The 144,179-nt window shown below is 35.2% G+C and overlaps 4 protein-coding genes and 1 non-coding gene across 8 annotated transcripts in view; 4 read left to right on the top strand and 1 right to left on the bottom strand.

The window, feature by feature from the left end:
• The window catches only part of LOC145692677 (uncharacterized), a 1,521,027-nt gene extending 1,509,382 nt beyond the window's left edge, over positions 1 to 11,645 (top strand). The window contains exons 432-434 of the mRNA XM_081768059.1: positions 8,010 to 8,048; positions 9,716 to 9,773; positions 11,492 to 11,645. Of these exons, the coding sequence (XP_081624185.1) occupies positions 8,010 to 8,048; positions 9,716 to 9,735 (59 nt within the window). The 3' untranslated portion in view covers positions 9,736 to 9,773; positions 11,492 to 11,645. The remainder of the gene's footprint in view (positions 1 to 8,009; positions 8,049 to 9,715; positions 9,774 to 11,491) is intronic.
• A 2,932-nt stretch (positions 11,646 to 14,577) lies between these two features.
• Positions 14,578 to 44,156, top strand: LOC145692676 (uncharacterized). 4 transcript variants are annotated; one of them, XM_081768055.1, is made up of 8 exons: positions 14,578 to 14,848; positions 18,271 to 18,399; positions 19,619 to 19,726; positions 23,849 to 23,977; positions 27,137 to 27,265; positions 30,560 to 30,688; positions 35,158 to 35,265; positions 40,634 to 44,156. In XM_081768055.1, exons 1-8 carry the CDS (start codon positions 14,755 to 14,757, stop codon positions 43,027 to 43,029), a joined length of 3,222 nt encoding a protein of 1,073 aa, XP_081624181.1. In that variant the 5' UTR covers positions 14,578 to 14,754; the 3' UTR covers positions 43,030 to 44,156. The 4 variants fall into 4 exon arrangements, with proteins under 4 accessions (XP_081624181.1, XP_081624180.1, XP_081624182.1 ...); XM_081768054.1 differs by having other exon boundaries at positions 19,598 to 19,726; XM_081768056.1 differs by lacking the exon at positions 23,849 to 23,977 and having other exon boundaries at positions 19,598 to 19,726.
• Positions 44,157 to 55,173: 11,017 nt separating this feature from the next.
• LOC145692675 (uncharacterized) lies at positions 55,174 to 66,255 on the top strand. The gene is made up of 3 exons (XM_081768053.1): positions 55,174 to 55,392; positions 59,336 to 59,428; positions 63,497 to 66,255. Exons 1-3 carry the CDS (start codon positions 55,299 to 55,301, stop codon positions 66,163 to 66,165), a joined length of 2,856 nt encoding a protein of 951 aa, XP_081624179.1. The 5' UTR covers positions 55,174 to 55,298; the 3' UTR covers positions 66,166 to 66,255.
• A 4,634-nt stretch (positions 66,256 to 70,889) lies between these two features.
• TRNAR-CCG (transfer RNA arginine (anticodon CCG)) lies at positions 70,890 to 70,961 on the top strand. The gene has a single exon. It is a non-coding gene; the product is annotated as a tRNA-Arg (tRNA).
• A 7,481-nt stretch (positions 70,962 to 78,442) lies between these two features.
• Positions 78,443 to 143,613, bottom strand: LOC145692673 (uncharacterized). The gene is made up of 9 exons (XM_081768052.1): positions 143,386 to 143,613; positions 137,908 to 138,054; positions 123,980 to 124,153; positions 117,930 to 118,058; positions 106,614 to 106,904; positions 98,521 to 98,568; positions 96,290 to 96,394; positions 88,330 to 91,890; positions 78,443 to 78,957 (listed from the first exon to the last, which is right to left on the bottom strand). The coding sequence occupies exons 1-9, from the start codon at positions 143,462 to 143,464 to the stop codon at positions 78,872 to 78,874; spliced, it is 4,620 nt and encodes a 1,539-aa protein (XP_081624178.1). The 5' UTR covers positions 143,465 to 143,613; the 3' UTR covers positions 78,443 to 78,871.
• Between the last annotated feature and the right edge of the window lie 566 nt (positions 143,614 to 144,179).

The raw sequence follows: 144,179 nt of genomic DNA, 5'->3' as shown, positions 1-144,179 counted from the left end.
TCAATTATTTTACATTTTTAATGCATAATAACTTGCAGGTATTTACTCACAGAGTGTTATAAAACAAATGCCTATTTCTCCATGATATATACCAAACAAGCTGTTCCCTTTCCTAACTATTTCTTGAACTGTCAAGTTTTTATAATTGTTAATTGTAAGAAAACCTGCATGGCTCTGCGTACTGTAGTCACTAACACTCTCGCCTTTACTTCGAACGGTCCCTGGTTTGATTTCGGGTGGGAACACTCAATCGGAAAGTTGTAACAACTTTTTAAGGCCAGCAATCCTGAGTGAGTTTTTTCTGGGTTTTTCTCATTCACATCATGCAAATGCCGGGATAATGCTATGGTTGCCAACTATAAAAAATAAAATTACCGGCACCCCCTCGAAATTCTCTATGACATAGGCCTAATTGTGAAGTATCTCCGTTCGGATTTAGCCATTGGAAGGAAATCTATCGTGGGTAAAAGTGCATTAACACTTGTATTCTGCATATCTTAAGTACATTCTGTAATAAGCTTAATAGATACATTGTGCTAAAAATGAGAAACTGAAGTCGGTATTGATCATTTTATTATATTTACCAATAACTGCCACTTCTTTAAGATTATCGAAGCATACGAACAAAAGTATATTAATCCTTACGTGAAAATTTGAATTTACAAAATGAAATTTACATTTTAAAGTTATACTTCAACTACAGGAAATTACTTTAAGAAGTCCTAAGGAAGGAAGTTGGAAGTTTAAGCAAAATTATCATATACAGCAGCTAGAGTTGTGAAACTAAACAATGCAACATTGTACTAACGAAATGCCTAAAAGTTATTTACCAACAATCGATGGACTATTTAAATTTATTGCTATATTTATGCAGCACAATTATGACAAATTGTTTTCTTTTTCTTCAATGAGGCATTCTTTATTATTTCGTTTATATTTTTAAGTGTTTTCAGAAAGATATTTAATTTCATTTAACACATTTGAAACATTTTTTTTGAATATTGAAAATTCATTGCCACAGAAACAAATAGTTGTCATAGACATAATTATGGACAGAAGATACATTACACTAATTCTTTAGTGTATACTTCCGTCTGTATTGTTGAAAACAAGGTTTCACAAATAAAATCTAATTGTTATCAAATTTCTTATGTTAAACAAATGAAAAAATTGCCATAGATTAAAAGAAAATATATCGCTTAATATATAATACAACGGAAATTTGCATTTGTAAAGGCAGTGCTGAAGAATTTCGATGTTTGATATTTTGTTCTGGATTACAGATTTCAAAATACCGATCCTAAAGAGGCTGGCAAGAAGTTTGAACCAACACTGGCCTTAATCAACGTAATAGTAATATTTCTGATCAGGATGGTGAGATACCGTTCAGTTGTCAACCCTAGGTAATACCTAAGACATAGGCCTATGTCCTACCCCGCTTCCTTCCTTCCCAATTTCCTTCTTCTTTCTCCCTTCTCCGGATAGTGTAATCGCCAAGTGATATCATTCTTCATATTTGACTGACTTAAGGCCATAGGTGCTGGCAATTCACATAAATATGTATAAATAAATAAAACCTGCAATTTTGCTAGAGAAATAAAGCCCATTTGGAAGCTTATTCCACACAGTCATCCTCCTCCTTCTTCAGTGCTTTACAATGACTGATATTTGGTAAGTGGCGCCTTTATGTGAGAGGAAGGATGCTAAAAATGTTCTTTGAACAGTAACGTCATTTCAAGTTTTACTAGGCTAGGGCAGGGTTGAATCCAGGGGTAGCTCGGCGGGAATCCCCCCCGAAGAAAATTCATTCCCCCCGAAGAAACGCAAAAAAATTCAGTCACAAAATGTAGAAATTACTTCACCCAATTATTGGCTTTCTTTCCGTGCACGTGCAGACGAAATCCGATCTCTCAATATACATATAAATGACGCAGACACATTCTATATAAATATTAAACATGTAACATCTAAGATAGAATACCAAATAGTCAATAAAACTTGTATTTCTTAACGCTATGACCGAGTTTGGCAGAACATGAAATTGTCAACTGTTGAAGAAAGGTTTGTATTTTAGTAGGTACTATACGCTCGCCCTATATTATATATAAGTAGGTAGCACTAGCACAGATTGAGATAGGAAAGTAAAGATAGGGAAGATCTATCGATCATTCCATATGATCTCTGATGTCAGCAGACTTCAGTTCTTGAAAATGTACAGTTCTTGCATTATTTGAAATAGAGCGCCTAAATCCCATTTCTCGCATCGGAAGTAACAGACGTAAATGTGTTTTACGATTGTTAAAGTAAACACACCTTTCTTTAACTAAAAATAATTCAATTAAAGGGTGAGATTCAGAGGATGTCATTTAGAGGGATCAGAGAGGAACAGTTATCCCTCCTGGGTAAGAGATTTATATAGAATTTATGAATATGACAGTAGTAGATAAGTGAAAGATTGCCATTGAAGGTGATGAAGATCCTTCTCAGTGCCGTGCCATGGGGGAGGGGCAAGCGGGGCGACGGCCCCGGGCGCCGAATTAAGGGGCGCAAAATTCGGGAGGGAAAAAGAAAAGAAAAGAAGGAAAGAAAAACAGAGGAATGAAACACATGTGCACATGTATAAAGTGAAAGGAAAAAAGTAATGAAAAGTGCTCAAAGTCAAGCAGGGTTTACTTTTTAAAATTTTCTCACTTTCGCGGTTGGTCTGTCTACTTCACTCATATATACGGGGGTGCTGTCGTATACTCTCACGCCAAGCGGTGATTTTCCACGACACGGCACTAATCCTACTGAAGATTTCATAAACTAAACTATTGATGTGTATGCAGTGAAAAAACCAAGGCTAATATGCTTGATTTAGAATCAGAAGTGTGAGAAAGAATGATAACTTTTTGTTAAGATATTCCTATATATGTTTGTTTTAGGACAAAAAATATTTGAGTTAATTTAAATCTTCTTAAAAAGTACTACATTAGTAACAAACAGTAACTACTGAATATAGGAAATAATAACAAAAATAGTTACTGTAAATACCAGTTAAAGTTTGGTCTAAAATATTTTTGCCAGCCTTTATTTAATGTTTTAGATAAAATTAAACGATTGTTTTTTTTAATTATAATCTCACATTGAATATTTATCAGCAATTAGTCTCAATATTAGGTAAGATGTGAATGGAATTGTTAAATATGTTGCTTTCTTGCAAAAATACAGAAAAACAATCACCCCCTCGAGGAGTTGACATTTCCCCCGGGTGGAAATGTCTTAATTCAATACTTGGCTAGGGCTTGAGGGAGAACCAAGTTGTCCACAAGCATAAGAGTTTCACGTTTTTTTTTTTTTTGTTAGTATATTAGTATTTAGTTTATTAAAAACACGTGTTCCTAAAACTCAGGGGAAGAAGAGGCAATTGCCCTCATGCCTTTCCCTGATACCTGTCTGTAAAGTATGGTCAAGGAGACAAAAATTTAAGTTTTGAGTATGCCTCAAAATATGGGAAGGAAAGTGTCTTTAAGCTCTTCCTGCAGTAAGTTCGATATTGTGGTTTAATTGCGTATTGAGTTATGCTTGTTTCTGCAATGATAACAGGTTTCCTTCGATAAAAATGAAAAGCTTCACTTTTGTGTATACGTAACCAGATGAGAACAAAACAGTTTCGAGTTCGAAAACCCTAGAATTTCATCTTGCACATCCAGCGTTGAAAATATGTACATTTTCCTATAAATCGATATTTTTTTCCTCATAATTCGCAAATTATACTTTTGGTATGATTTGCAGATTTCATGTAACGTGACCGAGTGCATCATTCGTATATGTTAACTTTGAGAGTTGATAATGGACTATGAGGTTGTAGTAAAAAACTTGGAACTGAGAAAAACAACTATATTTTGTTTTCAGTTTTTTTCCCCTGAATAGACAGCTGACACTTCCTAGCACTACAATGCACGAAGAGTTATGGTATGCACGTTCGATCAAGGCCAGTGAACCGACTCTTATTGCTATTATTTCCTGCTCTCTAGAGCGGATTTCTCTCCCTCTTAATACAAGTGGTTCCTAACCGTCTCACGATGCGGTATCAACTTTTAAAAATATGTACTTTAAGAGGACATCAAGACCGAGATCACCATTAACACTATAACTAAAATGAAGAATATAACAAATATTTAAAATTAGCAAAAGAAATCTCCTTTCCTACGGTTTTTATTATCTTCGTACGTTTTTTACAATCTTAAAATCGTGGAAAGTTTACTTCTTAACTAATATTACAACATGATTTCAGTTATGAACAATAAATTAAATTAAATATGTTAACTTTAATTTTGCAGAAGGGTAAGTTTTTCAATAAACTGGTTGGAAATTAGCTATTCAATAAACAGACACAAATGCGTCTTTAAATGTTCCGATGAATAAGTAAAGTCAGTGGTCTATTCAGCCGGTTCTTACCAGTTCGCTAGAATCGGTTGTTAAAATATTCTGAGTTCGCAGGACCCTGTGTTATACCCAGACATAACAGTAAATTTTACCCAGTTATATCAAAGAACAGTAGATTTTAGTTTAACCATCTTTGTTTTTAGTAGAAATTCTTACAGCTACAGGGTTAAATATATGATCTTTCAGAAAAAGGTGCGTTTATTTCTTAATATCAAACGCTCAGATATCAAGAATGAGATCTGGGGACATATGAATGTAGTAGTGAGGGTTATTTGAAATGCATCGTACATACCATTATCAAAAATATGTCGATGTATTGCTAGACTATTAAGGTCTTTCCAATATCATTTGACAACCATCAATCTCGGATAATTCGTTTCCAAGATATTCGCTGTGCTACCTAATTTCGTGACACAACCTTGTGTAAGGATGCTGTGTAGGTTCTACTTGTCATTTGTGGTATCCAGTAAAAATTTTGCTTTAGTCTACATTGTACGTTTTTTCCTAAGAGAGTTGTATGTATCCATCTACTCTCTTTCTTTCCTTCTTTCTTTCTTACATATATATACGACATGTAGGTGTATACACAGAACCGTTTGTTAAAAATTTAGAATAACATCACTGGGTAAAGAAAGTCTTGCTTGTACGTATATAAAGCCATATATAGATAGATCAAAGTTAACTTTTCAATAAATAAGAACAGATAAATCTTTGTATCAGTACAAATTTTAGTGATATTTCCAATGAAGAGGGTTGTAAATAAATAGTTCTAAGACTAAGAACATTTTTAATGTCTGCTTCCAGGTTGCATTTATTTTCCGTCATAATTTAGCATTTTTCATATTTACCCCCCCCCCCCAAAAAAACACCAAATAACTTGATATAAAAAATCACGAAATAATTATTGTTCACCTCCTGTCGTGTTTTTGTTAATTAGAACACAGTGATAAACAAAACTTTTGATTTAAAACTTTCAGGATTCTTTATATATACATTAATTTACAACTGGAAAGATTTCTCTTTATACCTGAGTATATTGTGTTTTTATTTATTATTTGTTCCTTACTTTGAACAAGTATAATAGCATAAGTGCTTAATTTTGTAAATGGAATACTTTAATGTATTTTTCTTCTTTACGGCAAAGCTAACTAATGATCCTACTTCTGCAATGAAATTCAAAAGGTAAAAGGTGAGACTGGGCCAGAAAACTAATTCTAATCCTTAGCCTCAAGTGCAGGAACACTAGGAAATATGTTGGTAATTTAGTCTTCTGATTGCCCGTGCACTTTCATTCTTAGAGTCGAAGCTCAGTCGTTACAAACAAATAAATTTATAAAGTATTATATATATATATATATATATATATATATATATATATATATATATACATATATAAAAATAAATTACATGTAAGTTTTGATGTTTAGTTTAGCCAATGACTGTACGACAATTCCTGTTGGGCTTCGGAAATTTAGTGTCTATATATTAATAAGAACTTAATGATAGTTAAATTAGTTATGATATGAAAGACAGAGAATAAACCGAATTTTCTTCGGTCATATTCTCCATAGCTCACTTAATGAAAGTTAAATATTAAAAATGTGAGACTGGGAAGAGAATCAAACCAGGGTCTTTGACAAACTTTACAAGCGCTCTAATTTTTATGCCACCTAGTACTTCATTATTCAATGTCATAGATAAGGCCCGTATTTATACGTAGTTTAAAAAAAAACTGAAATATGAGTTTAAAAGTCAGAAAATATGGTCTATAAAAGCATAATATGCAGTTAAGAAACAGATGTTAGGTTCACTCGTTCACAATGTTTATTTCATGTATGATAGATTTCCACAGCACAAACTACTACGAGTTTTTCTAGAGTTCCTAGTCTGAAACTTCGTCCGGTGTCCATTAAAACTAGGTATGCATGAATTATTCATATAATGTTTTAGTGCCTCAATTGTTTTTGTGAACGAACACCACATGCAAATAGTTGAATTTGGCATAGCAGCGAAAAGCGTAATGCTTTTGAAAATTGCTTCGCCCTATCTCTAATGTTGAAATTTACATTATCCATTGTTTACAATGAGAATTCGCGTGCCAAACTCTTTTGCAATGTTAAGTCTACGAGCATCGCGTTTTTCGGTGATTATTCCTCAATAGTGTGTCCAATCGGGACATGAGATTCTTATGACACTCAGAGTACGATCTCCAATCACCATGTCAAATTTGGTATAAAGAATGATTTAGGCATCTCGAAGGACTACTCGGATAAACGGACGCCTAAGTTGAGTAAAGAGGAGCCTCGATCCAATAAGTTTGTAGGCCGAAAGCGGCCTTTCAACATAAGCTGACATGATTGGACAATATTTGTACAGAAAGTTTGAAGTATTCATCTGTCAAAGATTAATTTATCTCACACTTGTACAGACTGATTTACTCGATTTTTTGTAATCTTTAATTTCAGATATACACCTTATCGAAATTCTCTTTAACATTTCTTTCCAGTTTCGCCTGGGACGGAACTTAAAAGAGTTATTTTCTTTAGATGTTCGAGTGGATCGTAGACATGGGCGCCCGAAGGGAAGGGAAGGGTGGGGCCCGGTCCCCTCTCTGGCTCACGAAAATTTATATGTAAAATAGCAAACCACATATATTAAATACCAGACGTAATATAGCAACCATGGAGATGAGCCCCCCTAGAAATTTTTTTCGGGCACCCATGATTGTTGAGATATGGTCCTTTAATTTTCACACACTTAATTGTTTCAACAATTCTTCAAGAATGTACCGTGAACAGGGTTTCTTTGTTCGAAAGGCATACTAGAAAAGAGTATCCCTTTATTCAGAAGGTCTGTAAAGGGATACCAAACATTCATGTACAACTATAGACTCAAAACTTTAATTACATAAAAAGATTCGAAACTTCAAATATATGCAGAAATGTGCAAGTATCCTTAGAATATGTAATAACGTTGTAAATATGAATTTACATATCGCACCCTTGCTACAAAGTGCCACAACTCAAAAATTGTCCATTTTATGTTATGTATATATTGGGATGCGTGAGCCTGCCCTCTATCCGGCAATACTAGAAGCTGCGTGATAGTGCTAGTTTCACTAGTGAATAGCATTAATGTGAATGTATTAAATCACTTTTAAATGCGATTTACTCAAAACTAACTTTTTTTGAATTATGGCACTTTTGTAGTAAGGGTGTAATATGTGCTTACGAACTTTTGAAACAACTGGGCTTTACTCACAGGCATTTTCTTATAGATACATTGATATGAATTTCCAAGCACAACAGCGGTTGTGGTGCAGTTTATTTAACTTGAAACTCACGAGTGAAAGTGAGTATCTGGATAACGAATAAATTAGATAATTTAAGGATTAGGTAGTAGGCACGGTAAGCTACAGGACCATATTCGATTCTCAGTCCAGTCTCACACATTTTCACTTTTCAAGTTTCAATAAAGACGCAAGTAGAAGGAGTAACTTCTAATCTATATCTTATGTATACATTTTTCATTAACTTTAAAGTACAAAATCATTTATTAAATCACCACATTATTGTTCATAGGCTCGAAAATACCAGCAAGAACGCTGCAAGGTAGAAGACGTAAGTAAATTCTAATTACAAGCAAACATTAAACAATTGAACATATATTTATTTGTATGTATTTATGTCCATATACATGTAGAGAACAACTGCATGTTTTAATATCGTATATTGTAAAAAGAAAGTGATTTGCTCAACAGCATTTATTAAAAGATAATTACAGTAGATAGTATTAATACATCACAGAAACAAAATGTTTGTTTTCAGCTTTATTTTACATTGTAATGTTACTTTCTATAGCCAGGGCCGGCTCTACTATATATTCAACACATGCAGTAGCGTACCCAGGAATTTATTTCGGGGGGGGTCCAAACTAAATATGAAGCTATTTTATATTAAAATTGCTAAAATTGCCCCTAAAATTAGGCTAAATTTTTAAAAAGTCGAAATTTCGGGGGGGGGGTCCGGACCCCCGTGTCCCCCCCCCTCCGTACGTCCCTGAACACATGCATTTGCACGGAGCGACAAGATTTTAGGGTTGGCAAAATTTGTCATAACTATATTATTTAAAATAAATATTTCTTGTTGGAAACAGACTTCATCATGATGGTAGTTAAATTTACTAAGCTAGCCTTCTATTTCAACACTACATTCTTAAATCATGTTTAGGTCGCATTAGTTTAAGGTCACATGGACAGTACTAAAGCAAACGGCCAAACAAATCCCAGCAGAAATTGCTTGATTGTTGTCAAATACAAGAACACAATTCTCGAACAGTAGCGAACATCTGTTCCATTTAGTTAATTATCGCAGTTTTGATATGGAAAGTAGCCTTGTCTTTGTCGTAAACAAGTTTCTTATAGTTGAAAGTGGAAACAAGTCCTTTTTTTTTATTTTTTAACAGATGTACGTAGAAGGAAAATTCAAAAATAAAGATAAAAGAGCTAGTTGCACTGGAATTGATAACTGGTATATTGATATTGAAGCTATAAAATTATTACTCTTCCCTGCAGATGTGTTTGCTTTATCTTTCACTGACATAATAGATTATTATTTAAAGAAAGGAACAAACACAATGAGATTGTCTTTGTAGTGTTCAGGCCTTTCTGAGTACGGATGCCCTTTCCCTCGCCTTCGCTGTTCATGGAGGAGTAGCATACGTAAAATCGTGGCTTTTAAGATTCTTTCTTTCTGGAAAAAGGAGACAGCAAATGATGCCATTTCACTGGGCGGCAAATTTCGCAGGACCGGCCCTGTCTGTAGTACCTACTAATCAACAAAATTATTAAAACTAGTTTTGATAATAAACCTCTTTTGTGTGTGTGTTATTTCTCCTCCGGAAGAAGAATAGCATTAATGACTTTTATTTCAAAATCTTTCTAATGTATTTTATTAAGAACAGCACATTTTGAGTAAAGTAAACTTAATTATGTTAATAACTCTGATTATGCACGAAAAGTCATTTTAGAATTGAACAACAGTAAGCAAAATTAAACACTTGAGTGATATTATTATTAACACTGTAAAATTTTATTTAATAAATTTCCTAAAACAACTAAAATGTTCAACGTTTGTATTTCATGAATATTACAATGACATCAAAATATTGAGGAAACATACTGATGATTAAAATAACACTGTATTGCATTTATGAATTATTATAATTTATTTTAACAATATTAGTCTTAAGTGAGTTTTTTTTTAAATGTTTTGTTTCTTAATGACAGAAATGTGGAGGAATGGGTGAAACACCATGAATGAAGATTTATGGAGTGTTCATGCAAGGTATATCTATGTATTTTATTGATATCTTAAAATTAAACGACAAACAACTCGGCCTAACCGTTACGCTAATCCCAATAATAAACAGTCACGCTAATAGATTTCGCTACTTGCTCTATCACTTGCATGCTTACCGCTATTAGATTTCGCTACTTGCGCTATCACTTGCATGCCTTACGCTAATAGATTTCGCTACTTGCTCTATCACTTGCCTGCCTGATGCAAATAGATTTCGCTACTTGCTCGAACATCAGAAGTTTGTATACCATAATGTTTTACATACACACTAAACTTATTAAATCCTACGACCATGCCAATTTTGGTCAAGTTCAAGTTAGATGAATTCATCAATCGTGCTTTAGAGAAATTTGTTGATTTCACTAAGTCCAAACCCACTTTTAAAGGGCAATAATTCGGGAACCAAGGTATGAACATGATAATGTTTTATGCAAAGCTCACATATGTACTTAGCTCGTAAAGATCTACCATCATACAAAGTTTGGATAAGATTAGATGCGATTAATTGATCCCGTTTTAGTGATATTTGTTGATTTTATTGAGTCCAAATCCAAATTTGATGGTCAATAACTTGGAAACCAAAGGTCTGGACAACATAATGTGTCACATGCATGCGAAACTACTGGAGATCTATCACCGTGCTAAGAGTGGTCAAGATTGAATGAGTTTCCCTGATATTGAGCGATGCATAACATCCTTCCCAAACCTAACTTTGATAGTCAATAACTTGAAAACCAAAGGTTGAACACCGTAATACAGGCTGTTTCAAAATGAATTTCGGGATTTTAAGGTTTTATAGTATTTATTATAATTAACTTAAGATTATGAATAATACATCAAATGGAAGAGCAACTCAAGCAGTTCTGTACGCACGCATGTGCATGCACTGATTCTTCTGTCTACTATTAGAAAGCGCTAGTAACAAGGGTGACGACTAGTTGCTGCATGACGATAAAGATTTTTTGGATCGTGTTGTCTTCAGTGATGAATCGACATTTCACCTATGTGGCGATGTGAACACTCATAATGTTCGCATCTGGCCCCACGAGATGGTACAGTTACAATGAGACTTCCCTAAGTTGAATGTGTTTTGTGCGATATCCCGGCGTAAAGTTTATGGACCTTGTTTCGTATGGCCTCCACGTTCACCAGATCTAACGCTATGCGATTTTTACCTTTGAAGATTCATAAAGGATCATGTGTATGTGCTTCTGCTACCAGCTGACCTACACGACTTAGGAAAGAGTATTGAAGTTGGTGGAACAATTACTCCAAATGCAAGATCTGGGAAGAACTTACCTATGAACTCGATGTGTGCCATGTGGCGAATGGTGCTCACATTGAACACTTGTAGCAAAAACTATTTGAGTTGCTGTATTATTTATAATTGTACGTTAAATGTAATAAATACTACAGTCTTAAAACCCCGATATTCATTTTGAAACATCTTGTATTTTACATGTGCACTAATCCCGTCAATTACTACCGCCACACCAATTACTTGGTCAATATCAGGAAGTTTTCTCAATCACCTATAATATATACTACCCTTGTAATTAAGCTTTTACAGAATAATCAAATAATTATGATCTTCATTTAACAGAGTAACAACCATATTTTTTTATGTTCAATGTTCAAAATTTGTTCATCCTATTACCTCTGATATTGCATTAATTTTTATTTATGTATTTATTATTTTATAGCAAGTTCAAGAAGTTTGGGCCATGGCACTGCAGTAAAATCTCCATCACAGAAAGGAAGAAAGAGAACATCTAATTAATAAGAATTTGTTTATATTTGAAAAACCAATTTTGTATAAAGAATTGTAAATAGTTATCATTTAAATAAAATGTATTTCAAAACAAATTGATTTGTGTATTGTTTTCATAATGAATTTATCAAATGATGAACGGCCGTACAAACTTAACGCGGTTCGTCTTTTGACAGATGATGATAAATAACCACAATTAAATTATTTTCCTTTTACGGATGAAAAATAATGGGCTTCTTTCACAACTTTTACCTATCTAGTTTAATCTTTGAAGTTTACCACTATTTGCTACTCATTTTTCTACTAAAGTGTTTTGATATTTTGGTTTTTAAAAAGAAAATTACGTTGGGTTGACTGAAATGAATTGAAAATGAAATGAAATATTTGAGGCTAAAGGAGACGGTGATGATGAGGAATGAATGAAATAGTGGAACGAAGAAAGTGGGAGAAAACGGAAGAACCTCGAAGAAATCCACGCACACGGTGTTTGCCCACTACAAAGTTTACTTGGCGGGAGCTTGGGTCGAATTCGGAACTCAAAGCACCACAGGTTAATGCTCTAGCACAAAGCCACCGCGGCCCTGGATTAACTGAATTACTCCGCTGGTAAAAGGAGAATTAATTTCAACACATGCCATGGGAATATGTTTGTTTAAAAGCGTGTTATCCCATTTGAGATAGTAAATGCACAGGTACGTGACTTGAAATTTTGGAATATTGCTTTAGATCTTTATAAGCAAAATGATTTAACGTCCCAACTAAATGCACTTTATGCTAAAGAATAGAGATGTGTAATGAAAGTCTATGATTATGATAGAATCGGTGGAAGGAAAATGAGGGAAAGTATTAGGGTAACGTGAGAAAACTCATTGACACGATGTTGTCTACAACAAACTAACACATATATTAGAATCGATTCAGGCAAAACTCTCTCAAGAAGTAAATGTTCTACCAATGAGCCACTACACATCAATTTTTAAATGCTTATATTTCATTGGTATCAGGAAGAATAAAGTCTACTATTAAAGTAAGATCCAAAGTAATGGTGATTATTTATTTTATTTGTTTAGAACATAATTCCAGATACAGCTGAACGCTACTTTACACTGGAAATATCTAACAAATCTAAGAGATAACATAATATAATAAAAATAATAACAAAATAACATCTACGTAATAATAAGAAAGGTTAACAATAGCCGAGTAAAGTTTATAAACTAAAATGACGTCGTAGTGCAGAGTTATATGCAGCTTCAGAATTAAATAAATCTACAAGTGTGTGTGACAATCTAGGTGAAATTCTAGGTCGTACTATATGCAAAAATTGTGTATTATGTGTTTGTCTCAATGGAATTCGGAAATACAATTCTGAAAGTAGCGTTTTAGACCAGAGTTGACCGAGTGTGAGTGTATACCGATATTATCTGGGGCTAAGAGGTAAACTATGCCAAGTCACTTTTTTGCCGAAATTGAGTTATCATATTTTTCTTTGCCTACATTAGTACGAGGGACATTAGGAGTTTTTGAGATGTGGACATCTGGAACGCAGGAAGTGAATAATTTTTCCGCTAATAAACAATCGACGCAATTCAACAAAATATTGTCTTGGAGACACTTTTTCGCTTCTCCTGTGAAGTTAATATTTTATGACTTCTGCTTCTTTACTTCTCAGCCCCAGATTTGAGGTTATTGATTTTATGATGAATGTCAGGTGGTTGAATACTCGTATTTAATGTTTGTGACAGTTCGTGTTTTTTCATTGCACGTGTGCAAGGTACTCTAAAACGTACTATTCCAAGAAAGAAGTTGAGAACTGAGTTTAGCCGATATATATTATTATTATTATTATTATTATTATTATTATTATTATTATTATTATTATTATTATTATTATTATTATTATTATTATTATTATTATTATTATTATTTGAGGCACTGTAGTTTTGAACATAGGAGCAAAAGTGTTAACTACAAGGTATGGAGGCAGCTTCAATTAGAAAATTTGTTTTTGAAATTTACATTATCTCCTGTTTCTAAACCATCAGAATAGAGTTATTTTTACTTTATTTCATAAACATTTACACATAAACATAATATAACGTATTTTTGGAGCACACTATCATGAAACTTTTGTATGCCTTTAAAAAGAAATGAAATGAAATCTTTGAGTTTTACGCCCCACGTTTATGCCGGTTAGGCTAAAGGAGACGGTGATGATGAGTAATGAATGAAATGGTGGAATGAAGAAAGTGGGAGGAAACGGGAGAACCCCGAGAAAACCCACGCACACGGTGTTTGTCCACCACAAAGTTCACTTGGCGGGGGCTGGGATCGAACCCGGGACCCCAAGCACCAGAGGTGAACGCTCTACCACTGAGCCACCGCGGCCCCGCCTTTAAAAAGAGTTTTTATTTGTATTATTACAGTGTTCAAGGATAGCTTAATACTGAACGCTTGTGCATCTCAAGGCGGCCTTGCGATCGTCCAAAAATTAGATTCTCCGTTATTATATTTCAATGGGTTGAATTTATGAGTTGTTATGATGTGTTTTGTGCCCCCATTTTCCATGCTACTCCATTACAGACTAGTCTTGGCATTCAAATGAATTCATTTTTTAAAAATAATTTTTATTTCATTTTCTCATTCATGTTGTGAATTCCATTTCATGTTGATTTGATTTCAAACAAATTTTCTTATCTCTTCGAAACTAGGAGTCATTTCAACTTTCCGACGACTCTACCACTAAACAAAGTGTAAAATAAGCATGTGTATTATTAGAATTGACATAAATTAATTAAAGGACACAGATATACGCATCGTATGTTTGAAAACATTTTCTATCACTGTAAAAGAAAATTATTAACAGCTTTGTAAACTATGATTTATTCATTGTTCAAAACCTAAACTTAACACACATTTCTCGCATAAACAATAATAAAAAAACATCATTGTATTTTTTAAAGATACAAGCATTCATTATCACATTGAATGCTTTAGGTAGAAATAAAAACAAATTGTGTCATTAAGAAAATAGAGTTTACTGGAACTCATTCTGTGCCAGAATTCTTCGCTATTGAAGAGTTCTTTGGTTTTCTTTGCTTCAAGTCTCAAGATAGTTAGGAAACAATTGCGTAACTTGAGTGACGACATATTTACCTTCATGTTGCACATTCTAAAAAGTGAAGTTACCTAACCATGTTTCATGGTTTAGTAATACTGTTGGTGGTATTTAACTTTAGCAAATGTACGTCTTTGCCCACAAATAATAGCATACTACTACAAAAAATTGGTGAGCGAACAAATAATATTGAGTTATGATATTTTCTACTTGTATAATTTTAATATCTGATTTTAAAAATTGCAGTTTTCAAATTTTGTTTAAATTACATTGCAACCCAAATTCTTAATTTATTAAAATACTGTTATTTTCAGATATCAAATATATTAATTGGATGATTTTTAATTAGAATAAGTCATATCTAGCATTAAAATAAGACATAATACTTTATAGATATTTTGCAAATTTTTATATATTTATCTCGTTGCAAAGTTTTTTTCTTTGTAAGAAAAGTTTCAACGAATATTAAATTTTAAAATTTAATATTTGCTATTGAATTTAAGCCTTCCATATTATGGTTTACAGAAGTATGAAGGTGTCTCTGTGTGACTTTGAACCGTTCAATTGAGCTAGTAAAAAATTGAAATTAATTCCTAAGTAAGTAGCTTCAAATACCAACATTTCTTCCAGTTTAAATGTTTTTGAAAAGATGATAATAATATTACTTATGCCGAACTATTCTTGCTTTTCTGAACTAATCTTCAAAGCAAGTGGTACACGAACAGGGATATATTTACCATGTGTCAACATAAACCGTGGCCCGTGACAATAAATTTCGAGGGGTGGCAAATTCTCCCGGACCAATTTTTGAAAAATATTTTTGTTCAGAAAATTTCAGAAATTTATTATTCATGTGCATATTAATATGACACGGGCTTTATCATATAGTTACAAATTCATGTTCTTAATTTCTCTTTTCAATTGTCGACACAATATTCTTTGGACGTAATTTCAAAACATTTCCCATTGTTGATTAACTTCCAGAATTACCTACAGCTTTTAAGCTTTATCATCCAGCCGCCAGCCAGGTACATAGACAAGGACCTTTATCATCTCCCTTCGAGATCAGAAATGAAAAAATTAAGGAAGGATGAAACAAAAAGAAACAAGGAAAAGGAAGAATCAGCGTTAAAATAAAAAGCCAAAAATAAAATTAATTTTTCGTCATCGCATCCTTGCAGTATCAAACACATTATTTCAAAAACAATTTAATACTGCTCCTTTAACCTGTCATTTGGAACAGACAGTAGTTGACGGAATAATAAAAACAAAAAAGTTATGTGGAAAGAAAGTTCTGTTAACATTTGATTCAACAGAGAAAGGAACGCAGATATTATAAAATATTTTACAAGACATTATTGGATATGTACTTTTTATAATAGTTGAGGTCATAATGAAAGGAAAATAGTCATATTTGAATGAACAGAGGAAGGAACATAGATATTGTAAAATCTTTTTCAATACCCTTTTAATTCTTTTACTCGAAATTTCTTCACAGTTTATTATTAAACTATTTACTAACATATTCTCATTTTATTGTCCTAACAAACTAATATATGTTGCTAGTAAAATAGTTTAGATAGATCAAGCCCCTGGTGTGATGACCACAGTATTTTATATCACACTCCCCCTCCCCCCGCAATTACGAAAATCCTGGCTAAAAGAACCAATATATGTTGTCAGTAAAAAAGTTTGGAATGATCGATCCCTGGTGTGATAACCACAATATTTCATGCCACGGACCTCTCCCCATTACGAAATCCTGGCTACGTGCCTGAGTCAGTGCAAGTAATTTATGACTGCTTTGTTGTTTGGCAAACTAAATATAAGTTCATTAGGATGGGTCATTTTTTTGTTTCGTTTGATCAGGTTGCTGTAAAGGTGTCATTCGGTTAGAGTAGTTTATAAGAAAAATTGCTTATTTCAAGAAGGGCAAAGTTTTCAGCAGCCGAAGGTAGGCAACAAGGATGTCACAGGCCGCATCTTTGTCCCTTGATTCATACATAAGAAACTGTTTTTAACAGTAACATTGTAAGCTTTATTGTTTTTAATGTGAAACGTTGTATCTTTTATTGCTCATGTTTACGTTACAATGCGAAAAATCAAACATCTTGTGTAAAATTGTAATTTTGTATAATTTTTTCTTGTTTTGTTGTATGTCGTTCTAAGAGCTTGTTTGGTATTAATGGCATATAATTTCTCCATACCTTTCTAAATTTATAGAACAAGAATGCCTTAGCGATTCTTATTATGATGATTTTTGCAGTGCTTGTCTGATTTCGGATTCACTCTGTGATAGTTGGAAATCACCCAAAATTCACCACAGGAAGGTGGCTGCAAATTAAGTTCCTCCCATCTACCTGTTATTCAATCTTTTCTTAGCAAACTTGTTCGTCTTTATATGGCATAATTATGCTTTGTTTCGAATACTGGCATACGCTGACATGTGGCCAGTTTTACCAGAAAGTGATCGTTTCTTTTCTTTGGTTGACAAAGTGCTTTTGAAGCCTCTGTTACCACGCGTATGATTATCTCAACGGGTTGACTATGATGCGAAAATGACGTTGTGTTAAAATCATTCTTGACTATATTCTTGATGTTTTCTTTGAGCTGGTCGTCGTTAGCGACTTTGAGATGGTATCATTATCTCGGTGGAAAACTAATCATCATGTCGTAGTAATTGGCTGATGTAAAATTGATTTCTAGGACGGCGAACTTCGTAAGAATCTTCTTTTCTGTTATCGACAATTTTTGATACGTCATTATCCTAGTGTCCTAATGTTGCCGTTTTCATCCGTTATCATGGCTGAGAGGAGGTTTCCATGACAAGAGAACAATCCATAATGCATACGGATTAGTGGAAAATTTATTTCATGTCTTCTGAAATAAATGTGGCCAATTCAACGATTTTCCATAAAAGTCGGGATTTGTCACAGCAACAAATAAAACACATCTGACCAGAGCAGAATGAAATATATTAAAAACTATACTTACAATGTGTTACAGTTTCAAGGACCTAACGTCCTCTTCATCAGACACAAACACTCTGAGTGTTTGTGTCTGATGAAGAGGACGTTAGGTCCTTGAAACTGTAACACATTGTAAGTATAGTTTTTAATATATTTCATTCTGCTCTGGTCAGAACTGTGTTTTATTTGTTACTCTACTTATCCAGAGCCATGGAGTTTGTTCATTGTCACAGCAAGATGAATGTAACTTAATTTCGAACTACACATGAGTGCAGACTCGAATCACGTACAGGGCGGGCACAGTGGCTTAGCGGTTGATGGCTTACCTCTGGTGTGTGGCATCCCTCGATCGATAACCGGCTAAGTAAGTTTGTGATGAAGAACATAGTGTCCGTAGGTTTTCTTTTTCGCTGCTGATATATCATGTTAGAATGAAGAAGTTGAATGTACATATGCTTGTTGCGAATGTTACCTATGTCACTAAGAACAAAGCTTGTCAAAAATAGTTCCCGGACACATTTATTCTAGTTGCTAAAACACAATGATAAATTCCACTCAATCAATAAAATTAGAAGCAATTATTTTGATAGGGTACAACATATAAACAAACATTTTTGTTTGTAGGTGGAAATGTTTCTTCTAAAGAAGATGAGAGCAATACTAAAGATGAAGACATAGAAACATCCAAAGATGAACACATACAGAATGTTACCAACAACACTGACATCATAAATGAAATAAATTATGTAAAAGGTAAAATTCTTGTTTACTTCAATCCTTACTTGTAACGATGAATACACTGTAACCACTGAAATAATTAACCTTATAAAAATTTTGTTTCCTCTGTTGATTTGCATGCGTTCATTATTACAAATGTGTCTGTTTCTCTGGTGCAACTTTTTAAACTTTTTCTATCATGCGTCCTAGTTTTTACTGTAGTATATATTTGCTTCATGATAATTACATATGATTGTTTCTAAGTAAGAACATAACAATATTAAAAGCTAAAAATGTTCTGTTGGAAAAGATGTTCTAGAAACTTACGGTAATTCTATTGTAAACATAGTACCCGTCCTTTTGCTTTATTTTTTAAAAGTTTATTGTTTCATTTCAGAACGAAGACCATAGGAGTCGTAGACCTATAATTTAAGGTGCAATCGGAACCTCCGGTATGGGTTCAATTTTCTATCTTCAGAATCGAACCGAGGATTACCACGAGACCTACAAGAAGTGCTATAATACACCTTGTTTTCGAGGAACCTAATGCTTACGTTCTATCGGGAGGTACTTGTCGCGGACACACGGATTACTCTTTGAGCACAATGTCCTATTTAATACTACTCGATGCTTACTGCTTTGTTGATTTCTACTTCTTCTTGTAGTGAAATTAATAAACTTCATTAATTGCTCTAACAAAACCTGTTTTCAGAAAGTAAATAATAAAAACGTTTTCGCAGCGTACAATAATTCCTCCAAAAATTCATCATTGAATCTTTCTATTAACGTATTCACACTAATGACACTATGTGACAATTTAGAAATTTTACCAGAGAGAGAGAAAGAAAGAAGGAGAGACAGATTGGTATTGCACGTAGAAAATCAACGAAACCTAATATTTGTTCCAAGATGATTTAAAATTAAAGGAGGTTTTCTTTCGTTTCCGATACCATATTTGAGCTACTGAACATAAATTAGACAAATCATATAAACAGCGTACAGAAAAAATCTTAAAATTTCTTTTCTCTCTCATTGCTGATATGTGATATTAGAAAGAAGAATTTCAGTGTGCCTTCATTTGTTGCAAATATTATTTGTATTACTAAGAACAGAGCTAGTCAAAGATACTTCTCGGCTCGTATATTCTAGTTGCTGAAACACAATAATAAATTCCAATCGAACAATCAAATGAAAAGCAATTATTTTTACAGGAAATAAATATTTTTGTTTATAGGTGAAAATGTTTCTTCTATAGGAGATGAAAACAGTATCGAAGATGAAGACATAGAAGTAGTGAACAATGAGCACATACAGAATATTATCAACAGCACGGACTTCTTAAATGAAATAAATAATGTAAAAGGTAAAGTTTGTGTTTACGTATTTTAATCTTTACCTATAACGATGTAACTAACCAGAGAAATAAGTAACCTCATAAAAGTTTAGTTCTTTCTGTTCATTTGCATGCGCTCATTATTATGAATGTTTCTGTTTCTCTGGTGCAACCTTGTAAACTTCTACTACCCTGCTACCTAGTTTTACTATAGTATTTATTTGCTTCATGATAATTACACATGATTGTTTAAATGTAGAAACATGAAAATATTAAAAGCTTAAAATCTTCTGTTGGAAAAAATGTTTTAGAAACTTATGGTAACTCTATTGTAAACACAATAAGGAATGCTCTATGAGATATGCGCTAAAACATCGTAGGATTTATCTGAGGGAAAATGTTATGACATATCTAATAGGTAATCCTACCGTTTTGTGATATATACCTAGCTACACTGCACACCCAACTAATATTTATACCAGGCGCCATAATGTTAAATTGAACACCTCTATAAAAACATAAAAATCAGAAGATACGAGGGGCATACTGAAAGTCGTGAGCAACCGTAATCTTTAGTTGTACGTGAAACCAAGTATATTATCTCAATCTACAAACCAAGTATATTATTCTTTCTTTCTTTCCAGACGTTGACGTTGTTTATTGCTAGCATGTAACACAGGCATGATTTCCAAAATGGCGGGCAGCAATGTTTCATTTCGACAGCGTGCTGTGACTGAATTCCTTGTTAAAGAGGACTAACCTGCTTCTGAAATTCACTGCAGACTACAGCATGCCTATGAAGATGTGTGCATGAGTTCCAGCAGTGTTAGGAGATGAGTGAAATATTTTAAGGATGGAAACACGAACATCAAAGATAAGCCTCGTAGCGGGCTCCCTCGAACTGCCTCAACGGAACGTAACAAGGTAAGGGTTGATGAGGTGATTAGGGGAGATAGGAGTATCACTGTGAATGAAATCGCTGCAAAACTTGGCGTTGGACATAGTGAGGTGCAATAAATGATTCACAGCTTAGGTTATCGGAAGGTTTGTGCCCGTTGATCCCACTTTTATTAACCGAGGGCCACAAACGTCAGAAACTAATCATTACCCAAACCCTTCTTCAAAGATTTCGACATGAACGTGATGATTTTTTGACGAGTATTGTGACTGGAGATAAAAACTGGTTCCATCGTTATGAACCTGAAACAAAATGACAGAGTATGAAATGGCACCACTTAAATTCGCCACCTAAGAAGAAAGCGAAGACAGTGCAATCGGTAGGGAAAGTTATGGGGAGCGTGTTCTGGGATGTATAGGGTTGCATTCTGATTGACTTTCTTGAGCCTGGACAAACCATAAATTCTGCCCGCTATATCTAGACACTTTTGAAGCTCCGTCATGAATTTCGTGATAAACGTCCTGGAAAGAAGACCATCCTTCAATAGGATAATGCTCGTTCGCATATCGCAAGTGCCACTATAGAGGAGATCAGGAGATTTGGGTGGAAAACACTTCCACATCCTCCCTACAATCCTGACATGGCACTCTGCGACTACCGTCTTTCAGAGTTTGTGAAGGAACAGATGCGAGGCCATCGCTACGAGACACTGGAGGATATTCGTCAAGCAGTGCGTCAGTGTCTATAGGCAGCTGTTACGGAATTCTATCGCAAGGGTATTTTCAAACTTGCAGAACGATGGGTAAAATTTCTGCAAAAAACGGAGACTATATGGAAAAGTTAAAGAAAGGTTTGTAGATTGAGATGATATATTTGGTTTCACTTACAAATAAAGTTTACGGTTGTGAAAAAATGTTGCTCACGACCTTCAGTATACCTCTCGTAAATTAACAAAACATACCTCATCAGTCCTTGCACCACCCTTCATTTTGTCAAGCATTTTACTCTTTCACCTACATACATCTGGCGGGGAGAAAAGAAATTTGTTTTCCTTTCTGTCACCTAATATTGCTTAAATAGAAATTTTACGAATTTTCTTTCCGAAGTAAAGCGTGCTCTAAACAAGAGAAATCTTACAGGATCGTTCAGAACATAGGAAATAAATAACATGCAATCTGACGCCATACACGTTGATATTTTAACTCAAGGAAAAATCGTAAGAACTTTTTACGATTTATCCTATAGTCTATAGCACATCTAACTCCTTTTTCTTTTGTTGTTGTTTTAAAGTTTAACTTTTCATTTCAGAACTGAGGCTATCTGAATCGTAGGCAAATAGGAATCGCAATTTAAGGTGCAATCGGAACCTGGATACGGGTTCAATTCTCTCCCTTGAGAATTGAAAGGAGGATAACCACAATACTAACAAGAAGTGCTGTGATATCCCTTTGTGTCCAGAATCTAATGCGCTTACGTTCTATCGGGAGATCCTTGTCGCGGACACACACGGATTACTCTTTGACCATAATGTCCTATTTAATGTCACTCGACGCTTAAAAGGAAAGTTAACCAGCTTCCAGTCGTGCAACTGCACGTCTGCAATCGTACACACTGAAATGCTATGTTGAAGTCATTTTGCACTTAATTATTGCCCCACCACACTGAATTTCACGGAATTGAGTTCCACCACCGCTATTTATGTCAAATAGCTCACTGCATGCACTTTCAACTGAATATAGAGCTTTCGTGCACTGCCTTTTATACAGAAAGCAGGATCAACTCAACTACATCCCCTGCAATGCATTTGACTGTAATTGGTCGGCTGCCGGGAATGCTACGTTGGCATAAATCAGTTGTTCTTTAGTAGCAATTGTCAAGCAATGTATATTAATACCAACAAAACTGCTTTCTAAATTAAAGCGTGTAACGTTTGTTCTTTTTAATTTCAAATATTTAAATCTTTTCTTCGTTATTTTTACGTTGCAAAAGCAACGAAGATTCAAACATCATGTGTAAAACTGAATTTTGTGTAAATTTTACTTGTTTTGTTGTATTTCGTTTTAAGCAACCGTTTTTTTCATTAATGGCATATAAATTTCTTCATACATTTCTAAAAGAACAAGAATGCATTAGCCACTCTTCTTGCATAACTTAACTGTTTTCGATTTACCCTGTGATACTTGGAAACCAACCAAAACTCACCACAAAAAGATGACCGTAACTCGAGTTTCTCGCACCTATTCTGTTATTCATTCTTCTCCTATCAAAATTATTTTTCTTTATATAAAATACCGTAACCATGATTCGTTTCAACTACAGGTATATGCTGAAGAGAAGCTACTTTTAACTGATAATGGAAAATTCTTCTCTCGGGTCCATAAACTGCTATCGAAGCCACCATTATTACACGTACGATCCTCTCAAAGGGTTAAGTACGATACAGAACTAATGTAATATAATCAGTTTTAAGTGTGTTCTTAATGGTATCTTTAAGCTGCAAAGTTATTAATAGTTTTTTCTATTTATTAGTTTAATGTCCCTTTTTTAGAAGCAACCATACGAGATTTGATCCTACAGCATGATGTGAAATCCGAATTGCATGAGATTTTACCAAGAATCGAAATAACTTTTCTAGTGGAGATTCTTCGTGTACAGTCGTTTGCTAATGTGAATATCTATTTTGGTTTTGTGAAATGTTTACTTGCCTAGAGGTAAAAAAAAGGTAGGACTTACAACAGATACTTCAAAGAATATGGAATATCAACGTATTTATTCTAATAACCCTGTGTAACAAATTCCATATAATACCAGAGAGAGAGAGAGAGAGAAAGAGAGAGAGAGAGAGAGTAAGAAAGAGAGAGAGAGGGAAAGAAAGAGAGACAGATTGGTATTGCACGTAGAAAACCAACGAGATCTAATCCTTGTTGCAAGAAAATTTAAAATTAAATGAAGTTTTCTTTCCTTTCTGATATCATATTTGAGTTACTGAACATAAAATACACAAATCGTATAAACAACACACAGCAAAACCTTAAAATTTGGTTTCTTTCTCATTGTTGATATCTGGTGTTAGAATGAAGAATTTCAGTGTGCCTTCATTTGTGCAAATCTTACTCATATTACTAAGAAGAGAGCTTGTGAAAAATACTTCTTGGCTCGTATATTCTAGTTGCTGAGACACAATAATAATATCCAATCAACCAATCAAATGAAAAGCAATTGTTTTTACAGGAAATAAATATTTTTGTTTATAGGTGAAAATGTTTCTTCTGTAGAAGATGAAAACAGTATCGAAGATGAAGACATAGAAGTAGTGAACAATGAGCACATACAGAATATTATCAACAGCACGGATTTCTTAAATGAAATAAATAATGTAAAAGGTAAAGTTTTTGTTTATTTTAATCCTTACCTATAACGATGTAACTAGAAAAATAAGTAACCTCATAAAAGTTTAGTTCCTTCTGTTCATTTGCATGCGTTCATAATTATGAGCGGTTCTCTTTCTCTGGTGCAACCTTTTAAACTTCTACTATCCTGCGACCTAGTTTTACTATAGTACATATTTGATTCATGATAATTACATATGATTGTTTAAAAGTAGAATATTCTGTTGGGAAAGATGTTCTATGATCTTATGATAACTCTATCAAAAGACAGCAACTCTTCTTTTACTTGTTTTTGAAAATTTAACGTTTCGTTTCAGAACTGAGACCTAGGAATTGTAGACCTGTAATTTAAGGTGCAACCGAAACTTTCGATATTTGTTCAGTTTTCCCTTTTCATAGCCGAACTAGGGATAATCACAAGACCAACAAGAAGTGCTATGATACCCCTTTGTATCCAAAAACCTAATGCACTTACGTTCTATCGGGAGATATTTGCCGCGGACACAAATGGAATACTCTTTAAGCAGAATGTCCTATTTAATATGACTCAATGCTTGTTGCTTTGTTGATTATAATTATTGCTTCTTCTTGTAGTGAAATTAATCATCTTCATTAGTTAGTCTAACGAAAAGTTGTTTTCAAAAAGTAAATATTAAAAAAGTTTTCAGAGCGTAATTACTCGAAAATTTGACATCTGATCTTCATTCTATTTCACTTCACAACATTTTGAAACTTGTAAAGCGTTACAGAACGTTTCATAAAAGCTAATTTTATCGTTATTTCTTTTTTTTAAAGCCGAGAAAAAATAGAGTTTAATTATGAGTATGATTTAGTGATTGTGACATTTAACGCTTAAATCAAAATATTGCTGACAAAATATAAGAGTTTCCCATGAAGAGCGCGACCTTTCAATTGCTAGTCATTTCTGTTCTGGTAAATTGGCAGGATTGAACGTTACACGATTTTCATCTGTTGTATTTGTCGTGACTATTAAGTTTTGAGCAGCTAAAAGGTAGACAACAGGGATGTCATTTTTTGTCATATTTCGTCCTTGACATATATTAATACCAATGAAACTGTTTTCTAAGATAAAACTTGCAAGTTTTATTATTTTTAATGTGAAAAAAATGTATCTTTTCTTATGCATTTTTACGTTACAAAGCAGCGAAGATTCAAACATCATGTGTAAAACTTTAATTTTGTGTAAATTTTACTTGTTTTGTTGTATTTCATTTTAAGTAAACGGCATTTTTATTAACGTCATATAATTTCTCCTAACCTTTGTACATTTATAAAACAAGAATGCATTAGTGAATCTTATGATGTTGTTGCAGCACTTAGCTGATTTCGAATTCACGCTGTGATACTTGGAAATCATTAGAAACACATCACGAGAAGATGGCTGGAAACTCTATTTCCTCCCACCTACCATGTTATTTACTCTTCTCTTAACAAATTTATTCGTCTTTAAATAACATAATCGTGCTTCTTTTCAAATACTGGCATATGTTGACGAGAGGCTAGTTTTACCCAAATGTGACCATATCTTTTCTCAGGGCCACAAACTGGTTTCGAATCCTTCGTTATTACACTTACGATCCACTCAACGGGTTAAGCATGATACGGGAATGACGTAATGTTATAATCCGTGTTTTTTCTAAGCTGGTCCATCGTTATCAGATCTTTTTTCTGTTTGTTAGTTTAATGCTCCTTTTTAGCACCAACCATATGAGACGTGATGCGACAACTCAATGTGAGATCCGAATAGTATGTTATTTTACCAGGAATCGAAATAATTGCCGATTCTTCGTGTACAGTTAGTTGTAAATGTGGATATCTATTTTGGTTTGAGGAACCTCTACTTGCCCAGAGGCAAAAATTGGTAGATGGACTAACAAAAAGTAGTTCAAAAATAAAGCAAATAAAATTATTTACTCTAATAACAATATGGGACAATTTCAAAATTGTGTAAGAGAGAGAGAGAGAGAGATTGGTAATGTAAGTAGAAGATTAACGATACCAAATTCTTGTTGAAAAATAATTTAAAATTAAAGGAAGTTTTCTTTCAGTTTTGATATTTTTGAGCTACTGAACACAAAATACACAAATCATATCAAATTATTATTATTATTATTATTATTATTATTATTATTATTATTATTATTATTATTATTATTATTATTATTATTATTATTATTATTATTATTATTATTATTATTATTATTAAGTATTCTGCCTTTTAGCTGGTCCTGGGACTAATGAGTGTTTTTCTTTTCTTTTCTTCTTCTTCTGAATTTTCAGCTTGGGAATGGAAATGTTTCTTCCATGTTTCTCGATTTTAACCTCCTCTTTTAACTCCCAATATTTTCTTCTATTTTTTAAATCATCGATCATTTGTGTTCTTCTTCTTCCTATTCCTCGCTTTCCTTCCATCTCTCCTTCTATTGCGGTATGAAGAAGACAATTTCTTTGCAAGATGTGACTAATCCAATTTACCCTTTCTACGAAGGATGATGGCTTAGAAGCGTCCTCTTCTCTGCTATCCGTTTTAAAACATCTTCGTTTGTTACTCTTTCTGTCCATTTTATCGTGTCCACCTTCTTCCAACATCACATTTTGAAGCTCTGTAAATATTTATTCTGTAACTTTTGTAATCTACAAGTCTATGAACCATAAAGTCCAATACTCCATTTACAGAACTTGACCAACTTCTTCCTTAATCCAATATCAAGGCTGCTAGTTAAGGGTGACCTATTCTTGTTGAATGATTCTTTGGCTATGGCAATTCTCGACCTAAACTGTTTGATGCAGTACACGTCTTTCGTCAAAATACTTCCCAGATATTTGAAATGATCGACCTCTTCAAGAACTCTTTGTTCTACTCTGACCTGTAAGGGCGACATACAGAAAACCTTCAAATTCGTTTTTTTTTCTCATTGCTGATATGTGGTGTTAGAAGGAAGAAGTTCAATGCACCTTGGTTTCTTGTAAATGTTACTTGTGTTTCTAAGAACAGAGCTTGTCAAAGATGCTTCTCGGGATCATTTGTTCTAGGTGCTAAAACACAATGATAAATTCTAATCAATAAATCAAATTAAAAGTAATTGTTTTGGCAGGATACAGTATACAAACAGATATATACTTTTTTTGTAGGTGAAAATGTTTCTTCTGGAGAAGACGAAAGCAATACCAAAGATGAAGACACAGAAGCACCCAAGAGTGAGCATATACAGAATATTACTAACAACATTGACATCTTAAATGAAATAAATTCTGTAAAAGGTAAAGTTTGTGTTTACTTCAATCCGTACGTATAACGATGAATACATTGTAACCGCTGAAATAATTAACCATATAAAACTTTAGTTCCTTCTGTTGATTTCCATGCGTCTATTACAGATGGCTATGTTTCTCTGGTGCAACTTTTTAAACTTTTTCTATCCTGCGATCTAATGTGAACTATAGTAGGTCCTATATATATTTTCTTTATGGTAATTACATATGATTGTTTCAAAGTAGAAACATACAATTATTAAAAGCTTAAAATGTTCTGTTCTGCTCTAGAAACTTATGGTAATTCTATTACGAATATAGTAAGACTTCTTTTGTTTGTTTTCGAAAGTTTCATTTCAGAATTAAGACCATAGAAAGGGATACGGACAAAATCTCGCGGCCGAAACATCGCCGCCTAAAATCTCGCCGGCCAAAACCTCGCGGGACAAAATCTCGCCGGGCCAAAACCTCGTGAGACAAAATCTCGCCGGGCCAAAACCTCGCGTGGCCAAAACCTCGCCGCCCAAAACCTCGCGTGGCCAAAACCTCGCAGGACAAAATCTCGCCGGGCCAAAACCTCGCGTTGCCAAAACCTCGCCGCGAATGAAACTTTTCTTTAAAATTTACCCAATGAGTTTCTTAATATGCAATTCCACATTACAAATAATAATAATAATAATAATAATAATAATAATAATAATAATAATAATAATAATAATAATAATAATATGATATAAAACATCGTGTGCGTGGACTTTCTCGGGTTATTCCCGTTTCCTCCCACTTTCTTTATTCGATCATTTCCTTGATCCTGGTCATCTACGTCTCCTTTAACCTACAGGACATAATCAAGGGACGTCCTAAAATCTCATATATTATTTCATACTTTCATAAATATTGTTAGATTTTTGTTGAAATTTTAAGTTTTTGGATGTTCCGAAGTTCACGAAACTAACCCCGTTAGTTATCATTACTTTTCTTATGCAGACTTTCGTTCCCTATAACCAGTTTAAAAACATTGTCGCCCTACCTTCACATTGAAATTCTCTAATACAGAAATAGAATTTTCAAATGGTATTGCGGGACTTGGTCAAATACCTGTGATACTATTCCTGAAACAGCGTCTTTTATACCTTCATTCTTATCATCTGTTGGAACATTTAAATTTTGGTCAGGCGAGATTTTGGGTATGGCGATAGTTTGGGGCGCGAGGTTTTGGCAAGGCGAGGTTTTGGCCCGCGAGGTTTTGGCCAGGCGGGGTTTTGGCCCGGCGAGATTTTGTCCCGCGAGGTTTTGGGCGGCGAGGTTTTGGCCGGGCGAGGTTTCGGTCCGGCGAGATTTTGGGAGGCGAGGTTTTGGCCAGGCGAGGTTTTGGTCCGCGAGGTTGTCGCCGCGAGGTTCTGGCCGCGAGGTTTTGTACCCAAACCCATAGGAATCATAGACCTATAATTTAAGGTTAGTGTAAAGGGACAATTTTTGGAGATAAATGTCACTACAGTCTTCGTATCTCTCATGCATTTTTTTACCTTTCACGAAAATTTACAATTTCTCTTACAAATTTCAACCTAGAGACTTCAAATTTTTAGAAAAGCAACTTCATAATCTATTGAAGGCAATAATTTCTACCGATTTTTTATTTAGACTTTTCTTCATTGTTGAGACAGTTCAATTGTTAAAGGTTTGGATATCCATTTCAACAATCTAGCCATTTCAACAATGAAGAAAATTCTAAATAAAAAATCGGCACAAATTATTGCCTTTAATAGATTATGAAGTTCTTTTTCTAAAAACTTGAAGTCTGTAGATTGAAATTTGTAAGAGAAATTGTAAATTTTCGTGAAAGGTAAAAAAAAAAAAAAAAAAAAAAATGTATGAGAGATACGAAGACTGTAGTGACATCTATCGGCAAAACTTGTCGTTTTAAACCACAGAACCTCTGATATGGGTTCAATTTTCTCTCTTCAGGATCGAACTAAGGATAACCACAAGACCAACAAGAAATGCTATGTTACTCCTTTGTGTCTGAAAAGCTAATGCACTTGCGTTCTATCGGAAGTACTTGTCTCGGGGACACACTCGAATTACTCTTTAAGCACTATGTTCTATTTCATATGTCTTTTAATTGTGCTTACTTTGTTGGTTGCTACTTCTTTTTGTACTGAAATTATTGTCTCTGCAACTTCCATGTATTTAGTTGTCTCTGCATTTTCTTCTAAATCCATGTCCCTGGAAGCGTTTAATAAGACCTCTGCATTTCTTTCTGTCATTCTACTATCATCCCCTATTAAATTTACATCATCAGCATATTCCATATCCTGGTGAACAACGTTCAACTCTAGGCTCTGGTTGCTATCTTTGATTTTCCTTTAGCGTACTCCAGGATAAAGTTGAATAATAATGGCGACAACGCATCTCCTTGTTTCAAGCCATTCTCGATGTGAATGCTCGTGAAGAAATAATTTCCTACCCGGATCTTACTTTAGGATTCATTTAAAAATATGTTTATGATATGTTTATGAATGTAACCAGCTTTCTTGTTTGTTGTAAATGTTATTTAAACAATGCTTGTAACAAATCTTGTTAAAGAACAGAGGTCAAATATATTTTTGCGCTTATTTATCCTAGGTGTTAAAACACAATGATAAATTAGAGTTGCGAACTGTGCAAAATAAACAAAACCCAGAAACCCTCTCAAAATTCCCTAAGATATAGGTCTAAGTGAGAAGTATATATGAGAAACTGAAATCGGCATTGATCATTTTATTGTATTTACCAGTAAGTGCCACTTCTTTAAAATTATCGAAACAGATGAGCAAAAGTGTATTAATCTTTATGTGACAATTTTGGATTTGAAAAATGAAATTTATTTTTTAAATCGTATACTTTAACCACAGAAAATTACTTTAAGAAGTCCTTTTTCACTCTCAATAAACGTGTAAAATTCCTTAGAAGTAAATGTCAATTTTTCCCTGATGCAATCCCTGTCATATTTAAAATTATCTAAACTGATGAAAAAAATTCATTAATCGTTGATAGATGGCGAAAGTGACAGTTTTGGATTTACAGAATGAAAGTTACATTTAAAATCTATACTTCGAACTAGATACAAATTTAAGAAAAAGTCATAAAACGGTTGGTAAGAAGTTTGTACCAGTCACCGGCTTTAATCAAAATAACAGCAATATTAAAGGCCAGGCCGGAGAAAAACCGGCCAGTTGGCAACCCTAGGATAAATTCCAATCTACCAATTAAAGTAAAAGCATTTTGTTTTGAACAGAATACAAACAAATATTTTTGTTTTAGGTGAAAATATTTCTTCCACAGAAGACGAAAACAGTATAGAAGATGAAGACGTAGAAGCACCCAAGAATGAACACATGCAGAATATTACCAACAACACTGGCATCTTAAATGAAATAAATTCTGTAAAAGGTAAAGTTTGTGTTTACTTTAATCCCTACGTATAACGACGATTACATTGTAAGCGGGAAAATAAATAAACTTACAAATAGGGATGCTCACGAGACAAGATTTGTGGCTGTCTCGTCTCGAAAATGTACTGTAAAAATGATGTCTCGACTCGAAAAATGTATATTTCTCTATTGGAAGAGTCGTGTCTCGACTCGAATTTTATCATGAAAATCCTATCTCGACTCGTCTCCTGCGCATCCCTACTTATAAAAGTTTGGTTCCTTCTGTTCATTTGCATGCGCTCATTTTTAAGGATGGCTCTGTTCCTCTGATGTAACTTTTTAAACGTTTACTATCCTTCTATCTAGTTTTACTGTAGTATACAGGGTGTTTCAAAAAGAATGACCTGATTTTAAAAGTCCATATGTATTGATAAAACCATGCTACGAAAATGGGATAAATTGCAAAATACTCACAAAGTGTTTGTTTTAGCGATGCTATTACAAATGATGTACGTATCCACCAGCAGCCGGACGAACAACATCTAGACCAGTGTTTCCCAACCTTTTTCAACTTGTGGCACACTACGGGTGTAACTTGAATTCTCGCGGCACGCTAATAGATTTTATTATATGTAACATTTAAAATACCGTGGTCGTTTTCTGTGAGTACTAATCTCCTCTCAGAGTAGAAAGCTCAATTACTGGTTTTCCAACGTGGCAAATCATTATGTTTATTTTTCATTCTAATTTAAAAAATAGAAAACAATTGCAATGATATATTGCACTTAGGTTTTTTAAAATACGCTTTTTTTTTTTTTCGAAAACCGTATCCAATCTTTCACCAAGAAGGAAAATCACTAAATGACGAACGAACAAACAAGTCTCTTTTACTTTTAAAACACAAATGTAGGTAATTGAATCACTGATTGGAAAAAGGGAATACGTGCATCAGACCTAAGTTTTCAAAAACGCTAAAAAACCTTCCCGAAGCGTTGTTTCTATTTGTTGCAAAAAGTGTATAATTGATTACTTGTAGCAAAAGAACTAACAAACACTAAGACAAGAAGAAGAATCTTGTATTGCAGCACTGCAATTGGTTAGATAAGCTTAAAAACGAAAAAAATATTCCCTTTTTCCAATCAATTAGAGTTGGACGCAATTGTAATTGTGTGTAGGGTATGTAATGTGCAGTTTATGATAGAAAACTATGAAAATGTACATGCTGAATACAATGTTGTATGTTAATCTTGGATATATGTATCCGAACTATCATGAATATTAGGCTTCTAACACTTTTATTGTCACCGTTCGTTTTTTTTTCTTGTACAACACATGTTATTCGTATAGCAAGAAAAGTAATACAATAGACAGCTGAACAAAATACGTAGCAAAATACGTTGTCACAATAGAATGGCTTTACATAGGGTCCTATCCGTGTGCATCTTCGTCTTCTACAGTTTCTTGGTCAGTGGTTTTCCATGAACAAATCATCCTATAAAACTGTTTGTATTGGTTGTTTTGTCCACAATGCTACCTGAAGATTTCTTGTAAAACGGTTGCCATCCATGTTTAAAATATAAGATTTCTTCATTGACAACTTCGTAAACCTGAAATGGAGAATTAGTATTTCTTGCATTCGCAATCATGTGGTTATACTGTGCTGGTAAATAAATACGATTGTGTCGTTTGAGTTCTGGGTTGATTACAGCAAAATTTCGGTCACATGGTAAAAACTGTGACCTCTGACAGGCAAATATTGCTGTATAGTGCTGAACACGATCAGGCTGAAAAGCATTCATGTCATTGAACGATTGCAGTTTTGACCACCACTTGTATCACTGAAAACATGTAAATCTGTAACTGATTGGGGCAAAAAGTTTTCTATAGATAGTGCAATGCGAAAAGAAGGCGAAGTATCGTAACGACAGCACAGGGCTCTGGTAGTTGTCTACTTACATACAGTCTCACAGTTGTGGTGGTGTCCTGTAGTGACTGGAAGAAGGGAATAAGAAACGTAGTTATTCCCTTTTTCTAATCAGCGAGAGATTTTGTCTTCTACATTGGTCGTATAGAGTTGCGCAAACATTCCTAATTTCTACTCAACGATGCAACTATCTTAAAGGAACACATCTGCTATCTCAGGTTAAAATCGCAAAAAAATGTACTTATTCCCTTTTTCCAATCAGAGGTTCAATTTGTATGCATGTTTGTTTTGTCAAAAGGATTGAATATTTTAAAATTTTAAGTTACGAAATAATCTGCATCAATAAAGAAGGAATAATGGTCATAACAATGCTAACAAATACTTTTTTCAATATTAAAAATGTACAGAAAAGTAACGCGGTATGAAACTTAAAATTGTAGTTCATATTAGAGGTTCATAGTAATGTGAAATACAGATATACATTTTCCCCTATGTCTTGCAATTTAAATGCTATAGAATTAATAATTTTGTTTCGATTTACTCGCGACACACCAGCAGCCCATTCACGGCACACCGATTGAGAAACGCTGATCTAGACAATAGCTAAATTCTTCATTTTATTAGAAGTGCGAGGCCGATCTGGAGTCTTACGTTTGCACAAGCATCTTCTCTGTTTTAATTGGCGATATCAACGACGAACGTTTTTGGGTATAGGCGGATCAATGCCGAACCTCCGACGAAAAGCACACTGGACCCAAATCACTGACTCACTGTTTTCAAACAGCAGCACATAATATGCCTTCCGTTGAGCGGACGCCATCTTACTTCTGACTGACAGCAAAACTGAGAAGACGCAATGACTGACATCTAACGGCGATTTTCTGAAACCATAGGCCACACTCATTCAAACAACATACATTTCCTTGCAGGTACGTCACAAATTCCGTAATTATTACCGTCCCAAATCAGGTCAGTCTTTTTGAAACACGACGTATGTTTGGTTCATGATAATTGCATATGATTGTTTCAAAGTAGAAACATAAAAATATTAAAAGTTTAAAATATTCTGTTGGAGAAGATGTTTTAGAAACTTACGGTAAATCTATCGTGAACATACCTTCTAAACCCTTCTAAAGTTTAACGTTTCATTTCAGAACTGAGGCCATAGGAATCGTGGGCCTATGAGTTCAGATGTAATAAGAACTTCTAATAACTGTTCAATTTTCCCCCTTCAGAATCGAACCAAGGATAACCACAAGATCAAGAGGTAGTGCTATAGTACCTCTTTGTGTCCAAGAAGCTAATGCACTTACGTTCTGTCGGAGATACTTGTCGCGGACACACACGGATTACTCTTTATGCACTGTGTCCTATTTAATATGACTCGATGTTTAAAAGGAATGTTTCCACAGTTCACAATAATTCCTCCAAAGTTTACTATTTGAACATTATATTATTTTGTAAGTTCTAAACCGTTACAATAAGTTTTATTAATGTTAATGTTATCATTATTATTTCTAGAACCGAAGAAAAAGATATAGTTTAATTATGACTGTGCTTGGCATTTCTGCTGAATCACCGGAGCACACGAAAATCGAAAAAGAAGTACCAAAATGTACTAAAGTATGTTAGGTTAGGTTAAGTCATCATATTTCTGAAGTACCTTTCATGGCAGCTTTTTGCTACTTACATTGAATGCTACGTACTTTTTTTCCACACTTCAAATAATGTGTTCGTCTTCTTTTCTCTAATTTCAGTTCGTTTCAACACTTACGACAAACTGTTTTCTGTTCAGTTGACCGTGTCGTTCAGACAATTTCAACAACTGATGCTGCTTGTTTGTGTATAATTTGATAAAAACTCAAACACGATACGTCACAACCTTGACATATAAGCGTAAATTACATTTCTTTCTATTTCTTTCTGGGGGGCATTAATATGCCTATCTGGGCCCCCTAGAAAAGTTGTTTTTGTAATTCTTGGGCCTCCTCATTCCAACTTTCTCTTACTCTTTATGCCGCCCCCGGAGCCTGTGGACCCTCCCACACGGCAAGGTCTATGGGGCCGTTAGTTGTATCCCTGGGCCCGTCCCATACATGACAAATTAATTAAGGGGACAATGTTGACAAATCTCAAAGCCAAACGAATAAACATTATTTCTAGGGCCCCTAATAGTAGACTCTTTTTTACTGAAATGGGTCCACGTCTCATTTTTGTTTTATTGACCTTTTGTGTGCTGGTTTGTTCACAACTCAAACTGCGGGGAGCTTCCTTGGAGAGGCAGTTGCCCCTCTGCCCCCCACAAGTTACAGCCCTGTAACAGATACATTTAATACTATTTCACAGGCTACTCACACAAAACCTTGAAATTATACGAATCTTGGCATGTTTGTTGTGAGGGATTGTAACTGGTAGATGATAATAGATGTTACTGTATGTGCTATTTTTTCTTCCCACAATATATGAGATTCTGCACATTTCTTTTAACATGAGAAACGTACTTTAACATACACTAATTTAACGCAAAGCTTTGGTATTCATTTCATGAAATGTATTTATTTCAGATGATGGAAACTTACAGTACGCTGATGATGATTACTATTACTATTACTATGATGACGATTCAGAAGAGAAAATCCAGCGACGGCAAGCAGAACAGGATCTTTATTATCGTACGTTATCCACTGATTACAAAATTTGGTTTGAATCAGGGGTAAAAGTGCGGGGCAACGCGAGGTAACGCCGTTACCCCACCTCCAAAAATATGTACTGGCGTCACCCCAGTTTCAAAGAAATTGCAATGCACAAAGATAGACAGGGGGGCGGTATGACGTCATGCCGCTACCTACCGTCCCCCTACCTTCTCAGATCTACTTTTACTCCTGGTTTGAATGATAATCTAAGTAGTGAAATGTAACTTATTTTGTTCACTTTTAATAATCAAAATTTCCAAAGAATTTTTCATTAGTACGTCTAAGTTAATAAGTAGTGTTGTGTCAAGGGAGCCTAGAAGAGCAGACTCAGTAATATTTCCCTGCCATTTAATTACGTAAGAAGAAAGTCCCAAAAATACTTAATACTTTTTTCTTAAAATTTAAATTATTTCCTTTAACGTTTGTCACTAGATGCTTGAGTGTCATGACACAATACAAAATAATTATGATCTGTAATGATACATCTGTATCAGAAATTTTATATTATGCTTTTTGGCTCAAAAGATCCAATGCATTTCAAACAAAAATTTTCTTGTAGGCCTTATCTCTGGAGAACTACATATAGTGTAGCCAAACCCAAACTATCACTTAACTCAGTATGATGTGTTTATTCCACAGAAAATACGAAAACTTGATTTAGGGCCGTTCGGAAATTTTGTGGCCCCTGATTCAGAAACTAATTATTTTCCAAGATCGCAATCTTTTAATCCATTTTTTGGATCATACCTAAAATTGTTGGCCAAGATCGCAATCTTTTAATCCATTTTTTTGGATCATACCTAAAATTGTTGGCCAAGATCGCAATCTTTTGGGAACATCCCTAAAATTCTTGTTTATTTTTGAAAGTACTTTGAGTCATCGGATTTATATTGAAACAGCGTCCCTTGTGTACCTCTCCAATATTTCCAAAATTAGTAAATAAAATCAAACTCATATGATTTGGATTAGTATGCATAATGCCATGTTGGTCTATTGAAGTTAATATAACTCTAAATTAAATTTGTAAGAAGGCTTATTATGCAAGTAAATCGTAAATATGGCTATTTAAGAGCTTCTTTCTCGTCACGTGACGGACACCTCTGAAGTGAAGCAATAACATTTGATACGTAGAGATTATAACAGTACGAAACTCCATCATCTCTATATTCTAAAATTAATATAAATAAGTGATGAAATGGTGGGAATCTTTCTCATTCAGATAGATGTCTGCTAGTGTGTTTTACTTTTGTCATGACAATCATGATTTGTTTTCAATAATTTAATTGTCCTCTGTACATACATAAGCATATACTTGTAGCTTGAAAATGGAGACAATATAGTATTGAAAACGAGGAAAACATGTTTGTTGCTTTGCCATGAAATAAAATATGAAAAATAATATTAATAATTAAAATTTTCTAATAATAGTAGTGTCCTTGGTCACTCTTGATCAAAACAGCATGTTCGTTCGTTATAATAGAAAGTGCTATCCAGTTATTACCTCCAGACATTGTAGAATAAAGAAATATATTTCAAGTTTCAGTCTAGAATGAATGGAATTGTCGATACAGTGCTTTTGAATTAATATTTCTCATTAATATTTATATTATGGTATAATTAATGTAGTTTATGTATTGTATGTAAGTCAAAAGTTCAGAGGAGAAAATGATACGTTTTAAAACTTTTTAAACACATTTGAAGTCTTGAGTCCCATAACCGCACAAGTTCAGCTGAAGAGATATTGAGAAACTAAATAAAAACTGAATATTTGTGGGAAATGTGAACTTGAAAATCAGACTTTTTTCATACCTGGTTACATTTGCTATTCAGCAAAGTGTAAGTATGAAAAAAGTCTGATTTTCAAGTTCACATTTCCAACAAATATTCAGTTTTTTATCCCTTTTCTTAATATCTGTACAGCTATACTTGTGTGATTATGGAAGTCAGTTTCATTTTATTTTTTTTATATTTTTTTTTCTAGAAATTATCTTAATTCTCCGTAAGAGTTTATTCAAAATATTTGCAAAATTTGAAGTAAATGATAATTATACATGTTCATATTTTAGTTACGTCTTTACCTGTTAGAAGTGTGATTACACATTTGTCTTACAACATTTTGGAAAAGTTTTATTTTTGATCATAATTAAAAAAAATACTACAGCTTCGTCTTAAAGTATTATCCCCTCTTTCTCTTGTTCTCTCCGAAGTATCACCTGATCTTAACACAAAATATCATATTTTTCTTAATTAGTACGATTAAATTGTTATGCATTTTAAGTAAACAAGTAAATATTTTCATACACTAGCATTCAGTGCAAGTTCTTAATTAACACTAACAATTATTCATATTTTTTTTTAAATAATTACTCAGATCTTTTTTTTTTTTTTTAAATTCTAGTCTAAAATTTCTCTCTTGGCATTCTTATACGATTGAAGGAAACCAGTGGTTTGTTTACAAAGAAATTGCTTTTATCTACAGGGCTAGCATAGATGATTCGTTCATTTTTGACAAGGCTATATTTTCAAAACTATTACACATACACATATAGAAGATATATGAAAAGAACCAGTCCAGACTGAATGACTTAGTGAGGGATCTAAATCTGAGTAAGCAACAAGCTGAGTTGCTCGGATCGAGACTTCAAGAATGGAATTTACTGGCTCCTACCACCAGAATTTCAATTTTCAAAAACCGACATGAACAATTTTCAGGTTACTATATATTGCAAACTTCCCTCTGTGCATGTACAAATATAGATGGTTTAATGGATGCACTAGGTTTCCAACACATCCCTGAAGAATGGAGGTTGTTTATCGACTCCCCTAAAACAAGCCTTAAGGCTGTTTTGCTACATAATGGGGACACTAAACCATCAATTCCAATGGCATATTCCGTAGAGATGAAGGAAACTTATGAAAGTTTGTCTGTGTTGTTAGCTGTGATACATTATAACAAGTACTATTGGCAAATTTGTGGTGATTTAAAGGTCATTGCTATATTACTGGGGCTTCAGGGAGGATTTACAAAATACTGTTGTTTTCTTTGTAGGGCAACTGAATCATACTACATTCAAAATGAATGGTCCCCAAGAGAAACATATATGCCAGGAAAACACAATGTTAAGTATTCTCCCTTAGTTAATTCAGAAAAATTCTGCTGCCGCCTTTACATATAAAATTAGGCTTAATGAAAAGCTTTGTTAAGGCCATGGACAAGAATGGAGAAGGTTTTGCGTACCTTAGAAGTCAGTTTCCAAAACTTAGTGACGCGAAAGTAAAAGAGGGGATATTCGTCGGGCCCCAAATTCGGAAACTATTAAAGGACAACATCTTTGAGACAAAGTTAAATAATGATGAACTATCCGCCTGGAGAGCTTTCAGTAAAGTGGTGTATGGATTTTTGGGAAATCATAAGGCAGAAAATTACCGTCAATTGGTTCAAGATCTTTTGGATAGCTATCAAAGATTAGGATGTAGAATGTCCCTAAAAATTCACATAAATATATGCTATGTGGATAGTACACATAGCATATATTTATAGAAATATATTTATTTCTCAATGAAGAATGATGCGACTCATATGAAACTTACAGGGTTTACTAAGTATAAATCAAGCTAACCTAGAATATAATTTGTATGTTTATATGTCTAAGAGTACCCGAGCTAGAGGTACAAAAATGAAGAAAAAGGGAAATTTGGGGGGAAATTTCCCGAAGATCCCTCTGTCACGGGAAAACTGTGCATGATAGAGAAGAACGGATTGCAGATTCGAATTCAGCGGCCAAAGTTCCTTAAAGGTCAGCATTATTCTTTCATGTGGCAAAAACCTTGTTGACTAGTGTAATTAAGGTATATTTCTTGCTTTCGCTTCCTTCATTTTTAAACCATTATCTCATTGCACTAATGATTCACAAAACAGGAAAGCTTTTAGTTTTTTCTTCACATCTGCCAAAATACTAGATCAATAATGATGATATATTCACCATTGATTATGATTACCCAAAGTTTCCCTTACATCCTTACTATAGGTCAATATTTCAATCCTTCACAAATCTTTATGCAAAGTTTTTAAATTTTAAGTTGAATTTAAACTGACACATTTTCGGAAGTACTTTTTAAAGTTGCTCATATTCACTGTGGTGTTAGATACCTAAAACCTATGTATTCTTACTAAAAATATTAAATTGTTAACATTCTTAAGGTTAGTCTGATTTCCGGCTAATCTTATTTTGGAGTACTTAATTAATATTCGAGGTAAAAACAGTAATTAGTCGTATTTTCTCATTGTTAATTTTATTTCATTATACACGGTGATTCTTTTAAAACTCATGAATTTCATTTGGGTCTAGAATTTCTAACTATGTGTGATTTTCATGCGGTTTGTGGCAAATGATCAAGGAAGGATGGAAGATTTATGGAACTATGTTTACTTATTTAAATTTATCCAGGGTAATATCGGTCAGGCCTCAAGAAAAACACCAAATAAACACCAGTGTAGATTACAATTAGAATGAGGTGAGGTGCGATGTGGAGATTTGAGTTTTCTTAGTTAGACAGCAACCTCGCCAAGGTTAATAAGAAATAGGAAACTGGGCTGTTGTTTTGGGAATTGTGTTGAATAGTTCTGTGCCACTATGTAAGTATGATGAGGACACATTGCGAATATGAGTTTGGAACATTATGAATTTATTGTTCAAAGATTTTGGAGAACGGAATCTGCTGTTGCTACGCAAAGGGCATTTAGAAACAAATTTTGCATCACGTTCTGTCCCAGACAGGAACACAATATGGTCACTAGTGAATAAATTGGAAGAAGCAGGATCGTTTCTGAGTGAGACAGGGAAGCATCGGACCCCGCAGGTGGGTGTTGTGGAAGATGTCAACTCCTTAGGTCGCCCAAGAAATGTCTTCGTCGTTTGTTGGAAGAAGCCGGCTATAGGTATCCAACTTGTGATTTAGAGAAGTTACCACTAATACTTAATTTGTATTCTGCAGTTTCACATCAAGAATCCAAAACCTCATTCCAATTGTAAGGTACACTGGCAAACATTTGCTGTTTTTCTTGAGGAGTGGTCGATATTACCGATGAATTTAAACCAATAAACATAACCCCATAAATCTCCTGTCCTTCCTTGATCATTTGCCACAAATTGTATGAAAATCGGACTTCAGTTAGAAATTCTAGACAAAAAAAAAAAAAAAAATCAGTCAGTTTTAAAAGAATCACCCTGTATTAGAGAGTATTTTCACAACCTCTTCTAGGGAGAGTACTGACCTAGCAGTCTTACATTAAGTAGAATTGTTTACTTCAGTTCGGTATATATGTATATATTTTCCTTTTTTTCAGCTGCTCCTAAAAATAAGCCTTTTATTAGTGCTAAGATGATTGTTGTAAACCGGAGGGATTGTGAGCCTGTAGGAAGCACGACAACTACCACAACAGCTCAACCGTCCGTTACCATACCATGGTACATGTGTCCCTTTGCTGCTATGAACCTTGAAAACGAATATGTTATCGAAGGAAATGGAATAATCCCTACTATAATAATGCCAGAAACTTTCTTCAAAACAACGCTTTCACCCATTCTTCCGGCTCAGGGCATTAATACAGCACTGACTGGACAGCAACAACCACAAGTAGAAAACGTGGGACAGAGACCAAATTCTGTTTTCCATCCAACCAATACTGGATCATCGTTGTCAACAAATTTAGCAAATGATCCCACTGCTTCTCAAAAAGCTTTGCAAGAAGAACGTGCTGGCGCCAAAAATCAAACAAAATCTGAGTCTGTTGAACGAGTGCCGACAGACGAGAAAAATACACAAATACAGAATGATTTTCATGACACAACTGGATCTTTATCGGCTATTAGTTTACATGAAATACCCTTACCAATTGAACAGGAATCAGTATCGCAAGAACTCAAAGATGTCAAAAAGAGATCACAAGGTTCAAATAAAAATGATTCTGAAATTTACCGTAGGCATAACGGAACTTCTACATTAATGGACATTGTTTCCGGAGATATTACACATTTAGTATCGCATAACAAAGGGACTGATCCAGTAGCTGATGTAACTTCAAATAACAAACCTAATTCTGGAAATGATGAAAAGGGTGATTTGGTAGTAGAAACGAAACCAGTTCTCTCTAGTAACGCGAATACAAAATTAGGTTTTAATCATAATAGAACAAATAACCTTCATAACAATACAATGAAACTGACGATTAACAAGGAACTATCAAACACAATTATTAGAAAATTGGCGGAAAAAATCTTACGAACTGATTTTCTAAACAAATCTGGTGACTCAAAAGAAGATGTCAATAACGAAGTTAAGAATGTTATAAATTCTGAAGATACTTCAAAGAAATTAAAGTATAAAGAGTTCGTATTGGATTTTTTAGTTCACTCCTTATTTCAAATTAAACATATATCTTATGACAATAATATCATAGAGTACTACAAGAAATTAATATTGACCCCTACTGACATTCTCACCATTGCTTTGAGAAACAACACCACGATACTTAATAAAGTGAATCAGGCGAAAGCCCTGTTTAATTTGTTGTTAGATAAAGTCAATCGTAAGGTAAACACTCTGCTCATGGAGAACAAAATGTTAAGCAACATACGAGACAAGAGGAGCACATCATCTGATGAACATGACGGCATTCAGTCTGACGATACGGATTTGGAAAATGACATCGACGCTAGTCGAGAAGTGGAAAACACTTTTGATGGTATTTCACAGGGACCTGGATACAGAGAAGTTGTTCAAGAATTTGAATATGTTTCTCCCGTTAGTGGCAAAGATCAACAGAGAATACGTCAAGATATCCCAGGGGGTGGTGGTCAAAAGGAACTGATACAGGAATTTGGAAATCCAACTAGCGGGGATGCAATGGGACATCAAATCATTACATCAGAAATTTTACCAGAAAATAGTCATCGGGAGATGATTCAGGAATTCGAAACCGTTAAAGCAAAAGGACTCCAAATTTCACGCGAGGAAGAACAAACGGGCTTTGAGCATCGAGAAATGATTCAGCAATTCGCAACAATGAGGAGTAATGATTCGGAAGAAGATAATAAGACAAACAACATACCACCAAACAGAATGGTGGAAATTCTGCAACAGATAGGTTATCAGGGAGAAGGCCAGCAAATTATTCGAGGAGAAATTCAAAGAAACCACAACAGAGCTGATATGGTTCAACAAGTAGGAAATATCAGTGAAGGTCAACAGATAGTTCGGGGTGAAGTTCATAATGGAGGCGGACATGGTATAGTGGTGCAGCAGGTATTGAGTATTCACGATGCAGATAAAATATATGAGGAGGACGATGAATCCAAGGAAATAGAAGGTAATCCTTTACTCCAAAAGTCGAATAACGTTTCTGTAAGTTCACCAATGCCAGAAACTATAATGACACCTGTTGAACCGATTCAGTCTCAACCACAGACAATAAACAAAACGTTAGAAACACCTCAAGTAAATCTTCCGGTTCAACCAATTCCATCACAGCCAGGTCAAGCACAACAAATAAATAATCCTACTCAGCCAGTTTCCCTTCTACCACTGAATCAACCAGCAATTTCTCCATCGCAACCAGCAAATTCTTCATCACAATCACCAATTTCTCCATCAACCGAGCAACCTCAACCACATAACGTAATGCAAAGTCAGGTCATTCAAAACCTAATTGGTAAGAGACATATGAAGGCAGGAAAATCATGATATAGCACTATACAAAATGAATATAAGAGAATTGTAATATGAATACTTAGCAAACTGTTTATGAAATATGTTTCCTTATGTTTAGATGACCAAGTAGCACAGAAGTTGATTCAAAGTTGACCCAAAAGTTTTTCAACGAATTCACCGTTCCCTAACATTGGACCAACGATCTGTGCTACTTGGGAGGAAATATTTCTCAGCAAGACATAATGTATATATAATGTCAGTAATTTGTTGCGTTCTCATGAATTATAATTTAATTATGTAATAAACATAATGTCAAGAATCAAGAACGAGACAAACCTTACAACTGTGAATTTATGTACGTGGAAATTTAGTTTCTCAAATCAATTCATATATTTTATTTGTAACTTAAATGGTTTACTTTCCGCAACTTGTACACAAAATCACGTTGAATATTGTTAATTTATCTTGCTCTTATAATTAAAACAAAATTTGATAAAAGTAGGTTAATTTTCAAGTTTCAACAATTCCCTAAATATTGAAGGAAGATTACTTTACAAGGTGTTAGACAGGGCATAACACAGGTTGTCACAAAAATGTGCCACAATATTTTGGGAACATTCCTCACATTAAAATGAGAAAACAAAGTTCATATGGACCTGTGTTCAAAAGTGGATAATTTCGGAGTTATAGGATACCGAAAACATCAAACAAGTGAAATTTAGAAGTTCATACCTCCACTAATATGAAACCTCTCCTAGTCGGGTCAAGACAGCACTAAAGAACTGGTATATGAACTATCCAATCGTCCATGTTTAAGAATGCTCCAGTACTTGAACAATAATTTTTAGAGACGTAGGTAGAGAGTGATCAAGTGCTCCCAAACAGCCTCTCTAAAAATGATTGTGCAAGTACCAGAGGTTCTGAAAGTTGGATATTTGGATAGTTTACATACTAGTTCCTCAGTGATGTCTTGACCTAACTATGATCGATCCTATAGTAGTGGAACTATGGACCTATTCACGTTTGCGGCACCCTATAACTACGAACCTATGCACTTCCGACCACAGGTTTATATAAACTTTTTTCTTATTTTCATCTGAGGAATCTATTTCCAATATATTGTGATACATTTTTGTAACACCTTATGTATATATATATATATATATATATATATATATATATATATATATATATATATATATATATATTATGAATACTATCAATATCACATTTAAACTTGATGTATCATGTATACTCACAATACATAAAAATAAGAGTAAAAAATGCGACACCAATTTTTATAACATATTGTTTCTGTGGATTAATATAAACAAGAAAGTATTACCTTTATTTGAAAAAAGATACATATATTTTACCTAAAATTGGAAGTGTGTTTATCTTTCTTAAATAAAAAATGAAATAACTTTAAGTGGTAGCTAATACTTGAGGATATATTAAATAGAAATTATAGGTTTTCATATATCAAAGCATAGAAGGATGATAGTTACATTTTTTCATTCCCCATTTGTTATTTTAGTATATTGTAAATACGTACAGTACGTTAACTTTAAACATAAATAGAGTATATATTCTATCTAATTCACAATAAGTAAATAAATAGTTTGCAATATATATATATATAAGTAAAAGATTGTTCGGGGTTTATCATAATTGAGAACAAAGAATTCTGGATACGAAATATCAAAATATTAGTAGAAGCTTAAATTTGGTGACTAACTTGGTATGAATATCAACAAACTACGTTTTGTCATATATATACCAAGATATTTTGGAAATAATTAACTTCATAAATCGAAAGAATTGTAGAATATAATTATTTTGTGAAAAAAATAGAAAAGCTTAAATATTGTAAAGAAAGTGTTTGATAGCCACAGTTGGAAATCTCTGGTTTCATGAGAAAGTACAAACTAAATATTAACCTTCATGTAGCGAATACATTGCACTTGTAATTGTCGTATCTTAGTATTAAATTATATCGAGAGAAAGATATTTGGAGATTTAAGGTTCTTACATATGTTAGCCTTGTCACAACAGAATAATGAAACTATCATTTGAGTTATGGATAAAAATCGTCGCTGTGCTTCATCATATTCTGTGTATGGTTTAAAATAGAAAAACGTTGTGAAGCGGAACTTAGAAAATTTGTGTTAGTTAATTAATTTATTTGTCTGATTTTAACACTAACTACCCTAAATATAAACAGGAAGTCTTCCTCTCAAAAGAACTGTATAAGATAATAAATGTAACTTCAAATTACATAATGAAATAAAAAATGAAGGATGAATAAAGATTTTTTGTTCCTTCCACAATGTAGTTCTCCTATGAAAACACAATAATTTTATATAGAGATTGATCTTCATAGTTAGCATTTCACATATGAGTTTTCTTAAAGCTACACATATGTGTATAACACAAATAAAATAAGTATTTATTATAGGTAATTCTAAATTTATTTGTGTATTATTCGTAAAAATGAAAACGTGTCTATAATACTATTGTACGATACTATTCTTTACTAAAGGAAAGCATGCCCTTTGCGTTTGAGTGTTTATATGGGAGAAAACAAAATCATCATAAACATTCAAGAGACTAGATGGAGAATGAACTTTACAAAGCTAAATTACATCAAACACACTATTAGGTTAGTAATAATGAAAGCTCGTAAATTATAAAGTACTCCGGTCCTCACTGCTAATTTCTCACCTTAGATAGTGTATATTTACAACGAAAGGGGGTGCACGTGCACCTTTGCACCTCCGTAAATCCGGTCCTGTATATATATATATATATATATATATAGGACCGGATTTACGGAGGTGCAAAGGTGCACGTGCACCCCCTTTCGTTGTAAATATACACTATCTAAGGTGAGAAATTAGCAGTGAAAATAGCAACACTCTCCAAAAATTTCTGCTGTCATGTTTCCGTTTGGGCTTGAAATACTCCTAAAGGGAAGTTTTGCAAAATCGATAGTTTAAGTCAATTTTCAGAGCTGAAGGAAAAGGATTCACCGAGAACAGACACTTAACATTTCCAGGGCATTTCCTTATTCACACTACAGATGCCTAAAGGCATTTTTAAAAATTCCAATTCAATTCAAATGTAGTGGTAGTTATTGGTTCACCCCCGTTCAGAAAATCCTGGATTCGACCCTATATATATACGGAGAGAGAGAAAGTTAAATGTTAATATATGAGTGGATATGGGGAAGGTAATGGTATGTTACATTTTTTTATGCCCTTGCAATTGAATGCAATGACAGGATAAAAAAAATCCCCTACCACTTGCAAATGAAATTCCGAACTTAAACTACCTACATATTGTTCTGAGATCCAATCACAACCACAGCGGCGCTTCAATTCCGCCAGAAGTATATCTTCCTCCAAGGAGCTCATACAGTTACACATAAATTGCTGTCTCAATCGCAAAGTAACATAGGCAATCTCTCCTAAACTAACTACAGTCAATTCTATTCATAATCTAGGCCGTATATTATAAAGTTCTGCGTGTGCAGTTGTTGGTAGAGCATATGTAGAGCAAATTACAGACCGAAATCGTTTGCCTACTACTGTTTTTTATTATAAAATCCACTATTGAAAGCATATCACAAAAATGTTACTATAATATAAATTCTTTAATACTGGGTGAAGAAAAGCGATTCTATGTCCGAGCACCCTAGGGTAGGATCTCTACAGAGCTCCAAAGCAAGCTAGATGGGAGTGGATTTTAGGATCCCCAATACTCCGTGCAAGCATTGAGGGGATTAAGAGTCACAGAGCTCGGAAGCAAGCTAAGAGGGTAGATGGGAAGCTTAAAATTCCGAAGCAAACTAGAGGTTTTGGGATATGTATCTCCTAGAACTCCAGAGCAAGCTAGAGGAGGGATGACCAGTCGCAGACTAATGTCTTTCCTTGGAATCCTCTCGGTTATATAGGTGCTCCAGGTGAGGCGGTGGCGCTGCTGTTTCCTCGTTGTCATGTGACGAGTTGTGTCGCTACTTTTTCTGTCGTCTGCAGCCTCAGTACTCCAAAGTAAGACTCACATATTTGGTGTTTGTAAATAGAAGCATATGTTTGGTGTTTGTAAATAGAAGCACATGTTTGGTGTTTGTAAATAGAAGCACATGTTTGGTGCTTGTAAATAGAAGCACATGTTTGGTGCTTGTAAATAGAAGCACATATTTGGTGTTTGTAAATGAAAGCACATATTTGGTGTTTGTAAATAGAAGCACATATTTGGTGTTTGTAAGTAGAAACACATGTTTTCTGTTTGTAAATAGAAGCACATGTTTGGTGTTTGTAAATAGAAGCACATTTTTGGTGTTTGCAAGTAGAAGCACATGTTTGGTGCTTGTAAATAGAAGCACATGTTTGCTGTTTGTAAATAGAAGCACATGTTTGGTGTTTATAAATACAACACATATTATATTACAATATTCATTTCTTAAACTTTGGCTAAACAGATTACGAGCACCATACTATTTTTTCTTATTTTAATATTATTAAGAGATACAATGTTTTAGTTGCTACTAAAATTTTATATCACTATACGTTGTTTTCTTCAATTATTCTTTATTTGAAATGACAAACTTTCGTAGAAAATAGTAAGCAAAAAACAATTTCTTATCTATGTCAGATAATTTTCATCAATAAGGTAGATGAAAAACAAACGGTTTTCTAAATTGAAAATTTATTTGTACAAAAACATGTTACAGAAAAATGTGAACATAAACAAAATCAGAAACAAAACTTTTCTGAATCCACTGATAAAAGACATGAATTGGTATTCCCCTGTTTTTTTTTTTTTTTTTTTTTTTTGAAAATGCCTCAAGGATTAACATAAGTTGTTAAAAAAATATCATCTGAAATCAACAACGAACTATCATTGAAACAAAATTAGAAACTTTAAGAAAGTTAATCATTAAAAGAATATAAAGAATAAGGGTTTAGGTGTATCAGAGAGTCAAAAAACAGTTATTCTGCTGAATCAGGCATTTAAATCAATTATTAAATGGTAAACATTAAATTAAATATGTATTAATCTTATATAAATCTAAATTTCAAATGGAAAGAGATAAATGGCGTGTTCAGAACAGAGGGGAATCAAGTCGAATTACCAAATTGTGAGAAAAAAGACACAAAATTTGTATAAGTGCACAAATCGTTAACGTCTACACTTATTAAAATATCTAGACGTGAATCTTAAGTTCTGACCGGAACTTCAGATACAGATACAGATACAGATCTTAAGGATGAAATATGTCCAAAATTATTTAAGAAAATGCGTGTCAAATAATCATTCTAAATATTTGCTGGGTATCTTTATTTGTTCATCATTGAACACAAATAAAGATACCCTGAATGTAAGATGGATTAAAATTATAGAAATATATAGAAGAAATAAGAAACATACACTTATTATGTTTTATTGAAAAAAAATCATAACATATTTATTCACATAATTTCATCATGAAAAGTTATTCTCTAAAAAGAGTTTGGTTCAAATACAGAAAGATATTCATTGCAAACACCCATCAGTATATTAATTTTTATTACAACTAGCTGAACCTGCGCTGTCTACTCAGCGCATCCTTCTGTTATGACCATGAATCTCCTCCCTACTGTGCATGTCTCCTTACTCACACAAGTAAAGGATAGGAGACTCACAAAGGAAGTGAATGGCTATGTATAGATGTTGGAGTGAGTTTGTAGCAAATTTGTAGAAGTAACACGATATCAAGTGAAAATATCTTTTTCTAATAAATCTGTATCCGTCCGAGTGCTCTTCATTGCGTCTCTTCAGACTTTGAAGTTGCCAGCATGCAATAGGTTTTGTCATTCAGATTTAAGCAAAGCGCCTGCAATGTTCGTCAACCCGCTGTACGTAACTTCGCTACTCTTTCCTAACACTATAGTTTCGGCCTGCAACTATGTTAATCTTATGGGATCAAAACAGCTCCTAAAAATGTTGAATAGAATAATAACTACACGGTTTTTGGAAATTTGAATGAGAACTGGACAATCTACACAAAATTTGGAATCGACCAGTGAAAGTGACCTGTTTCTAGCACTTGTGGTTTTCGAGATCTCATTGTCGAAAGGATTGTGAAAGGAAAAAGAACGACGAGATTGTGTTTTAATGTTTAGGCCTTTCTGAGTGCAAGTGCACTTTCTCTCCCCTTCGTTGTTTATGATGGGTATCGTATCTTTTGAAATTTGTACTTTGTGAGGATAAAGAGAGGCAAATAATGCCATTGCACGGGGTGGCAATTGCCTAGGGCAACCCTGTGTAAAAAGGTTAAAACGGAATAAAAGGTATGAAGCACAGGGTCTCTTGTTAAACAAAAGTCTATTGAGTGAGTGACTTGTGTTTCACAAGAGGCTACGTGCTTCATATGTTTTATTCCTTTTTTAAGCGTTTCTATTCAGCCATATTCCTCTTCCATGTTTTAATTTCACTTAGAACTGTTTTAAGCTGAAGAAGGAAACAGGGTTATTCGAAAGCGCTAGTTAAAGGAATACTTTGGTCTGCGGTGAGTATTAGCTTTCTACATATTTTTCTCTTAAAATATATTGACCGCTAGCAATACACAGTGATAAGTAATACTTAATTTTCTGGGAATCTAGAGTATTTAGTGTAAGTTCTTTTGTGAATTAATAAACTATTCAATACGCAAAGTGCTAATAAATAAATAAATAAATAAAAAGTAAAAATAAAAAGTAAAATAAAATAAAACAAAATAACAAGATGTGGAAACTTAAAGATTCAGCAGAGTTCCTAAATCTCGGTCACACGCTGGAAGGGCGAGAAAACCCGTTCAAGTATTTTTCTGAGGTTTGTCTTATCATGTAACTTACTGTACAGTGTGTATTCATTAATATTCATGTTCATGTATAGTAAAGGCTCCATGCCTTCATAAAGTACGTACTTTTCCTTGTTTAAGGGTAATTGGGCAGTTTATTCTCTGTTGTACTCTCAAGCAACCAATACATACAAGTAGAGTACTGTATTTTCATGTATAGTAAAGGCTCCATGCCTTCATAAAGTACGTACTTTTCCTTTGTTTAAGGGTAATTGGGCAGTTTATTCTCTGTTGTATTTTCAAGCAATCAATACATACAAGTACAGTACTGTATTTTCTGAGGGAACACTCGTACTTATTATTTTTTAACTCCATTCCCATTAACAAATGACTTGAACATCACTGCATTATTTGTATATGGAATAAGAGATCAAACCGAGTTATTTCACCGGCTAGAGTTTTACACAAAAAATGATAATGAAACAGCTAAAGAAACTTCAATCCACAATTATAAGCCATACGCACCTTATGAGTCTACTTAAAATTGTAATAAGAAATGTACTTACCTATAATCTTCACGTAGTCTCGTATTTCTTATAAAAACAGAGAGACTACAATGCTGAGAAATATTTGTTTCTTAAACCAAATCAGCAACACGCTTTCATTTGCGTAACACGCTTTCACTTGTCATAAGACAGTGCTTACAACCACGAAATGTACGATTAAAAGTATTTAATAATTCTTCAAATTATTTTCGATTAAACCAGAAGAAATTATAATAAAAAAATCTTTAAAACTTATTTTCTTTCGTGTAGCTTAATATGCATTCTATTTTTCAAAATATGTTAACTTTAAGCAGCACAAAAGAGCGTTTGCCAAATGCTGGATAGTGGATACACTGCTCTAAAATACAGAAATTTCACCTGAAAAATACATTCTGGTAAAGGATCTGTAAACTTTACGGTGAATTTTCTGTTAAAGCACCTGAAGTTTTAAGAGTGCAATAACTCGGCATTTTCACAAACTCGACCACCTTTCGGACCACATTAGGCAAAGTTCACGGGACTCTACTGCAATGAAAATGTTTTAATTATGATTCTCATAGAAGAGTATATAACACGATATAGAGTCAGAGAAAGAAAACGAGGGTATCCTGACAGCAAGTAAAGAAACACTATCATGGAAGAATTTGAAGCTCTGAAGGAGTTTGTAAGGTAAGTAAAGATGTGTATCGGTGAAAGAAGAGGAAACATGAAAACAAAATGGAGGTTATTTGAGTCTCTTGAATTTATAGAAGTTTGAAACAGACAAAAATCTTATCTCTTTCACCAATTAACTACACTTTAGAATACGTCCATTTTCTTGTTATTTAAGTAATAGCATTTATTCAAGGCTAGTACTTCTTGACTTTTTCTTTAAATTTATATTGTAAAGCTCTGCCTGTGCAGGTATAAGTAGTTCATAGGTAGAGCTGAATTACTCACGGGAACGTTTCTCCTACTATTGTATTTTATTATGAAAGATCTCATTATTATAAAAGGTGCAATACAAAATCACTCTAATATAAATATTTCACTAATACTGGATAAAGAGTGATATTCCAAGGCCCAAGCAGCCTCGAAGCAAGTTAGGTGGAGTGAATTTAGGACCCCAATGCTCCACGCAAGCAAAGTGAGGTTTGAAGCCACAAAACTCCAAGCAAGCTCAGTGGCTGAAGTTTAGGAGTCCTACAGAGTTCCGAACAAACTAAGTAGGCAGGAAAGGAGGACTAGAATAGTTATGTAGACTATACTTATTCGATTGATGGGACAAAATTAAGCTCTCCCAAGTATATCAAAAATCTTGGAATTTTCTTTGATCAAAATTTAACATTTAAGCATCATATGGAAACAGTAACAAGCGAGGCTTATAGAAACCTTGGTTTTATCATGAGGCTAGGTAAAGAGTTTCGTAATGATTTAACTTTAATGAAATTGTACTTCACTTACGTTCGGTCAAAGTTAGAATATGCTACTGTTGTGTGGACACCAAATATGCAAAAATACTGTGATATGATTGAGGGAATACAGAAAAAAATCCTAAGACTTCTTATGTACAGGAAAACTGGGCTTTACCCGAAATATGAAACTTACAGAGAGTTACTGGAAAATTATCAACTACCCACTTTATACGAAAGAAGAAGATATAATGATCTAATATTTTTATATAAATTAATACATGATAAGATTGACTCTATTGAGCTGCGTTCGTTGCTTTGTTTCCAAGTCCCATTAACCAGAACGAGGATAGGAAACACATCTACGTTTTATTAAAGAAAGGCAAGAACAAATATCCTTCGGAAATCTTCTATATGGAGGATAAGCACTTTCCAGAATGAGGTTGAAAAAGACTTCAATATTGATATATTTAGCATGTCGGAAAGTGTGTACAAAAGAACAATTAAACAGGCATGTTTTGAAAACGGGATATAAGGAGCTCATATGCTAAAGACAATATGAATGTTTTTCTTTTTTTAAATTGTCTATTTTGTAATGTGTATTTCTTTTAATTATTTGTATATCTCATTGTTTTGTATTAAAATGTATTTCGCTGTCAAAGACAATACAATAATTGGGCCTAGAGCCTGTTGTGTTGTGCTTGAACTAAAATAAAATAAATAAAATAGAGCTTCGAGCAAGCTAAAGGCTTTGGGTTAGGTTCCTCTCAAAGCTCCAGACAATCTGAGAGAGTGGAGATGACCAGCCTAAGACTGATAATCGTTGCTCAATTTTTTCTGGTTTTATGGCTGCTCAAGTGTAGCGCTGTTCTCTCGTTATCACATAACCAGTGGCTTCACTGACGTCACTGTCTTGTGAGAGTGTAGTAACTTGTAGTACTACGCAAATAATTAATATTTATAAATATGAACACGTTTTAGTTGTTAGTGAACAGAGCCATGTGAGGGATATTACAATAAGTATTAAACATATCTACAATAAAACTATACTATTTATTAAGTTACCTTGTGGAAATTTGAAGTTAATTAAAGGGGAGTGTACATACAGTCTTGTTCAAAAAGAAACCTGGCTACCCATCTGTCTTTGAAAAACACTTCATTCTTACCTACACCAGGAATTAAGTCAAATAGATTGAATTCTCTTTTGTCAATTAAGATCTTAATTTATAGCCAAATTATTAGAATTTCCAAATTTAGGTTGTCACAATATGGTCGTCTAAAACAAGGTAGGTTGTCAAGATTTTTTGAACCAGACTGTGCATTCCAGTTGAAAATTAAAGCAACAAATACTTTCCTGGGTTTCATCACATTGCTGACCATGTTTATTTCTCTCGAATGTTTTGTGTTAATATTTTTATGATATTCATTTACTGTGCTAGATCTGAGGAAAAGTCTGGTATATAAATATTCTTCTACTTTTCCAGAAACCGATACACTTTCTGAGTTGGGGCGCATTCACACTCCATCCAGTAAACAACGTAACTATTTTAACTTGTTACATAAAGAGTTAATAGAAGGCTACATAGGATCAGTTCAAGAATATGCGAATATCCTTGTTCCGTCTACTTGAAGTATATATAAATAAGAGAAACCAGTCTTGAAGTATATATAAATAAGAGAAACCGGTCTTGAAGTATATATAAATAAGAGAAACCGGTCTTGAAGTATATATAAATAAGAGAAACCAGTCTTGAAGTATATATAAATAAGAGAAACCGGTCTTGAAGTATATATAAATAAGAGAAACCAGTCTTGAAGTATATATAAATAAGAGAAACCGGGCTTGAAGTATATATAAATAAGAGAAACCAGTCTTGAAGTATATATAAATAAGAGAAACCGGTCTTGAAGTATATATAAATAAGAGAAACCAGTCTTGAAGTATATAAATAAGAGAAGTAATAACCCTAGTAGGCCTACTATCTATGGAGCTGTCATACACATAGTGCAAAAAATTAAGGAACTTTTAAATTAAGCAAAACGAATTAGGTATTTTACCATCTGCAGTTCTTTTTGTTCAAAGTATCCCTCTTCCGCATTCAATACGCCGTTACTAGTGTTCAACCAATGCTAGCATAGAGTTTTTAATGTCCTTTTTCGGAATCACCTCAATGACCCTAATCACGGCAGACTTTTCAGAACTTTGTTGTTGTTGTTGTTGTTGTTGTTGTTGTTGTTGTTGTTGTCATAAAGTGTTCCTTTCATGACCGATTTTGATTTTGGGAATAGAAAATAGTCTCATCGCCAATTACAATCGATTCCAGGAACGTTCTGTTCCATCTGGCTATTTTAATCAGGTCCTTTCAATGTTCAACGCGAGCAAGTTTTTAGTCTTCAGTTAATTTGTGTGGAAGAAATCGAGCACAGACTTTCTGTTCCTTTAAATTCTTTGTTAAAATTTCGTGAATCATCTCTTTATTCTATTTGACTCCTCCGCCATCGATCTTACAGTCGAATTCGTATCGTGGGCGATTGTTTCACGCACTTGTTCCACTAACTCATAACGATTTTTGTTTTTCGGTCTATCTGGCTTTGGGTCGTCTTCCAATCGGATCGCCTCAGAATTGCATATACCATTCGAACATACGTATACAAGATAAGCATTCATCACCATACACTTGTTTAATCATTTTCAATGTTTGTGTAAATATTTTACCTAGTTTGAAACAATTGGAGAATAAATTGCTTCTTTGTTCCACCGTGTTTTTATGACGAGATGACACCAGATACACTCATTTTTCTTGCTATAACTTGACACTCAGTTAATCGGTTTTCATGATTGTGGTCTCCAGTGTTTCTTCCAGACACGTTTTTTTGGGGGGGGCACTACCCTCCCGCAGCTCTGAAAGTGCTCCCCGGAAGGACATCAAAAATAGTTATTTAATATAATAATAAATAGAATAGTACCAGCAGTGGCCCCCGAAATTCTAAGTGCCTCCCTCCGGAATATTGTTCCTGAAAGAAACACTGGTGGTCTCGTTTTGTTGAGCAGATATCCAGCTTTTTGATATGTTGCTTCAGTAGATGGAGCTAGTTGTTATTTGTAAAGAAAAGAAGTTCCGTTACATTTGAGACATCCTGTGTAGTCTAGAAGAATATGAAGAAAATTATATACAGAGTATAAAATCTAAGATTTTAATAGGTTCATTATGCCTGTTTATCACATTTTCATGAAAAACTAAAAATATAACATCTATTATGAGTATCAACTTTCTCTTGAAGATAACCATGTTTAAGAAAAGCTCTAGCAAAATGTGGGTACACGAATATAAATATTTGTGATACAAATGTAAATCACATTCATAATAGATGAAAAATATTATGAATTTAAGAAACTTATTGTCATTCCATTCTTTAAACACTATACTACGCTTTCCGAACATTTAAATTCGTGTGCAGAAAGTTGAAAGGTTGAATTTTCCTTTCAACAATAATAATGCTTTATAGCTGATGACATTTTCCATGACTTAAATTTCGAGGACCATGTTCTTTCAAATTATCTTATTATTAATAATATTATGTGAATTTGGAGAACAATTTCCTGTAACAGTAGACAACCCAGTTAATATTAATATAGGTAAGTAAACAATGGCCTCACTTCAATATTGGAAACATTATATATCTAATTTCAAGTAAAATAATGTCTATCGTGACAATTTTAACAATTATTTCTGTCAAATAATGAAATAACAAAAGTGTATGCTTGATTAATTTTATTACATGTTTAATGGGGATGTATATTTGGCACCCTCACTGTAAAGTCCAGGGACGACAGATTGTGTGCATTAAAAATTCAAAATAACACTTTTTACAAGTGTGAAATTCAAGTATAATATGTCAAAAATAAGGCATCCTAAAATAAATAAATAGAATAGAATAGAATAGAATTCGAACGGAAAGTCAAAGGGCAAAAGAACAAATAACGAGGCATAAGGTATATAACTAAAAAGCATTGGCGTCAGTAACACATAAACTTTGAGGGGACTGACTACCGTGGTGATGGGATGTATGGAATACCGACAGGAAAGTGGGAGTCCGGGGGTCCTCCTCCGAAAAATAATTTTTAAAAAATGTCCTCGTGGATTGCATTTTAAAGCATTTATTACTTAAAAAGCTAACAAAAAATTTTAAATTTTGTGTTTTATTTTTATCTTTGATAGTCTAGTTTTCGTTTTTCGTTTTTCTTTTTTTTTCTTTTTTCTTTTTTTTTTTTTGGAAAACACGGTACTAAAAGTACCACACACTTTACAGTTTGCTTATTCAAGCAGTAAATTTCGACTTTGTTTTACAATTTTAGTTAAACTTAAATGATACGAAGTGTACGTCAAAAACAAAATAATAACAATATTTAGTGTGAAGTGAATACTCAGAAACAACAAAGTTTTGAAAACAGGTTTTAGGCCTACACGCCTACAACTAATGTAAATAGGGCGTAACAAGAGACTGAGATTAAACATTTAGTTGAAAAGTATGTTTTTTCTTTCATAGCTAACCCAAACTCGCTTTGCAGTTCGCTATCTAAACCAAAACAGTGTTACTTTACACTTAACTCCACCTTCACCTCTATAGGACAAAAAACTTCCTGCTCACAATTAGAAACAAATTTTTGTGCTACTTTATTCATATCTACTTTGTCTAACATTGTTTAGTGAACGTAGCAAACTACTACATAGTTGAGCCTCTTTTAGGTCATAGTTGACCTTAGATACTTGAAATATTCTGGAGGATGAACATTGTTTACAAATATTGGGGTGACACGTCCCCGGTGTCTCTGTTGAGTTTGACGCCCGTTCTAGAAAGTAAATAAAATAGCAATAATTTTAATATATAACACTTGAATATACTTGAAATATAGAATATATTTGAAAGTGTGTTAAGTATTTTAGTCTCACGAATAAAACTGACTAAGTTTTACCCACTAAAACTTCATTAAAATTTTAGGTAGTCCTAAACCTTCTCTAAGATGTTAGCATTGTGGACATTATACAAGAATATGCTGAGTTTTCAGTGAGATTATACAATTTTTTACAAAACTTTCGTGAGGGTGTTGTGGCTACGCGGACAGTGCAGCGATGGTTTAACAAGTTTAAGGACGGTGACGAAACACTCGAAAACGCACCATGTGCCGGAAGACAAACACATGTACAAAATGAAGATCTTTAGGCAGCAATTGAGGAGAACAGTGGTCAGATGTGTGAGGGACTGGGACTACAATTCAGTGTGAGTGGAGAAACCATTCGGCAGAACCTCCATAAATTGGGAAGTACTACAAGTTGGGTCGATAGGTTCCTATGATTGCACTCCGGGTCAGAAGGCAACGCGAGCAGACACCTGTGTTTCTTTGCTATCTCGTTTGAGGAAAAAGACATTTCTGGACAGTGTTGACATGTAATGAGAAGTGGATGGGTCCTTTACGAAGCTGCACGGCGCTATCATCATTGGTTAGCATTCCATGAACCGGTTCCAAAACAACCAAAGCCAACAATACATCAGAAGAAGGTATTCCTGTGTGTTTGGTGGACTGCTCGCGACATCATGCATCGAGAACAGCTACCTGCTGGTCAGAGCATCAATGCAACTGTCTTCTGTCAGCAGTTGAGCCATGTTCAAGAATAACTCAAAACTCTTTAGGCAGCGCTTCTGAATCGCAAAAAGGTCCTCCTGTTACAGGTCAACGCTAACCCCAAGAGGCTAGGATGACCCAAGACACCATTCTACGCCTTGGATGGGAAACACTATTGCATCCGCCATGCTTCCCGGACATTCCCCCCAATTATCACCTATTCCATTCCTTGGACAATTTCCTTAGAGGACGCTAGTTCAATATCTAGTAGAAGTGCAAAATGCACTTGATGCCTTCTTCGTTTCACGGTTCACCAAGTTCTACCGCGATGGAGTCCATGGACTTCCAGAACGTTGGCAGAAGGTTGTCGATGCTGATTTGTACTATTTTTGATCTTTCAGGTACGTCTTAGGTGACATACCGATCTTTGAAGGTGGTGGGTGAAAAAGCGACAGAACTTTCTTGGTTGCCTTTATAGATGCAATACTCACTAAGTAATTCAGCTTTGATGCTCTATCGCGTTCTTTTTATTATTACATCTTAATTTAATCTCCCCGAGTTAGATCCTCGTACAAACCAGCACCATTGCTTCCGGTATTTGGACTATTCATGGTTGCAGACAAATAGACAGGATTTTGCGAAGAGGGGGGGGGGGTCAGTGACATGAAGTACTGTGGTCATCTCACAGGGGTTCTCGATCATTCTTAACTATTTTACTGAAACATAGGTTAGTTCGTTTAGCCAGGATTTCGTAACAGAGGCGGACATGAAATTCTGAAGGTCCAGGAGCTCGATCAGTCTAAACTACTTTACTGTCAACATGTATTGGTTTGTTAGGACAATAAAGTGAGGAAATATTCCTAAGTATTTTAATAACAAACTATGAAGAAATCTCGAGTAAAATAATAAAAAACACGTATTTTCCTTTCATTATAACCTCAACTATTATAAAAAGTACATATTCACTATTATAACAAGTTCATATCCACTATTATAAAAAGTACATACTCAATAATGTCTTGTAAAATATTTTACAATTTCTGCGTTACTTTCTCTGTTGAATCAAATGTTAACAGAACTTTCTTTCCACATACATTTTTGTTTTTATTATTCCGTCAACTACTGTCTGTTTCAATTGACAGGGTAAAGGAGCAGTAGAAAATTGTTTCTGAAATAACATGTTTGATACTGCAAGGATGCGATTATGAAAAATTATGATAAAAAATGTCCACGCTGTTACACAATGGCACTATGCCTTCGCGAGCTTAAAATCTCCCTGACTAGTAGCAGAAATTCTGAGAACTTTTCTCGAAATTTCAAATTCCCTGACTCTTTCAGGATATTTCGCTCACAAATCTCCTCCTAAGAAAGAGTAACCAAAAGCCGTAGTTTATGTAGCCGATTCTTCTTTTTCTCATTTCAGTTTGTTTCATAATTCCATATTTTTTTTTCATTTCTGATCTCAAAGGGGGACGGTCTGGAACCTCCGGACTCCCCCTTGGCTACGTGCCTGTCTGGTTGTAGTATAGAGCTTAGCTTTGCTCAGGTCTTCTCATGATATACCTTACTCTTATTTCCGTATAGGGAAACTTCCAATACTGTTGTGTGATGCCAACGTTATCTGTTTCTATTTTCTTAAACAAATAGTTTGATTATCGCTTCCTTATTTTACAATAGCCAAAATAAATGTCCAAAATACATGTTTCAATTTTAGGTACTTTACAATACTGTGCAATGGGTCAAGTAACATGTTAAATTACCTTTGAAGCGAAATTTGAGATAATTTTTAATATTGTTAAAAAAATTGTAGGAGTTAGAAGTGCCACTAACACTGCAAAGACGTTAAAGTTGATATTATATTTATTTATTTTTTAAAATTGTATCTGTTATATTTCTATGATTTTATGGAAAGAAATCAAATGTGTCAAAGGTAATTGATCTTATAATGATTTTTCAGAAGAGTCTGATAGTGTTGAATATGAAGATAACATTTATGACGCACTTAACGAGCAAATAATGGCGCTCCAGCCTCTAATGGACTTTGTTAACAGTGAGTAACTATTTATTAACCTCAAGATAATAAATATCTTAATCCGCAAGTCCTTTAGAACTTTAATTGGTGTATAAATATGTAATAGTAGTGAATAGTATATGTTAGAAACAAATTAGTCAGTATTTTAAAGAAAGCTACTTTTCCCAAACTGTGCATCGCAACGCCTTGAGATGTTCATCTGTCTTGTTTTAAAATGTAACAGTTATAGGACGAAAATATGAATCTTATCAGATATTCATACAAGCAAATTTTAAATATTTGTACATAATTTAAGAGTGGCTTAAATAAAAACTCGTACTACTCTTTTATCGTGAATGAGCTTTCTCTACCCCATGCCGTAAACGTCGCCAACACCTAGTGGCCCACTTGCCGGTAAATGTCGATCCTCGATACAGCGAGACCCCGAAGGATTGAGGCTAGTGTACCACTGGCGGCAGGGTTTTGTACAGTCGAAACAGATATCTAGAGTCGGGGTGTTGAAGTTACCGCCACGTAGACGTGAGGATTTCATTTTGGTCCGCATTCCTTCGATTCGTCGCGGAGAATTGCGAAGTGACCAACATGAACTATCACCAGTCATTTGCATGTGGTTACTGTTATATTTTATTTTTTCCTGACGAATTGTTTCTAAAGTGAGCTCCGGGAGGCCAAGAGCAACCCCTGCCTCTACATCATGAAGTTAAAAATCTAGAGATGAGTTCAAATAATTGTATGAATTTAGATGGCAACTGTCGCCGATCATTTGAAAGTGAATATGGGAGAATCATGGAATAAAGTAAATACAAGCGCAACATTTTGTTATAAAATTACATGGGGAACGCATTTTATTTGATCCCTGCCGGTTATCGTCGAGTGTATACTGTTAAAGGAGCACTCTGATTGTGCAAAATTTAAAAGATCTCAACGATTTATTCCTCTAGAAACGAAGTTTTCTTCCTCACCTCCGTGGCAAAGTCTGAAGAACACACGCCTAGTAATCATAAGGTTGATAGTTCGCCCCCATCCCGGGGTACTTGTTTTTCACTCAAAAGACTCCACTTAATGTAAACAAATCACGCATATAGGCAATTTAATATGTTTTGGGTAGGTAATTTTGTGGTTCATTGCCGTTTCGTCGCATCTCTACAGCTGGTAGTATAATTTTGATAACGGAAGTGGGGCTACCTCGGATCATCCCTGCGAGGCCGCCAGTTTTTGGCAAGAGGTCGCTAGGTGACTATCGGCGGTTCAGCGACGCTTACGGCATTGGGTATATGCGTTTCATACTCCGGCTATCTTAAATATATATGTTTCTAACGCATCAAGTATAAAAATATTTTGAATTTGTAGTTTTACATTTAAAATAATGCAAGTGTGTAATATAAATGTCTATATTTAAAGATATGGTTAGATATAAATCGAAATGCGTCCGAGTAATTAATGTTTTAGAAACTAAAAATACCTTGTACCTGAACTCCTCGTTTCTTCTTATATGTTCATTTTCCCAATACTTCATCTCTGATGAGGAGTTTAGACACGAACTTTTACTGCAAGCAAAAATACATTCATTTCTCACTGTTTGCTTATTCCTTGTTCTTTAACAAAAGACTAGAAATCTAAGGTCTTCTAAAAAGGAAAGTACTTATACATATTTTTACAGTTTGAAGTTGATATTGTATCCATCCACAACTAAGAGAAATGACATAGTTGGGTAAGATTATTTTAGTTTCTTATTGTAACTTATTTCCTGTATTAATGATTTGATGTTGGTCCGAATTGTTTTACTGTTGCCTCTTCCGATTATGACCAAAAATCTTATTTTGTAAATCAATGACACTAATTTCTCGTGAATTTCAGAAACTGTCACTAAGCTATTTCGCAGATTATTTGATAAGTAACTTTAAACAAACCTTATAAAATCACTAAATTCAACTTGTGAAAAAAAATTACATTGTCAAAGTAATATATCTTTTTAGTTATAAGCTTCAAGCTTTTCCTCGACTAGGGTCTAGGAACACGTAAGAGACACATGAAGATAGGAACTAACTATGTTAGAACTTTCAAAACATTTACAGGAATCAGGATGAAATCGATTGAAGAGTCGACGTTTTACACTCGCGCTTCAACAACACAGAAAAGGAATGTGTTTGAATCCTTATTTATTAGCATCAAAAATCTTAGACTCAATTTAGACATTGAGAATTTAGATAAAAGATGAGAAATCATAGTTTTACTTTTTCACAATGCAGTTTTTTCACTGGTTGAATTTAGTGGTATTATGAAATTTGTTTAAAATCTATTTACAACAATGTCTTTCAGTGTTGATCTACACACACTTATATAGAGTGATTGGTGTTCAGTTTGATATTCAAGAAGAATTAGTTTCACTGATTTACAAAATAAGATTTTCTTGCATAATTGCAACAAACAACAGTAAAACATTCGCAAGCAACATAAAAACTTTAATAGTGTATTAAATAAACAAATTACAGAACAAAACTAAAATCATCTTCTTATTGCACTGTAATAATTTTAAAACAAATGGATGGACACAATACCAACTTTAAAGTGTAAAACTTTCTATAATATGTGCCTTTTTCTGAATACTTGGACTTTTCTTTCGCCACAATGTAAAATTAGCGGTTTTTTTTGTTTACATTAAATGCTTGCGTTCAAGGCTCCCGTGAAGGTTGACTTTTCTTTTTTTCGAAAATGAACACATAACGAGAAAAATGATAGAGAGAACTAAGAAGAGAGACGGGAAACTCTACCATAAAGCACCTAAAATTTCATGAAGTGTCCTAATTGCTGTTAAAGTTCTTTTCCCCTTCGTTCCTCCCGGAAATGTCTCAAACTATAATTCTTCAAGGTCAAAGTGCATTTTTTTCCAGGAGGAACCAAGAGAGAAAGAAATCTAAAATGAATGAGGAAGCTTCATGAAATTTCAGGAGGTTTCTGGCAGATTCCCGTCTTTCTTCCCTTTTCTCTTCATTTTTTGGCTCTCAGTTCTAACAATCATTTTGATCAGTCAATAAATTTGTTTAATTTAGCTATGTGGTTTTTCTTTCTAACATTCCCATGCCGTAAACGTCGCCAACACCTAGTGGCTCACTTGCCGGTAAACGTCGGTCGTCGATATAGTGACTAGTCGAAGGATTGCAGCTTGTGTACCACTGGCGGCAGGGTTTCGTGGAGTCAAAACAGATATCTAAAGTCGGGGTGTTCAAGTTACCACTGCGTAGCAGCGAGGACTTCATTTTGGTCAGCACACCTTCGATTCGTCGCGGAGAACCGCGAAGGGACCAACACTAACTATCGGCAGTCATTTGCATTTGATTATTATTATATATTATTTTTTCCTGACGAATTGTTCGTAAAGTGAGCTCCAAGGGTCAAGAGTAATCCATGCCTCTACATCATGAAGTGAAAAAATCTTGAGATGCGTGTGTTTAATTGTATGAATTTAAATGGCATCTGTCGGTGATCATTAGATGAAAGTGAATATGGGAGAACCATGAAATAAAGTAAATAGACGCTCGTCATTTTGTTATAAAATTATGTGGCGAACGTATTTTACCTGATCCCAAATGGTTATCGTCCAATATACACGGTTACAAGAGAACTCTGATTGGCTAAATTAAAAAAAAAAAAAACTCAATTTTTTCCCTCTATAAGTGAGGAATTCTTCTCGCTTCCGTGGCGAAATCTTAAAAACACGTGCCTAGTAATCATATCGTTGGAGGTTTGCACCCACCCCAGGGGTACTTTTTATTTTAGTTTTCTTACACACCTTAATATAAACAAATCACGCATATAGGCGATTTAACATATTTCGGGGGAGTAATTTTAGGGTTCATTGGCATTTCGTCGCGTCTCTGCCGCTGGTGGGCCGCTGATGGTATAATTTTGAAAATGGAAGTGGGGTCACAGATAATTGTCGTTGCAGGGCCGCCAATATTTGGTGACAGGTCGCTAGTTCCCCATCGGTCTTCCGCCGACGGTTACGGCATGGGGATATTTTCATGTTATAAAACATCATTATTATGAAGTTAATTACAATTAATTTTATGTTTTTTTCTTCCAAAGGTATCATTCAACCGAAGGTAATTGTCATGTCTGAAAAAAATTGTGAACCACAAACAACAACCACAACAGCTACTGATGAGTCTCCAAACACAGAGCCTTCTTACATATGCCACTTTACATTAACAAACTTACAAAATGAATACATTGTGATAGTACCAAAGAATTTCCTTCAGACGACCTCGTTACAACTTCCTTTCTCATCAATTGAGGAAAGAGGACAAGATGTTGAACAAGAATTTCCAGCATTGGTACAATTTTCTAATAAGCGACCACAAAATGATGCAACTACAGAAGAGCCATCTCGAGAAGGGGAACTGTTGGCGGAAGCACAATCAGCAAAACAATTACCAACTGTCATTCAAACAAATAAGAAGTTACAAATCTCTTCTGAAAAATTGCAAGATGATTCTCAGGAAGGTTTGAAGTATTTCCAAGGCATTCCTTTACAAGAAAATTCATTAGCTATTAAATCACAAAATCTGTCTCAACAAATGAAAAATGTCCATGGAACGTCTTTAAGATTAAGAGAAACGGGTAATATGGAAAATGCAAACTTACTCAAGCTTCACAATGAATGGAAACATCAACAAATTGGTACAGAGAATGAACTCCACATTAAAGATGAAAATTTATCAAATTCTGTTTTTCACTTACATACAGACGATCATAAATCTGTAGATAACAAAGTACATACAGATCATAATGATCCTTTAAGTGTAGAACAGAAGTTAGGACTTAGAAAAGTACATAAAGATGTAAGATATAATAATTTTGGAAATGAAATGAATGAGGAAGTGACTCAAGACTCCAATAACGCTAATGTATACTTTTCTGAAGATAGTACATTATCGCAACCTATTTTACCTACCGAATGTAAGAACATTACGAAAACCGCAAAAAGTATCCAGGAAGATATTTCGAAAACTAGCATTAATGAGGAAGATGTATTCAATTTTAATACTCCAAACAATTCAACTGATAAAATGAATTCTCTAAACAACACTGTTAGATATAACGTAGTTGACAAAGATTTGCATAACAATGTCGAAACAATGAATTTCATTAAGGTAGAAAATTCAGAAGTTTCAAAAAATAGCAGTAAGGACGAAGATAAGGAAACATTATCAGGACAAAGTCAACAAAGTGACATACAATATAAAAATGAAACAGAAAGTTGCTTTAAAATAACTGACAATGTTTCCAACCCACCTCATGTGAAACAAGCGAATATAACACATAATTTAAAGAAAAGATCCACTAACTCTGAAGAAAACGAGGTACATTCTTTGTCCAGAAAGACAAATTTAGCAAAAAATCGAATTCCACGTCAAAATATTAGAATGAAAGGAGATGAAGAGGATTCTGAAGACAATGAAGTTTCTCAATACGATGACTCTTATTACGTAGAGAATGGTACAAATCATGAAAATATATCGGGCCCTTTGAAAACAGGGTACAGAGAAGTTGTTCAGGAATTTGGACTTAAGTCTCCAAGAGGAGACAAGGGTCAGCAGCGTGTGCGTCAGGATTTACCCGGAGGTGGTGGTCAGAAGGAACTCGTACAGGAATTTGGAAGCTTGCGAGTAGGTGGTAAAGGTCATCAAATGGTGAGAGAAGATGTAGAGGCGGGGGAAGGTCACAGGGAAATGATTCAGGAATTTGGAACGGTAAAAGCCAAAGGGTTGCAAATAACTCGCGAGGAACAGCAATCGGGATTTCAACTCAGAGAAATGATACAACAATTTGGAACTACGAGAGGAAACATATCTGAAGACCTCCATGTTGCTAATGCTCTTCCAAACAGACAGGTTGAGATAATTCAACAGTTCGGTTATCAAGGCGCGGGTCAACAAGTAATTCGAGGTGAAATTCAGAGGCTACATAAATTGGCTGAAATGATTCAACAAGTCTCAAACACAAGTGAGGGTCAGCAAATAGTTCGTGGCGAAGTGCATCATGGTGGTGGACATGGTATTATGGTACAACAATTCTCTACTGTCCATGATGTTGCTGAACAAGACTACGATATAGATGAATCAAAAGAGGACGATAACAATGGCACCTCAGCTAGTCTCACTAATGTTACTGCAGAAGGTTCTCCAGTTGCTGCAATGTCAATTAGTAGTTCAGTTGATGGAAAACAACCGGTACTAATCAATCAAGCTCAACTACCTAATCAGCCCCAACAACGGCAGCCTTCCGAAGATCAAATTTCTCTCATACAATCAACACCTCCTTCTCAGGTAATAGGAGTACAAACAGCAATTAAAGTTAATGATCAACAAAACTCTCAATCTCAACTTAAACCTTCGGAAAAGATTACTCCGTCTCCTACATTGCAAGGAACAAATGAAACTAGACAAGTAGTTGCTGCAATTCAACCAAAACAGACTGGTACACTTGCCCCAGAATATCGACAAGTGAATGAATCTATACAGCCTGTTTCGCAAACAGAAGTTGGAACAATGAAAGAAGACGAGGCGTTAAAATCAACAGAGAAAGACAAAATAGTCGGTAATACTGAAAGTAAAAGACTATATAACAGTGATGGCAAAAATGATTCAATGGTACTCCTTATGAAAGACGAAGTTGATCTTTCCTCACGACGACATTCTTTCAGAAAGTCGGGAAAGAAATCGAAGCTAAAGAGATCTTTACAACTTGGTTGACCCCTCCCCCCAAAATCTTTAATAACATAGCATAAGTTACATTCCTATAGAAGAGGAGGTGTAAGTATAGAAGCATATATACAAATATATATATATATATATATATATATATATATATATATATATATATATATGCGAGGATAAGTCAAAAATTATCCGCAATGTAGCTATAACTGTTCTTATTGTTCATACTGCATATGTCCTCGTTTATTTAATTGTTATGGTCATGTTATGGAAGAATGATCCTAATTCCTCTGTTTTTCTTCTTTCCTTGCAGTTAGATTATGGCAGCTCAATTAGAGGTTTGAACCAAAGAGGAACAACTAGTAGTGGTCCAGTTTTTGTAGTCGGAAGGTGTATCAGAGGTGGAAATCTATGAAAGACTTTCGGCATAATACTGGAACAGTGTCTTGCAGCAATGGAATGTCTACGAATGGAGTGAAATATTTAAAAATGGTCGCACATCATCCTTCCTGTGCGTAACACTTGTGCTACCATTTTTAAATATTTTCATCAATTCGTAGACATTTCGTTGATGTAAGACACTGTTCCCATGCGGCCTCTGATACACCTTCCGTTCCTTAACAACCTAATCACTGCTCGTTGTTCCTCTTTGGTACAAATGTGGCCCCGCGTGACGTAGTCGCTAACGCTCTCGCCTTTGGTGTGAGCGTTCCCGGGGTCGATACCCGGTGGGGGACAGTCGGTCGAAAAAGTGTAACAGCTTTTTCAGGCCAGCCATCTTGCGTGAGATTTCTTCTGGGTTTCCTACATTTATATCAGGCAAATGCCGGGATGGTACCTAACATAATGCTCCTAGCTCGCTTCCTTCTTTCCCTTTCATCGGATAGTGTACTCGCTGAGAGACGTCATCCCTCATATACGTGATGGACTAAATGGCCTTAGATGCCGACAGCCAAGAAATCTAATTCCTAATCCAAATCTTTGGTCCAAACTTCTAATGGAGTGGCCATAATCTGTCTGCAACAAAAGGAAGACAAATTGAGGAATTAGGATCAAACTTTCATAGCATGACAATAAAATAAACGAGGACAGAGGTTTGTATCAACAATGTAAGAAAAGTTGTAGCGACATTGGGGATATTTTTTGGCTTATTCTCGTATATAAATTTCACTGAATGTACATATTTCACATAAAGGTTTGTGTAGAATCGAAGGATGTTATAAATAGAGGATCTGCCCATGTGTATCTTCATCCTATTAAATCGGTGAAGCCAAAAAGCAACCGAGCAGCGGCATGTCTGATTGGCTACTCTCGTTTCTGCCATTGTCTGATTGGCTACTTTCGTTTCCGCCATGATTGTTGGCTCAAAACATTGCGATCCTATTGGGCGGAGTGGGCAGAGTAGGGGTGGCGAAACTGTGACGTATCGCTTCAAGACTTTGTTGTAATGGCAGATCCTCTACTTTATAAGATCCTTGGTAGAATCAAACAGCTTCTACAGTAAAGATTTACAACATAGTTGTTGTATAAGAATATGCACAGTTACACAAATTTTTAACTTTTAATTAATAAAGTCAATGAAGTTTGAACACAGACTAAATTCTGAATCTCAATTTAAATACAAAACTTTCTCTCTGAAAGTTCAATGGAATAAATGTTAATACGAAAACAGAAATATTTATGCCCAAGTCACATTGTGTCTGTATTTTTATTGCATTTGCTTTACATTTGTTTCATTATGTTAGCATATCTACTACTATTGTATATGATTGATGTTTTCAAAGCATCTGGAATAAACTACAAGTCAATTTATGTATCTCTATGTAAGCAACTTATTGTCTGGAATGAGTTTAGATAATACCTTGATGCATATACTTTTAGATCAGTGGTCGCCAAACTTTTGAAGCTTCTGAACTATCGTACCGTTTTTAAATCCTACTGTGAGCTAGCAACCAAAAGAACTACCAACATTTTTTTTTTAAATCTTGACATTTGTTTATTGTCTACAAACTTACATTTCTAGTAAAATATGAAATCAAACTATCCAAGTTAGCAAATGTCTAATATACACACGAAAAACATAACGTTTAGCAAATGTCTAACATACACACGAAAAACCTAACGTTTAGCAATTGTCTAATATACACACGAAAAACATAACGTTTAGTAAATGTCTAATATACACACAAAAACATAACGTTTAGCAAATGTCTAATATACACACGAAAAACATAACGTTTAGCAAATGTCTAATATACACACGAAAAACATAACGTTTAGCAAATGTCTAATATACACACGAAAAACATAACGTTCACAACCTCAGGCGTATACAATCAGCTGTGGGATGAAACTGAGCATAGCAGTTGCGCGGGAGAAACAAGCAGTTGTCGTCAGCGCCCCCTATCGTTAACGTCAGCTCAGTGGAAGATCAAGGTTAGCCAACCGGAGGGATGTACCAAAAATGTCCTCGCGAGCTACTAATAGCTCACGATCGACGGTTTGGCGATCACTATTTTAGATGATGAACTTCACGTAACATTGTTAATGTAGAGATAGAGAGTAAATTTTGCTCCACATTAGGAAACTAAAGGGTATGTTCCTGGTAACTCACATTACGTAATGACGTATGTTTTGAAGAACACTAACCACAAATAAACTTAAGAAAAGGAAAGCTGTCATATTTATAGAGATAATTACCAAATATCGTCATTTTATATGATATAGCAAACCTAGGAGAAAAGAAAATACTATAGTAACTCACGTTACAAATTTTTTCCCTACATTCAGAACCTGAGATTTTTCAGTACATTTTCATTTGTGCTGGCATAGCTATGTGCATGAAATTATTATGTAAGATAGGGCACACATAATTTAATTATGGCAAAAATATTAAATTTTTATTTACATTTTATGACTATTTATTTTAGTGGAATATGCACAGAGTCGGGTAACTCACGTTACATTTGTCAACCATCTTTTATTATTAAGTATAAGCAACATAAATTTATAATAAATTGAAATAAGCACAGTTTAATTAAGTTGAATATTGAATTTTACTTTAAGAAAAGGTTTCATCAGTTATGTAAAATTTTACTTGGGATACCGATAGAAAAAAAATAAGACCTATGTAATAATAAATAAAGCTTGTATAGCATAATCAACATTAAAACTTAGTAGATCAAAGGTAACCGACGGAAAAAGTAAGAAAATAGTAATTCTCTGAAAAACAATTAATGATGCCAGCTACATAAAACTATATTTTTTTTTATCAAAGGAACAACTTGACTAAAAATTATAACTATATTTCTTTCATGAATTTTTGTCCCTGTTTCCGTGGACATGCCCTAAAGTAGATTTTCAAATTCAATACTGATACAGGAAGTAATGTATCTAGAATTTTTCAGTTGCAGTAGGTGGAAAAAGTCAGAGATGGAACCTGTTTATCGGATGCTAAATTCCCTTCAGAAACAGTTTTTCGCGGTATTACAATTCATATTACGTGAAGTTTTACTAGTTTTCACTTCTTCTGGTTTCAGTAGAATAATAACTGAGAGGAAATAGGTTGTTGAAATCTTGAATTCAATCCAGTGGCGGCGTAAGGCAAACTGGGGCCCGGGGCCAGTGAAGTACGTTGGGGCCCCTTTTCAAACAATCGTGATTTATACACTTCTATTTTTGACGTTCATTTACATAATCTTTCTTTCTGTTTGCTTCTCCCCCTTTCCCGTTGGTGTGTGTTTAGATCATTATAATCTGGGATATATATATATATATATATATATATATATATATATATATATATATATATATATATAAACAAATAGGGCTGACATTCAGCATCCCTGTCTATTTTTTAAATGCTTAGAACCGCCTTCAGGCTGGTATCTACAAATAAAACTGGACCACGATTATCATTGGATATATTTTTTTCTTTTTTATTCATTTTTAAACAAAGGACACGATAGAAAAAGGATTAGGCTACAAGTGTAAAAGAAACTACAACCCACAACAGAAACGTAACAATAAAAAATCCAGAATTTATTCTACACCTATACTATCGTAATATCAACGCATACTGTAATTAGGTGGAATAGTGGAAGTAATGCTCCTAATAATACAGTTAGAGACAAATTTACCTACAAAACGTAACAATGAGCTGATATTACAAAAATTGCAAAATAACAATACCTAGGTATAACGTCGTGATTTTTAAATGTAAGCTCTATGTTTTCTAGAATATTTTTGTTTGGTTCTCGCCTTTGGTGTTTCTCCTGCGCAATTTCTGAATTTACGTTAGATGGGTTTTATTTGATTAGATTTTTCTTCCTACAATTAGCACCATTCACTTTAAAATTCGGTTTCTCTCCAGTGGTAATGTACGATCTATTTAGTCCCGCTGCTTTTGCCGAAATATCAATAAATAGTTAAACACTAGAATATTTCTCTCCTGCTTGTCTTTTTACTATTGTTTCCAGATTTCGCACTTGTTTTATGATTATATTTTTTTGTATTTAATAATTCAGTCATGTTTATATTCTGTCACTTATGACTATTTCCATTACCATTTACGAACATAGTATTAATATTAGAATATATTATAACAAAGAATATATTGAATAATTGGGGATATTATAGATTAAATATATGAGCACAGAATTCTACTACGGGTTATACCATCCTACTTTTCATTACCACCTGTCCCCAGTCAGTTGACAAATCTTGACAGTATTTTTTATTACTCTTTTGGTACTTTTGGGGGCACGGTGGCTCAGTGGTAGAGCGTTCGCCTCCGATGCTTGGGGTCCCTGGTTCGATCCCAGCTCGCGCCGTGTGCACTTTGTGGTGGACAAACACCGTGCTCGTGGGTTGTCTCGGGGTTCTCCCGTTTCCTCCCACTTTCTTCACTCCACCTTTTCATTCATTTCTCATCATCACCGTCCCCTTTAGCCTAACCGGCATAATCGTGGGATGTACGTAAATCAAAGATTTCATTTTCTTTTGGTACTTTTGTATTTTTATTGCCTTTAATTGAAACATGAAACTACTTTCGACAGTAGTTCGACTACCATATTAGTCTATGTTCCACCAACATTCAGAATGATACCTTCCTTGCTTTGGTAGCAGCAAAAGTCTCAACTATATTATCAGAATCCAGTGGATGCTATTTCATTTTCGATAGAAAGAATGGCCAGATTCGTGAATCTTTCCTGACTCATTGCGGAACGCAAGTATTATTTTATCAATTTCATTTTGGTGAAAAACCTTTCACATGATGTGATAGATACGGTCAGCGTTATAAAAATCTGAAGAGCGGATGCCAAACTTTAGTAAATTTCAAGCCCCATTGAAGATACATATTTCAGGATACCTTGTGAAAAGTCAAGTTGTTCTTTAGCTTTCTGAGCACACCTTAGTGAACAGATTAAATCCTTACAATTCTGAAATAATAATAAGCCATCCAGGTCATTCGGGAAGAACAAAGCCAAATCAGAGCAACATGCTTTTAGGCTTTCCTCGCTCTCATCATCTACATGCTGCACAAAGTTGGCTATAGAACACATGAATCCAAATCTGTCGCTCAGGTCATGCATCTGAGTAAAATGATAATTTGTTGTCTCATCTCATCTAGAATTTCATTGATAGAGCGCTTCACTTCGGCCTGTGCAGTCAGGTTTCATTCTTTGCTTCTCCAGGCATGCATCTCCTTCTACTATGTGTACCCACAATTATGTTCCATGCCCTGCAACTTCTTTCAGCTGTGGATATGATTTCCTTGTCCAGCTCAAGTCTCCAGATATTAATGGTGTTAGCCAGGTTTTGTAACTGAATAAGAGTTTGATTGAAATTCATATGCTGAGATTGAAGGCATTTTTGGATCCGATCAATATATGAGAGATTTGCAGACCAGAAATATAGTAAAGCGATGAAGTTAAATGACTGGATGCTTGCAAGAAGAAGACCAGTATTTCCTGTAGTATCAAGCGTTTCAATCTAAGTGTCACGCAGATCTTTCAACGGATCAATTACTTCATCCAATTGACTAGAAAGTGCCTTTAAAGCTTCTGCTTTTGATCTCCATGTAATGTCATTTTCACGTTTCAGACCAATCCTTACGTGATTTTGCAGCACATTCCATCGGTTAGTAGATCTAGAGAAGAATACCAACAAACGTTCCATTGCTCCCAACAAAGTCACCGCTAGAACGTTAACGTGCGCAGCATGTAAGCCACAAGGTTCAATGAATTATTGTCACAAGGAACGAAAATGGCCAAAGGACTTATATTCCGTATGAAAGTTTGAACTCCAGAATATTACCCGGCCATTGTAGCCTGATTATCACAAGACTTGCCTCTGGAATCTTAATACCAAGCCTATCACATTGAAGTTTCTTCAGTATTTCAGCAGAGATACTCTCAGCAGTCTTCCCTTCGACAGAGATGAAATCAATAAATACTTCCCGAACTTGAACAGAATCACGTTGTATGTCAACAAATCGAATGATTTGTGACAAGTGTTCCATATGAGAACAATCAGGAGTTGAATTAAATATAATGCTGAAGTATTTTGATTATTTGAACACTTGTTTTCTTATTGAACATTTTCTTCACTCTAAATTTGTGGGCTGAAATGTAAATTCATACGCCAAAAAACAAGAGCAGAAATGGGGAAACCAGCTAAGCAAAAGGGTTTCGCTCGCTGAAAATTCGACTTGTAAAGGATAAAAGAATGAAGACAGAAGGAAACCAAGTGAATCAGCGACTATAGCGTCTGCACCAAAGAGCTTTTAATTAGGAACAGAATGCTAGTACCCTAATAAAGCATTATATACGTTGATCTATTCTTTCTACCCTTCCCTTGAACTGATATATGAATAAATAAATAAACAGTGATAGTTTAGGAAGCAGGCTAGCAGACGGGGCCCCATTACTTGCATCATAAGACCTTAGAATGTAAATAACACAATATACTTTGACTTTCATTATATTTTAATCTACATTCAGCTTTTCCTTTAAATTTCTCTGAGGTCATTGAACAGAGTGAAACTTTTATTTTTTTCATATTTTAATCCACATATTTTTTTTCCTTTAAATTTCTTTGGGGCCCCAAGAGAGTAGAACTTTTATTTTATTTATTTTTCACCCACATTCAACTTTAAAAAAAAATCTTGGGGGCCCCAAGAAAGTGAAACGTCTGTTTTATTTTTTCGCCTGCATTCAGCCTTTTCCTTTAAAATTCTTTGGGGGGCCTCCAAGAGTATGAAACATTTACTTTATTTTTCACTTATATTCAGAGCATTTTCCTTTAAATTTCTTTGGGAGCCTCCAAGATAATGAAACTTTTATTTTATTTATTTTAAGTCTACATTCAGTTTTTTTCTTTAAATTTCTTTCGGGTCCCCAAGAGACTGAGGCCCGAAGCTTATAGTTTGTTTAGCTTATACGGAAATCCAGCACTGATTAGCTTTATAGCTTTATTCGACAGATTTTTCTGTTGTTTCATCCGTTTTTTTGGTGTAATATTGATTGACAATTAATTGCTTTTACATTTAGGGAAGGTGTGGATTATAAACCTTGACGGCTTTTGTACGGCTCATGCTAACAAGGTTCCTTACAGTTAGTAATTATTTTTTACCTACCGTTGGGGGCTCCCACAAAGTGGGGCCCGGGGCGGGGGCACCGCTCGCCCCGCCCTTACGCCGTCACTGATTCAATCCATATATATATAGGGGTAAAAGAGAGGAGGAACGCGAGAGAACGCCGTTCCCTTACTTACGGCGTACCCCAAGTTCCTAAAAAATTACAGTGGGCAAAGATAGGCAAGGGGACGGCATGACATGGAGCTACTTGTCGTTCTCCTACCTTTTTAGATCCCTTTTTTACCCCTAAATATATAGGGCTGGATTTAGGGGTTCTAAAGGTGCACGTGCACCACCCCTTTCGTTGTAAATATACAGTATCTATAATGAGAAGCTAGAAGTGAAAATAGCAACACTTTCCGAAACTTTCTGCTACCATGTTTCCGTTTGGGGCGTAAAAGAAAACAGAGCTTTACAAAAGTTTAAGGAAAAGGGTTTTCAAAAAGTTGAAGGAAAAGGATTCGCCAAGCAAAACAACAAAGCATTTGTCAAGTAGAGAAGAAAACAAAAGCCAGGAGGAGAGAAGAACATATAACTTACAATTACATATAACATATAACATATAACTTAAGAATATAACTTAAGAATATAACTTACAATTACAAACCTTCAACAAAGTTTGTGCTTCTTTGTTATTTTTTATTCGTGGTGTCCTAGAACTATTATCAGATGGGCCTGGCACTCCTGCCTCGCGAACGGGGTGCTGGGAATCAACGAAACAACATGGCGACACCCTGGCAGATTAGTAGGTTCTAATACCCATTAAATTGTAAATACGTTGTAATAAAAAATATTGTCGATTGTAAGAATTAGAGTGAATGACTTGGAAAAACAGCAGTGTGATAGTGTAATACGTGAAGAACGTTTGTCATGTGTTCAAATATTAATGTCGAAAATGTTTATATTCAGTGAGAATCAACATTATGTTAGCACTTAAATAACGAACTAAAAATTGACGACAAATACATCATAAATGCAAAGTGTTTCCCAGGAAATATATCACATGTTCCGAGAAGTAAGGACAAATTCTACAAAAGTTACGTCCAATAAAATGTTTAAAAATTACATTTGAAGTGTTTGAGTAGTATACTAATAGCAGAATGGTCTGTGGAAGGCAATTATCAGGTGAAAGTAGTTTCTCTTTCCTTTAGAAAATACATTTTCTAAAAAATAGACGATCATTTTCACCGTTCAGAGTGCATTTTCGGGAAATAAGCTTGTGTTGAGTTCGCTCCTACTACTCGAAACGCTTGAATGATACAGTGGTTTATATTAGGTCCTCCAGTTCATCGATATCATGAGCATTCCTGCTATACACAAGATCATTCACCATAAGCAGAAATTACAATCAAAAGAATACGGAGCCACTAGATTTGTTCCCTATGATCAATGCAGCGATCTAAAAAGATGCAGTCGTGGTAAGCACGAAAAGAACTGAAAAACTGTGGCTGTGTTCCATGTTGTTGATAATCCTCCTGCTAAGATAATTTTGATTCTTCCATGTATAAAAGGTAGTAGGTAGTTTTATTATGATTGTTATGTTGCCATGTAGTTTTCATTTGCTTTGTTCATAATCTTTGTATTTCTTATACAGTCACGTACATGTGGATGTTGTTTGTGTTGTTAGATAATAAGGTTGAAAGACAGCTTATGAATAAACTTGAAATATTTAATATATATTGAAACGTTTCTGAGAACGTAATTTGGTATGCATTTGTATACATATAATTAAGTTAATACATATTATTGTGCTAATAGATTTATTTCACAACCATTTTATTGGAAGACGAACAACTGTTCTTATAACTACTTGTTTTCATAGTTCCACACTGTATCAAGTCCCAGATCTAATGTGGGATAAATGAAACATAATTGTAAATTGTATTAGTGAATAAAGCCAATTCTTTTAGAAAATGTTTGTTGTCTTTAATTTGCTTCCTTGTAGCATTCCAATTCATTCCCTCCCTTTGACATTTTATAATTTATTCCTTGATTCAGAAAACAGAGCAAAGCCTGAACAAGGAAATGTTACGATGCCTAAAGGAAAGAAGAATCCCACATTTTTTATTACGAGATCAATAAGACACGAGACAACATACCTTGATCAGAATATTTTGCTTGTTTAATCCAATTCCGGAGGATTATATTTTTTTTAAAGTATGAAATTATTATTTTAAATTTAAGAAAATATATTCTATTCTGTGTTGAATACTGTCTTAAGAGAGAAGAAAATATAGGCTGTAAAACACTATAAGAATTTTTCATTTTGCAGTAGCTCATTTTTGAGAAGCTCATTATTTGCTGCTGAAATTAAGACTAGATATTATATGCTTTATTGTCAAGAATCAACGTCTGTTGCAATAGACAGTGTCAATATTATATATATATATATATATATATATATATATATATATATATATATATATATATATATATATATATATATATAATACATTGTTCGTTTTTTTACAGGTGAAAGATTTTTAGTACATTTAGATGGGAAATATAAAAACCTCAATGCCACAATGATATTATGAAGATACAGAGCAAGAAATTACAGATATGAAAAATATAAGCTATTTATGCATTATGATCTTATGAATCCGTTAAATAATGGATATTCTATACATCAAATATTTTTCAAAAATTAGCCGCTAAAATGAATTATTTTTGAAAATTTTATAAGGGAAAATTTATGTTTAATTAAGATAAAAGATTTCTTCTAACTTGTGTGAAGGGAAGGAGCTTAAGATACTAATCGCATTGCCTCTTTGTATAGCTAGGCTAATGCTTTGTACTAAAAATTGTTGGCTTCTGGCGTCGCCTGATTTAGTAATCAAATTGGAACCAGTTCTTTCAAAAATTTGTAAGCTTCTTTGCTGAAAACCCCCATAGTTTCAGTTGCAAAAGCAATGAAAAGATGCTCTTCTTTCAGTTTAGAATATTTGGAGAGTTTTCTCTTGCAGGCCACTTCAGCTGCACTACCTGCTTCGTTTTGTGTTGATGGCAAATAAGATGGTGCAAAGGTATCCACGCATGTGACATCCCATATCAACCGTTGACCCATTTTCCATGGAGTTAGGGTAATTCCATCTGGCCGCTTTGCATCTTCTCGAAACATTTCTAGTGGTTCCAAAATGCTTGGAAAATCAATGCTCGCCAGTGTTCGTTTTATTATGTTGTTCAATTCGCCATTCAAAATATATATAAAATAATATTAAAAAATATAACAACACTATTTGGCTTTGGATTCGATATTGTACCAAAAGAAATACTGACCAAAACTTCAACACACACTACATCTGTCTGTATAGTGTATGTAGTGTTTATATAGTATCCGGTGAAGGATATGGTAGATATCCGAAATTGTAACACATTATAGTTTAAAATGCAGTGTGTGTACAAGCTTTGTTCAATGTTTCTTTTGTTAAAAAAAATATGAGACTATCAGACAAATTTTATCTATAGATTAATATTTTTGTTTTAACTGCACGTGATAACAAACGTCTTCAAATTCCGAAACACTGTATACTGAGTTTCTTATGAGAGAAGATTTACAGAAATTTTTGAAATTATCATGGGACATGAGAATTAATTAATATCATAGCTATATACTTGTAACTTTTTTTGGTGTGAATTTGTGGTCAAATGCCTCAGTTGAATGTTTAAACTCTTGCTGGTTATTTGGTATGCACTGACGTTGCACTATCATGGACATGAGAATATAGATATCCACTGGATGTAGTATCAAAGAAATGAAGAAAATGATGCTGGATATTTGGCGAAGTTAACAGAAAACATATAAAGTATAACACGATATCGGGTTGATCAACAAGATTAAATGTTGAGTTCCACTGAGCAAAGACTGGAAAATGTTAAAATATGAAGTCTTACCTCGAAATCATCTCTCGTATCTTATATAATCTTAACTTTATATCGTTATTGCTTACGAAGGTTTATGGAAAATACGTTCTTTCATTGTAAGTTTTACTTCCTACACGAAGAAATTGAAGTGTACTGACAAATTTGTTAATGCTTATATTTAGCTATATATTCGTCACCGTAAGTATTCTGCGAATGTTGACAGAGTGATTGCTTCAAACTGAGTAGTTTCAGTATTTCATGATCCCTACTTAATCTACCTCTCTTTATATTGGAGATAAAGTAGACATTATCTTTACGCAAGCAATTTTGTAATTGTTTCAAGGATAGGGTATTAGGCCCGCTATACGCTATGAGATATCCTTGGAAATCTCTTTCGATTTTTCTTAGAGTCAAAATCTCAACGTGTATGACATCAGATCGCATACTTTGTATCTCTAATTCTCTACCTTGTATTAGAGAATTTACATTATTGCATTATTCTTGTAGAATACTGTTTGTAGTGGATTATATAATAAAACCGGTAGTACGAAAAAGATTCTGGACATATAATTCACTCTATCAAGCTCTATTTATGCCTTTGTAGGGAGAAGGACATATAATTTACTCTATCAAGTTCTATTTATCCCTTTGTAGGGAGAAGGACATATAATTTACTCTATCAAGCTCTATTTATCCCTTTGTAGGGAGAAGGACATATAATTTACTCTATCAAGTTCTACCTATCCCTTTGTAGGGAGAATTAAACATTTATTATCATTATAAATTAGAATAAAATACGACAAATACAAGTTTACTTATAAACTAAAGTTTATTTACAAGCTTCATACAGAGTAGTAATAACTAGTTGTCACATACTTCTTATCATAGTTGCTTTCTTAACATAACTTTAAACAACCCAACTGGAACATGAAGTTTACGAAAGTAGCTCGCATACATAGACAAATCAATCTGTGAACTAAATAATTAAATAACTTTTTTTTAGAAAAGTTACTTGTAAGTTATAAGTTTGTCTCTTCCTTAACAAAATGAAGTTCTGTTTTTCTAATTGTAAGTAATTTTCAGTTCAAAGAAATTCATGAATTATTTATGGCAAATTTATAGAAATTACAAGTTCCGCCAGCTATAGCGACTGTGCGATACATTTTGGTTTTGGTAAACGTTGATTTTAAAAGATTATCAAGCAAGATCATTACTTCCTTCATCTGCATCATATGTATGTTAAGGATATTCATGTAGCTCTGGTGTAACAGGTTTGGCATTATTTCTTCTAAGATTGATTACTTTCTGTTCAAAAACCATTGTTCCTGCAAAATGAAATAATAATGAGAAAATTAAACATATGCTTCGAAAATCTAACATCACATATGCTTCAAAAATCTAACATCTCATTGGATTTGCATCAACAGCAGCTTTGTGCAGCGTTTATATTCCCATTTACCCGGCTCAGAACACTGCCCGTCACATCTTTCCCATAAATAGTGTTCTAATCCCTAACTGGCTATCCCATAACACAATTCATTACAATAGAACATTTGATCACACTTTCTAAGTAGTGCCCAAATTCCAAAACTATCTGTCCTAGAACATAACCTATTACATCAGTACATTTGATCCTACATTCTGAGCATGTAGTGAAAAAATTTCCAATTACCTGTCCTAGAACATAACCCATTATATCAGTATATTTGATTACACCTTCTGAGTAAGTAGTGCTTTAATTCCTTGACTACCTGTCCTAGAACACAACACATTCCATCAGTACATTTGATTACACCTTCTGAGTAAGTAGTGCTTTAATCCCTTGACTACCTGTCCTAGAACACAACACATTCCATCAGTACATTTGATCACATCTTCGAATAAGTAGTTTCCAAATATCTAAATTGTCTGTCCTAGAACACAACCCATTAGATTAGTAGATTTGATCACACCTTGTCAGTGAGTAGGGGCCAAATTCTCCAACTACCTCTCCTAGAACACAACCTATTGCATCCATACATTTGATCATATGTTCTGAGTAAGTAGTGCCCAAATTCCCCAAATACCCGTCCTAGAATACAACCCATTACATCAGTACATTTGATCACACCTTCTAAGTAGCGCGCAAATTCCCCAAATAATTATGCCAAAACACGCAACCCATTACAGCAGTACATTTGATCACACTTTCTAAGTAGTATCAAAACTCCAAAACTACCTTTCCTAGGACACAACCCTTACATCAGAACATTTGATCACATGTTTTGAGTAAATAGTGCCCAAATTCCCCAACTACCTGTCCTAGAACACAACCCATTGCATCAGTACATTTTATCACACCTGAGTGAGTAGTGCTCGTATTCCCCAACTATCTGTCGTACAACATAACCCATTGCATCAGTACATTTGATCAGACTTCCTGAGTAATCAGTGCCCAAATTCTCCAACTACTTGTCTTAGAACACAACCCATTACATCATACATTTAGTCACGCCTTCTAACTAAATAGCCCGCAAATTCCCCAAATAACTACGCCAAAACATGCAATCCATTACAGCAGTACATTTGATCACACCTTCTGAGAAAGCAGTCCCCAAATTCTCCACCTACATATTCCAGAAAACGGAACCCATCACAACAATACATTTGATTACACCCTTTGAGTAAGTAGTGCCGAAATTCCCCAATTATCTATGCCAAAACACACAATCATCATAAGGATCTCCCCTCTGACATATTGGCTAGTCTTTATGTACGTGATGTCTCTGATTTGATTGCGTGGGAGAACCTTATTTTGAGCGGATTATGATTCGTAACGGTTCGGATTCCACTTAAACTGCAAATCGACGTCTCATATAGCCTTGATGCTGAAAAGAGACGAGGTATACATGACTACGTATAATCGTTACCTAGTTAAATTGTATAATTTATTCTTTAGATGAAGGGTTGTGTTCCAGAGAAGCATGTGCCACGTTCATAGTTTCGAGAAAATTGGACCTATAGTCCAGCTTTTTCCTTAGATTTAACACTTTAACAAAAAAAAAAAAAAAAAAAATCACTGCCCTTTTAGTACTGAATGAATCATGTTTGCCCATAGAATAACCTTCGTACACCAGGCAGGGATTTGAACGAAACCATAGACTTTCACGTTGGGAGTCTTGGTGATGCCCCTAATTATCATTGTGTAGTTATTGATACCTCGTTGGAAAGCTTATGAAACACTGATTCTAACGAAGTAACACTTGTGCAATTCTCGCCCAATTCGTAGAAAAAGAAGAACAAGAAACAAAAAGCCCTTAAAAAATAGAATGTGAATTTTTATAAAAAGCTCTGTATATCATTTTTGAAGGGCTGTTGAAGATCTTTACGTTGTTGGCCTTTTTGACCTTCCTGATTGTCTCAGAGTTATTTCTCATGCATCATTGGAAAGCTTATGGATCACAGGTACCAATAAGGTAACCCTTATGCAATTCCCGCCCTATTCGTAGAAAAAAGGAAGAAGAAACAAAAAATCGTCCAGAAAAAATATAATTTACGTCAAAGAAACCGAGACTCAAAAGAAAGAAATTAAATAAAATCTTTGAGTTTTACGTCCCACGGTTATGCCGGTTAGGCTAAAGGAGACGGTGATGATGTGTAATGAATGAAATGGTGGAATGAAGAAAGTGAGAGGAAACGGGAGAATCCCGAGGAAGTCCACGCACACGGTGTTTGTCCACCACAAAGTTCACTTGGCGGGGGCTGGGATCGAACCCGGGAACCCAAGCACCAGAGGTGAACGCTCTACCACTGAGCCACCACAGCCCCCGAGACTCAAAGGATTGGCTAATTTTACCCCCTACTCCCCCATATAAGCAATAAGTACTATTGCAGAGTATTAGCGTGTAGTGTATTACTCCTTTGCTTCACATACCAATTTTTATGACTGTAACCCCAAGGGGGAAATTTCCCCTCTAGAAACTGATAAAAGAACAAAAAAATAAAAAAAAAGACGAAAATTTCTCTCCCCTTCTCCGCCATGGTACCCCCCACATACATAAAATGCAAATCGGCGGGCGAGTTTCATTCTTCAGGGACACATTGGTACCAAAATTATCTTTTTAGCTTAATTAGCAGCTGAGGTATTAAGGTTTAAAGCCATGACACAGTCGTTGTGTGCTTCGTCTTTTAAAAGGTTCTTAGGTAAAGAAGGGTTTCTGGGAGCAGTGCGTGACCCTAACTGAGAAATTTCTGTTTTGGCGCTTTGGCGACTCTGGTACTCAACCTACGTATAACATATACCTGTTTGAAATTCTTGACTATAGCGTGTACCACGCAATTGATTTGAATTTTATTTCTCCTATCCTCTGTTGGACTAAAACCCAGTCTAAGTCACCAACAAGAGCAGATCTCGGGGACCACTGTTTCAGAAACTCTTTTAAATGATTTCATAAAATGGACGTAAGATTAGAAACATCATTTAAAATATGCGGAAAATTAAGGAGATACCAAACTTCGTAAGCAAAGAACAATAAATTACAATATTATCACATATATTATAATTATAGTACGATAAATCACATATACAGGGTGAACCATCTATTTCGATACGCCTTCATACGTTCTAAACTAATAGATAATAAAGAGTGTTGAGTTTTTAAGATTAGCGTCCCTTTCAGCAGTGAAGCTATATGTGATGTGGACCTACTGATTAACGTGAAACCCAAACCACATGAGCTGCCGCCGGGAATCGAACCCGGATCTCGCAAACCAAAGGCTAACCGCCAATCGCTTAGTCACGAGAGAGCTCAAAAAGATCCGAATCTTGTACCATATAAATATTGGCGGGAGAACATTGTTTGGCATACTCTGTAATACCCCAAGGTTAACAGTATTGTCAACCCAACATAAACTTGTATTTTTTTTAAATGGCACTATTAAGTTATTATTATTATATTTCAAATCCACATGTAAAATGAAAATCATGCAGTACCACACTTGTCATACAATGTTGCAAACTAAGGACTCTAAACATCGAAAAACAAACACATTTTGAAGAATTCTATAACAGTAATAACGCAAGTGAAATAAACAGGAGAATGCAGATCTAAAGTACCGTAGTGTCGAATACTACAGTCATCATATGATGTATTTCGAAATTGTAGAAAGTTACAAGAAATTTTAAATTTTACTTTTTTCAAACGACTTTATTTTTTTTAAAAAAAGTTTTTAGATAAGTAACATATCAAATTACGTACAATGTTTCCAATAGATATAATGATTATAATGACGTTTACAGCATTTTCATGTCTTGAACCATTCGGAGATGAAAAAAGGGACCTCACACATCTGTGTTAAGCGCTCTACGACCGTACCCGCCCATAGCATTTTGTTCCGTCTAATAAGGCTTCTCCTAATATTAATACAGCCTTATGAATTCCTGTTACATCAATCTGTGACAACCATCGGTGTAACAGGAATTCATAAGGCTTTAGGAATAATCATAATAGATTACAAAATAATACATGTTCCTTAATTTTCGTAAGAACTACGAGCAGTCGTTCTTTCAGAAAAAAGTGTTCCGCGGGGACACACTTAGCATTCCGGGGGGGCACTGCTGGTACTATTCTATTTATTATTATATTATAGACGTATTATTTTGGTCTCCTCCGGGGGGCACTCTCAGAGCTCCGGGGAGACAGAGCTCCCCCAAAAAACATGTCTGGAAGAAACACTGACTACGAGTACGCATGAGCTTTCACACTCAACCAGGCGAGTACCCAGAAATTTTTGTTGGGAGAAGTCCAAGCGAGGACCCAATAAGACGATAAATGATTGTAAATACTTCCACCAAGATTTTCAGTAAATAAATTAAAAAAAAATAGTTGAGAATGCTCGAAGAATATTCCCAGAGGTGTATATATATATAGCCTGTTTATTCCAAGAATGAGTCAAAATTTCTAACTTTTTAGGAGGAGAAGGTGAAACTTGAGTTGAGTTTATTTTGGGTTTAACGTCTCTTTCAGCAGCGAGGCTATATGAGACGGGACTTACTGATAAACGTGGAATTCGCACCACATGAGCTCCCTCCGGGAATCGAATCCGGGTCTTCCGCGCCAAAGGCGCGTACGCTAACCGCCTAGCCATGAAGTCTCCAAAAACCGGTTCAGTTTTTTCACCGACACTGGTTTCGGTGAAAACCTTTGGAAAGCAGTTAAAACTACTGTGGAAGCGGATTCGGTTTCCGGAGAACAACAAAACACTATTCTGGTCAGAAATAAAACAAATTTTGGGAAAAAACCGGAACCGGATTTTCAAGAAAACCAAAACCGGATCCGGTGAAAAACCGCACCGGTTTTGGAGAAGACCGAACCGGTTTTTGTGCCCATCACTAATATATATATATATATATATATATATATATATATATATATATATATACAAGGGCGGATCCAAGGGGGGGCTATAGCCCCCCTTGATCCTCAGGTATACACTGGATAAAATGGATTTCAATCCTGTTTTACACTGGATAAAGCGGCAAACTATGCTTTAGCCCCTCCCTTGATCATATCCTGGATCCGCCACTGCATATAATATATATATAGACAGTGCAATTTGTATGAAATTGTATATTAAACTTATTTGATTCAATTCAAGAGATTATTACACTTACATATTTTTAACCTGCATATTAGAGGATCTATTGGATTAGCTATATGAGCTATCTGTTTTTATCACCTTATATATACTGAAGATGTAGATATAACCAGTGGTCACCGGTTACTATTTGGTATCAAAATGTTTCATCATCCTCTTAGGGATTGATCAACACCAATATGATCTCTCTATGGCTTATGGTTCCCGAGATATCGCTCCGAAATCAAAAAGTTTTGGGCCAATATCTTGGGAACGATAAAGAGTGACGCAAAAACTTCCACCCCTTCTTTCAGATAGTTTTTGATTCTCTTTGGAATAGACGGCTCAAAATTAAAAGAAAATTCGCAAATTACACACACACACACACACACACAGAGAGAGAGAGAGAGAGAGAGAGAAAGAGAGAGAGAGAATTCAGTAACGAATTTTTCGCGGAAATTTTTGAAAAGAATATTCGATTTATTTTGCTTCTATAGCATTAAAATAATACCTTTTGGTAGATATAATTACAATAAGTTGTCGAAATTATTTAATTTTATGCAGTGTTGAAAGCTTTAAAAATTTTTACCATATCACCAGAACAGTTTGAGATGTCGAATTGTTGTAAACATTATTGTAATCTTCACATCTGTTTAAAGTCATGAACACAATGGGGCAAGGTACTTATCTAAGAAGTTTTACGAAATAAAGGCTTTTGAAAAAGTCAAATTTTGTAACTTTGTCTTATTAATTCGGAATTCCTTATACCCTGATTATAATATTAGACACTAAAGTATTTTAGATGGGCATTGCCCTGTTCGTCTAATTTGCGTTATTACTGCCGTAGAGGACATCAAAATTTGGATGTTTGAGATACTGCAGCGTCCTTAGTTTGCAACACTGAATAACAAATGTAATATTTTAAGTTTTAGTTTAACATATGGCTTTGAAATATGAAATAATGTTTGAAAAAATAAAACTTTGTTAGGTTGACAAAACTGTTAGCCTTGTGGTATTACCAGCAATATTTCCCTGGCGATATTTGCACAATACAAAATTTTAGCATTTTTTTTTTTTTTTGAACGTTTAAAAGTTACAAGGATGTATCGATAAATTTTACACCCTATATATTGGATGTAAAGACCAAAAATGGGGTTATGAAACCTCTTTATTAATATCATTTTTTTTTCTTTCTATACTAAACTTAAAATACTATAACCGAACTGATTATCATTTTCTTTTTCAATTAAGTAACGGTTAAGGAAAATACTCTTGTGAAGCTGAGTGCTTAAAACTCTGGACTTTTGGGAGCAGTATCTGGTATTTAAACTGTAAGTTGTTTTTAAGTTGTTTTTTAGATTCGGTTTCTGAGTAGGAGCGAGAATCTTCAGAGTTAAACAATTTTCACAGGCAAAGAGGCAACTTTTTCAACTGAAGTACATAGAGATTCAGTCTATCGTAAGAAACAGTTTATGTACAAGTACTTATTACCTATAGTGAAGCTATACGGTCACAAAATTAAGGAAAATGTAGATATTGTAACATATATTAAGTTGAAGCAAGACAGGGTTATCCTAAATGATTCATAGGATTTCAAAGCACTGTTTAATAACTAGTATACCACGTACAAAGACGTGTGATACATGAAAAGATAGATACGCTCACTAAGTTTCTGGTACATTCTACAAATGTTTAATATGTGCGCCCTTGGTCAGCAGGCACACATCCAAACGGTAATCCAGTTCGTGTATACGTTCACTAGAATGTCATAGTGGCTGTGATACGTTTCTGCAGTTCTTGCAACGTTGTTGGCATTGGAGGTACACAAATTTTGTCCTTAACATAACTCCACAGGAAGAAATCACATGGCGTGAGATGTGGCCCAGTTCAAGCTTTGCATGAACGGTTGATTGTTGTGGGCGGCGCAAAGCTTTGCCTCACGCGTTCTACGATTTTCTTTGAGACACGCGGTCACCCTGTGCTTTTCCCTTTACGTAGACAACCAGTATCACGAAACTGGCAAACCAAAAACAAAATGATCTGGTGACAGGCGCAGCTTTTCCACATTTGCGTACGAATGCACGCTGAACGCTCGTAACCGACGAACATTTCGCATATTCTAACACACAAATACTATTTTCCTGCATTGCTGCCATTTTGTAGAGTTCCGTAACAGGCCTGTCATCTAGCGTGCACGTGATCCACGAGGCGGGACTTTTAAACTTGGTGAGTGTATTTATCTTTTTATGTATTACCAGTCTTTGTACGTCGTGTACTTGTCATTAAAGAGTGCTTTGAAAGCGATGAATCATTTGGGCTAACGCTGTATATTAGTATAAAGTTAAATAAAAAATATATAGTTAATTTTTATCTTTATACCATAAATTAATATGTTAAACTTTATATGCTTTTGGCTTCTTTCTATTAATTTTGTTTTACGTTTTAACAAGAAAAAGAAGAGAAGGTTCAGAGCCATTTGTAACATTACACGTTGTACAATAGATGAAGAAATAAGAAAGACAACATAGATTTTAATAAGAGTCTATGAAGTAAATATTTCGAGATCGCGTAATACGGGGACCGTCCAGAAGGTGAAGAACAATTGCGCATCGCACGCGACGCCAACCCTCCACCACTGCGATCGCGTGCGCGGCAGTTAGTTCCTTCGTTCACCTCAGTCTCCTTCCAAGTCCCAGCCTTGTCACACTACTTGTTTCTGCCAAATGTCAAATACGGAGTGTCATTTGTTTTCTGAAGGTGCAAAAAGTTAAGCCTATTGAGATTTATAGACGCCAATTTTTTTTCGGGGGGTAGCAGGACACTTTTGTCCCCCAATATTTAAAGGTGGGGTCCTCGCCCCCTAAATTTCAATCGAGGAAGAATTAGCAAAGAGGAGCAATAATTGCTGTCGTAAACTTCGTCGTGCCATTAATTCTATATTAGGAACAGCCTTGTTATTCGATAGACAATGCCGTTTTCGAAACGGTGTTTTTAATAGAGCACTGAAGCTTCAACCAACACTCTGGCAGCACTGATATGAAAAGTAAAGATCAATGTGGTGCTCAAAGTTGCAGTGAAGTTCCCAAATTTTGAACTTGAATTTGTTTTAATTCCTTTAAGCGAATTTGATTTGGGTCGTGAATTCCGCATTGTACCGAAAAAAATGAAATGAAATCTTTGAGCTTTACGACCCACGGTTATGCCGGTTAGGCTAAAGGAGACGGTGATGATGAGTAATGAATGAAATGGTGGAATGAAGAAAGTGGGAGGAAACGGGAGAAGCCCGATAAAACCCACGATCACTGGGTTTGTCCACCACAAAGTCCACACGGCGGGAGCTGGGATTGAACGAGGGACCCCAAGCACCGGAGGTGAACGCTCTATCATTGAGCCACCGCGACGTCCCGCAGCGAACCGATATATGAGGGAGGGAAGGGGGCCTTCATCATGCAGTTGATAGGAATCAGCTGAATATGATATATTGATTCATTGTTTGTCCCCCCCCCCCCAATATTTTCTTCAAGTCGGCGCCTATGTTGACATTTATAGGCAAATAAAGAATGTTTATGGTGATGTGCAATGAAAGACTCATTAGTGAGGAGATGGTGCATGTTTAATCAAGTAAGGACAAGTGTGCACCATGCAGATCGGAGTAGGAGGCCATCATTTGTTACGGAAGAACTGAAGGGAAAAGTCGAAGAAAAAATTCAGGAAAACGACATTTCACTTCGAGCATGTTACACGAATCTTTTCCACCAATTTCACGATCGCTCCTACATGTAGTAGTGACAGTGCGCCTTGGTTACAAGAAAATGTATGCTCAAATCTTTGGCAACAGGTAAGTATAACATTGTCATGGAAAAACTGGTCCAACCTTATAACAAGTGTCTTGACAACTACGGTGAATACATAGAAAAAGTAGAGTGAGGTGCTGTGCCTTTGTAAATAAAGTTTGTGCTGATATCTTTTGTTTTTATTTAACCATGACGAAACGTTCTTTACCTTTCGGACGGCCCTCGTACATGTTAACGGAGATGTTGAATATAAAAAAATAGTATATTAAGAATTTAATTCATACTCACCGTTGTTAAAAGTTTCGTTTTGCAATGTATTTATGTCAGGATCAATTTTAATTTTATTATTATTTATTGAGACATTCAGTGGAATCATTTCCCCATCCCTAAAAACTTCGCCTGCATTATGAATCAAATTAAGTTTAGATAAATTTTGATTCGTTGTATTATGTCGTACTGCTTTAATTTTCTTGCGTTCAAGTATATCTTGTTTCTTAACTGCTGTCAGTACATCCGGATTCATTGTTACGTTTACACGAGGCTGCACAATATCATAATTGTTCAGAGAAGTAAGATCTTCATCTAAAAATGAGCTGTGTTCCTTAACATCTGGCATTTTAATTTTGCTCTTTGCAGCCTTGCTTAGTAAGTGTGATTGTTCTACATAGTCTGATATTGGCGTTACTGAACGCTTTTGCACAATACTTGAAGCCCCTTTCTTCCAGACAATTATTGGTAATTTCGGCATATTCCTTGTTTCTGGTAGTTTGGTTTCATCTTTGGCAGTTATATTGTGAAGAGTTGATGCTGATGATGTAAGTAATCTTGAGGCTACTGGAGCTGATTTATCGAGTAGTCTTGTTGTTTTGGTTGAAACATCTAGTTTTGTTGAAGAAGAATCGAAATTGGGAGAATTAGTTGGTGAAAGTAGGTTACCAGGATTACTATCTGATATCTTAATTTTATCATTTCCAGCTTCTCCTAACTCGTCTGGTTGTTCAACATTAGCTAAAATTGAACTAAGTGAACGTTGTTGTATACCATCTGAAAAATTTGTCGTTGAATTCGATGTTTTGTGTGTTCCAAATAGTTTGATCGTGTTGTTATCTACAGTATCTTGACTAGATGCTGGTAGTGATGCTGATACAGGAGGTAGAGAAGCAACTGGAATACCTTGTCCTACCGAAGAAACTTGATTTGCCAAAGAGTCTGTTTTTGTTGAAATGACCGCTGAATTAGGAGAAACAGCTGATTGGTTTAGCGATTGCTCTACATGATCTGACGTTGTTATCGAACGTTTATGTATACCAGGTAAATATCCTTTTTTCCATATAATTTTTACTAAATTCGACGTGCTTCTTTTTCCAGGTAATTCGGTTGCCTTGCTGTTGGTTAAATTCTGAGTTCTTACAGGTTCTGATCCAAGTAGATCAGATGCTGTTTTAGTGCCTTGAACTACAAGGGAAATTGGGTTTGTAGAGGGACTTTTACTCTTTGAAACTTCACTTAAATTAAGGGAGTCGTTTACTGGAAGGAGATTTCTGGGAGCAGTATTTGGTAATTTAATCGTGTCGCTTACAACTTCACTAAATGAATGCTGTGTGTGCCCTGATATTGGTGTTATTGAACGCTTATGTACTCCACCAGAAGGTTCCTTCTTCCATAAAAGCATGGTTGATTTTGGCATATTTCTTCTTCCTGGTTGCTTTGTGGTATCGTTGCCAACCGTACCTGTTGGTGTTGATTGCGTTGACACTGAAGAAGATGGTACAGAGGTTATTGTAGCAGTTTGTGCTGCAAGTGTAGTCAGATTTGTTGAAGTGTTTGCGTCCGTGGTCGAAACAGTTAAATTAGGAGAAGCAGTAGTCGGAGGTTCAGTACTTGAGGGAATAGCTAAATTAGAACCGGCTATTTGATTACCAGTTGAACTAGATGAAAGGTCTGCAGCAACTCCAGCAGATTGGTTACCAGGAGCAGGCTGAGGACTGCTCAAAATAGGAGCCGTAATCACGGCAACAGGTTTGATAGCAGGAGGTAAATCAGCTGAAGCAGGAGCCGTACTCGCTGCTGGCAACGAATTAGCAGAAACAATTGAATTTGATGAAGCTGGAAGTTTGTTTGTAACTGGTGGATTTTCTACAGGTTCAGGTACATCTCCAGATGGAGGAATCGCACCGTTTGTTAAACTACCTACTGGATTTGTAAGAGCACCACTTTTGGCCGGGCCTTCTGAAGTTGTTCCATTAACAGTCTGAGCCTCAGGAGAAGTTGCATTTGGAAGTGGTTGACCTTTCTGATTATTCAGTTGGTTTGCTGCGTTTTCTGACGCTCCTTGATATTCAGCTTGAGCACCTTCTTCACCTTCGGTCCCTGTTTCATTCCCATAATAATCGTAGTCGTAGTAATAGACGTCGCGTATACTGCCAAATTGTTGTACCATTAAACCTTGTCCTCCTCCTTGCATTTCTCCCCTTACTACTTGTTGTCCTGCTCCCATGTCTTCAACTTGCTGGATAACCTCTCCTGATTTACCCGGCTTTTGGATTTCCCCTCTTAACACCTGTTGAGCATCACCTCTGAAACCAAATTGTTGTAAAATTTCTACTCCACCTCCTGTTTGTTCTGGAGCACCAGGAATATTTTGAGTAGGATCGTCTCTAACTGTTCCAAATTGCTGGATCATCTCTCTGTGCTTAAATCCTTGTTGAGCGCTTTTGTCCTCTCGCACCACTTGTAGGCTTTTAGCTCTAGAACTTCCAAATTCTTGAACCATCTCCCTATGGCCCTCTCCTGGTTGTATATCACCTCGTATTAATTGATGTCCTTTTCCACCTTCACTTGGGTGTCCAAATTCCTGTATAAGTTCCCTTTGTCCTCCTGCTCCTGGAACATCCTGGCGAACACGCTGTTGAGCTTTTCCCGGGCTATCTTTGGACGAGAATTCTTGAACTACTTCTCTATAGCCAAGGTCCTGCAATTTATTTTCATCTACAGGAGGCGCATCCTCAGCTACTAAAGGATTTTCAGGAGTATCAACATCTCGTTGTTTCACTTCTTCTGTATCCTTTCCTGATTGTTGCTCTTCTGAAATTGGGCTTTTCCTGGCTGCTTTGACACCACTACGTGATCTTTTGCCGGATCGTTTATTAGTTTGCTTAGACGGAGGAGAACCATCCTTTCTTCGATTAAGCCGAGCCTTTCGAGAAGTTTCTGCTTTCTTTTTTGACACACTTCTGGCTGCATTTCCACCTTTGTTTGCCGAACGAGGACCGTTGGTGTTTGGTTCATCATACATCACATCATGCCTATCTTCTTCAAATCGTCTTGCAAAATCTGCTTGGTATATTCCTGGAGGGCGATGAAGAAGGGGCCCAACAGGCTGTTGGCCAGGAAATCCTGGATTAGAAAGACTGAGCGGTTGTTGTCCCTGAAATTGTTGATTGAGTGGTGGCTGTTGTCCAGGATACTGAAGATTGTAGAGTCCAGGTTGTTGTTGCATTCCATACTGTTGTTGGTTAAGATTGGGAGGTGGCATTCCCTGAAGTGGAAGTTGACGTGATATCTGTTGATGTTGTTGTTGTTGTAGGTTAAGCATATTTACAGGGCTCTGCATAGATTCAGCAGAAGGTGAAGGTGAACTTGTTACGAACAATTGTGCAGGCATAACGACAGTAGGCACTGGACCTGGTCCAGTAACAACTATTTGGTTCTTGTTTGACTTCATTAAAGCCATGGAACAGAGGTAAGGCGAAATCACAGATGACGGAGTGGTAGAAGTTGTACTTCGTGACTTTCCACAATCTTTGTGATTAATGATGATCATTTTTGCGCCAATGTTCTTCTTTCGTTCTAAAAGTAAACAAAAAGAAATATAAAGTATTAACTTTTTTTACATGCTTGTTTATTAACGCTATAGAATACATATCGATATTCAAAAAGTAAGTATTGACCTTGTATTCAAAAATGATTCTTTCTTCTTCTATCGTTTCGGCCCGTTTTGAGCCTTCTTCAGTAACTATCCTCTTGCTACTTTACCTTATAAATTATCCTCGAGGAACATGTGATGATATAACATATTTGTACAAGCATTTGTAATTAGTTTACTTTATTAGTGGCATATTTCTGAAAATAAACTTTCTATACTCTATCATTAGGATTAAAAATCAATTTTCAAGAACAGGTGTTCATAAGTAAAGATGTTTGAGGATGTACTAGGAATTTGAAAAAAAAAAATCTAGAAAAGAAATGTTTCTTTTCGAAAGATCTTGCATTCAATCTCCGTCAGATTTTCGATTAGGCAAACCAAGCAAACTATTTAGGACCGTGAAAGAGAAAGCAACATTTGGAATAATCTTTCTAAATAATTACTGTAACGTTTTACATTTTGTTCAGTCTGATACTCTACATTTCATTATTACTCTAAAACAACAAACCTAAATTTTGTCAAAGGACCGCGGTGGCTCAGTGGTAGAGCGTTCACCTCTGGTGAATGGGGTTGTTGGTTCGATCCCAGCTCGCATCAATTGAACTTTGTGGCAGACAAACACCGTGTGAATGGGTTTTCTTGTGGTTCTCCCATTTCCTCCTACATTCTTGATTCCACCATTTTATTCGTTTCTCATCATCACAGTCTCCTTTAGCCTAGCCGGCATAACCGCGGGACGTAAAACTTAAAGATTTCATTTCATAAACTAAATTTTGTCAAAGTAACTTAATAATTCACACTCAGCACTGGTCACAAAGCACTCCGCGACATCATCTACTAAAATGTTGACATTCACTACAGCTGTCAAGTGTGTGAACACGTTCGGTCAGGTGAGTAGTGGTGGGTGAGAAGTCTCGGGAGGGAGATAGCCCAGAACCGCAAAGTACCTAAACCTACCACTCGTTCCGTTATTTCAAGAAAACCCTTTTCCAGAAGATACCGCAAGGGCATCAATTGCATTTGTTACTTGCGATTTCTATCTGTAGCCAACAGAAAGTTCTGCTACATGTAGAACCGTACTTAAACATCTTTCTCAATTGGCTATTCAGTCATATCGTAAGCAAAGAACGCAATGGGCGCGTGCATGAATATCCGCCTTAAGGTAAAAGAAGCAGCAAAAGAAAAGTTACTGACGAAGGCACCAGAGAGGACTGAAATGATATAAAAAGAAATTATCTGCTTATTTTTAAAATTATTTTTGTTTTCGTTTAATCCACTATTTTTAATGAATTAAGTGGCAACACTGTAAAGTAGCAAACGAATATAAGTAAATTATGTCCGAAACACCAATTGAGTCGTCGAGTTCCAAAACGACTCTTGTCCATTTACAGAAAATCCCTCAAAACTTTTTTTTTTTTTTTTTTTTTTTTTTTTTAAGTAGGATGTGCGTGCTTTGAAGAGCAAGGAATACTTCAGTGTGTTCATGTGAAAAACCTAATCATCCTCAAGTAATTCTACGAAATGCATCAATCACACAATTTTTCCTGTGAAAATTAAATATTTTCTGGGATTTTCTCTAAATGGACAAGAGTCGTTTTGGAACTGGACTACTTAATTGAAGACTACAGGAAAAAAAGGAGGCAAATCAGTTTTTTTAAATAACTTTACACGATTGTCCTGTTTTCCACCGACTCACTTCCTTCTTCCCTTGTAGGCAAAATCATCAGCATTAAAGTTCTTAGTGACTAACCTTCTTCTGACTTTAGTATTTACTCCGTGCAAACTACACCTTTCAGGCTACATAATTCTGCTATTAACACATTTTCGACCAGTTCTTCACTTACCACCTTCCACCCCCCCCCCCCTGTGGTCTTCAATTGAGAGTTGTATTATTTGGAAAAGTTATCATAGGAACTTGTGAACTAATATTAATGTGTTTCCAGAACCTTTTTAAAAAATTGTAGCATTTGAGGGAGATCTTTCGAGTTAATTACCGAATTGAAGTATCACATTTGTCCTCATATTATGCAAATTACTTTTCTTTTCTTTCCATAACTACCCTTCTGGAAACTGTTTATTATATTTGCAGATTATTGAATCTTACGTTTGTCTTTATCCACTGTTCCTTACCTGTTCTTCCTGAACTTTATGTTCAAAGATATCTGTACCTAATTCTATCTCATTAACATTACTACATCAAATCAATTCTTATGTATTTATTTATTTTACGGTCCTTACGGCTTAAGCTAACGATGCCAAACTAATGCTGACATGATCAAAGGGGAATACTTAACACCGATGTTCTGAACAAGATTCGAACCCAGGACATAAGTTTTACGATTGCCAGCCTAATATTTCAGTTGTCACAACTATATCAACCAGTGGCGGATCCAGGGGGGGGGGAGCGATCGGGGCGATCGCCCGCCGCAGAAGAGGAAACTTTCTTATTATATATATATATATATATATATATATATATATATAACCCATTTCAGAGTTTGAAGATCATAAAAGTAGCTCTAACTAGCAGTATGACAACCCACCATCCCCCCAGAAGAGACATCAAATTAAGAAACAACAACAATTTCCTTTGAAAAACTGGAGCAATGATTACTAAAATTCAGTTCAAAGGTTTATTAAGTTTCCTGTAGCTTGATATGTTTGTTTTACTAACAAATTGAAAGTTGAGTTTTACGGACAAGGCATTACAATACTTCCTTTAGCTTTCTATTATTATTATTATTATTATTATTATTATTATTTAAAAAACTGAATACCTCTGTTGCAGGTTGTTATTTTTATCCGATTCTCCTCAATTATAAGGTCATTTAATATAAAAATTTTACCAATTTAAAGATTTTTTCGAGTTTTACGGCTTTATCCGACATCAAGATTATGAAGAACACAGGACATATTATAAAGGTAGCCAAGAAAGATTTGTCGTTTTTTGCGGAGGTCTGTGTTCCATTGGCCCTCACACCGTAAGTTGAATGCGAATGGAAATAAGGCGAAGGTCAGTTGTTGGTGTGAGTATATCCAACATACTACCTGGTTGTGGCAGTTCAGTTATACTGTGAACTTGCGTAAGGACAGAGTGAACATGTGACCTCCACAGAACGTCATAAGAGTGTGTATGTTGTAGTAGTTCAAACTGGGGTCAAACACCGCTGCAGCGCGGCGGAAGATATGCCACGTTTTTGGTGAGGGTGTCGCGTCTACGGGGACATTGCAGCGGTAGTTTAAGAAATTTAAGGACGGTGATAAAACACTCAAAGACGCAACAAACGCCGGAAGACCAATACTTGTACAAAATAAAGATCTTCGGGCAGCAATTGAGGCGAACAGTATCCAGACATGATGAACTGGTATACAATTCAGCAACCATTCGGTAGCTGAAGGGAGAACCATTCGGCAGCACTTCCATCAACTAGGGAAGCACTACAAGTTGGGCCGATGGGTCCCGCATGATTTGACTCCGGGCCAGAAGGCAACGCGAGTAGACACCTGTGTTTATTGCTGCCTCGTTTGAGGAAGGAGCCATTTCTGGACAGCGTGTCGACATGTGATGAGAAGTAGATCGTTTACGAAGCTCGACGGCGCTGTCACCATTGCTTAGCATACGATGAGCCGGTATCTAAACAGCTGAAACTAGTACTGCATCAGAATAAGGTCCTCCTGTGTGTTTGGTAGACTGCTCGCGGCATCGTGCATCAGGAACTGCTACCAGCTGGTCAGATCATCAATGCAACTGTCTTCTGTCAGCAGTTGAACCGTGTTCAAAAAAAAAAAAAAAAAAAAAAAAAAACTCAAAACTCTGGAGCCAGCACTTCTGAATCGCAAAGGGGTCCACCTGTTAAAAGACAACGCTAAGCGCCAAGTGGCTACGATGACCGGGACACCATTCTACAACTTGAATTGGAAACATTATTGCATCCACCATATTCTCTGGGCATTGCACCGTCCGATTATCACTTGTTGAGTTCCTTGGATAATCATCTTAGAGGACGCCAGTTCAAATCCGTAGTAAAGGTGCAAAATGCACTTGATAACTTCTTCGCTTCATGGTCCACCAAGTTCTATGGCGATGGAATCCATGGCCTTCCAGAACGTGGGCAGAACGTCGTCGATGCTGATGGGAACTAGTTTTGATCTTCCAGGAACGTCTTAGGTGATATATCTATGTTCGAAAGTGCTGGGTGAAAAAGCGATAGAACTTTCTTGGTTACCTTTATATATTGAAGTCAGTAATACAAAAAAAAAAAAAAAAAAAAAAAAAAAGCACTATACACTCTAAAACAATTATTATATGAAAATATGTATTACCTTTTGGGATGAAATTGTCCAACTGTCTTCGCTGTCTTGAAGGTTGGTCAAGAGCGTTTCCATAATATTCTTCCTGTTCCTCTTTGTTTACTTGATTTACTAATTCTGAAATTATATAACGGAATAAATATTATTTAAAATGTCTTGCTGTTTGAGTAAGTACTTGAAAAAATCATTTGAGACTATCCAGAAAATTTAGAGACCGAGGCATCCATATAGACGAAATGCAAAGGGCACGGTACTATTCAGGTGCAGCCAAGGGCGCATTCATTATCTGTAACTTTCGGGGGACATTCAGGTGTGTGTTTGGTTGCAGACAAGGGTCTAAGAAGGAATATGTAAGGATTTTAATACAAATTGAATTCACATTATGCCTAATATTGTATACTCATAAAAATACATATAATAAAAAAATACATATTCATAAAAATACATGGGACCTACATGAGCATTTTGGGAGGATCTTCCAGGATCGTCGCCCTTGGGTGCAGCTTTTTAACGTGGAAGCACCACCAGTGACATAATGTTTCGTGTGTCTGTTTAGCAGAATATTTATGTTAAGCGAAACCTTATGGAACAAAAAAATTGTCGGTTGTGGGGAGACTTAATTCTATCTCTTGGTAAAGTCCATTTCAGTTCTTGCAGCATAGTTAGAGAATGCCAAAATACAGACTTGATTTTGGACATTTCATAGGAAATGCCATAGTGGTACGATATGCAGCGCGACCGTCCCTAGACTATATACAATCTGAAATGATGCCCAGTGAACCTGGCATCACGAGTGTTGCCTGGAATTAAGATATTTATACTTTCGGAGAATCCTTCGTCAACGTGTTATGACCACCGATTTCGAGTAATCAACTGTCCACTATGCAAGCGTTTCCCAATCTGTAGTTCGTGGACACTCGAGAGCCAAGAGGGAGATTGAAAGGTGTCCTCTGTAGATTCTATTTTCAGTAAAATTTGTGTTATCATTTTTGCAATCAGGATATTAACTTCGTGATTTTTCCTAGTGTTATTGTCCACGAAATAAAATTTGAAGCATTTCGTTTTGAATTGTACATTATCACTTCATTTATATAAAAGTAAAAAGAATCTTAAAAAATATTTTTAATTTCATGGGGGGAGAACTACCTGTCTAGAGATCGGTAGAGGTTTGTTCTTATCCTAGATGAGGTGAAGATACAACTGAAGATTGTGCTAGAGTTTGAGCAATTACGTTCAAATGTATCTATGCAAAACGACAGAGTAATTTCGTTCATTAGTGCATCGAAGATTATTTACGCGATTACAAAATTTGATTTGATTTTGTTACAGGAGAAAATGAAAGCTACGTCACGTAGCAAACAATATGAAAATCAATAGCTGTCACCGTATTATCAAGAACATATCTTCAAGGATATTTACAACAACAAAATTCGCACGTTACACGGAGCGGACACCCAACAGGTAGAACTGCATTAGGACAAGGCATCTAGTTGCACAGGCAACTCATCAGTGGCATTCTAAAGACAGGGTTCCTATTATTCCTTTCACCGACTTCTCAATGAGAAGTCCCGATGCCAGCGCAATTAACTACTGTCGATCTGAACTTCTAAAACACGCTTTTCTCCTTGCAAGATACGTAAAGTTTACGGCGTATGGAAAATGTTTGAATAAATGTAGAATAAAACACCCTATATAAACGTGCAAGGAAGTTATCTCCAGGAGAAATTGCGCTGTCGTCAATCATCAAGGGTTCATGTCAATGTATAGAACAAATTTGGTAATGGAAGAACGGACTACCTTAGGTGAGTGAATACTTTAAGCTCATCGATATGAAAGCCTCTCAACCTCTGTAATATAAGCATAGGGTTTACTTAAAGTTCTGACCCATATCACTCCTACTCACAACTTTGATCTTTTACAATTTAAAAGATCAATTTCATATTACACTATATTTTGGAAACGCAAGTTCACGGAATATGTAGATCACTTAACTTTCATATCAATTTTAAAGACAAAATTATATGTTACATGGTAAATTTAGTTTAAAAATGTTCTATTTTGGCGTATATTCTTTATAAAATAGAACTAACGTGTAACTATTTCTTGTCTTTCTGCCAACTAGAAACTAAGATCTTACAAATCCGTGTACAATCCTTCAAATCAAGTGTAAATTAATCGCTGTTTAAAAAGTTTCTTGCATTTGAAAATCCCGCGTAGTAAAGGTTAATATTTCAAAAGCGTACCTTCTTCAGAAGATGTAAGCACATCTGCTTCTACAGAGTCTTCAGCTTCTGTAAATAACAAAAAATAAATAAATAAATAAATAAATAAATAAAATAAACAAATAAATAAATAAATAAATAAATAAAATAATAAAAAATCATTAAGCTTTCCGTCTGAAATATTATCAAATTTGTACGTAATTTGACCATATTTTAAATCTACTTTGGCCACTGGAAAATATGTGTGTTTAAAATTTGTTGATTGCACAGCCCCTCCCCCCCCACACACAAATTTTGTTCACTGGTCCCCATTGTATGGATTCGATGCATTTTGTTACACAAAATCCAAATTTCGAAACCCCAGGACGATTGATCATGTCATTTTTTTTTTTTATGAGCGAAACATTTGAGCAATTTTGGATAGGGAAGACACACAATTTTGGTCCATAAAACAATATTAACATTGTCAATCGTCCTAGGATTTTGGATTTTGTGTAACGTTTCGAGAGTTGGATTTTGTGTAACAAAATATATCAAATCCATACTTTGGGGTCCACTTTTTTTTTTTTTTTTTTTTCTCGTGTGTCGTGTGTGTGTGTGTGTGTGTGTGTGTGTGTGTGTGTGTGTGTGTGTGTGTGTGTGTGTGGCTGCGTTATTAAGAGTCTTCATCCGCTAATTTTACAGTAATTATGTGATGTCTTCAAATAGATAAAAGATAATCGAAATGTGGAACAAGAGCGCCCTAGACAATATTATTCTACATGACAAACCGTTATCACGACTCACTTATCTGCTTTCAATTTCGAGCCATTTTGAAAATCGGCATTTATTTTCGCGTTTCTAAACAGCTGAAAACGGAAAGCCTCACGCAAAATAATATTGTCTAGGGCGCTCTTGTTCCATATTTCAATTATCTTTTATCTATTTGAAGATATCACATAATTACTGTAAAATTAGCGGTATTTTAATTTCGCCGGGATGAAGACTTTTAAACAGAAATCTTGATTTGGGATTTATGTCACTATTTTGTTGTAATTATGAAGTAATGGCATACAACTAATCTCGAATTATCAGTAATTAAATTTATGTAAGTAGCAGTTGACTTAATGATAGCTAAGACTTCTTCGTGAAATAAGTAGTGGAGTTACTGGTAAATGGGCAAGAGCATGGAATATGAGAATAGGGCTTGGCGAAACGACTACAAGACAGTAGCTGAGATGGAAATAATTTTTAAAATAAGACTTAAAATACACTTAGCAAAATTAAAGTTAAAAAAATTCCTTAAATGTTAGTAGAGTGCGCAAAATACAAGGTGGAGCAAATAACGTGAATAAATACGATATTTTAATGTTTCGCTGCAATTACTTTCATATTTCCTTTAACACTATCTCAAGTTATAGTGTAAGTAGAAATTTAATAAAATATTTATTCAGATTCTTTATATAGTTATAGATTATTTGCTTTTTAAGTAAATACATGAATTACATAATTTGAAAGTAAATTACATAGTTTATTCCCATCTGGATGCAGTATGTCGCTCCAATTATTCAACATTTACAGTGAACGTTTTATGAAGGAAGAATTAATGGGAATGTGAGATTTCAAGATTGGAGAGCAGATCCTTAACATGATCAGGTATGTAGTTCATACGGTTGTTATAAATAGAACCGAAGAAGAACTACAGGAGATGATTGACGAAATATCGAAAACATCGGAACATCGAAATATCAAAAGTCATGAGAATATCCTGTGGAAATGCGCCCTTACGGGTCAGAGTGGAACAAAAGAGTACTTGAAGAGGTCGATCGTTTCAAATATCTAGGAAGTATTTTGACGAAAGACATGTACTGCACCAAAGAGATCAGGTCGAGAATTGTCATAGCCAAGGAAGCATTCAACAAGGAAAAATAACTCTTAACTAGCAGCTATAACATTGGACTACGGAAGAAATTGGTCACGTGCTATATATGGAGTATTGGACTTTATGATTCACAGACTTGGACATTATGGAAGTTAGAGAAGAAATATTTAGAGAGCTTCGAAATATGGCGTTGGAGGAAGATGGACAAAATAAAATGGACAGAAAGAGTTCGTAAAAAGGCCAATTGCATTGGACACATCTTACGAAGAAATTGTCTTCTTCATACCGCCATAGAAGAAAAGGTGGAAGGAAAGCGAGGAATAGAAAGAAGAACACAAGTAACCAATGATTTGAAAAATAGAAGAAAATATTGGGAGTTAAAAGAGGAAGCTAAAAATCGAGAAACTTGGAAAAAACATTTGCAGGTTCAAAATTAAATATTATTATTATTATTATTATTATTATTATTATTATTATTATTATTATTATTATTATTATTATTATTATTATTATTATTATTAATATTATTATTAATAATAATAATAATAATAAAAATCATTAGTCCCAGGACCTCCCAAAAGGCAGAATATTTAATAATAATAATAATTTTCATCTATTATTAGTGATATCTTGGAGCGGGAAGACAAAATTGATTATTTACTAAGAAACAGTAATATTATTCATAACACTAATCAAGTGCAGTTCGAGTGCTTTCGCTAAAGTACTTTGTCAGAAAGGAATGGGAAGAAGGAAAAGAAAGGAAGGGAAAAAGTAAGAATTGTTCTGGTGGACACCATACTGAAATGTAGGGTTAGATGGTCACGTGATCAAGATAATAAGCTTTAAGTAAATGATATTTAACGCAGAATGATATATAACGCAGAATAACTAACTGGATAAGTAGATCGGAAGGAATGCAGGAGAGCAGAGGGAAAACAAATAAAGACAAACAAGAATTTTAGGAATAATAAAAAAATGCACCAAAAGATTGCGATATTGCTCAATAATTAGTTTTTGAATCAGGTGCCATAAAATTTTTGATCAGCCCCTAAATCGAGTTTGCGTATTTTCTGTGGAAAAGGCACATCATACTGAGTTAAGTGATAGTTTGGGTTTGGTTACACTATATGTAGTTCTCCAGATATAAGGCCTATAAGAAACTTTTTGAATGAAATATATTGAATCTTTTGATCGAAAAATCCATAACATGAGGAAAAGAAGTGACCAAGGAAATTTTTTTAAAAAATTAACAAAAAGTTCTTCCAATAGTACAGTATTATGAAAGTGAAAATGAAATTTTCTTATATATGTTATTTGCAATGAAAATCAGAAAGAAAATATCATTATTCATTTTAGTTCTTCGAAATATCTCCAACTTTCATTCAAATTTGAAGGCACAGCTAAGGGTGTAAATCTAATTTGACTGATTGCATAAATGAAGAATCTATTACTATCATCACCATGACTGAAATTCAATCACTGATAAAGTTAATCTACTTGAAATTGTGTTTTTAGATGAGGAGGGAAGAACTTAGGCTAGGGAACAGCATTTTTTATAATTATATATATATATATATATATATATATATATATATATATATATATATATATATATATATATCTATACAGAGGCGGATTTAAGGGAGCTATAGGGGCTATATCACCCCCCCCCTTGACGCTCAGGTACACACTGCATAAAATGGGCTTCATTCCTGCTTTACACTGGATAAAGCTGCAAACTATGGTTTAGCCCCTCCCTTGATCATATCCTGGATCCGCCACTGTATATATACACTTGTGGAAACGCATTTACGAATATCCAATAGAAATTTACAAGTTTGACCTAAATATGGTACACAAGAAAAAGATGAGTCTAAATGGCACTGATTCCCGCATGACTTTTAGATCCCGAATGTCTGTCTCAAATAAGGTATTTCACACTCACTTTAGATCTTAGCGTAACTGGTAATAGTCTCTATCGTTGCGCTGCTGGAGTTTGAGTTAGAGTAAAAGGCATATATCAAATAGAGCATGCTAGGTTGCGTCAGTAATATGAGGATACGCATTATCCCGCTGAAAGATTTATTTCCGCAAAATGTCCAGTTAAATTTGGAGAACGATATTAACTGTTTCATGAATGTACGACGCACTTCGGGATGTATAACTGATTGTAACCTATACCGGAATGATGGTTGATCACTATCATAATCCATTCTCCTCGCAGCTGCAGTCGTTCTTAAAGACTTCTAGACGATGAACAGATATCAGGAATAATCGTGAGAGAGGAAACGGGAATTTAGACCTGACTACAATAATTTAAACGTTTAAGTGATTCTGACAGTATCATAATAGTTTGATTTTATTCTTTCTGTTACTCAAGACGGCCCGAATCATTCTTTTGCGTTGCAGCCGGCCTCCAAGAGACCTAGAGTTCCCTAGTGGCTATGTGTATACCTTATGCGCATTTGGCGTGGAGAGATTCGGGTTTGATTCCCGTCGGAATCTTATGTAATTCGGATTCGATGTTAAGCTTTAGGTATAGGTCTCATATAGTCTCGCAACTGAACGGGACGCTAAATACGAATCTAACTAACTAATCTCAGAACCCATTACACTGGTCGGCATGAAAATCCCAACACGAGGGTGAAAGGGTGTACCGGATAGATTTCGAGACGCTGATTACGAATATCTCATCGAGAAAGTTCCAGCACTTAAGTTTTTTTTTTTTTTTTTTTTTTTTTGGCGGGGTTCTGTTTCCATAATTGACAGAAAATTCGTATTTCTCGTAATTAATAAGTGTTCTCCGTGTTTGAAGTGCATAATTCTGAATTTTTATCTTAATCCAAGAACTGTTACTAGGTTATATCCAAGGAACATTCTTCTATCTAGCTCAGGACTCCCCGGAAACGTACCCCCTCCCCTTGGGTTGCAAAGATTTATTGTCGTTCGACACTACATACACTAAAACCTAGGCGTTATTGACGGAGAAAGGTTTCGTATTCAACTTGCGATCATTCGTCGGCTCCCTTTTGTCTAGACGACAGACAGATTATTGAAAAAAAGGCACCAAGACATACACCACGTTGTCGCGTGAAACAAATATTTCAGTTTCGAGTTGATCTTCATGTTAGAAGGTGGTGTTACACTGTGTCTGTGTATACCGTACGTGAAAAATATTTCTGCGGGAAATATTGACGTTTGTGTTAAACGAGCATGCCGAGAAAATGCAACAATTCGACAGATTCATCCTGCTACATATGCGGGGAAATGATTTTCAAGGGACAAAGTAGGGCATTGTCACCGTTCCTGAAGACAGCCTACCACCTGTACTTCGGGTGTAAAATCGGCGGCCAGGATCGCGTTTGGGCTCCGAAACAAAGTTGTAACTAGTGTGCGCGTACTCTCACAGGATGGTTGAAAGGTACACATAAATCGATGCCATTCGCCGTACATATGATTTGGCGCGAGCCCCGTGATCAGTTTCAAACTGTTACTTCTGCCTGACTAATATAAAAGGTTTCTCAAAAAACATGAAGCATAAAATACAGTATCCTAACTTGGATTCCGAGAGGAGACCTATGAAACATGATGTTTGTCTGCCTGTGCCCGTAGCACCAGACTCATACACCCTGTAGTGTTTCATCCGATGAAGAACCAGCTGCTTTTGAGGATGTTGCACAATCTTCGAGTACACAGTCAGATCCCAATTATGCTCCAGTGCCTGATACTAATGAACCACATGTGATAAGTCAGGAAGAGCTGAATAATCTGATCAGAGACTCAAACCATCACAAGTCTATGGCCCTGTTGCTTGCATCACGACTTCAACAATGGAATCTACTAAACCAAGATGTGAATATTACGATGTATAGGAAAAGAGAGGTGAGCCTAGTTCCTAATTTTACAAAGGATGGTGATTTGGTGTATTGCAGTGACATTCCATCGTTTATGGGACAATTGAAGTTGAACTACAACACTGAAGATTGGAGGCTATTCGTAGATTCCTCTAGGATAAGTCTCACGGCAGTGTTACTACACAATGCCAATGAAAAGCCTGCCATCCCTATTGCTCATGCTGTATATATGAAAGAAACATACGAGATGCGAAATCTATTGCAGAAAATAAAGTACGAACAGCTCCAGTGGTCTGCATGCGCTGACATTAAGGTTATTGCCATCCTCACCGGTTTACAAGGAGGTTACACAAAGCACTGCTGCTTCTTGTGTCATTGGGATAGTCAAGCCAAACATCAGTATACCATCACAAAATGTCCGCCAAGGAAGCAACTGGTCCCAGGGGTGATGAACGTGGCTAGCTTGGGGGAGGTCTCTAACGAACTCGGGGAAAGGTTTTACCAGCAAATAGCTACCATGGAGAGGCGCTACAGTGGTAAATGGAGTGTGAATATGTTGACAGACTTCTGTTGGAATGTGACACCCTAGACACCCTGTAGTAATTACAAGAGGAGTAGGAAAACCAAGTGACACGTGTTAAACTTCAACTTTTTATGCAATTTTATCTGCATAATTTATATTGATATTTAAATTATAACGTGCAAATTATTATAGGTGGAGAATAACATCTTTGGGCAGATATTGAAACACCCCCTCCTCCCTGAAAACTGGTACGTCCTGGAGAAAAACGGGTTACGGATTCGAAATCAGGAGCTCGAAACCTATAGGAATCACCTATTTTCGTTTGTAGGAGCGAAAAAAAAGTTTCATTTTGCCGACCAGTTTAATTTGGTCAAGATAGAAATAGATTGACTGCACAATAAACTTTCACTGGGGTCGTCTTGGTATTCTACAGACACAGACTGAAATCCAGAAACAACTCCTTTCGTTGTGTTCCCCGACAACGTTCAAACCATTAGAAGCATTTCTTCGAGAGTACTGTTTCTAAAACTGTGGTTCGTGGACCGTCAGTGGCTATCGAGACCTGCTTTGTTATCATCTTAGTCCAATTTGAGAACGTCACAGCTATAGATTACACAAATACTGTATTGTACATTTTAATAAAATAAAAATTATATTAATTCTAAAGCTTATACAGAAGTTTTATTATAAAATGTTTTAGTTAATGCCTTTAATTATATAAAAAATAAAAATACAGGGTGTTTCAAAATAACACCGATAACGTTTGGGAGGTGATTCCTGGCACCAATATAAGACAAAAAATGTAGACTCATTTTAGAGGTCCATAGCTCCAAAACTATGATACCTACCGTAGTCGAGTCAAGACTTCACTTGAGAACTAGTATGTGCCCCATCCAAATATCCAAGTTTCTGAATCCTGTTTTACTTCCGCAACAATTTTTAAATGGGGAGTTGGTGAGTACTTCAAATTATATGCCCTTAGCCAAATTCCATCTATAAAAATTGTTGCATGAGTACCTTAGGATTCTGAAACATGTATTTTTGGATAGCGCACACACTAGTTTCTGTGCGAGATTTTGACCCGAAAGCGGTAGGTCCCATAGTTTTGAAGCTATGGACTTTTAAAGTTCATTTTTTCACGTTTTAGAAAATCTGTAACTACGAAAGGAAGTATTTGTGCATCCAGGTTGGTCTATACTTTTTGTCTTACCTTAATTTCAGGAATCAGCTTCCAAACGTTGTGGGTGTTGTTTTGAAACACCCTGTATAAGTTTATTAGTATATGGTTAAATTTATAAAAGAAAATTATTAATTTGCTTTTGAGGGGAACAAAAATAGGATAGTCCATAGAATTTACTGGATATATATAAAATTGATTCAAACTTGAAAAATATTTAAGAATCGCTCCTTTATAGTACCATGATTAATTTGCTTTCTGGTGTGAAGGGTGTTCTAGGAGGACCTTATAAGATCAACGTGTTCTCTGCACAGACACATTTTGCGGTGCAAATTTCGTTTGAATTGAAGATGTACACGGGTTCTTATTAATTATGTTTATACCGGGTTAGGTTTGATTTACATTGAAGTTGCATCAACCGAGCGTGATGTAATGTCACGTGATATTATCATTGTGATAAAAATGGATCAAAACGAGCCCTTCGTTCGCTGACGCTTACTCACAAAGTTGCGTTACGTTGCGTAAGTAAATCACTTCTTTTTATCAATAAAGTTGCGTGTGCAAAGTGGACTAATACCACGCGACATTACGTCACGCTCGAATGGTGCAACTTCAATGTAAATTTAACCTCACTTGCTTCCACCAGTGTATATCTAACCTATCTCTACGTGTCTTTCTGCTGCTACTTTCCAAGCTTACCATACGACTGATATCCGTCATCAACGTTAATCTTTTGTATAATACTTGGCCTTTCTTCCTCTTTCCAGCGACTGATTGCCTGCTTTGCATTGTTCCTTCTCATTGGTCGACTTCGAATCTCCTTCACAACTCCAGAACCCACTTCTGTGGTGATTTGGCTGGGCTGGCTCTTGTTGGCTGGAGTTGATTCGTTGGCTACCATTATTGAACGTTTTACGCGGGTCTTTACAGTCTGATTAGTGTCATCTTCAAGTTCATCCAATAAATCATGGTCAACTTCATTCCAAGAGTCTTCATAAGAAAATAAACATAGTTTAATTAATATTATCATTAGAATGACAAACATATGGTTAAAAATATGTGTGTAATCTTACGGTACAACATTTAAAATGTACACTAGGTGTGTTCTAAAACTATCGAACCTTCCTTTGGTTGGCAAAAATACATTTACTGATTTGGAAATCCGAAACACTAATCCCCTTCAAAGTGGTGTCTTTGTTAATGCATAGACTTCTCCAAGCACTCTTGCTATTGTTAAGGGCGCCGATCCTTGGGGGGCGAGGGGGTCCGGCCCCCCAAAGCTCATGTGGGCCCCTATTGTATTTATGAATATACAATATTTGACATAATGTGAGTGCAATTTGTCTTAAAATCTTCATATACACCTTCTGCATCTAAATAGCCCCCCCACCAAATTTAGAGAGAAATCGGGGCCCTTGCTTGTTGGACACACTTCTGGAACGCAATTTTTGGAATGGTGAGCAATCGTGTCATCGCATTCCGCATGATATGTTATCTTCACTGAAATCGGGTCCCGTTTAGTGGCATATTCAGCTTGGCAAATAACCAAAAGTCACATAGAACTATCTTGGGTGAGTAGGGAGCCAGGTGACACACAGGAATGTTGTGTTTGGTGATGAAAGCCTGAATCAAATTTCACAGATACTCTCCTCCAGGCCCGTAACAGTCACAGAGGTTTGGTGGGGGGCATGGATATGTTAGGGGGGCTAAGTCATTATAAATTCACTTACACATATCTAAATTGTGATTTTTGTGTTGAGGTATGGAGGGGCCACGAAGAGTTTAGGGAGGCCAGGCCCCCTAGCATCCCCTCTGGTTGCGGGCCTGCTCTCCTCATGCCCAAATTCTCGTTCAAAATTAAATGTACCGATCCGATTGAATGCTTTCCCCTTAGGATCTCCAAACGTTTGGCAAAATTTGATGCAATATCGCTTCTCAAGTTTTTCTGTCATTTGACAAAAAAACTGAAATTATCACGGTTTTTTGCGGCTCATTTATTGCTTTTAATCAAAATGGGAAAGACAGTGTCAACTTTCGAACTTAATTGAACAACCCTCGTATATGGAAGGAAGTTCTGGGAACTGTTCTCTCACAAGTTTGGTATGCTTGCTTATGTGTTTGTGTGCTTGGCCCTTGTTTTAAGACCTTATATGGTTAAAAAATAGGGAGGCTGCCCACGCAGTGTCTGCATTCTGTGTGACTGCCCCTGGATTTGGATTCTTCGGGAAATTTTCCCTCCACCCATGCCTTGTTGTATGTGGAATCTGGTTGGACAAACGAACTCATTCGCGCGTTTCAATTGTAGTCTGCCGGATCCTCGCGTCCGTGCTGTTCGCTACCCAGAAGTTTAGCTTGGGTGTGCTATGTTAAAATGGGTGGTTAAATGTATGCTCGTACTAAAGTGTACTCCCTACTATGATGATTCGTAGGCAGAACGTTGCAATGAAGTAATTGTTTAAGTTTGTGCACAATCAGGACTGTGCCTTGGAAAATCAGCGCCCGGGGCGAGAGTATACGACGGCGCCCCCATACATATATTCCAAGCAATTTTTCCTATCTTTTCCTTTTCTCTTCCGAATTTTTTCGCCCCCCTTACTTCGGCGCCCGGGACCGTCGCCCCGCTCGTCTTCCCCCCACGGCACGGCCCTGTGCACAATATTGTACTGACAGGTAATCCTCCAAGTGAATAATATATCAGGATTTGGCTTGAGAAAAGTAAGAAGACTTAGCCTCCTGTGGGACCCTCACCAAAAGGAGTAAACCTGTGAACCGCACCTCTATCTTTGATCATATCACCGAGGATAATTACGGCCCCCGTGAGTGAACTACTGATAACTATAACAAATACTACGTAGTAATTGTAAATGCAGCCACCTTCAATACATAAGTACGGTTTCAAACTCATATAATATGCGCTGAGTAGTGCATGCACTTAAATTTCAAAAGTTATAGTTTCACATATGTAATATTTGTGTTTGCATGTGTAGTTTCCTTGTTTAGTTTTAATTAAAATTTAAATATGTAGTTGATTTTCTTTTATGTTATATAATTGCTTACATTAGCTTACGGCGCTCATGTCTAAAAATCTGTCGTTTCCCGTGGTCTGACCCGGCTGCGGTCAGGGGCGGATCCAGGATTGACTTCTGGGGGGGGGCGGTGGGTTGTAATACTGCTACTTTTAAGAGCTCCAAACTCTGGGATGGGTTATATATCTATATCTATATCTATCTATCTATCTATCTATCTATCTATCTATCTATCTATCTATCTATCTATCTATCTATCTATCTATCTATCTATCTATATATATATATATATATATATATATATAAAATAAGAAAGTTTCCTCTTCTGGTGGCGGGGGGGCGATTGCTCCAATCGCCCCCCGGTAGACGCTAGGCTGAGCGTGTTATGAACGGGTTATTGTGACTACCTGGGATAAAGAGGGAGAGGAAGACAAAGAGAAAGATAACCGCATTAAATTAGTCATTACATTATTTTAATAAAAGGAGTCAAAACGAACTACGGACACAAAATCCAACGACCGCTCACTACACGTCTTCACTCGTTGGCCGACTGCCAGAAACAAGCATTCTGCGGGCAGGAAAAACAATCACGACTATGCATCAGTGTCCTCTCTACACCTACACTGAAGGAAGTTTCCCTCGCTTCACTGGTTTCCACGGAAGAAATAAGTGATAAAGATGAAAGTTCAACTATAGTGCTGGTGGTTAGGCTTAACTTCAATCTTTGATCATATCACACGTTTATTATTACCAATAACACTTCTGCAAGCACTAAACACCCTCTTAAATTGAGGATCACTTATTCCGTCATCTTATCATAAATTACTCAGATCCTAACACCTTAACTTATTAGCCATTACATTCTTAGTTATCCATAAACAACATGCTAACATAGTTCTTCTTTCAAACATCACATACTTGGCGTTAAAAACTTGTGTTTCTCGTTGCCAACCATTTCATTTCCCTACAATAAGGTTCCATACTTTTTGAACACACCTTGTATTCCTTCTTGATTACACTAACCCACTACACTTTAATGGACTTCGGAAACAAGAGACAAAATCCGAAGCAGGCGAATTAAGTTGAAAGTCGTAATTTTAAATTAAAAAATATTGATAATTTGCTATTGAGAGTATAGAACACAATAATTAAAAAAAGAAAACTGTTGTTTTTTTTTTTTCATGTGCTTAAGTATTACGTACAAACTGTCTGCTTCTTTTTCAAAACTTTGGGAATTGGACTAAATTTGCTTCTGGTCGTCTCAACGCTCCACACCAAAAGTCACTAAAGTAAATTTGATGGAATATCAATAATGCTTTATGTCGTCACGGAAATAAAATATCCGCACATATGCAGGGTGGCCCATTTTAATCTTTCCACGGAAATATCTCGAAAACGGTTGAACATACTTGAACTAAACAAAAACTCAAATAGGAAATACCATGGAGGAAATAGAATGGTGATGCCGCGGTGCCCCCAGGGCCGCTCTTCAAGGGAGCCCGGGGCCCAGCTTTAAAATTTCAAATGAAAACATGGGGCGATTACACCTTGTTCAATAGATTTTTTAAAAAAAACTAAAAAGCGATGTGGCAAAAGATTTTCCATATCGGTCACCGTATTCAAAATGGCCGAAAAGATATGTTACCTGTATCAGACAAACGTTTAGTACCACTAATATGGAAACAGTTGAACATTAATGAACCAAACCAAAACTTAAATAGGATAGCCATGGGGCAAATCGAATGATGTTGGTGTCGCGGTGCCCCCAGGGCCGCCTTTCATGGGGGCCCAGGCCCAACTTACAAATTTTAAATGAAAATATGGGTCAAGTAATATCTCGTCCGATAGATCTTCATACACTTAACAACGTTCTGGTAAAGGATTGTTCATATGGGTTACAGTTTTCAAAATGGCCGCCAAGACATGATGCCTGCATCAGATGATACGTCCAGTACCACTAATACGAAAACGGTTGGAGATAAATGAACAGGATAAAACTTGTACAAGAAATCACCGAGGGTATTTATCATTCCACGATAAGAGAATATTCCAAAGGGAGAAAAAGATTATTAAAGTATAAATGACATAATGCTAAAGAGGAAATCTAATTCTTAGAAAATTATCTTTCCGACCTAACTCCGTAAATGTGTGAAGCGGGTATGAATCGTAAAATCTCAAATGAAAACCCCACTTTTACTTGCAAGAGGTATGGCTTGTCTGAAACACTTGGGTGTAGAGCCGGCTTTTTTTTTGAATCGATGGTTTTTGCACATAAAAAGCCGGCTTTTTTGGAAAAAAAAAAACGAGAATTTTGGAAATTTTGGCTTTTTTCATTTTCATGATTTTTCTGTTTAAATAGCTTTCTTATAGTATACTCTAAAGTTAAATAAGATTCCATGATCTGAATGCCATATTTCGCCCTGGAATTCACCATCATGATTGCTGGAGCATGGTTTATGAATTAAAGTAACATAAAGTACGTAGTATTTGAGAACAATTGTAGAAGCTATTTAACTTTATTTTAACTTCTGAATTATCGACATTTTTTTCTTCTCTAGATCATTTCTTTTTAGTCATCCGTGTTTCACTTCTTACAGCTTAGTACTCTAGCTTCTAGCAAATAAACTTATGTTTTTCAATATATCCATCAGAGCGTACGTTTTTCAATATATCTGTCAGAGCGTACTTCCACATTTCCGTTATACTGTAGCTGTGCAATGATTTAACAATAATCTTTCGGACACAACCTTGAATACCATTTGATAGAAATAACCAGTATCGGATTTTGTATTTGGGAGGGTTTTTTCGGAATATTTTTTGTTTTTTTCTAAAAATTCCTAACTTTTATTTAAGAGGAGCTTAAGTTTATGAGTACAGGCATAACAAATATTTCGTTTCATTTGTATATTTAGCTATAATCTTCCAGATACAACCTTGAAGACCATTTTATACTGATAATCAGTGGCGGATTCAGAAAAGTATTTTGGGAAGGGTTTTTCTTATTAATGCTTAGTTTTTCTAAAAATTCCTATTTTTTTTTTATTTGAGGACACGCTTGAATTTTATGAGTAAAGGCAAAACTAATATTTAGTTTGCTTTAGAAATTCGGTAATTTCGGGGTAGAGGCTTCAATCCGAAAGAAATCCCCACGCTAACCCTATTCGCAAATCCATCACTGCTGGTAATTAGTAATAACAAAGATTTAAAAACGAGTAGAAAGGAAGTCGGCAAGTACAGTACACGCACTATTTCTACATTCACAGATGGAATTAAGAAAAACTTTTGTCAAAATGGTCGAATGTGGGGTTGAATCCCGGACTTCACGATAGAAGCGGAAAAGCTAACCATTCACTCATGTTTGTTGTGCAATTGTGCTTAACTTAAATGTATACCTATACGCTCTCTCTCTCTTTCTCTATGGCCACAAAAGCTCTCCATTGACTTCTGTCCTTATCAAATTCAATCCACTTTCTACTCTGCATTCCTATTTCTGCTATATCCATCTTAATATTGTCCTCCCATCTGGGCCTAGGTCTTCCTAATGGACGTTTTCCGATTGGATTTCCAATTTAAACTTTGAAAGCGTTTCTACTTTCTTCCATTTTGGCTACATGACCTGCCCACCTGAGCCTCCTAGACTTGATGACTCTAAGAATGTTTGGTAAACCGTATAAATGATGTAGTTCCTCCTTATGAAGTTTCCGCCATTCCCCATTCCCGTTCCTCTTAAGTCCAAATATTCGTTTCAGAATTTTATTCTCAAATAATTTCAGTCTGCGTTCTTTCCTCGGCGTAAGCGACCATGTTTCACAGCCATAAGGCATAACAGGCATGATTATCATTTTATATATTTTAAGCTTTAAATTCCTTGACAGAATTCCCGACGACAAAATATTTTGAACTGAATAATAGCAATAATTTCCTGATTTCAGTCGACGTTTAATTTCTTTGTAGGTATGATTTTGGTCTGGTAATACTGATCCAAGATATTTGAAAGTATCCACTGTGTCGAAAGTATTAATTGATATTTTAACGAATTCATAATTTACCGTATTACGATTCTTGTGAACTTCCTTGTATTTAGATTTCTCTGTATTTACTCATGTCCCTGCAAGCGTTTAATAAGGCCTCTGCATTTCTTTCGATTGTTCTCCTATCAGATTTACATCATCAGTGTACACCATAACCTGGTGAATACCATTCAACTCTAGCGTACTCCAGAACAAAGCTGAATAATAACGGCGATAACGCATATCCTTGTTTCAGGCCAATCTCGACGTGGAAGATCACATTTTTCTACTCGGACTTTACTCTGGGATTCATTTAAACACTTAATAAATCTAGCTTTTTCGGTATTCCAAATTCTGTAAGAATGTTCTACAATATTTCCCTCCTAACTGAGTTGTAAGCCTTTCTTAAATCAATAAACAGTTGATGTACTGGGTAATATATTCCCATTTCTTTTCGAGTATTTGTCGAATGGTTAATATCTGGTCGATTTCGACTAAACCCACACTGATAATCTCCAATAATTTCGCCTGATGGGGTCAATCTTATTAATAGGATGTTAAGAGAAATGCCTCGATAATTATTACAATAAGTTTTGTCGTCTTTCTTGTGAATTGGAACAATGATGGATTCTTCCACTCTTTTTAAATGTGTTCCATAATTTTTCTTTTCTGTATTTTAAAAAAGAAAAGTTTCGTAACGATATGTTGAATTTTCTTGTTAAAAATTCAAAAACCTTCAGGACTGGGTAAACCGTGATGGGTTATATATTGTACAGCCTAGGAAACCATACACTCAGATGAACCGTCTATTACGTATATGATCCATGAACAGAAAATTCGATACTTTCCCTATTCTGAACAAGCTTAAGGAACCGTCAGTGCATTATTAAGGAACCGTCAGTGCAGGTAACAGATTATTACGTATGTGATCAATCAGTGAAAAATTTGTTCGAAATGTTCATACAATGTATATGAAAGTTAAAACTTAACTGAAAAATTTCAAGAATGTACAGAACCACCCGAAACGAAGCTCTTGATGTGCAGATTTCTCTCATGTTTTTCTTTAGTTTGCTTCAAATAGAGGGTGTGTGATATTTTTAAGTAAAAATACTACATACAATTTCACTAGTTATTTGTGTATCATTTTTTAAAAGTACTTATTGTATATAAGAGGTTAAAATATTATTACATATATTGGTTAATCCTTTGGAATTCATAATGAAAATATGTTAAGAATTTTAAAAAATCTTTCTGAAATTCGTGGTTTATTTTGGAGCCCGAAGAGCTTATTTTCGAGGTTTCATATTATTATCTGCATCAAACACTAATTAAGGAGTTTTTTTTTTTATTATTGTAGAGAAGCGAAACAAAGTCTGCTTTATCAGCTTAAAGCAAAATTTTCAAAAAGGTCCAAAATTTCCCAAGCAAAAAAGGGAAGCAGAAAAAACCGAGTTTTTTTCCCCCAAAAAGCCGTTTTTTTTCGAGCCCTTGCATCTCTGCTTGGGTGTACAATTGACTGTACTGTAATGAGCCAATATTGTGCAGACGACGTTTGAGCAAAACCAACGTTTGTACACATTGTTCTAAAATTGCATTGTTCAACGAATTGGTTTCGCATTTCAGTTGATTCATTTTTGCACAAATCGTTGCCTGCAATCAAAGTGGAAGGTACCATTTAACAAGAAATGCACCTACTTTTTTCCATTACAAACATCTATCTCTTATAAAAACATATTTCAGATAATATTGCTGTGTAGATACAATTTGCAAAAACTAAGGTTCTCTTTTCAATTTCGCCGTTTCTTCCCGTTCCGTTTCACCCACTTACGGAGGAAGTTGGATCGATGATTTTCTAGGAATTAGACTTCCTGCTTTACATTATATCACTTTTACTTTAATCATCTTCTCCTCTTTGCAACGTTTTCGAGCCGTGGAACGATAAATACCCTCTGTAATTTCCTATTGGAGTTTAATTCTGTTCATCATTGTACCGTTTTCATATTATTGGTACTGGATGTTTTATCTGATACAGACACCATGTCTCGGCGGCCATTTTGAAAACGGAAATCCATATGAACAATCTTTTGCCACAACACTGTTTAGTGTATGAAGATCTATCAAACGAGGCATCACTTGGCCCATATTTTCGTTTAAAATTTCTAAGTTTGGCCTGGGCCCCCCTGAAAGGCGGCCCTGGGGGACGTCGTGACAACATCATTCGATTTGCCCCATGGCTTTCCTATTTGAGTGTTTTTTGGTTCATTTCTGTTCAACCGTTTTCATATTAGTGGTAGAAAATACTGGACGTTTATCTGATACAGGTAACATATCGTCGCATGAGAACCAGAGGAACATAACTCCATTTTCTAGGTTTACAGGCGTGAGGACAAAAATATGATTATCTTAGAAGTATGTGTTTTTAATGAGATAGTAATTGAGCTACATTACAACAGATGATTGACAAGGAGAACAGATGGTGTTACGTTACATTTACATTAAGTGGGGCTTTGAAAATTATGGAAGAAAACGAAAACCGCATTTTTGGAGTTACTTTCTTCTGGTTCTCATGCGACAATATCTTGGCGGCCATTTTGAATAGGGTGACCTATATGAAAAATCTTTTGGCACATCGCTTTATAGTTTATAAAGATCTATCGAACTAGGTGTCACTCTCCCCATGTTTCAATTTAAAATTTTAAAGTTTGGCCCCGGCCCCCTTGAAGAGCGGCCCTAGGGGGCACTGCGACATCACCATTCGATTTGCCCCATGATATTTCCTATTTGAAGTTTTGTTCAGTTCATTTATGTTGAACCGTTTCCCAGATTTTTCCGTGGAAAGATTAAAATGGGCCACCCTGTAGATATATACAGGGTGAACCTAAAAGATGTGAACAAACTCCAGAATTTGTTTCGTGACATCAAAACAAGACAAAGTGTTCCCTGATGTTGTCGAATTTTCCGTTGTGTAGAGTGACAGGGGTGCCAACTTGGAATTGAAACTCAAAACTTGACAATAGGAACGGAATAGAAAGATGTTAGACAACATGCAAGAGGACTTTTTGTACGAATGTGAACATCTTTCTGCTCCGTTCCAATTGTTCGGTTTTGAGTTTCGATTCCAAGTTGGCACCCCTGTAACTCGTATACGACTTGGAATTCATCAACATACAAGGGGACTTTTTTTGGTCTTCTTTTGATGTCACGAATCACCTCCCGGAGTTTTGCACATCTTTCAGGTTCACTCTTTATATATATGAACAATTTACTCTGTTGTCTAAATTCGCATTTAGAACTATTTTTCTACGGAACTGGACTTCTTAGTAATAACATATTTTGCGACTGAGGAATTGCTTAAGTTAAATTAGTAACTTTCTAAACAGAATGTTGAGAATTTTCGCTGATTGAACTTCTAAAAAAGTTCATTTTCAGAAGCAAGGCCACAATTTAACGTAGAATCCGAATAGTCGTACACAGTAAAAAAAAAAAAAAAAAAAAAAAAAAGTTGTGTTAATTTAACTCAATTTTAACACAGGGCAGTGGTTCCAGCGTGACTACCACTATGCGGTGTTAGTTCAACACATACCCTGCGGTTTTGGCGTTTAACACAGGCTGTGTTTTACGTCTTTAACACACTACCGGTATTGAGCTGTGCCATAAGCGTTAATGAACCACAAAATTACTCTCCCAAAATAGTTAAATCGCTTATATGCTTAACTTGTTTACATTACGCTGAGTCTAGAAAAACGCTTTAAATAAGTAAAAAAAAATGTAGGCTACTCCAGTTTCGGGGGGCATGAACCACCAACCTTTCAGTTACTAGCCGCGTTCTCTTTCGACTTGGCCACTGAGGCGATGAAGAAAACGTCGCTTGTAGAGGGATAAATTGTTGAGGTCTTTTGAATTTGACTAATCAGAGTGCTCCTTTAAGCAGCATATATTCGACGATAACCGTTTGGGATAAGATAAAATCTGCTCGCCATGTAGACCTAATTTTATAACAAAATGACGACTGTCTATTTGCTTTAGTTCTTCCATATTCCCTTTCAAATCATCGGCGCCAGTTGCCATCTAATGAAGTTGATGCGTTTGTTGCTTCTGGTACACAATCGTTTAGAAAGAGAAGCAAGAAATGCATCAAATGGGAGATGAATTTAGAAGACCTAAATGGCACATGCCTAGCACATCTTGTGTTGTTAGGGTTTCTTCAGAAACATTATGTAAAACAGTTGAAAACACATCCCGCGATTTGCATTTTGAAATTTTGCGTATACCTGGATTTGTTTAAGTATTTCTTTCTACTGCGTTTGTCTGTAGCTTCGATTCATAAGCCTTTATAATTAGATGCCCAACATATTTCGCAATCACGCAGAAAACAACACCGAAGGTTCTACACTTGTGTTAATTTAACACACAGGTTGTATGTCATTTCAACTACCGGCATTTGACACACAACTCCAAATGGAGAGTGAGTTGTTCTAACCACTTGTTTGTGTTATATTTTAACACAATGGTGTTAACACATAGGAATGTCGTTGAAATAACACAACGATTTTTTACAGTGTAATGCGCTCCAATTTTAAGAATCACACGCCGGGAATCGAACCCGGAATCCAGGGTACGCGCGCTAGCCATTAGACCAGCTGGAAGGGTAAAATATTGAGAAAATATTCGACAAAATATCACAGAAAATTTTGCTAAGGAATGACACTTGCCTATAATTTCTGGTGACTAGTGAAAATATATTGTAGGTTTCAGACAAAAAGTTTTGTTGAGAAGTTTTTCGTAGTTGAAAAATTAAATAAATATGAAAACACTATTTTCTGATTGACCATTGTACATTATTCTTGCTTCCATTCAGATATAACATTTTGCAGTATGCAAATTACAACAAGAAGCACACAACACATTAGAATAATCTTTCCATATTGCGATAATGTTATTAAGATGATACAACGTACCTATAATACTTTATAACGTACCTATATTTTCCAGTAAATTAAAGGAAGACTTGATTGGATTGTGAGTTCCATCATCGCTACGTTTCGATTGGTGTTCTTCATCTGAATACGTTGAACTGATCGAGTTATCATCGCCGAATTGGTAGTTATCTGAAATGAAATGAAATCTTTGATTTTTATGTCCTACGGTTATGCCGGTTAGGCTAAATGAGACGGTGATTATGAGAAATGAATGAAAGTGGGAGGAATGAAGAAAGTGGGAGAACCCCCAGAAAACCCACGAGCACGGTGTTCGTCCACCACAAAGTCCACTCGGCGCGAGCTGGGATCGAACCAAGGGCCCCAAGCACCGGAGGTGAACGCTCTACCACTGAGCCACTGCGCCCCCGGGTAGTTATCTGAAAGTACAATGAAATAATTCGAATGGTTGAAACGGGCAAATTGAATGAAAAAGTCAAATGTTTTCGAAGTAGTGGCTGTGCTTATCCGAGATAGGCTTCACAAATCTAAATATTGTAAGGCTGAATGAAAAACAAGGCTTTACAAATCTAAATATTGTAAGGCTGTATGAAAAACAAGGCTTTACAAATCTAAATATTGTAAGGCTGAATGAAAAACAAGGCTTCACAAATTTAAATATTGTAAGGCTGTATGAAAAACAAGGCTTTACAAATCTAAATATTGTAAGGCTGAATGAAAAACAAGGCTTTACAAATTTAAATATTGTAAGGCTGTATGAAAAACAAGGCTTTACAAATTTAAATATTGTAAGGCTGTATGAAAAACAAGGCTTTACAAATCTAAATATTGTAAGGCTGTATGAAAAACAAGGCTTTACAAATCTAAATATTGTAAGGCTGTATGAAAAACAAGGCTTTACAAATCTAAATATTGTAAGGCTGTATGAAAAACAAGGCTTTACAAATCTAAATATTGTAAGGCTGTATGAAAAACAAGGCTTTACAAATCTAAATATTGTAAGGCTGTATGAAAAACAAGGCTTTACAAATCTAAATATTGTAAGGCTGTATGAAAAACAAGGCTTTACAAATCTAAATATTGTAAGGCTGTATGAAAAACAAGGCTTTACAAATCTAAATATTGTAAGGCTGTATGAAAAACAAGGCTTTACAAATCTAAATATTGTAAGGCTGTATGAAAAACAAGGCTTTACAAATCTAAATATTGTAAGGCTGTATGAAAAACAAGGCTTTACAAATCTAAATATTGTAAGGCTGTATGAAAAACAAGGCTTTACAAATCTAAATATTGTAAGGCTGTATGAAAAACAAGGCTTTACAAATCTAAATATTGTAAGGTTGTATGAAAAACAAGGCTTTACAAATCTAAATATTGTAAGGCTGTATGAAAAACAAGGCTTTACAAATCTAAATATTGTAAGGCTGTATGAAAAACAAGGCTTTACAAATCTAAATATTGTAAGGCTGTATGAAATACAAGGCTTCACAAATTTAAATATTGTAAGGCTGTATGAAAAACAAGGCTTTACAAATCTAAATATTGTAAGGCTGTATGAAAAACAAGGCTTTACAAATCTAAATATTGTAAGGCTGAATGAAAAACAAGGCTTCACAAATTAAAATATTGTAAGGCTGTATGAAAAACAAGGCTTTACAAATCTAAATATTGTAAGGCTGTATGAAAAACAAGGCTTTACAAATCTAAATATTGTAAGGCTGTATGAAAAACAAGGCTTTACAAATCTAAATATTGTAAGGCTGTATGAAAAACAAGGCTTTACAAATCTAAATATTGTAAGGCTGTATGAAAAACAAGGCTTTACAAATCTAAATATTGTAAGGCTGTATGAAAAACAAGGCTTTACAAATCTAAATATTGTAAGGCTGTATGAAAAACAAGGCTTTACAAATCTAAATATTGTAAGGCTGTATGGAAAACAAGGCTTTACAAATCTAAATATTGTAAGGCTGTATGAAAAACAAGGCTTTACAAATCTAAATATTGTAAGGCTGTATGAAAAACAAGGCTTTACAAATCTAAATATTGTAAGGCTGTATGAAAAACAAGACTTTACAAATCTAAATATTGTAAGGCTGTATGAAAAACAAGGCTTTACAAATCTAAATATTGTAAGGCTGTATGAAAAACAAGGCTTTACAAATCTAAATATTGTAAGGCTGTATGAAAAACAAGGCTTTACAAATCTAAATATTGTAAGGCTGTATGAAAAACAAGGCTTTACAAATCTAAATATTGTAAGGCTGTATGAAAAACAAGGCTTCACAAATCTCAATATTGTAAGGCTGTATGAAAAACAAGGCTTTACAAATCTAAATATTGTAAGACTGTATGAAAAACAAGGCTTTACAAATCTAAATATTGTAAGGCTGTATGAAAAACAAGGCTTTACAAATCTAAATATTGTAAGGCTGTATGAAAAACAAGGCTTTATAAATCTAAATATTGTAAGGCTGTATGAAAAACAAGGCTTTACAAATCTAAATATTGTAAGGCTGTATGAAAAACAAGGCTTCACAAATCTCAATATTGTAAGGCTGTATGAAAAACAAGGCTTTACAAATCTAAATATTGTAAGGCTGAATGAAAAACACCTTTTTCTATGTTTTGTAAAAAATTTATCCCCTTGCTGTTACTCCTAAAAAGGAATCCCTAGATCTAATGAAAAAATGTCTTGTTTGTTTCAAATGAAGCTCTTATGAAGGATATTGCCTGGCTAAACCATTCAATTTGAACGAAATCAGCATATTTGCAAGAGCTACCTGAAGGTGCTATGGATATTTTAGCTTATTATTCCCAAGCAAAGAAATAAGATATTGGAAAGCTTCTGATACAGTTCTTGAAAAAGAAAGTCATAAAAGGTAAAAGAAAAACGGAAAAAAGTCCGTCCTTCCCCCAATACGGCTTATGATATATATCCTATCGCTGTCGCTAACTGGAAAGCATATATGTACCAATGAACTATGCAAAAATGAACTAAGCGCCCAAACTTTGAAAATCCACGTAAATGCGACGATTGGTTCCTGATACGCATTAGAACGTTTGCACAATCGAAAAGAGAGGCAAACCAACACCTTTCCAAAAAAGAAATATAATTTCACTTTTGATTACTGCTACATTTATGTTGGACATCAACCTTTATACGTAATTATCTTAAAAGTATGAAAGTGGCGCTTAGTTCGTTTTCGCGTGGGAAGAGCAGAATCGTTGCAATGAAGTCATTTAATTCTGTAATAAGTTAAAACATTTGTTTCTGAAAGAAACAGGGAATATTTCTTAACTCGAGGACAAAATAATGTCTGCAATGATTTTACTCAAAGGATTAGCCTCTATGATTAGTCTAAAGGAGACGGACATTAATGAAAATGATTAGGCCTAATTGTGAATAGATTGGTGAAATCAAAATGTGGAAGGAGACGGGAGAACCTAGAGAAAACTCATGATTACGATGTTGTCTACCATAAACTTATTTGGTTTGAAATTGAAGCTGGGTCCTCCAACATCAAGGATGAGTGCTTTACCAGTGAAGCTCTGTCGCTTTAACTTTCAAATTATAGACAGAAAACGGAGACAGAGCTCACCGAAAACAATATGAAAGTAGATCTTCATTAGGAACAAAGTAAGTAAGATTATTTCATTAAGAGTGGAGAAATGAACAATAGATTTCTTTGCATAGATCCCTGTTCGAGAAATAATTCTAGGTTGTCTACTTTCTTCAATGTCTTCAACATTCTAATTATGTGCAGTTTGTTATCTGAAATATGAATTTGTAATTAGTACAGTTTTTAGATCAAATAAGAACTTTTAATTGGTACAATTCCTTGCTTCTAATATGAATTCCTAATTTGGTACAATGCTGTATTTTAAATAATAATTTCTAATTTGCTTTAATTTGTTACTTCAAATATGAATTTCTAATTTGGTACAATGTCGCACTTAAATTAAGAATTTCTAATTTGTTTTAATTTGTTACTTCAAATTTGAATTTCCAATTTCGTACAATTTCTTGTTTCAAATATGAATTCCTAATTTGGAACAATTTCATATTTCAGGTAATAATTTCTAATTTGGTACCATTTGTTACTTCAAATATGAAATATCTAACATTTTTAACTTCACTCCCGATGGTGTGATAGTATTTGCTTTATGCTCTGAAGTTTATTCTTCTACATATTGCAAGGTTCTTAGTTCAGAAATGAACTGATTTCGACTTTTAGTGGCAAACACATTGCAGTTCTTTTCGTGACCAGAAACTACAAACGTTGTAACAGGAATTTTGAAATGCCGTGTGTAAGTACTTATTCTGAGATAACTTCCCTTAAACGATGCAAGTGGCTCAAATCTTTCAAATCATGTGTTTGTTATTTTACAAAATATAAAGTTTAGAAATTTTATCAGAATTTTTTTTTATTTAAATACTGTCTTTGACATTTTTTGGCGTCTTTAACAACTTCTCTATTAGCTCATAGCATACACAGCAAAAAATGAAGTGTTGAAATAGCACAAAATGACTATCACTTTAGAGTGTTACTTATGTGTCAATTCAACACCAGCCACATCTCCTTCAGAGTGTATCAGAAATACCTCGTTACTGGCTGTAAGTATTTGCATTGTTGTTTATTGTTTGGTATGAGCAAAATTTTGCGAAACATATTTCGCATTTATGGCAAGAACTAATAACATTCTATGTTTTCTGTAATCGGTCATAATAATATTGTTGTAAACCTGTGAATCATCTGACAATAGTTACACAGATAGCTGTGCTTCCATCCGTTTTCTTTATCTGTTATTCTTGTGTCTTAGCACGTATGAACAGAGGATGGCAGAACTGTTGCCTATGTTACTGTTGTGAGACGAATCACAGGTTTACAACAATATTATTCTGACCGATTACAGAAAACATAGAACATTATTCGTTACTTGGCATAAGTGCCGAAGATATTTCGCAAAGCTTTGCTCATATTAAACGATAAATACCAATGCAAATTCTCTCAGGTAGTAAGTAGTTATTAATGATATGCTCGGAAGGCGATGTCTTGAATTAACACACAAGTAACACGCTAAAGTGGTAGTCATTTTGTTTATTTCAACATCTCATTTTTTACAGTGTAGTATCGGTTTCTTAATAGAATTTACTTTCAGATATATCCTTCTAGCCGAATTTACAGTGAAATCCTTAACAATTATTCAACAACGAATAAGCAAGGTAATAGGAAAGGAACGAGTAACTCCAAGGGTGCATCCACGGGTGTGGTTTACAGGGTTCGAACATTCCCTCTGTAACTCTGTAACTAGACAGACATTTGTACACTTTCTTAAGAAAATTATGGCTGCTCTAGAAGAGAAATGGTTAACGTATCATAAAAAATTGATCTTACATTACACCTGAACCTTTTCTTTTGTTATAAAAGCAATTTAGTATGATTATTTTTGCTTAGAATATAGATGGCAGTACATTAAAAATACTTATCGTTTATCGCTTATTAATTATCGTGCAGAATAATAGTATTTCAATACTACCTAGACATAGTGACTACAGTGGCGAATCTATCCCAGAGTCGGGAGGGTCTAGGACACCTAGCTTTTTAGTGACAAAAATAATTTAAGCTATTATTTAATTGGAAGGAATTACTATTGGAAGTTTACAGTAATTTCATAATATACCTATTATAGTCTCGATTCTGGTTGCCACCCAGTTTTCACCTTCTAGATTCGCCTCTGAGTGACAACTACTGGTGGATCTCCCAAACTTCAGACAAGTCCCAACATAAATTTTTGGGTATGCTCCTGAGTAACTCAGCTAACACTATACTCACAGCAATAATTTGCCTGGTACAACTGAGGAAAAACCTTTGAACAGCCTTACCATGATAAGGATCGATTTTGATTCCGGGATCTCTCAACTTTGAAGTACGAAGTCTAATCATTAATTTACGAATTCTCTCTAAAATTATTGGCACTTTGTTCTCGAAAATTTGGCCGTGAGATGAACTTAAAAATATTAGAAGCTGAACATACTTTTGTTGTTATACGTACTGTATACCGGAATATTAATCAGGATTACTACTTACCTCTGAAAGCCGACGGTTCTTGTTCCTTCTCGAGTGGGTCATCTTTGATTGGATACATTAGTAAATCATGGCTCAGATCCTTTTTGATTATTCTCTGTCTGGTTTCTGACTTCGGTGCATAGAAACCACTTCCTGACAGGAAATCTTCAAATAATTTACCATTCTGAAAACTGTCTTTTAAAAAAGGTAAAACTAATGTTAATAAGGTAAGACAAAGATTTTTGTAAAATAAAACTCAAAACTGAAAACGATTAAAGTTATCAATGTTTCAAAATGTTTATTTGAATATTATTTTATATGGTACACGTGCAGTCAGAAACAATATTAAGTATAAGTTGAAGGTGTAAGAAATGATAACTACAACCTATACTTAATATTGTTTGTGACTGTAGAAATGGATCAATACAAGGCAGTTATATCAATCTTCGTTCGATTAGATAGTGTTCAACTCTCAAACCAAATAAACAATTTCAGCTGAAATTTGAATGGACAGCTTATCTGGAACATCCGTGATGACGGATAAACCAGAAGACGGAGAAAATCGAAACTTCGCACGAAGACACTATAAGGAGAGGGACATCATTTTATGTACTACACAATACTACTCAAGAGCTCCCTCGTGGCCAAGCGGTTAGCGTACGCGCCTTTGGCGTGGGAGACCCGGGTTCGATTCCCGGCAGGAGCTTATGTGGTTCGGATTCCACGTTAATCAGTAGGTCCACGTCTCATATAGTCTCCCTGCTGAAAGGGACGCTAAACTAAAATCAACTCAACTCAATACTACACAATGAACAGTGTTGCCATCCCAGTATAAAGTTATACTTTTTCAAATGACACTACGTCAGATTATTACATATTTCAAATCAGTGTGTCAAACGTAACCTTCAAATTCAACGATTGTTATTCAGTGTTGCAAACTAAGGATGTCATAGTGTCACAAACATCCAAACTTCGAAAGCCTCTATCACACATACAGCACAACGGAGATGGGCAAGTAAGTGCACCTGGGAAGTATTATCTGTCAGGAAAGTAAATGTACACCTATTTTTCGAGTCTGGCATTCCTGAGCTCCATCCGTGGAGAGTATGAGGATTAAATCAATCAAATGTTTACTGAGGGGCAAAAAGAAAAGTTTAATCTCAATAAGACATTGCAGAGGAGCACAAGCTGTGAATACGAATAGTGCATAGTGTAAATAAAGGACGACACCGAAAGAGAAAGCCAGAAACAGCAGTTAAACTTAGAAAAAAGAGTAAAAATTGTCGAAGTGGGAACATAAAACACAATTACAACAAATACGCCGACAACTAAAAGTTCACCACGCCATGATCTTCGTGTAGTGGTTAAGGTGCTGGCTTACAAATGAAAAGGACGCGAGTTCGAATCCACGTCAAGGACGTTTTTAAAAAGTTTGTTAATAATACATACAGCTCATGAGAGATGGTAAAAGAGGTCGTATTTAGTCTTTCGTAGCAATTATTATTGGTAATATTTAGTACTGATAATACTTTTTGTCTTTGCGTATTGCTTTTATTCTCTTCTTAATTTTGAAAGAGAAGAATATCCGAACAAATGCCACCAAAATTCCTCATATTTTGAATGTAAACGCCATTTGCAATTAGTAAAGAATAAAAACTGAACGTTCCGATGTAGCTGCGAAAAGTAAAAAGAAAAACATGGAAGTGGAGTGTTCGAATCCATACTCATGGTTATTAAAAATACAATTTCTACATGCTTTACACCTCCCGACCACGTTTCTACGTTAGCAATTAAGAGGTTTGTGTTTAGGTTAGGCTGGTCAATACGTTTTGCAAAGGGGCCCGGTTTAGCTCTGACGCACCACAGGTGCAAGCAGGGAGCAAAACACCTTTTCTCTCTCCCTCTGTGTGTCTATTTATCTATCTATCTGTATGTATATATATATATAACGCTATTTGTGAATGCCATAACCACCCTAATTTTCAGCGGACTGAGACAAAGCTTGGCACAAACATTAATTGTTGAAATATCTTGATGAGTTCGTTAACAAGAATAAACAGATGAAAATGTTCAAAATGGCGGCCCTTCAAACTCTTAAAAACTTCCAAGGTAACCAAATTTCGCCCATAAATAGGTATTCAGAAAGTTTGAATAACTTTTCCTCTTTTACTGCGATATTTGTGTGCAGGGACTTATTGAAATATTGGACCCGATTAATCGCACAAAGAAGGTTCACGCCCTTTCGCTACGGTCAGGCTTTTTTTTTCTGGAGGGAGTTATTTTCGTATCGGAACAAGATGATTGTTAGTGATGATATGAAATTACACATTGAAAGTGAAGTAACTTGTGAAACGTGTTATTTGAAAGAATAATATAATAAATGTGCTTTCCCCTAACACAGAGAACTGTAAATCATGTATTTCAAGTTCGGGAGCGTGAATGGCGAGGAGTGTTATTTGATTTGCTTTTTAGTAACACATTCCATTGCAAATAAAGTAGGCAACATTAGTGGTAAGTAAAATATTATTATTATCATTATTATTATTATTAATAATAATAATAATAATAATAATAATAATAATAATAATAATAATAATAATAATAATAGGTGTTGTTTGTGGCAAGGCAATATCTTCCTTAATTCTTCTTCAAACGTAATAATTGTAACGCCATATCTCCCTTACAAACAAAATATTAGCAATTTATATCGAGAGAACGGGAAATTGTAGAGTGATGGGAGCAACGTTGGACAGTATGCACTCATAGTAATCAGAAAAATAAGCGATTCCAATGCAAAATGAACGAAGAGTCATTGTCATGGGTAGTCATGGAGCTACGGCAGAGCCCTCTTTAGGCAAAATGTCGATAACTTATATCGAGAGAACAGGAGGTGATAGTGAGATGGGACCAACTTTGGACACTGTGGACCCGTAAGGCTCATCGAAAAAAATAGTGGGGGGGCGCCAGCCAGCCTTACTTATTTCCACATAATAATATAAAATTATATTGTCGAAATACACACACGAGTTAGCTAGTAATATTTGATATTATTATTATTATTATTATTATTATTATTATTATTATTATTATTATTATTATTATTATTATTATTATTATTATTATCGACAGCGTTTTTCATTACGTGTGCATGTTTGACATGAAGCCAAAGAGAAGATCCATCATTCGTAGAAAGAATAAGAATAGTCAGTTACTTTAACTGTGAACGACAGCGAAAAATACGAAAAGAGTGATTAGCTGTAGCGAAAAGAAACAATACTTTCTCTCAAATGGATAAAAAACCAAGCCGAGATTGATTCGAACTCGCATGGACGGTGTGAAAAGTCAGTGCTTTGTCCACTTTTCTTTAAACTGACTCACCGAACGTATTTCAGTAACTTACTTATTGATAATTTTACTTGCTTCACTCGTTCAACTTGCTTTTTCTAATAACTTATAACGACAGAGACACGAACACAGAAACATAAGGAAAAGTTAAAAATCATAGAAATTCTCCCGCCGGGAATCGAACCCGGGACTCCAGACACCAAAGGCGCACGCGCTAGCCACTAGACCAGAGGGAGGGCACTGCTTATTTTCTGTGTCGTTAGGGATTAAGACCACTGAATTGCCAGCTATCACTTCTGTGGGTTGTATACTATGATCACATGTTTCTTCTTTGCTGGAAGAGTTAAACTTACATTCTATGTAATACATGAGGTATTTAGATCTACATGTTCTTCATATAATGTAATAAAAGGGTCATGCTGGGAATAAGAAAAAGAACATTCCTTGGACAAAACGGAAACTATTGACATCAGAAATATTTATCTACGAGGCATGCGCAGTAGTATATTTCAGAATAGTTACTGTTTAGTTCAGTAAACGAAGAAAGGGGTGTAAAAAAGCAAATATGTCGCGTCAACGAGATCGATCAGAGTTGACAGAGACGGAAGCAGATGTGTAGTAATACAACAACTTGGTTAAATTGATAATTGGTTCTTTATTCTGTAGTAGATCGTATCACAACTTTACGGGAGAGCAGAGAAAGACTTACTAACGCTGTCATATAGTAAGCTTTAGTAACACGATCATATAGACACAAATGGATGTAACTGTGAGTACTACAACTTGGATTTAACGAAAGCCGTTTAGATATTCAGTGTTTTGCAGGGTTCTATAAGACACAAAAAAGATAAGAAACAATACAATTCTTCATACCTCAGCTTCCAGTAACTAGATACATGCAATTTCTGGTTAGATACCGATACTGAAACTGCTGTCGGATTTTAATACATGACGTATTGCAGGATACAAAATGCTTTGCATTATTTGTTTGTTTGTAGACAGCTACTAACTTAGTGTTCTGAAAGGTTGTGTATAAACTAGGGATAGCCAATTCCGGAATTATTACTTTCCGGACTCCCGAAGGTAAAACCGGACAAATTCCGGAATTTGGAAAATTCCCATTTTGGAATAATTCCGGAATTCGGAAAAATCCGGAATTTAGGAATTTCTGATTTCGTTAACATTCCGGAATTCGGAACAATCCGGATTTTTTCGATATCCGGAGTTTTTCTCAATTCCGGAATTTTCTAAATTCCGGATTCTTCCCGAGTTCCGGAATTTTTCTGAATTAGGGAGTTTAACTGAATTCCATAATTTTCCGAAATCCCGAAAGTGAAAGTTCCGCTTCCAAAAAATGAATTTATTTTGGTTAATATGAATCGTGGCGGAAATAAGTCTTTGACCAGGTAATGGCGACTGCTTTGAAAGAAATGGGGTGTATGAGAATTCAATCTGTCATATTTGTAGTTTCGTGTGGAGAAAAAACAAACTTGTGAATCAGCGGTTTAAGAAAAACTCAAGTTATTAATGTAAACTTTTCCGACATCATAAAAGAAATACGAAATACATTTTGAATCGAAGAAATATAACATACAAGTTTGCAAGCGGAGACAAAGGAACCTAACGTAACCAGACTAAAGACGAATCGTTTACCGCGTAGCGATCAAGGTCAAGCTGTTTTCGAGGGCAAGTTTCGAGTTGAGTCGAGTTTGATAATGGCTCGCTCGCTCGTTCAGTTCGTTTTAACTCGTTTTAAAATAATGGCCTGATTAGACTGGAAAGCGAAAGCCATGAGAAATGTAAGCAGTAATGTGGAATACTTTAGTGTTGCTCACGACAGGGGTGCGTCTCGTCTCGTAATTTTAGTGCATCTCGTGGGGCAATTTTAGTGTATCTCGTGGGGCAATTTTAGTGTATCTCGTGGGGCAATTTAAGTGTATCTCGTCTCGTCTAGATAACTAAAAGACAAGAGTTTTTTTTTTACGAGACAGCCTCGAATGTCGTAATCACCATTATAAGTATATACTGTAGTTCTTAAAATCAAGGCTGAGACCTGCACTGTCGAATTCTTGAGCCCAAGCAGAAGACCAACACGGGTAGTGATATCAACCGGCTCGGCTCGTATCAACTGAGCGAACAGCTCGAGTCGGCTCGGTTGGGATGAACCGATGACCCGAGCCGGCTCAGTTAGAACGAGCCATCGACTCAGCTCAATTGAGCCGATGGCTCGAGCTTTCTCGGTAGGGATGGGTCCCCTACTCGGCTCATGTGAACCGGTTCAAGCCAGCTAAGTTGAAACTAGTCCATCGGCACGTTTCGATTCAGCTGGACTAAGCCGATGGCTCAAATCGGCTCCGTTGGGTGAGCTGTTGGCTCGGCTCTCTTCTCGGTTCGGTTCGAAAGTGAATGAGCTGTAAGCTGAGCCGCTCGAGCCGTTGAGAAGCCTAAACCCGGTCCCAGCTGTTTTGAACATGTTTGGCTGAACCCTATAACTTTTAACAATTTTTGGCTCGAGCCCGAATACTTGCCCCTTCGGAACTCAAACTCAGAACGTGACCGATGTCCTTCCCTCCGGAAGACTTCTCCACAACCGAGATCGACAGTCAATTGGCTTTTACTATTCAGGTACAAACCGTATATCTTTTATAAATTATACACTGTGTTGATATAATAATAATAATAATAATAATAATAATAATAATAATAATAATAATAATAATAATAATAATGGTAATAATAATAATAATAATAATAATAATAATAATAATAATAATAATAATAATAATAATAATAATAATAATAATAATAATAATAATAATAATAATAAAAGTTTTAAACTTGCCGTTGAAATTTGGCAAAATTTACTTAAAAGTAGAGATTTCGGGGAATGGGTTCCGTACCTTTAAGATACACCTCTGCAACTACCAACATTTTAAACTACAACGTTCCGTTGAGGTTTCATGTAGAAAGTATTCTACTGTATGTTTTAAGGAAAATAACTGTAATAAATATAACTGAATATCACGCAACAGTAAGGCATATAATAAACTAATTTTTAGGATATGCAGAGGTAAATATAAAAGCTTTGCTACAAAATACCTACACAGAGCATAATTCAATGAGCTCTGAAATATAATGTAACGAAATAGCCTATGAGATTCAGTCTACAGAGCAATTGTTACTTAAAGAATGTACATACACTATTTCGAGAATCGAGACAAGACGGGAAATGTTTACCATACTTTTCGTCTCGTCTCGATTCTCATCTCCAAAGAGAGACGAAAATTTTGAGTTTGCCTTGACCCGTCTCGAATGTAAAATGTTAATTCTCATGTTATTTTATTTGTTTTAGAAACGAGATGAGAAACTCCTCTTCTCGTGAGCAACATTAAACCAAACCGAAATATTCTTTCCAAATGTCACGTTTCTGCTTGTAATGGTATGACCTGAGCGATAATTAGCTCCTAGCTTTTAATCTTCTACGAGATAATAATAATTATTATTAGTTTATTATTATTACTATTATTATTCCTGAAGATTTGATAGTTCAAGTATTAAAACATCCGAGTATTCAAATATCTGAATATAATAAAACGTATGTTATCGCCGATCAATCGCCATCAAAAATCCTAAAGTAAAAAAAAATACAATGTGCATTCGCACAAGCACCTTGACCACTAAACCGCGATCGCTACGCGGTAAAAGATTCGTCTTTAGTCTGGTTACTTTAGGTTTCTTTGTCTCCGCTTGCAAACTTGTATGTTATATTTCTTCGATTCAAAATGTCTTTCGTATTTCTTTTATGATGTCGGAAAAGTTTACATTAATAACTTGAGTTTTTCTTAAACCGCTGGTTCACAAGTTTGTTTTTTCTCCACACGAAACTACAAATATGACAGATTGAATTCTCATACACCCCATTTCTTTCAAAGCAGTCGCCATTACCTGGTCAAAGACTTATTTCCGCCACGATTCATAATAACCAAAATAAATTCATTTTTTGGAAGCGGAACTTTCACTTTTCGGATTTCGGAAAATTATGGAATTCAGTTAAGCTCCCTAATTCAGAAAAATTCCGAAACTCGGGAAGAATCCGGAATTTAGAAAATTCCGGAATTGAGAAAAACTCCGGATTTCGAAAAAATCCGGATTGCTCCGAATTCCGGAATTATTCCAAAATGGGAAATTTCCAAATTCCGGAATTTGTCCGGTTTTACCTTCGGGAGTCCGGAAAGTAATAATTCCGGAATTGGCTATCCCTAGTTTATACACAACATTTCAGAACACTAAGTTAGTAGCTGTCTACACACAAACAAATAATGCAAAGCATTTTGTATCCTGCAATTCGTCATGTATTAAAATCCGACAGCAGTTTCAGTATCAGTATCTAACCAGAAATTGCATGTATCTAGTTACTGGAAGCTGAGGTATGAAGAACTGTATTGTGTCTTATCTTTTTTGTGTCTTATACAACCCTGCAAAACACCTAATATCTAAACGGCTTTCTCTAAATCCAAGTTGTAGTACTCACAGTTACATCCATTTGTGTCTATATGATCGTGTTACTAAAGCTTACTATATGACAGCGTTAGTAAGTCTTTCTCTGCTCTCCCGTAAAGTTGTGATACGATCTACTACAGAATAAAGAACCAATTATCAATTTAACCAAGTTGTTGTATTACTACACATCTGCTTCCGCCTCTGTCAACTCTGATCGATCTCGTTGACGCGACATATTTGCTTTTTTACACCCCTTTCTTCGTTTACTGAACTAAACAGTAACTATTCTGAAATATACTACTGCGCATGCCTCGTAGATAAATATTTCTGATGTCAATAGTTTCCGTTTTGTCCAAGGAATGTTCTTTTTCTTATTCCCAGCATGACCCTTTTATTACATTATATGAAGAGCATGTAGGTCTAAATACCTCATGTATTACATAGAATGTAGGTTTAACTCTTCCAGCAAAGAAGAAACATGTGATCATAGTATACAACCCACAGAAGTGATAGCTGGCAATACAGTGGTCGAAATCCCTAAGGACACAGAAAATGAGCAGTCCCCTCCCCTCTGGTCTAGTGGCTAGCACGTGCGACTTTGGTGTCTGGTGTCTCGGGTTCGATTCCCGGCGGGAGAACTTCTATGATTTTTAACTTTTCCTTATGTTTCTGTGTTCGTGTCTCTGTCCTTATAAATTATTAGAAAAAGCAAGTTGAACGAGTGAAGCAAGTAAAATTATCAATAAGTAAGTTACTGAAATACGTTCGGTGAGTCAGTTAAAAGAAAAGTGGACAAAGCACTGACTTTTCACACCGTCCATGCGAGTTCGAATCAATCTCGGCTTGGTTTTTTATCCATTTGAGAGAAAGTATTGTTTCTTTTCGCTACAGCTAATCACTCTTTTCGTATTTTTCCTTGTCGTTCACAGTTAAAGTAACTGACTATTCTTATTCTTTCTACGAATGATGGATCTTCTCTTTGGCTTCATGTCAAACATGCACACGTAATGAAAAACGCTGTCGATAATAATAATAATAATAATAATAATAATAATAATAATAATAATAATAATAATAATAATATCAAATATTACTAGCTAACTCGTGTGTGTATTTCGACAATATAATTTTATATTATTATGTGGAAATAAGTAAGGCTGGCTGGCGCCCCCCCCACTATTTTTTTTTCGATGAGCCTTACGGGTCCACAGTGTCCAAAGTTGGTCCCATCTCACTATCACCTCCTGTTCTCTCGATATAAGTTATCGACATTTTGCCTAAAGAGGGCTCTGCCGTAGCTCCATGACTACCCATGACAATGACTCTTCGTTCATTTTGCATTGAAATCGCTTATTTTTCTGATTACTATGAGTGCATACTGTCCAACGTTGCTCCCATCACTCTACAATTTCCCGTTCTCTCGATATAAATTGCTAATATTTTGTTTGTAAGGGAGATATGGCGTTACAATTATTACGTTTGAAGAAGAATTAAGGAAGATATTGCCTTGCCACAAACAACACCTATTATTATTATTATTATTATTATTATTATTATTATTATTATTATTATTATTATTGTTATTAATAATAATAATAATAATAATAATAATAATAATAATATTTTACTTACCACTAATGTTGCCTACTTTATTTGCAATGGAATGTGTTACTAAAAAGCAAATCAAATAACACTCCTCGCCATTCACGCTCCCGAACTTGAAATACATGATTTACAGTTCTCTGTGTTAGGGGAAAGCACATTTATTATATTATTCTTTCAAATAACACGTTTCACAAGTTACTTCACTTTCAATGTGTAATTTCATATCATCACTAACAATCATCTTGTTCCGATACGAAAATAACTCCCTCCAGAAAAAAAAAGCCTGACCGTAGCGAAAGGGCGTGAACCTTCTTTGTGCGATTAATCGGGTCCAATATTTCAATAAGTCCCTGCACACAAATATCGCAGTAAAAGAGGAAAAGTTATTCAAACTTTCTGAATACCTATTTATGGGCGAAATTTGGTTACCTTGGAAGTTTTTAAGAGTTTGAAGGGCCGCCATTTTGAACATTTTCATCTGTTTATTCTTGTTAACGAACTCATCAAGATATTTCAACAATTAATGTTTGTGCCAAGCTTTGTCTCAGTCCGCTGAAAATTAGGGTGGTTATGGCATTCACAAATAGCGTTATATATATATATACATACAGATAGATAGATAAATAGACACACAGAGGGAGAGAGAAAAGGTGTTTTGCTCCCTACTGGCACCTGTGGTGCGTCAGAGCTAAACTGGGCCCCTTTGCAAAACGTATTGACCAGCCTAACCTAAACACAAACCTCTTAATTGCTAACGTAGAAACGTGGTCGGGAGGTGTAAAGCATGTAGAAATTGTATTTTTAATAACCATGAGTATGGATTCGAACACTCCACTTCCATGTTTTTCTTTTTACTTTTCGCAGCTACATGGGAACGTTCAATTTTTATTCTTTACTAATTGCAAATGGCGTTTACATTCAAAGTATGAGGAATTTTGGTGGCATTTGTTCGGATATTCTTCTCTTTCAAAATTAAGAAGAGAATAAAAGCAATACGCAAAGACAAAAAGTATTATCAGTACTAAACATTACCAATAATAATTGCTACGAAAGACTAAATACGACCTCTTTTACCATCTCTCATGAGCTGTATGTATTATTAACAAACTTTTTAAAAACGTCCTTGACGTGGATTCGAACTCGGGTCCTTTTCATTTGTAAGCCAGCACCTTAACCACTACACGAAGATCATGGCGTGGTGAACTTTTAGTTGTCGGCGTATTTGTTGTAATTGTGTTTTATGTTCCCACTTCGACAATTTTTACTCTTTTTTTCTAAGTTTAACAGCTGTTTCTGGCTTTCTCTTTCAGTGTCGTCCTTTATTTACACTATGCACTATTCGTATTCACAGCTTGTGCTCCTCTGCAATGTCTTATTGAGATTAAACTTTTCTTTTTGCCCCTCAGTAAACATTTGATTGATTTAATCCTCATACTCTCCACGGATGGAGCTCAGGAATGCCAGACTCGAAAAATAGGTGTACATTTACTTTCCTTACAGATAATATCTTATCGTTGGATACTATGGTCATGCTATGACTTGTTTTGAATGAATAGCAACGAAGTTGCAAAGGCTTGAAAATTTGAATTTTTTCAAGAGGCTTTATTTCGAAAAAAATGCTTAGATAAGTATCATATCTAGTTACTTGTGTGGTTTGCAATGGATATGTAAATTATTGTGCCGTTTACAGCACTTCCATATCTCAAAGCGTTCTGGAGATATGAAAAAAAAAAAAACATTGCTGAAGTTTGCATTACTGCTTAAATCATGTAATTGGCAGGATTTGTTGTAATTGCACCTACTAAAAGTTACTCCTGCAATGAGAGAAGGAAAGCAACAATCAGTTTAAATATTGTCCAGAAATACGCCATTTTCAGCAGTGTTGCGAACTTTATCAATGTTTAGCATATCTCCGGAACGGTTTAAGATGTCGAAGTGCTGTAAATGGCAAAATGATTTGTTTGCCAATTGCAAACCACACATGTAATTAGATATGATACTCACCTAAGCATGTTTTCATAATAAAATCTTTCAAAAATTCAAATTTTCACGCCCTTGTAACTTTGTTGTTATTCATTCAAAACAAGTCATAGCATGACCATAGTATCCAACAACAAAGTACTTCCAATATGCATTGTCTTGTTCATCTCTGTTGTGCTATTACTATAATTATAGTAACACATGATTAAATGTGACACGGAGGTGGCGGAAGGGGATCCTCAAAGAAACTACAGAATTCCTGGGGTATTTAAGTCCTGAGATGACTCCTTTGCAGACATACCTGTCAATCAACATTAGGTCAAAAATGCCTGGAATTAAATAGTTCAAACGCCAATATTACCATTAAACACTCAATTTGATTTGCAACACAAATATAATACGTTGGATTAAAATTATGCCATTTAATAAACTTACGTTTACTATTTTTAAACAAGGAAAACTAACTTCAAATATTGAGAAACTCTCATATTTTAAGAATATTTGCCGGACGAAGAAACAAATTGAGAAATATAAACTTCTCTTGTAACAAAATTTTACGTTTATACGTTAACCAAATATTTAGAAGAAGGTTTAGATCAAATTTTAATACTCTCAACGGATATTATTAAATTAAGTTAGAAGTAACAGTGGGAAGTACGTATTCCGCAAAGCAATTGTCATTGGCTGACTAAATCAATCAATCCTTGATTGGAATAGGAAATATTCATGTGCGAAGTAGTATATGAATAAAAAAAGCACTAGCAACTCGAATATATATATATATATATATATATATATATATATATATATATATATATATATATATATATATATAGGGTGTCTCAGGAGACAGGAGCAATACTTCGGAAAATGATAGTATGAGTGATTTTAAACAAAAAAGTTCATATGAACATGGGTCTTAATCTCAAAGGTTTGAGAGCTTCAGGTTGAGAACCATTTTTGACTTTATGTTTCTTATTATTCACCCTGTATTTATTTTACAAAGGTAAGAAATAGCGGATCATGTGACAGTGGTGTCTTTGAAAAGGAAAGTTATTGAGGGAAATTTTGGGAATCAGTGTTGGCATCCAATTCCCTAACATAATTTTAACTTTCACTCAATAATACCCTTTAAAATGACACCACTGTCACATGTTGCAAACCGTTGGAAAGGTTATTCTATCACCTTTGAAAACCGCTGTGTCCCATCTCTGTAGAATAATTACAGGGTGAACAATACACTGTAAAAAATTGTTGTGTTATTTCAACGACATGCCTATGTGTTAACACGATTGTGTTAAAATATAACACAAACAAGGGGTTAGATCAAATCATTCTCCATTTAGAGTTGTGTGTCAAATGTCGGTAGTTGAAATGACACACAGCCTGTGTGTTAACACAAGTGTACAATCTTCGGTGTTTTTTTCTGCGTGATTGCCAAATATGTCGGGCATCTAATTATAAAGGCTTGTGAATTGAAGCTACAGACAAACACAGTAGAAAGAAATACTTGAAAAACCCAGGTATACGCAAAATTTCAAAATGCAAACCTCGCGATGTGTTTTCAATTGTTTTACATAATATTTCTGAAAAAACCCTAACAGCACAAGATGTGCTAGGCATGTGCCATTTAGGTGTTTTAAATTCATCTCCCACATTTGATACATTTCTTGCTTCTTTTTCTAAGCGATTCTGTACTAGAAGCAACAAACGCATCAAGTTCATTAGATGGCAACAGGCGCCGATCAGTTGAAAGTGAATATGGAAGAACTATAAAGTAAAGTAAATAGACAGTCGTCATTTTGTTATAAAATTAGGTCTACATGGCGAGCAGACTTGATCTTATCCCGTACTGTTATCGTCGAATATACGCGGCTTAAAGGAGTACTCTGATTAGCCAAATTCAAAAGATCTCAACAATTTATCCCTCTACAAGCGACGTTCTCTTCATCGCCTCCGTGTTCAAGTCGGGAGAGCACGCGTCTAGTAATTGAAAGGTTGGTGGTTCGTACCCTTCCCCGCCACTGGAGTGCATTTTTTTACTTATTTAAAGTGTTTTTTTTTTAAACGCCAACACCTCGTGGTATGTGTTGAACTAACACCGCATAGCGGTAGTCACGCTGGAACCACTGCCCTATGTTAAAATTGAGTTGAATTAACACAACCATTTTTTACTGTGTACGCAACATAAAGTCAAAAATGAGTCACATTCTGTAGCTCTCAAACTGTCGAGATTAGGATCAATGTTGATATGAATCTTTTTGATTAGAATCATCCATACTACCATTTCCCAAAATATTGTCTCTTCCTTCTGGGACACCCCGTATATATATTCAAAGTAAATGGCTCTGGAGATCTTTAGTCAGCAATAGATTGATAAAGTACGTGTATTCCTTCTTAACCAATAGATTGTCTCTAATGTAAATAGAAGAAAACTATAAAGTAATGTAGTACACGAGAGGGAGTTGCTTAAATTGTTTTGTTTCTCAAATAGGATAAGGTTTACGTAATTTACCTACCGTCGGTTTTATTCTTTCTTTGTAGACCAAAATCTATTTCTTTCGTGATATCATCTATCCATTCCCTTCTCATACCACGTGGTCTATTAGTAGTTTCATTTTTACCAGTTGCATTTACATTTTTTTCTCCTCCAACATCTCCACTCGCTGAAACAGAAATAAAATATAAATTATGTTTTTGATTAGTAGTAGATAAACTTTGAACTCAATATATTTTGTACGCTAATACGCAGTGGTCGAAGTAAGACGGTATGCGGTGGTATACCATACCGCCCCTGGTTTTTCAGTAATGAGGACATACAGTCTCTGGTTTTTTAGTGATCAAGACAATATTTAAATAGCCGGTATGTTGAATGAAAATCATAACAAGACACACCGCCACTGCTTTTTTTCCACTTCGAATACTGCTAATACGTAGGGTCTATATCATGATGTTAGTTGAAACAAGTGTAAGTTACTTGAAACCATTAAACTGAACGTGCTTTTTTGCCCATCTATTCTATCATTACTCGTAAAATTCATCGATTTTACGGTAATGAAATTTGGCATTTCTTCTAGGTTTAGGAAATAGAAATTTTAATCTCAACTTCACTGTTTGAGATTAAAATTCAAGAATAAGAAGCTAAAATAAATTTTAAGTTAGAAGTTAAAACATTTGCAATTTTACCCCCCCCCCAAAAAAAAAACAAAACATTGCACTATACTTATGTTTAAAGTGTAATATAATATTATCCAGAAATAAAATTCAACTAAGCAAATGCTCAGAGGTAAAAGTGGATCTGAGAAGGTAGGAAGACATATGGCTCCACGCCGTCCTCCATGCCTATCTTTAGCGAATGTAATTTTTTAGGAAATGGAAGGATGCCATAGATATTTTTCTGGAAGTAAGGTAACGGCGTCTCCTCGCGTTCCTCTTTAGTTTTAGCCCTGCCTCGCAGATAAAGGTCTGACTCACAATGTTGCTAGGACCAAAAATCTCCGTCAGTAAAATTTTGGAGCAGTTTGTTTGCTTTGAGGCGCCTACATAGAAGCTATCATGAAGGAAAAAACATCAAACACTTTTTTAGTACACTTAGTAACACATAATGTACTTAAATATACGATGTACCTAAAAAGAAAAAAATGAAATGAAATCTTTGAGTTTTACGTCCCACGCTTATGCCGGTTAGGCTAAAGGAAACGGTGATGATGAGAGATGAGTGAAATGGTGGAATGAAGAAACAAGAGTTGGGAGGAAAACATATAGTGTAACAAAAACAACACTTTGTGCCTAATACGAAAAATAATTAGTATATGACCAATTTAAATGTTTGATGTTTTGTAGTTTAGTCTCCGTTTCTTTTTTCTTTCTTTCTTTTCTTTTCTTTTCTTTTTTTCTTTTTCTTTTTTTTGATGAACCTAATGAAACTGGTTTGAAGGGAAAAATTTTAGGAAAGAAACCATAAAATAGTCTGAAACAAAACCGCCGATTTCATATGTTTTTGAAAAACCCAACAATTATACTTTTTTAGTCTTTACTATTTAATTTAACAATTATCAATTAAAAATTAACTTCCGAAAAATTTTATCTACGAGGCTTGTTGGGAAAATAAAGATACACGAGAAAAGTAAGATATACAAGAAACGTAACAAATAAAACACAGTTCTGACCAGAGCAGAATGAAATATATTCCAAAACTATACTTACAATGTGTTACAGTTTCAAAGACCTAACGTCCTCTTCATCAGACACAAACACTCTGTCTCTAGAGTGTTTGTGTCTGATGAAGAGGACGTTAGGTCTTTGAAACTGTAACACATTGTAAGTATAGTTTTGGAATATATTTCATTCTGCTCTGGTCAGAACTGTGTTTTATTTGTTACAGTACTTATCCAGAGCCATGGAATTTGTTCACAAGAAACGTATTGGATCAAGGGCGCCCATCAGTGAGGGGGGGCAAGGTGGGGCGCTCGCTCCCCCCTAAGAGGAAATTGTACTTGGTGGAAATATCAAAAACCTAATAGAATTTTTACATTAATTATAGAAAATTTGAAACTATATTTGGAACGTTGCTTATACTTGCCCCGCCTTGGAAACCACAACATGGGCGCCCTTGTACTGGATTGAAAGAAAGATATACTAGATACGCGGGTACAGAAGTTGCTTCTCCATATTAGCTCAATTTATTGTCCAAACATTTGTTCAAACGCGGAAGAAGTAAAAATCAGGAACCATCACCTGCATCTGGAACCATCTTCCCTGACTTCACCGTCCGTGTGTGAAAAACTATCATGCGGCGTACCTCAGACGTTGCGAGATTCGGTGTTGCCGCTTCCATTTCCAAATCATTCTCTTGACACAAGACTGACTCTGTGAAGTATACTGGCGAATCACTCACAATCTTCGCCATATAGATAAAAGTTACTGTCATTGCTTTCAGCTTTGGTATACAGTTTCCTCAAGTGTGAAAATGTGCTTCTATCTTTACTGTTCTGACGAGCCTTGCATTAAATTGATTTTTGAAAAATGATTAATCTTTAATTTTTTTTTTTAAAAAAATATAAGTCTGCTGAGACTCTACACTTCTACGACTTTAACACATAGAGACCATGGGGTGATGTTAAGAATAACGCTCGGAGCCCTCTACCTTCCACATCCCCACGGGTACGCATTTTATAGAAGCTGAACCATCGGGTAAGTACACACATGCCTTCCTGACTACGTCATCGCTGTTTTAAGAAGTAAGTGTATAGAGTAGCATCATTTCAAGTTTTTCCACGAGAGTGTGGGGGGGGGGGGGAGGATGTCCACTCACATAAGACTTTCACGGTTTTTATTAATATGTTAGAATACAATTTATTAAAAGTCATATGGTTTCTCAAACTCAGAGGAGAGGTTGACCGCCCTCTGCCCTCCCCAAATGACGCCCTTGGATGTAGATAGCTCAAAATGTAAAATGTTTAACACAGGTTTATTAAAAATTCAAATGAACTTAGTTTTATGTTTCATGATTATACTCTTAAACAAAAAGAGACTGATTATTAATGAGTGGAAGGAAACAGGAGAACCTCCAAGAAAACCAACAGACAAGATCTTGCCCACCATAAATTTATATGGCCTAGGATCGAACCAGATAATTTTCGCATGAGAAGTGAGGTTCTACCACTCAGCCATAGCAGGCTCACAATTAGTATTTTAATAATTTTATTAAAATTAGATGTAAGTACAATGAATCCGTTCTACCCACAGAAACATGGTAGTACAGGATGTTCATTGAATCAAAACGGGGCCACTACCAGAATCTGCCGTAGAATTGACAATTCAGGTCGTGATGAATAGCAATGTTGCCGGGTGCAAGTAAGTGAAAGTTTTATCACGATAATTTTAAAGTTTGTTTTTAATTGTTTTCAGAAATTGCTTAATGTAGACAGATTCTTAACACACCTTTTGATGCACTGAAACATCAGCACTGTTGCCAATTCAGAATGTTAATTTATGAAAACCACGTTTTCCCTAGTAACCCCTTACAGAGCCCTCATCCGATTAGTTATCGGTGGAAATGAAAAATTCTTTTTTCCCATTCCATAGTTTCCAAGCTACTCCAACTATACAAACTGAAAATTAACGACAGAACATCTATACGTATGGGTTATGAGTCAATTTACGTGTCTTGTAAAAAAAAAAAAAAAAAAAAATGATTTACACCTTCGGTTACATCTGGCAACACTGTGTGGTTCCTAGAGCACTTCAATCCTTGGTTCCTAGTTTAAAAATATATGCATGAACAAGACTTCATTTTGGTATAACCATTATTTGTGTACCGCTTCCGGTTCAACAGTTCTACTATCCCAAACTCCGGGTTGCATTGTATATTGGACAACGTGTATATTTGTTTCAGAGCTCTCTCGTGGCTAAGCGGTTAGGATATGCGCCTTTGGCGTGGGGGAACTGAGTTCGATTTCTGGCTGGAGCTTACTTGGTTCGGATTTCACGTTAAACTGTAGGTCCACGTCTCATATAGCCTCGCTGCTCAAAATGAAGCTAAAATCAAAAGAACAACGAATCAACATAAATGTGTTTCAAAAAATATTTTCAGGTCGTTTCCTGTTATAGATGATTAACAATTAATTAAACAAAACAATCCGAGGGTGAAAAACACAAGAAAGAGCAAGCAAACAAACAAAAAAATACTAGTTTTCGAACATAACACTCTGACAGATAGTGTTTATGGCAAACTAGTGTGGCTCACGACACCAGACGAGACAGAAATAAGGTTATACATAAACAAGGCTGGTAAATTTTCTAGAAAATCTCGTCGTATTTCTCGAAAGCTTTTGCTGTCTCATCTCGAATTTTTTCGTCTTGTTTTAAAAGGGGTTTATTCACAGTTCGATTGCCGAGGGCCCCAGAAGTTAGACGTTGACCAATAGGTGCATTCTAATAGGAAGTACTCGTCAAGCCCTACCTAGCTCAAGCTTCAGGAAGTTGGTCAAAGAGGGCAGCAAAGGCAGGAGAGTCACTGGTGATTTATCGAAACTGAGAGGTTTTAGGAGTGAAATCAACGTAAGAATAGGATCAGTATGCAGCCACATTTAGCATATGTGAGAAACATCCATAGAGGATAGCTCTAGGCTTAGATATCGTCATAGGTGATGGGTCGAAGATTTTTTTCAAAACTAGATATCTCAAAAGAAAACGAAGATAGACAAAATAAAACAACGTATGTCTAGTATAGAACATTTCAAGAACTTGCATATGACATGCCATTTGTTTCAAGGAGACTTCAGGAACAGGGTGAAACTAGTAAGAGATCATTCTTCAGCATGTGAAAACTGCTGCCAAATCATTTCAAAAATTTAGTCGATATTTCAGTTTAAAGCTATCCTCTATGGATGTTTCTCACATATGCTAAATGCTGTTGCATATTAATTCTATTAGTATATTGATTTCATTCCTAAAATCTCTCAGCTTCTCTAAATCACAAATGATATTTACCTTTGCAGCCCTATTTGACCAACTTCCTGAGATTTTCGAGTCAAGGTAACAGTACATCTAGGTAAGGCTTGACGAGTACATCCTATTACATCTATTGGCCAACCTTCTGAGGCCCTTGGCAATGGAACTGTAAATAAACCCCTTTATTTACAAACTTTTTCATCTGATTTCTTTCTATTTTCAGTTTATTTTTTTAGGTAGGTCACCTTTATGCTGCCCTAACACTATATCCACTTGTGCATTAATAGAATCCACGACTAAAAATAACGGATATTTCTTTTCACCCATTTTCGATCTGACATTTTGTTCTTAAATTATGGCTGCTTTTGCCTTTTTCCAACAAATTTTTGTCTGTTTATAGTCGAAAGGCATTTCTGTACTAAGGTTGGTCTACACTTTTTGTCTTATTTTGATGTCAAGAAAAAAACTCATTTTCTCATATTTTGTGTTACAACTTTTTCGTTCATTCTTGTTCTTATTGAGTAATTCGTTTTTGTACTTACGAGTTGCGGAGGAGCTGGTCTCGTTTACAAGCGGATGAGCATTACATGCTACCATTAATATCCATAACAGAATAAACATGGCCGATTGCTGAAACACGTCTGGAAACAATGCAAGAAACTGGTTCCTTCAGGCCCTCAGGCCATCAGGGAAACATATTTGTTACTAACATCTTCAAAAGCTGAAGATATCTGGCTTTTGTACAACGCAGAACCAATGTTGACATTGCTGCTAGTTCACAGAAAGAATATAAATTCCACCTTACAAAATATTGATTAATCTTAGTAGTTATTACAAAATGTTTATTAATCTTTTGTACAATCACAATGCTTGTGTTCAATAACATTTCTCTTTGTTATGCTTTTAAACTAATGATCACGTCACGGTGACAAGCAGATCTATTGTAATTAGTAGCAAAAACATCAACTGATCTAAGAAAACACGACAAAGTGTACCAAAAATCTAATATAAAAGAACAAATCTAATATTAAAACGTGCTTCAACTCGCTTATTTTTCCAGGCAGGTTCTAAAGAAGTTATGTAATCGAGAAAATAAATTGAACTCGAGATTTAATGATATTTTCACATTTCATGAGTACTGCGAGTTTATAGAGCTTTCAAAATTTACATACCTATGTCGGTCCACTCATATGTAATAAATGAAATCTTTAAGTTTTACGCCCCATGCTTATACCGGTTAGGCTAAAGGAGACGGTGATGATGAGAGATGAGTGAAATGGTGGAATGAAGAAAGTGGGAGGAGACGGGAGAACCTCGAGAAAACCCACGAGCACGG

Source organism: Thermobia domestica, chromosome 8 (genome assembly GCF_964235325.1).
Source record: "Thermobia domestica chromosome 8, izTheDome1.hap1.1, whole genome shotgun sequence".
Taxonomy (NCBI): domain Eukaryota; kingdom Metazoa; phylum Arthropoda; class Insecta; order Zygentoma; family Lepismatidae; genus Thermobia; species Thermobia domestica.
This window is presented reverse-complemented; position numbering and strand designations above follow the sequence as displayed.

What these genes read in the sequence shown, in the direction of transcription:
- LOC145692676 (XM_081768054.1), top strand. Translation starts at nt 14,755, where the DNA reads ATGTTTCATGGTTTAGTAATACTGTTGGTGGTATTTAACTTTAGCAAA. An exon ending in TGAAATAAATTATGTAAAAG is followed by an intron (nt 18,400 to 19,597) that starts GTAAAATTCTTG and finishes TTTTGTTTATAG; the next exon opens with GTGAAAATGTTTCTTCTATA. An exon ending in TGAAATAAATAATGTAAAAG is followed by an intron (nt 19,727 to 23,848) that starts GTAAAGTTTGTG and finishes TTTTGTTTATAG; the next exon opens with GTGAAAATGTTTCTTCTGTA.
- LOC145692675 (XM_081768053.1), top strand. Translation starts at nt 55,299, where the DNA reads ATGTTCTTTCAAATTATCTTATTATTAATAATATTATGTGAATTTGGA. An exon ending in CCCAGTTAATATTAATATAG is followed by an intron (nt 55,393 to 59,335) that starts GTAAGTAAACAA and finishes ATGATTTTTCAG; the next exon opens with AAGAGTCTGATAGTGTTGAA. An exon ending in TCTAATGGACTTTGTTAACA is followed by an intron (nt 59,429 to 63,496) that starts GTGAGTAACTAT and finishes TTTCTTCCAAAG; the next exon opens with GTATCATTCAACCGAAGGTA.
- LOC145692673 (XM_081768052.1), bottom strand. Translation starts at nt 143,464, where the DNA reads ATGTTTATTCTGTTATGGATATTAATGGTAGCATGTAATGCTCATCCG. An exon ending in AGAACCGTCGGCTTTCAGAG is followed by an intron (nt 118,059 to 123,979) that starts GTAAGTAGTAAT and finishes ATTTCATTTCAG; the next exon opens with ATAACTACCAATTCGGCGAT. An exon ending in TGACGGATATCAGTCGTATG is followed by an intron (nt 98,569 to 106,613) that starts GTAAGCTTGGAA and finishes TGTTATTTACAG; the next exon opens with AAGCTGAAGACTCTGTAGAA.